At 36.2% G+C, this 104,788-nt stretch overlaps 6 protein-coding genes across 16 annotated transcripts in view; 4 read left to right on the plus strand and 2 right to left on the minus strand.

Annotated features, from left to right (window-relative positions):
- LOC125645956 (pyruvate dehydrogenase (acetyl-transferring) kinase isozyme 2, mitochondrial-like) overlaps nucleotides 1-16,303 on the plus strand; it is a 19,417-nt gene extending 3,114 nt beyond the window's left edge. For 2 of the 4 annotated variants that reach the window (XM_048871984.2, XM_048871983.2), the window contains exons 3-13: nucleotides 5,486-5,557; nucleotides 5,991-6,054; nucleotides 7,823-7,943; nucleotides 8,802-8,885; nucleotides 9,992-10,069; nucleotides 10,181-10,248; nucleotides 10,556-10,654; nucleotides 10,955-11,062; nucleotides 11,989-12,045; nucleotides 13,907-14,020; nucleotides 14,249-16,303. In XM_048871984.2, the coding sequence (XP_048727941.1) occupies nucleotides 5,486-5,557; nucleotides 5,991-6,054; nucleotides 7,823-7,943; nucleotides 8,802-8,885; nucleotides 9,992-10,069; nucleotides 10,181-10,248; nucleotides 10,556-10,654; nucleotides 10,955-11,062; nucleotides 11,989-12,045; nucleotides 13,907-14,020; nucleotides 14,249-14,443 (1,060 nt within the window). In that variant the 3' untranslated portion in view covers nucleotides 14,444-16,303. The remainder of the gene's footprint in view (nucleotides 1-5,485; nucleotides 5,558-5,990; nucleotides 6,055-7,822; nucleotides 7,944-8,801; nucleotides 8,886-9,991; nucleotides 10,070-10,180; nucleotides 10,249-10,555; nucleotides 10,655-10,954; nucleotides 11,063-11,988; nucleotides 12,046-13,906; nucleotides 14,021-14,248) is intronic. The other 2 variants (XM_048871986.2, XM_048871985.2) reach the window with 1 other exon arrangement.
- A 19,598-nt stretch (nucleotides 16,304-35,901) lies between these two features.
- Nucleotides 35,902-53,532, plus strand: LOC125646463 (toll-like receptor 4). Of its 4 annotated transcripts, none has more exons than XM_048872781.2 (4): nucleotides 35,933-36,033; nucleotides 49,960-50,221; nucleotides 52,485-52,705; nucleotides 52,947-53,532. In XM_048872781.2, the coding sequence occupies exons 2-4, from the start codon at nucleotides 49,969-49,971 to the stop codon at nucleotides 53,250-53,252; spliced, it is 780 nt and encodes a 259-aa protein (XP_048728738.1). In that variant the 5' UTR covers nucleotides 35,933-36,033; nucleotides 49,960-49,968; the 3' UTR covers nucleotides 53,253-53,532. The 4 variants fall into 4 exon arrangements, with proteins under 4 accessions (XP_055998685.1, XP_048728738.1, XP_048728737.1 ...); XM_048872780.2 differs by lacking the exon at nucleotides 35,933-36,033 and adding an exon at nucleotides 46,713-47,405; XM_056142711.1 differs by lacking the exon at nucleotides 35,933-36,033 and having other exon boundaries at nucleotides 48,615-50,221.
- On the plus strand, nucleotides 43,321-46,562 carry LOC125646460 (toll-like receptor 4). Its single transcript, XM_048872778.2, has 2 exons — nucleotides 43,321-43,437; nucleotides 43,852-46,562. Exon 2 carries the CDS (start codon nucleotides 43,914-43,916, stop codon nucleotides 46,494-46,496), a length of 2,583 nt encoding a protein of 860 aa, XP_048728735.2. The 5' UTR covers nucleotides 43,321-43,437; nucleotides 43,852-43,913; the 3' UTR covers nucleotides 46,497-46,562.
- Nucleotides 53,533-62,106: 8,574 nt separating the features above from the next.
- LOC125648130 (fatty acid-binding protein Fh15-like) lies at nucleotides 62,107-64,546 on the minus strand. The gene is made up of 4 exons (XM_048875057.2): nucleotides 64,258-64,546; nucleotides 63,011-63,189; nucleotides 62,674-62,793; nucleotides 62,107-62,431 (listed from the first exon to the last, which is right to left on the minus strand). Exons 1-4 carry the CDS (start codon nucleotides 64,328-64,330, stop codon nucleotides 62,372-62,374), a joined length of 432 nt encoding a protein of 143 aa, XP_048731014.2. The 5' UTR covers nucleotides 64,331-64,546; the 3' UTR covers nucleotides 62,107-62,371.
- Nucleotides 64,547-73,291: 8,745 nt separating this feature from the next.
- On the plus strand, nucleotides 73,292-83,437 carry LOC125647983 (carbohydrate sulfotransferase 1-like). 5 transcript variants are annotated; one of them, XM_056142712.1, is made up of 4 exons: nucleotides 73,292-73,532; nucleotides 73,856-73,946; nucleotides 80,385-80,580; nucleotides 82,617-83,437. In XM_056142712.1, the coding sequence occupies exons 1-4, from the start codon at nucleotides 73,527-73,529 to the stop codon at nucleotides 83,353-83,355; spliced, it is 1,032 nt and encodes a 343-aa protein (XP_055998687.1). In that variant the 5' UTR covers nucleotides 73,292-73,526; the 3' UTR covers nucleotides 83,356-83,437. The 5 variants fall into 5 exon arrangements, with proteins under 5 accessions (XP_055998687.1, XP_048730821.1, XP_048730822.1 ...); XM_048874864.2 differs by having other exon boundaries at nucleotides 73,297-73,532; nucleotides 82,581-83,437; XM_048874865.2 differs by lacking the exons at nucleotides 73,292-73,532; nucleotides 73,856-73,946 and adding an exon at nucleotides 74,257-74,462.
- Nucleotides 83,438-84,377: 940 nt separating this feature from the next.
- LOC125683735 (UBX domain-containing protein 4-like) lies at nucleotides 84,378-102,981 on the minus strand. Its single transcript, XM_048925177.2, has 12 exons — nucleotides 102,805-102,981; nucleotides 102,259-102,364; nucleotides 99,313-99,341; nucleotides 97,580-97,698; nucleotides 96,478-96,629; nucleotides 93,666-93,720; nucleotides 93,310-93,479; nucleotides 91,695-91,817; nucleotides 91,238-91,340; nucleotides 86,800-86,922; nucleotides 86,274-86,470; nucleotides 84,378-84,892 (listed from the first exon to the last, which is right to left on the minus strand). The coding sequence occupies exons 1-12, from the start codon at nucleotides 102,884-102,886 to the stop codon at nucleotides 84,775-84,777; spliced, it is 1,377 nt and encodes a 458-aa protein (XP_048781134.2). The 5' UTR covers nucleotides 102,887-102,981; the 3' UTR covers nucleotides 84,378-84,774.
- Nucleotides 102,982-104,788: the final 1,807 nt, after the last annotated feature.

A 104,788-nucleotide genomic window follows, 5' to 3' on the forward strand; every position in this document is an offset into this window, starting at 1 on the left:
TTAATATTCGCTCCACTTTTCATACTGTATACGGCTTCTTTTTTTTTCTTTTTTTTTTGTAGTTAACAAATTTATTGAGATCTATGTCACAAATAAGTGTACAAACGCATACACATACATATACATACATTAAAGCAAGAGAGAGATAGGCAAGGAGGAGTGGGAAGAGAGAAAGACAGAGAGGGGTGGTGAAAAAGAAAGTAATATGGTATCATTTGATACAAGTATGGTAAATCATTCATAACTAGGTTGTGTTGATATAAAAAAGCAAGATCAAAATATAAAGTAAAATATAGATAATGATAAGTATATTTGCCAATCAGAGTCTGTCCAAGAGAAAAAACCATGTATTCCACTGATATATAAATTCATGATATTTACAATGTTGAGTTGCAGTATACTTAATTGTAGTTATATGTGTTTTAAGATCAATCAGCAGTTCCTGGGTTGATAGGTTTTGTTGCTGACATTTTTTCCTGTATATATATGATTTGATAATTAACAGAATAATGCTGATTTCTTTAGAACAAGTGATTCCAAAAATAAAAGTTTTTTTATCTAATGTAATACAGCTTTTTTGTTTATACCCTGTAAATGAATATTTATTATGCTGATGAGCCGTAAGGCTTAAAGCCAATAAACAATACAATACACATCCAGGGGTTTGGTACTCTCATTCCGTAATAACACCCTTCGAAAGATATGGAATAATTTTATTTTATGGACATACAGTGTACCTCATGCCAATGTGAGTAAGGATTGCTCTTGGCAATCAATGATGGCAATCAAATATTGAGATTTAACAAGAATTACTACCTTATTCAGACAGTTTCCCCTCACAAAAATTCCCAAAATGGTGGGAAAATTTCCCCAAAAAGATTGAATGATGAAAGCTTTATTTCAACTTTATGAAAATGGTATCTTGATGAGGAAAGTATTTGACAGTAAAAGGATGTTTTGTCATTCAATCAAGTATTTTAAAACTTTGAAACAGTTTCAATGTCAACTTTATTATGTGCATGTCATGTTGTATTACAATCTCAAAACAGTTTGTGTAAAGGTTGCAAAACATAGCTATATTTACAAAAATCAATAGTTATATGTAATGGTTATGTGATTTTTCAAACATGGAAGAATTCAACATTGAAAAAATCACAATATCCAAAAATGTCGACGATTTTCCCCAAATCAATAGGGCACAAGGTAGCTTTTAAAATTGGTGTGAAAAACATTGTGTCATTTGTGCATATAGATGATATAACACATATACGTGTATACAATATTGAATGCATTAATTACATTCCTTCATGAGTTTGATATATAAAAACTTGTTCAAAAACTTGTGTATTCTGTCATTAACATTAACATGGGAACCACAATGTCATTTATAGACCCATTACATTGAAGAATGCAGACAGTTATTTCATTGCTTATAGTTAGTAACAATTTATTGATAGACAAGCATGGGGAGTTCTAGGCAATGCTATTTGAAAAAGTCACATGACATTCATTTGTAAATATTAAGTTTATTTTTGACAGACAGTTGTGCTAATTATAGGCAAATACCAATGTTATGCAGACAAATTGAATTTCTCTACACACTGTTGCATATTATAAACATGTTACATACTTATTTAGGCTTGTTTCCCCTCCTGGGGTGTAGGCCATCAAAGCTTCCCTTTCAATGTCCCCAGTCCTGTGCAATCTTCTCCAACTCTCTCCAGGTGTGCCCCTTCAGGTTGATGTCAGCCTCCAGTTCCCTCTTGGGTCTTCCTCTTTCCCCTGGGGATTGCAAGTCATGGCCTGGTGGTTGATGTTGGGTGCAATGTTTGACTTTGAATTACCAGTTCGTTGGCCAGAGATCAATAAATAATCAAAAGGATTGATGAATTTAAAATATTAAAGCCTCTCAGTTCTGGTAAAAACAAAATGTGAAAACAAGACCTTCACCCATAATAGACGAGGTTAAGAAATTCAAAATTTACGATGAATCGACAGTTTCACTAGAAAATTGTCTGATGAACAAGTTAGGAGGCCTATCTTGTACTGATGAACGAGTTAGGAGGCCTATCTTGTACTGATGAACGAGTTAGGAGGCCTATCTTGTACTGATGAACGAGTTTGGAGGCTTATCTTGTACCTGCTGTTGTTTTGGATGAAGAGTCATAGAAAATTTAGAAAAAGCTGCAATACACCAGTTTGGAGATACGAACTCTTCTGTATAGGAGGTGCATTTAGTGGAACTTTGAATGCCTAAGTGGGACAGAGTGGATATACAGCCAACGAGGAAGACAATGAAATGTATTAAAAGCGGCTTCTCTTTAAATATGTAAATGTGGGAAATACTATCGAAAGAAATGTTTTACCGAAGTGGAAACATAAAAACAATTGTCATATTTGCAAGAAATATCTTGGATATGGTACCTATGACCAGCGAAATAACGTGATAGGATAAGAATTCTATGTATTTAATTACTTCCTAAATACTTATCACTTACTTAGTTTGTGTATCAGTCGAATTTGGGTTATTAAACAGCGTATGAGAAGCTTACTGAGTACATTCACTTACGTACGCTGTGATGAATATCTGTCCCACTCCCACATGTAAACAAATTCTTTCGCGCCTTACTATGTACGAGAGTTCTAAAAGAGTATTAAAGTAGCTGCTAACATTCCTTCAAAAACAGTGTCACTTCACTTGATCAAGCGAACTAAAGTTTCATATGACGATTATCATATTACTCATTAATTGACTGTTCAGATTCACTGATTGGCCGTATTATTTCAATAAAAGTGACCACATTATGTCATTGGTCACTGGGAACAACAGTAAAACCCGAGTTACATTGAAATCTATGAGAAGTCTCACCGATACGTTTTGCATGTTCAATCAAGCAAAGTGACTCACTTTTATTGGAACAATAGTATTTCAAGTATAAGGCCAAAAAATATATATATATGTTGGTTTCCACTTTCACCTTAAAAATTTTAAGGGTCGGTAGGTAGGTAGTGTTTTTTGTTTTGTTTTGATTTTATAGGTTGAATTATTTTTTAATGATTTAGTATACTACTATGCATAAAATATAGCGATTTTCTATTAAGCAAATACAACTTAGAATCAAAACATTTCTTCCACTGTACAGTAAACAAACCTGTTTCTGTGTTTTGGAATCTGTCTAGTATTAGTGCATAATAAATAACTTACTAAGTCAATAAATATATTCTCTTGTTGTAGTGATGACATTCACAAAATCTGTGGGAATGGAAAAAATGTGTTAGGGTCGGCAGAAATTTTTAGGATCAGTCGGGAAAGTGGAAACCAACATATTTTTTTTTTTGGCCTAAGCGGAATATTCAATAGTCACTGAATTACATGTATCAACACTTTGCGCCAAGTTACATCCCTTGGAGGGGCCAGCCATAGGTCAGTCGGTGGAAAATCGAGTAAGTTTTTCCTTCTTTACCGTACCAAATATAAGAGATTACAACTGTGAATTATAGCTATTTAGTAAGTCTCGTACTATAGTCCATATGTTGTCCCACCCTGGGGTATTATTGTAGTTGCATGACTGCAATTGATGGAAAAATAGGAAATGTTAAAGCTACAGATCAGAAAATTACAAAGGCCATTTTGCATAAGGAAATACGATGGCGGACAAGGAACATAACTAGCGCGAAGTGTTGATACTTGTACTCTATATAACACAGGCTTTTTGACTAACCACGTGTGATGCTGTTTACTATAAAATACTGCAGTAACTTGTCAAACACCCATTGAATGATGTTGGGTTCTCCGATATGTAAAGTGGTTTTTGGAATGATAGTATATCTGGAAGGTCACAGGTGTTGTTGAATGTGTGTATTTTTAGCAGGAGGGATATTGAAATGTTTACTGATCTGTGTAGTGTTCAAAAAGTAGGTCGCCATGAAATTCCCACCACAAGGAAACTGTACAGTACTGATTGATGTACCATTGTCACTCTCCATTAAAATCATGAGTCCAGTACATCGAATTTCAATTTTTACCCTCTTCTTTTCCACAAATATTAATTATCCTATAGTGCAAATAATTCATACTTTTCCTCAAAAGCTAAATCACTCATCTAATTTTCTTTAGATTAATTAATTTTCATTTTAAAAATTTGCAAACTTTGAGATTCTTTAATTTAGATGTGAAAGTCTCCATTTTAGATGGAAATAAATTTGCCAATTTGCTGTTACCCAAACATTTTTCATACATTTCTTGGTAGCTCATGTGATGGTAGTACGGAGGTAATAATAAACAATGACAGTGTTTATTAGGTCTGACAACTCCCAGAATAGTGACTTTGTTATTTATGTATAGACTAGTGCATGGATTAATGACTGGAGAAAACAATGACCTATGTTTAAGTGAAATGGCTCCAAGGAAAACAATGTATACCACAGTTCTTGTTTGAGAAATTGTACACCAGAGGTTGATAGCTTGAGGGTGTGTGTGTTTACAGGGGTTGAAAGTGTATATACCAGAGATGGATGCAGAGAGGTTTACCGGGGTTGAAATTATATAGCAGAGGGGGATCTAGGGGGAGGGGGGTTACAGTGGTTGAAATTGTATACCTGAGGTGGATCTCAAGCAGTATTGTAGACAGGCCTGGATTTCTCGAAAAAATCCCAGACTTAGGTTTAAGGTTTTCTTTTAATTTGAAAAAATGAGAAAAATCTTAATGAAGTCCAAGTCTCAACTTAATTAAAGTTTCTTTCAAGAAATCCAGGCCAGATCTAGAGGGGAATCCAGAGGGGTCTTCAACATTATGTGGCATATTTTTAACAATCGTTTGATCGATTATACCAGGATTAGGGTTGGGGGAGGGATTTTCTTGATCTGCCCGTGTACTAGTATGTGTGTTAGTATTAAGTAATAGCATTTGTGTGTGTCTGAATTATACACTTAAATGTAATTTGCTCTTGTGTACTGATAATTATAGTATTGTCTGAAGTTCAGCAAGGAACATGCCATATTTAACATGTCCAAAGTCTATTTCAGCATGTCATTTGAGAACACTTTGTTATAAGATGGTCTACATGTGGGGGTCATTTGTATGCTCATAAGTAGGACACATCACACATAGTTAGATGTGGACACAGTATGTGTTATAACAATATTGATGTGTCTAATCCGAGATTCCTCTGATTCTAATACCCTCACATGTCTCAATATGAAAGCGGGGTTAGGAGTCGGAGGAATCTCGAATTATGATGTGTCTAAAGACAAAGAGTATAAACACAAGTACACTTAATGATTGAATTGTTATTGCCTGGCAGTGTGTGCCATTGTGGCCTGGGTAAGAGACTATGTGGGTTGTGGGGGGGGGGGGGGGGTGATGAATTTTTCTGACAACGTTGGAAGTACTTTGCAGCCCCTTCAAATGCTCATTTATATTGATGTAATTTGAAGAGTATGTTTCTGAAACTAAATGATGATTTGAGTGACTATTTATTTCAGGTATGACTTGAGTTTTAAGGATGTGCAGTCCTTTACAAGCAGAGACCCTGATGATGGAAAAGTCCTGGAGGAGTAAGTCAGATAGTACCATAGAGAAGATTGATTTTTGTGTTATGGGGATATGTGTTGTATAAATCAGTAAAATATAATACAGCATAGGATTTTGATGAAACAATGTTATAAAATGTAAATACTTATTTTTAATGTTGTTGTCATCAACATTACTTTATGATATAATGTGTAAATTAATGCATGCTTTGAAAAAAAAAAATGGGATTAATATTATTTTCAAAGTACAAAACTGATGAAAGACTGCTAAAATTGTATATGTTTTGGAATTTTTCTTTTCATTGAAAAGACTAGAACTGTTTACACTTTAGGTTTGAAGATTCTATTTTTATGAAAACAGTGGGAAACAAGAGATGAAAACAACTCAAAAAAATTTTTTTAAATCATGAAACCAGGGATAATAAGGTTGAGTAAGACTGGTTTTGAATTTTTGCAGGTTTTCAGCAGCCATTCAGAATATACTCAGTCGACACTCGTATGTTGTAGAAACAATGGCACAGGTTAGTCAGATATCAAACTAGGTTATACACCTCCGAGGGTTGAAGGTGAGGTGATAGGCCCCCTATATCAACAGTCTATCTGTTTGGTTTTTACTCTAGTGTTTTGTTTGATATTATGACAATTAAACCACATTTAAATTTTAATACCATGAAAAGTCATTTCCATAATAGCTATCACAGCATTTTTACATGAATAATTTTTACTTGGAAATTTTAAACACAATCCATTTCTTTGCATTTTTTAAAATTAAAATTCACAAACACATTTCATTGAATTATTAATTAATTTGTAAACAAAAACAATCAAGAAATTCACAAAGCAGAGCACACTGTAAAAGGAAGGAGATGCCTCTATATCAATGCCCAAGTTCCAACATTTACACATACCATAGGTGCTTAACTGTCAGCTCCGAAAACAAACATTAAAACTGGATTATGTCCTATATCTTGTTATTATAAGGCTCTGCCCCAAAGATGTGAGAGCCTTATGCTAATCATTGTGCCTGTCTGTCTGTCTGTCCATGTAACATGTGTCCAGTGTCTTTCATCTAATATATTTCATATTCAGTATGACAGTGACCCTATTGTTTTAGTTTTCTAATATTTTTTGGTTTGAAAAGAGTGGTGGGTGTTAATGGTAACTTTTGTTTATTCCTCTCTTCATCATTCCACTCACTGGTCAAATCTGGTCAAGCTGTTATTTAATTGTGCTTCGTCTTGCTAACTTCATGTAAAGGTGTTCAGGTACAGTGTCATGACGTTGACCCAAGGTCGTATCAAACTTTGAGGTCATTATGACAAATGAACTATAAGGGAATGACTTCTTACTTCACTTGAATTATGTTCTCACCAAAATAACTGAGTTATAGGCAGAGAGAGAGAGAGAGGGGGGGGGGGGGGGCAAAATAAATTTTCAGAATTTGTGTCTAATCCCATTGTATACCATTGATACAATAAAACATATTCAGAGTAACCGAGTCATATCAAAAGCCATGCTGATTATTAATGTTTGTTTTTGAATTTTTTTGTAATCCTGTCATTTTATTATTGATCAGTGAGTTAGTGTCATTTATTGCATGATGCCCTCTAGTCATAGAGAGCTTGTGAATGATTCACTTATCAAGAATTCAAAAGTTCAGACTTAGATTCTTTTCCGTTACGTATTACAAGCACTTTTTAAATACAGTGAGACTGCTTGACAACAAAAATACCTTGCTATCTTACCAATCGATAGCTTGTGTCGGGTTTTGATTTAATCAGTGTATTTTATATCCCTGTTCTTAAGTAAGCTGTATGCTGATTATTCTCTGACTGATATTCCAGCTGTCGCACATATTTCTCAAAATGTATACAAGACAGATTCTTCCTATTTGGTACTATGATTTATTCATTCAGTCTCTACTATCAATATGCAATATATTGTTGGATTCACCCCCTAGTGTCAAACACAAACCTCTGCTGAGATAAAGTTACAAATTATAAGGCCTAACCTGGGCGTGTTTGTGTGTGTAGGGGGGGGGGGTGTAATCGTATATGTGTAGTAGATCCCAGTGTTTTTAATGCTGTGTGTATCGCTATAGACTAGATGCAGACTAGTAAGTAACCTGTAAGTGGTTTTTGGTTTTATAAGGCCTAACATGGGCATGTTTGTGTGTGTGGGGGGGGGGGGGGTGTACTCATATATCTTTAGTAGATCCCGGTGTTTTTAATGCTCTGTGTATTGCTATAGACTAGATGCAGTAAGTAACCTGTGGTTTTCGGTTTTCAGGGTGTTATAGAAATGGAGAACACGTATGGAATAAATGATAAACTTAACGAAAGGATCCAGTATTTCCTCGACAGATTCTACATGAACCGTATCAGTATACGCATGCTTCTGACGCAGCACGGTAGGTTTGTTATGTTTATGTACATATCAAATGGTAGTAGATAAAGTTTTGACCTACGCTACAACTTATGAGAAAGCACAAGGAATGGTGATGAACGTCAAATCTTGTGATTGATTGATTACGTCCCGTTAAGAATTTTTCACTCATATTGAGATATCACCAGCTGTAGGTGAAGTACCACAAATTTAGACCTAAGCTTAGCGCTCAGGGCCGGAGCAGTGAGGGTTAATTATCATGCCAATGCCTGCTGCGACACGGGACCTCCGTTTTTAAGGTCATATCCCAAAGACCTGTGATTCTCACATCTAAATGCTGAGCGTTTTGCGAAAGAGCAGTCACTACCTATTTCAACGTCTTAGGTTTGACGTGGCCATGGCACAAGCAGGTCTCGAACTGACGACTGTCTGCTTACGAATCGAACATTCTATCACTGAGCTACTGCAAGCTCTACCTCTGAGCTACTGCGACCGGTCTCACAAAGATTGTAATCTGGTTCTTGACTTTACACATATAATTTTACTTCAGGATTCACAAACTTTAATCTGGCCCACAATTTTACATATACATGTAGTTTTACTTCATGGTTCACATATGATATGAACATTCTAGTAACAATTCCTTTTGGTTTATACTGAAGTGAACCGATATCCACCTTCCTCAACCCCATCCCTTGGGGGGGGGGGGACCCAGACACAGTATCCACAACTCTTAGAATTTGCTTTGATCATGCTGTTTCACAGACTCTTCCATGTAAATCTCTATTTGTTGTACAGGTACATGTATCAGTATGTTAGGACTGATGTTAATAGTTAACTTATAGTCAACATGCCTTTGAACTGCATCTTTAAAATCTTTCAGCTGCACTGTTTGGAAACATGGCAAACCATCCCCGTCGTATCGGACACATCGACCCCAACTGTGATGTCATAGAGTGTGTAACAAGTAAGTAATGTACTTAAGGTAGGTCCTTAGTCCTGGATTTTTGGGGTTTAGGTAGCATTTTTTTGTTTGGAATCAATAAATTAACATTCAGAGTAATGAAAAAAGACAAAACAGTTAAGGGTTTCCATATTAATTTTCATTACATACACCACTAAAGTCATATACCCCGATGTAGATTTTTATGAAATTCATTGGAAACAGTTATTTGTTGTTATTTTAATATAAAAACAACAAAATGTTTTTTGAATTGCATTTATTTATCGGGAAACATGTCAATAACTAAAACACATGTCATTTTCAATATGTTCATCAAGTTTTAGAATAATATGTGGAAAATTATTGAATTAGCGTTATTCCCCAAAATGTTAAAAACAAACAAATGTGGACGCATTTTCCTTATAGCATGGTTTACATATAATTTTTTCTGTATATATTAGTAGAGTTACATCTGTTATAGTTATTCATGGGAAAAAATCCATACCTTTCCTTAATAATTTCAAATCTATAGCTTCCAGATTATGTATACCCCCATCAAAAACTGAAGTCTGGCACCATACAGCTGAGCTATTTAAATCACTCGGGATTAAAATTGTATGTAATTTCATGAAAAGACACAGATAATGATTCCTTATCACCTTGGTAAACTGTTTGTCAAAAATAAAGGAAATCTATCGCATCATGGACTTGATAAATAATTGAATGAAAACAGAGTTATTGTCCTTGGATTCAATATTTTGAAACATATCATTGACTATTCAAATATAACTAAGAAGTTTGAAATATTTTATGGCTAACAAGATTTTTTACAATAACTATTGAAAAAGATTCCAACAAAATTTATGTTCCTATCATTAAATTATTGACTTTGCAAAATCCTATGACGTCACACGAGTGTGGAACTACGTTAATATGAATCTAAATGACACTCGCTCCAGTGTTGGCTAACCATTAGCAGAGATGGCTCAACATCATCAACCAAATGTTTAGCTACTCGAGTGACACCGATTGATGAAGGTTTTGAGGGCAGTCCATGTGATATATGCATGAGTGTGTCCAGTTTATTTATGGCATTCAAACTTCTGACTGATGATCTGATTTCTTTGTAGATGCTTTCAAGGCAGCCAGACAAATATGTGAACATTACCATATGCAAGCTCCCGACTTAGAAATCATCACAGCTGACGGTGAGCCATTATTCAATTTTTAAAAAAAGTTTCCAATTAGAGGTGCATATATAATTATTGGATAGATTAGCTGGAGTCATTTGTGTGAGATTTTGTGTTGTGATATTTCAGGTTCACATATCATTAACTTTGTGTATGTGCCGGGACATATAGAGCACGTTTTATTTGAAATCTTTAAAGTAAGTATACCCCCAAACATGTCATAGATAACCAGAACATTGGAACATTTTCCTGGAATTGGATTAACGTTGATAATTTTGAATTGGATTAACGTTGATAATTTTGTATTGGATTAACATACTTTCAAATTGGATTAACATACTTTCGAATTGGATTAACATTGATATTTTCAAATTGGATTAACATGCATTTGTATTTTTGAATTGTATTAATGTTGATACTTTCAAATTGGATTAACAAACTTTCGAATTGGATTAACATTGATACTTACGAATTGGATTAATGTTGATACTTTTTATTTTTTAGAATGCAATGAGAGCTGTGGTAGAGTACCATACAGAGAAAATCGATTTGCCAAAATTACAAATAATCGTCTCGAAAGGAAAATCAGACTTAACTATCAAGGTAAGACACCAGAAGTAGCAACTGGCAAGATTGTTCTCAGACAAAAATAAAGTAAGGAGTTTTTTTTAATGTGAGATATGGAGAATATTTTGAAAGCTGTTTTTCTGTAATATGAAAGATACAAGGAACGAGGAAGAGACAAAATGGAAAAAAAAACCCATGAATTTCAATTCGGAATACTTTTGTAAATAATAGAATGAGGAAATAAATTGCTTGCTAAAAGCTGTACTGTGTATTGTACATAATTGACCTGCAGTGTTGATTTTAGATATAAATCAGATTTTTTATATCAATCCTTAGTTGTCAGATCAAGGAGGCGGAGTGCCGTACCAAGACAAAGAGAAATTGTTCCAGTACATGTATTCAACAGCTGATCGTCCCCAGTACACTGGCCAGGAGTCACCCCTAGTAAGTTTATTCTGCTCCACCCACACCTTACCCCCTCTACTACAGAGACCAAGAGCCTCCTAAGTTAGTAAATTATAACAGTTTATGAGCAGGTATTGATCATATCACATAAGGTCATTTTGTAAAGGTCAGCGTCACTCAACATATACTTTAAATATGAAAAAGAAACCTTCACATCAACAATATTTCAACATTTATTGATGATTGTGTGAGTCATTCGTCATATGAAGTAGTTCATGGTTAGATGCATTTCGGGGAGCATCCATCAGTTTTACTGATATTCTTGTATTAAAAAGGCCAAGTTTCTTCACTTGCAAGTTTTCCTAGTACAGTTAACAAATGCTAAAAAGTCCAATAGAATGCAGTGAATGGAAAGATTATCCCCACCATTAAGTTCACAACATATAAATATTTGACTCCAACCCCCACTCCACTCACTGTTGTTTTTCATTGTAAAGATGCAAGGTACACAATTTTAACTGTAGATGGCTTATTTCTTTACACTGACACTGTAGACCTTCACAAAAGGGATAGGAGAGAATTGTATTCTATAGCTTCATAGATTCATAGATTCTTTTCTTGAAACCACACAAGGATTTTAGGAAATTACTGAAACATTTCCTTTAACACCATAAAAATACTAGATTAATTCATGAAAATTTACTAGTTTTTCTACTTTGAACCATTTACATTGATAAGTCATCTGAGGGTGGAGGTACCTAATAACTATATGTTATCATTTATCTAATGCACATATCAAAATTCATCACCTGCACAATATCGGTGTAAGTGTTACTCACCGCATCAAAGCTTCAGTTAAGACAATTTCCTGGCCATTTTCTGCTTTGTTAAATTCACTACAGTTCAGTGTTTGATTTTGCCTTTAGTTTTTGCTAGCCCTGACAAGAGTTTTTATGTCATTATAGGCCATGTATGTGGATATAGATCGGTTTGCTCATAATAATGGACCAACTGGCTTAATGGTAAACATAGCTATACAATGTGCAGGAACAAACTCCTCTTCTGCTGATCACTGTTGTGTGACCATTTGTTTTGCTTTGTTACTACTTGTAGTACTGTATTAGAATTCACTAGTGTACACTAAAGCATGAATCCTAGATGTAATATCCATAAAACCAGACACTTCACCTCTGATATACAGGTGGCTCTCAATCACTCATAACTTCAGTTCCTGTTTTCTTCATTGCTAATATGCAGATTGCATTTGATTAGGTCTTGCACTGTAAATGTAAACAAAGATGGTATCGTAGCCAGTTTTGGTGATTTAAATTATTCAGTCATGTAATAAACAAAACCTTCCGTCTAATCACTTTCAAGTAAGTCTTGCTTTCTAGCTGTAAATATAGATGGTCCACCAGGTTTGGTATATGTACATGCAGTGATATTTGAATCATCAAACATTTGTCATGCACATGTACCATCATCATATAAAGAAATAAAACAAAAGTAGTGCTCTGAATATTGTTTATAACAGAAAAAAACTGTTTGAGCATGGCAAGGTTACCAAGGATACTGCCCTTATAGATTTAGGATTTCTAATGGCTTGCCGTGTGAAATGTTTACATCTGTAGTGACCTCCAGGGATCACTAATTCCTGAATTTCTAGTATGACTCTTTTGGGATTAGTAATAAGAAATCAAAAGTTACTCTTGAGTCCTGATATTACTTCTTTGGCAGGTTTAGTTAGTACATCTGCCATACTATCAGTTTCCAAAGTTTTGAGAAGCACCTTTATATATGCACAGATAGATTTTGTTTTGCTAGAAATAGATGTCTGAATTTATTGTTTAATCATGAAAATGATGTAAATGCAACTATTTCAAATCCAGTTTAATTTTATACATTACACAGTCCAGAATTGTTCAGATCTGTAGAGCTTTTTCTCCTGCGATCACCTTCCTTATTGCTAACCCAAAGCTCCCCCAGTATAGCCTAGCTTGTATCAATGTATGTGCTTCTGTTTTTTCAAATTTTGTGACATCAGAGACACGTCTGAGGCAATGCTTCTAATGTAAAATAAGTAAATTTCATTTAGGTCAAATCAAGTGTTTTTAGATCCAAGGTCACTAGAGTACATATGGTAAGAAATACTTTCCAAATGAGTTCTCAAATATCATTTGAGTTTTAGCATTTAAACTTCACATACAGAGTCTCCGAGTGTCTACCATATAAGGATATGATAGAATGTTTATAAGATTAAAAGTCAAGGTCACTGGGTCACTTGTCGCAAGAACTACTTACCAAATGGTATCTCAAATAGTGTTTGAACAATAATAACGAAACTTGGCAGTTTTCCTCGTTCTAAGAAGCACAAATCAAATAGATATAAGTTGGGGACACAAATTATCTTAATTTTCATGCAACAAAAACATACCAAACAAATGGTGAAATTTTATATTTGATTTTATAATCTTTTCAAAGTGTGATTTTGTGCAGTGAAGTTTCTTTGAAATTTTGGCACTATTGCTTAGCATATTACATCTCAGCATTTTCTCTCTATTCTTGCTGTAAAAATTATTCAGTGTATTAAATTTAGAATATCTTAATATCAATGGTTGAGAGCCGTGTGAGGAGCTGTCATCAGTTTATGTCCTGTCTTGACATGTCTGGCAGTCTCTGCATCTGTATAGAATTCCAGTTCAGTGTTTTTCTGGAGTTGTATGCAGTTTTAAAATGTCTAACATAATGTTTTGCTAATATTCCTTTAAACAAAACAGCACTGTTCATGATTTTGTGAAAAATGTCTGTCATTTCAGGGTTTATCTTTTAATTTTGTAAATAAAATGTTCAAACCACACTCATCATTTCATCCTCGCGTTGTAGGCTGGGTATGGTTATGGACTCCCTTTGTCACGTCTCTATGCCAGGTATTTCCAGGGAGATCTTGTCGTGAACTCGATGGAGGGATACGGAACGGATGTCTATCTCTACCTCAAGGTGAGGAATTATATAATGAAAGATCCTACAGCTGATATTTGGTAATTAAAATTGAAGACAATTATTTTAGTTTCAAAAGTGCAATTTTTGTAGAATTGAAAGATAAGCGGATGAAAAGAATTAAAAAGCTATGAAAAATCTGCCTCACAACACTCACTTTCAGTCATCATTTGTGTTGTGTGTACAAAACTGTTGACGCTTATTCAAACACAATCTATATGATTCCAGGTGAATTCATCGGAGGCCAGTGAGTGTCTACCTATTTACAACACAACTACCTCCAGAATGTATGAAGCTGAGAAGGTTGTATCTGATTGGTCCAGCAACACGAACTGGAGCCAATCAATGAGAACATACAGCACACTTATAAGAAAACCACCCTCTATATCAGAGGACAGAACAGTGACTGTTAAGAACTCTTGAAGATTTTTGCCCCATACTAGCATTAATGTAGGGTTGTTCCACAATGTCTTAGCAGGTCTGTTTGTATGTAGTACGTGTTTAATTATGAGATACCATATTCATTTTTTGTTATTAAGAAGTGAAGGGTATTTAGATATTTTGTTCAGTCATGAGCTCTTAAAATGAATTGATGCTAGTTGAAAGTATCTCCTCTGGCTTTTTTTGACTATCTGGGTTCCCCAGTTTGTAATTTAATGGCATGATTATTATGGCTCATCTTAGTCAGAGCATATTTGTCAAATTTCCCATATTCACATAGAGTGGAAATCTTCAAAAGTAAATGTTGCTTCGTGATTGTATAATATGATGATGATGCATTTTTAGTTGGTTAGTCCCAACCTTGACATTAGTCACACAAGTACATGTCTATGTGTATATAATTAGAACTCCAGTTCTAGAATATTTTTGGTGCTGATATACTTTCATGTCATGTTTTTATGTACTTTATGTCTTATAAATGTAATACATACAGGTGCATCTATTCATATGTGTAACAGTAACCAAGGAAGTTTTCAGGTGACGTAGCATTACGTGTACCCCAGACCCTGGAGGGAGTGTGATTCAGTTTTACACATCCCCTGGTCCCTGAAGGGAGTGTAAGTGTGCAACCAGTGCACTAGAATTGATCCCTTCGTTATGAATACATCAGGTATATATATAAATACATCAAGGAGATGCCCCATTTTGGGGACCATTGTTGATATTAGTCTTTTGTCTTTGTGGGTGTGAATCAAGTCTTAGACATATATGATAAATAGTGATAGCACCCCCTGTAGACTGGTTCTCTGATGACATGATAATTAGTGATAGCAACCCTGTAGATTGGTTCCCTGATGACATGTCCTTCCAGTTCCCATAATGGTGGGTTATTTTTGTGAAACACTGAGAATTTCAGACAGTGCAATGCTATCCATATACACATGATCTCATCTGATGTTCTCAATGTATGAATTTAGTCAAAATGATTTTGTTCAATCCATATTTGAATCATGATTTTTATGCAGATGAATGTAAGTTAAAGAAAATCTGCCTATCCTATGTATATTGTTTTGTTTATAATACAAAGGGAGACAAATAATACATGCTTATTTTGATAACAGTGTCTACCATAATTATAAAATGTTTGTTTTACAAACAGTTCAAGATTTCAAAATATGGCTAACTCATGATATTTATTGAGAATTTACAAACATTTTCTCATATTCTTAGTAAGTGGGTGGCAATTTTAGAATTATAGGGCAAGAAAGAAATTCATATATGAAACAGAAAGTGGTCATTTTTCAGACACAAGATTTTCAAAACTCTTTGAATTCTTATGAGAATAAATTGGATGTGGCAGCGTTTTAAACATGATTTCCGAATCATGTTTTACAAATAGAGCTCTAATATATTGTGTATATACACATATAGAAGTTTCATGTGATTTTCAAAAAGTGCCATTTCCCTTTAAACTGAATACCAGGAAATAGATGATAGAGATGTGAATCATTGACCTGTTAATTAACTTTTTATACAAGAATTCTATTTCTGACAAAGGTTGGTTCAGCTGTAACACATTGACATGAAACTTTCATAGTATTAAGTAGAAACCCTAATGGTTTCCTCATTGTCACGTTTAAGGTTCTAACTTGTATTCTGACAAGAGTTTTTATATACATTAGATTTCAATTCTTGCCTCATGAGTTGTCATTGATATATTAAAGGTTTTGTCACTACATGAATTTTTCATCTATTGTTTTTGCTTACTTTTAATGTTGTTTTTACTGTGTTGATTCCTTTGAATTTCAAGCACAGAAAAAAATAAATAGTATATTGAATGCATGTTGAGTATCTTGTTCTTTAACAGTATTCATTGCTTGATATTATGATGTACTGTAGACATTTAACAATTTAGATGGGTTTTTTTTATGTCTATGATGGAGGATACTTCTGCTATTGATATACATCACCTACTGCTAGCGTATCCTTCAGTTGTACAATATGGAATGAGGAAAGTGCTATATCAGATCTGTACTCTATTTACAAGTTTTCCACTAAATCTTGTACACACTAAATACCAGAACTTTCAGTTCTAAAATGCAGTTACTTCCTATATATGGTTTACAACTTATCTTTGCCAATAATGTCAGATAGCCATTGATTGGGCACTGTTTAATTAGACATCTCTTGTACAATAACATAGTCAGATGGCCATTGAGTGGGCACTGTTTAATTGGACATCTCTTGTACAATAACATAGTCAGATGGCCATTGAGTGGGCACTGTTTATTTAGACATCTCTGTACAACAGACATTTGTCAGGTGGAATTTTCCTCTAGACATCACCAGAAAATGGTAGAAATGTCACTGGACAGATGGTTTTATTGTACAGAGAATGGTAGATCTATCTGTGGACAGGTGGTTTTATTGTACAGGGAATGGTTGGTCTATCTGTAGACAGGTGATTTTATTGTACAGAGAATGGTATGTCTATCTGTAGACAGGTGGTTTTATTGTACAGAGAATGTTAGGTCTATCTGTAGACAGGTGGTTTTATTGTACAGAGAATCGTATGTCTATCTGTGGACAGATGGTTTTATTGTACAGATAATGGTAAGTTTATCTGTAGACAAATGGTTTTATTGTACAGAGAATGGTAAGTCTATCTATAGACATGGTTTTATTGTACAGATAATGGTAAGTTTATCTGTAGACTGGTGGTTTTATTGTACATAGAATGGTATGTCTATCTGTAGACAAATGGTTTTATTGTACAGAGAATGGTAAGTCTATCAATGACAGGTGGTTTTATTGTACAGAAAATGTTAGGTCTATCTGTAGACAGGTGGTTTTATTGTACAGAGAATCGTATGTCTATCTGTAGACAGATGGTTTTATTGTACAGATAATGGTAAGTTTATCTGTAGACAAATGGTTTTATTGTACAAAGAATGGTAAGTCTATCTGTAGACAAATGGTTTTATTGCACAGATAATGGTAAGTTTATCTGTAGACAGGTGGTTTTATTGTATAGAGAATGGTATGTATATCTGTAGACAAATGGTTTTATTGTACAGAGAATGGGATGTCTATCTGTAGACAAATGGTTTTATCGTACAGATAATGATAAGTTTAACTGTAGACAAATGGTTTTATTGTACAGATAATGGTAGGTCTATCAGTACACAGGTGGTTTTATTGTACAGAGAATGGTAAGTTTATCTGTAGACAGGTGGTTTTATTGTACAGATAATGGTAAGTTTATCTGTAGACAGGTGGTTTTTATTGTACAGAGAATGGTATGTCTATCTGTAGACAAATGGTTTTATTGTACAGAGAATGGTATGTCTATCTGTAGACAAATGGTTTTATTGTACAGATAATGGTAAGTTTAACTGTAGACAAATGGTTTTATTGTACAGATAATGGTAGGTCTATCAGTACACAGGTGGTTTTATTGTACAGAGAATGGTAAGTCTATCTGTAGACAGGTGGTTTTATTGTACATAGAATGGTAAGTCTCTGTAGACAGGTGGTTTTATTGTACAGAGAATGGTAAGTCTATCTGTAGAAAGGTGGTTTTATTGTACAGAGAATGGTATGTCTATCTGTAGACAGGTGGTTTTATTGTACAGAAAATCGTATGTCTATCTGTAGACAGATGGTTTTATTGTACAGATAATGGTAAGTTTATATGTAGACAAATGGTTTTATTGTACAGATAATGGTAAGTTTATCTGTAGACAGGTGGTTTTATTGTACAGAGAATGGTAAGTCTATCTGTAGACAAATGGTTTTATTGTACAGATAATGGTAAGTTTATCTGTAGACAGGTGGTTTTATTGTACATAGAATGGTATGTCTATCTGTAGACAAATGGTTTTATTGTACATATAATGGTAAGTTTAACTGTAGACAAATGGTTTTATTGTACAGATAATGGTAGGTCTATCAGTACACAGGTGGTTTTATTGTACAGAGAATCGTAAGTCTATCTGTGGACAGGTGGTTTTATTGTACAGAGAATGGTAAGTCTATCTGTAGACAGGTTGTTTTATTGTACAGAGAATGGTAAGTCTATCTGTAGACAGGTTGTTTTATTGTACAGAGAATGGTTTGTCTATCTGTAGACAGGTTGCTTTATTGTACAGAGAATGTTAAGTCTATCTGTATACAGGCGAATTTAATTTTGTACAGATTTTTTTTTAGGAAACTGTAGTTGTATCGCTAGACAGATAGTTTGGTTTCGCTGTATTTTCCAAAGAATGATAGAACTGACAATAGGCAGGTTATCATACATAAAGTACATACACTCCTGAAGAATGGGAAAACTGTCACTAGACAAACGGTGTTATTGTTTAAACATCCCAAGAGAATGGCCGAAGTGTCACTAGATAAGTGGTTTTTATTGTCTAGACATCCCCAGAGAATAATAGAACTGTCACTAGACAAGTGGTTTTATTGTCTAAACATCCCCAGACAATGATTGAACTGGTTGTATGATCTAGACATCCCCAGAAAATAGCAGAACTGTCATTAGACATCCCAAGATGATACTACAAGATTTACATACAAATATACATGTATAGGGAAAATATCTTGTAATCTTCATTTCAAGAGCAACAGGCATGCAGATTCAAGTTTGTTCAAATTGTGGCCCCCTGAGGTAAGGTGGGACCACAATGAGGGATCAAAGTATTATATAGGAATATATAGAGAACATTTTAAAATTCTTCATGTCATCAACAGAAGTACCGTGATTATATACCGGTAGTCATTTTGATATGCAAGACTACAAGATACTAGTCTTGTGTGTCTGCCCGAAACTTCAATCGTGCTAAGAACGTTTAAATGGTGAGTGATAGGGCTCTGTAAAGTCGAAATTTCATAATTTGCACATACATGTGAAAGGTGAAGATAACAAACAGTGATCAACCTCATAAATCCCATAAGCAATACAAAATAAATAGTTGGGCAAACACGGGCCCCTGGACACACCAGAGGTGGGATCAGGTGCCTAGGAGTAAGCATCCCTTGTCGACCGGTCACACCCGCCGTGAGCCCTATATCTTGATCAGGTAAACAGAGTTATCCGTAGTCAAAATCTGTGTGCCAAGAACGGCCTAACAATCGGCATGAAACACGTCAGACAGCATTTGACCTAATGATAGGTTGTATTGACGAACTAGATAGTTATAACGACCATAGAATTTGCGAAATGCTGACTTCAATCGAGACTGTTGAAACCCCTGTACCATCAACTTGTTTGTCAGTAACTTACCTCGATATAAAAACTTACTATACGCAGAACAAGCTCTTGTGTATCGAATCAGTTGAAATATATAAATACCATATATGCAGGTGATAATGGAATATTGCTACATAAATATGGGAAGTTGACGATGGAGAAACTGAAATCCTCCCGTTTGTCATAAAGTTGAGTTGTTAGTTTGCCATTAATATCTACTTTCAATAGAATATTTAAGTATGAAGCAGAAGTGGACGACTATATGGTGTCTTTTATATCGAGCTCGCAGGGATATATTGAATCCACAAGCAAGAGATTTTTTCTTCTCACGTAGAAGTTTTTGAATAAATTCTGCTTCATATGAATATATAAACAGGTCAGCTAACAAAGGAGCACAATTTGTGCCCATGGGAATTCCAACAGATGTTGGAAGACCTGATCGCCAAAGACCACGAAGATATTGTCAATGAGGAGCTCTAGCATATTTTTTGTTTTAACTTCAGAATACTTGTGCGTGGAATCAGAGTGGTGTTTAATAAAGTAATTTTTTGGATGACCGATCACTGGATATGAATATTTCCGTTTTCCATTTTTGTTGAAGAAGGAACTGTCTATAATGTCAAAAAGTCTAGTCTTTAATTTATCGTGAGGAATGGTCGTGTAAAGTATCGAAAAGTCATAGGTTTTGATGTTCTTGATCTGAGAAAAGTTTTGCGATTTCAAGTTTACTAAAAGTTCTTAAGAATTTTTTAGAATCCACATTTGATTCACTCCACTTCTGGCATATGTAGTCACACAGTAAGTTTAAAGTTTCTCATTCACAGCATTCAATATTTTCGTGAGGAGCAAAGATAGGGGCTTGGTAGAGCAGTTTTTTGATCTAGCGATGTATCTTTGTGAGGTTTTTTTATGTAGTTTAGGAATCCAGTATAGGTACGGTAACTCATTCATTCGACCCACCGACTGGGATATCAAATGTGCCTAAAACTGAAGCATGGTTTTGAATGATTTCATCTTTTGAAAGGGCAGTTGAAGTATAAGTACGATTGTGGAGTTAATGCTAAGTTCGTTTAAAATACAGTTGCAATAATGAGCCTTACAAACTGTGCTGTCGCGATAAGCGAATCGAATTGGTACGACTTGCTATTTTTTGTTACCTTTATGTTACGTCATGATGCAGACGCATCGACAGTCTCCGTCTGATTTTATATCTGAATCTCAGGAAATTACTGTTCTTTTATCACATATATTGGCACGGAATAAATCTGGACCTTGTTTTTGGTTAACTTTCTGTCAGTTTATTACACGCCCAGGGTGTACAATAATACGTGACAAAACAGTAAAAGAACTTTCCTTACACTAGATCAGCATGGAGCAGGAAACCAGGGAAGGAGTTCCTTGCGAAAAGACCCTCACAGATAAAGGTCGAGAATTTTTCGAGGAAAACAGAATGAAAAGAATTATAAAATCAACCGTTTATGGGAGGACATTGACCATATCCTACACCACACATTTTGGGACAAATTACAAAACATAACAATTATCGAAACCAAGGAACAAGAACTTTCGGACAAGTTTAGGGTGTATTCAAAATTAGTGTCAGACTGCGAGGGGTTCATTGTTAGAAACAATGATGAAATTGCAATGAAGGAATACGAAGTATTTGTTGAAACAAACAAGCAGAGAAACATGGCTGTTGACAAAACCTTTGAGATAATTCACGACATTAAACAAGAAGTTCAGGAAAGAGGCAGTAGATCTTCAGGACGATCATCCGCGAAGTCTAATCGTTCAAACACCAGCTCAGCACTTGCTACTAAAGTAGAGGCAGCTCGAGTTAAGAAAGAGATATTATGAAACAGAAGATCAAGTTAGAAGAAGAAAAAGCTTTGATGAGGATTGAGACAGCCATGAGGAAGACTGAGATAGATTCAAATCTTAACCGTCTCAAATATGAAAGAGAATTGACCACAGCAGAAACTGAAGTCAAGGCAATGGAGATGGCTAGAGATGAACCGGAGCAGGGAGGTCTCTTGGGTGGATTACTGGAAGAACAGGAGAGCCCTGCAGGTCGAACCGAACAGTATATAAAGAGCCATGGTAACTTAAATGAACATGCTGATTTAAACCCAGCTGCAAGACCATTTCATCCACACTCTGTACAAGATCGCAATTGGTCGCCAGAGTTGTTCCGACCAATACCACGATCGAGGATCGACAACATCTGGAAGAAGTACGGGAGCCACCATTTGTCGTGAACACATATCCTTCTCAAAATCATATGTCATCGGAATTCACCAGATTTCTGTTGAAGAAAGACTTACTCTTTGCACGATTATGTGTTTTTTCAGAGGAGCCAGAGTCGTACCTCTCATGGAAGGGAACCTTTAGACGTGTAATGGATGAACTAAGCGTAGATGCTCCTGAGGAAATAGAACTCTTGATAAAGTGGCTGGGACCAGTGTCCTCTTCCCATACTCAAAATCTCCAGTGTGAACAAACCACCGTTAGGACTCAAAAAGCTGTGGGAGAGACTGGATGATTGCTATGGGTGCCCTGAAATTGTGGAGGAGGCTATAAAACGGAAATTGGAACATTTCCTTAAACTGCCTAACAGCAAGAAACTCTACGACCTATCTGACATCTTAGCAGAGATACAGAGCATCAAGGACAATCACCGGTACCATAATCTTTTGGCATTCTCCCCATCATAAGGAAACTACCTTATGCCTTGCAAGAAAAATTGACGTCAAGAGCTGTCCGCTACAAAAGAGAAAACAGAGTAACATTTCCACCCTTCGACGAAATGAATCGTATAAAGAACGATCATAGCTTCATCTACGATGTGAACAATAACGTAGATAAACCAAGTTCAACAAACCCAAGTACTCACAACAGACTTAAAGTGAACGTTAGAAAGACTGAAGCTACGAAGGGCAACACTGACAGTATGTTTAAGTGCATTCTACATACTAAATCCAAGTACACTTTGAACGAATGAAAAGCATTTAGGGCCAAGTCTATTGAAGAGAGACGGCAACTCCTGAAGGAGAATGGCATATGTTTTCGATGCTGCAGATCCAAGGAGCACTTCAAACGAGACTGTAAGGTAATTATAAAGTGCACAGAGTGTGGTAGCGACACACACCCCTCAGCATTGCACATCAAACCTCAGCTAACGAGAACTCACAAAGTGACTGAAGTTCACGGCGGGGAGCACAAAGCAGAAGTTGACTCAAAATGCACCAAAATTTGTAGAAATGCTCGATTCACTAGCAAATCATGTTCAAAGACAATTTTAGTGAAAGTTTTCCATGAAGGCTTCCCAAAACAATTCAGTAAAACTGTATGCCATAATAGACGATCAGAGTAATCGTTCCCTAGTAAAGTCAAAACTACTCAATGATGTACAAGTCAAGAGTGAATACATAGACCACGCATTGACGTCATGTGTAGGTTCGATCCCTACCAAAGGAAGAAGTGCTACTGGTCTCATAATACAGTCCTTAGATGGCAACACTCAACTTAAATTGCCCACTGTCATAGAGTACAACCACATTCCACACAATTGTTCGGAGATCCCAACTCCATGTTTTGCCAGATCCTAACCCCATCAGAGGGACATCGCTGGATCAATTCCCGATTTGGACGATCATAGCGACACACTGCTTGTAATAGGTAGAGACTTATTAGAGGCACACCATGTCTTAGATCAACGCCTTGGTCCTAAGACCACACCGTATGCTCAAAGACTTCACCTTGGTTGGGTGATTGTTGGAGAAGCCTGCCATAACCAGACCCACATACCTGAGATTGTGAGTGTGAATAAAATTAACATCCTTGGAAGTTGTCGTCCATCCTTATTTATACCGTGCAACAGTGCTTTCAATGTCAAGGAGATTATCGAAGTGACTGCGACGAGAGCTGAAAGGCCCCTCTTCCCTTCAAACAAACCTACCATTGGTCAACCAACCACTATCCAGAATCCTATTGATCCATGTATATTCACTAGATCTGCTCACGATGAGAAGATAGGATTTTCTGAAGAAGACAGAAATTTCATCGCTCTAATGGATAAAGATTTCAAAAGGGACTGCAATGGGAGCTGGAAAGCCCCTCCTCCCTTCAAGAAACACAGACAAAAATTGCCAAATAACAGGCCACGGGCTTTAAACGAGCTAACATGTTTGCAACCAGTCTCCGCAAGAATGACACAAAGAGACAACACTTCATATCATTCATGGAGAAAATCTTCAGCAGAGGACACGCCGGCCCAGCGCGACCTCTAAAAGAGAACCAAGAGTGCTGGTACCTTCCACTCTTTGGGGTCTACCACCCCAGGAAACCATACCAAATTAAAAGGGTGTTCGACTCCTCGGCTACCTACGAGGGAACATCCTTGAACAAAGTTTTACTTCAAGGACCTGATCTGACGAACAGTCTCCTAGGTGTACTTCTACGCTTCCCTAAAGAAATGATAGCGGTAGTGGCAGACATACAGCACATGTTCCACTGTTTTAAAGTCGTAGAAGAACACAGGAACTATTTGAGATTTCTTTGGCAAAGATACAATGATGTGAACAACGAACTGATGGAATAATGTATGTTTGTGCATGTATTTGTGCATGTATTTGGCATCCCCGGCAGTCGCAACATACGGTCTTTGTAAAATTGTCGACATATCCGAGAACACACATGGAATAGAAGTCGCACAGTTTATCCGTAGAAACTTCTATGTAGACGATGGACTAACATCATGTCCCACAGCCGAAGAAGCCATAAGTTTATTGCAGAAAACTCAAGATGCATTGAAACGAAATGGCAATCTAAGATTACACAAGTTCACTTCGAACGCAGTTGTGTTAAGTAGGGCCATAAAAATATGTCAGGAAAAAAGCATTAATAAACAGATCAATTTGTGACAAATTCTGTAAACACAACCCTTTTATACAAAAACAATATGTATATATCATTAAGTGCATATTGACCTCTGATACATTTTTCACCAGACCGACAGTCTCTACATCAACTCTGTATCACGTGATCAAATATCAAGATAAAAACGTATCGTGTATGTATAAATCGTTAAATTGGCACGATATCCAGATATCAATGCAAGTTGAAGTTAATATAACTTCAAAGCATATTGATTTCTTAATTTGAAAAGTGCTGAGAGCAAGTTTATTGTGACTTGTAACATGTCTAATTTTTGCATTGAATATGCAAGATGCGGCGAGTTTTGCACATACGAAGTTGAATCTAGCCTGGAAAACATTCCTTTGGCACTAAAGTTCACTTGTCACATAAATCAAACATCTTTCACTTAAAAACCTCGGGGTGTCGTGCCAATGATGAAATTTTTATGTACGGGAACCCTGTTTATGCAAATGAGTCCATTGTGAAAGTAACTATACGTGTAGATTAGGGGCGATATCAAGATCACAATATAATATGGATATTACTTTAGAATGTATGCTATATAAAGAAGAAATTGAAACTTTTTCAATATCAAAGAGAATTAATATAACCCATTTGACAGAAACTTTTACGCGATTGCAGTTTACCGTTTGACAGCGGTGGTAAATAACGAAACAATATTTTGACATTTCCAACCACAAAAGGACTGTAGTTATGTACGTCATGACCTTCGTCATGACGTATTTTTCATTGTGACGTCGTGCAATGTGCCAGTGCGGTAAAGTATATTTATGTACAGCACTGGTAGTAAAAAATTTATGGGGAAAGCCTTAACTCAACCGCGAACAGCCCCATTGTAATGAAAACCCTTGATCCTGACGACGTGGCTGATGGAGCATGATCCAGCAATGCAACGAAGTCTTGGCATCAACTGGAATTTCACCAGTGACAGTTTCATATTCAGTGTCTCAACAGAGGACAAATTAAACCATTGACAAGAAGAGGCGTTTTGTCGACAGTTAACAGTTTATATGACCCTCTTGGCTTTCTTGCACCAGTGATCATCGTAGGAAGACTTATTATGAGACAGGTCTCGGAAACATCTGATTGGGATGAACTACTGACCGAACCGGTCAAGTGTCAATGGGTCACGTGGAAATCATCATTACAAGCCTTGGAGAGAAGCCATGTGCCACGTGCAATCACACCAAATTTGAGCAAATCCACAAAAAAAAGAACTCTTAACATTTTCTGATGCCTCGTGAAAAAGCAATAGCGGCGATATCCTATCTCAGGACAACATATGAGGGTGATCTCAACAAGTCAGATTCATATTGGGAAAAACAAAGGTTGCAACCTCATCAGGACACACAATTCCAAGGCTTGAATTATGCGCAGCAGTTCTAGCCATAGAAGTTGCTCAAACAGTTCAAGATCACACTGATATTGAATTTCAGGATGTGAAATATTATTCTCACAGTCGTGTTGTCCTAGGTTATATTCACAACGACACTAGACGTTTTCATGTGTATGTTTCTAACAGAGTGGAGAAGATCAGAAACCTCAGTCTACCTGAACAATGGTTGTATGTTCCAACAAATATGAATCATGCAGATGAAGGATGCAGAGGAATACTGACAAAGAACCTGCAAAGGAGTGTATGGTTAAACGGACCCTCTGATTTCTTGAACAAGACTCCTGAGTGAGATGTTCGAACTCATTGAACCGCGAGAGGACAAAGAAATTCGTGACACCTGTCTGAAGAAGCAGTGCACACCTACACTGGGTACCCACAGGTTTGAGAGATTCCAAGAATGGAACCACCTCACTGAAGCTATTGCTCATTTGAAACGCTTTCTTGAGCACAGAAAAGAGAATAAAACCAAGATCATACCAAAGTCCATAGATTCATATATGGCAGCTGAAAGAGTTATCATCAAAGTCGTACAACAAGAAATATATGCTGAGGAAACAGACTGCTTACGTTCTTCACGAAGCTTACCACGAAACAGTCCTATACTTTCTTTGGATCCTTTCCTAGACGACGAAGGTATCCTCCGTGTAGGTGGACGGCTGAAAAATGCTCGAGTGGACACCGTATGCACACAACCTATATTGATACCTGGGAAACATCATATCGCTAAGCTTCTGATCATCAAGTGTCATCAGTCAGTTCGTCTCCATGGTCATTACTTTACGGAAGGCAAAGTGAGATCTAGTGAATATTGAATACTGTAAGTAGTTTTAATTTCGCGGTGCTAAAAGTTCGCGGTTTTTCATATTGGTCTAACTGCGGTGGTTTTATTTTCGCGGAATTCAAAACGTATTGTGTCACACTTGCAAAATGATTGCGGTTGTTTAAATTTCGCGGGAAAATCCCCGACCGCAAACATAGCGAAATTAAAACCACCGCAATCATTTCCTCATTTACAGTAACTGGATGAAAGCGCCTTATCGATATTAAACAACTGTGTAGTTTGCAGAAGATTGTGTAGACAATGCGAGACCCAAAACATGTCTGACCTACAAGAAGAACGCCTGATTCCAGGGCAGCCTCCCTTTATTTCAGTAGGGGTAGACGTTTTTGGACCATGGAACGTCATAAGTCGTAGAACCAGAGAATCCTCGGCAAGCAGCAAACGATGGACAGTTCTGTTTATCTGTCTCGTCACTCGCGCAGTGCACATGGAGGTCCTTGAAGAGATGTCCTCATCATCATTTATAAATGCTCTGAGACGGTTCACATCAATCCGTGGTAAAGTGAAGACATTTTGGTCGGATAGAGGTACAAACTTCGTTGGTGCTGTTGACCCTCTACACATAGATGCAATCTGGGTCAAAGATTTTCCATTGAAACAATTCCTTCACAACGAAGGAACCATTTGGAAATTCAATCCTCCCCATGCATCACACATGGGTGGTGTATGGGAGAGACTTATAAGGATAACGAGACGAATTCTTGATAGCATGTTACTAGATCACCGACGGGTTGGACTTACACATGAAGTGCTGGTTACTCTTTTAGTAGAGTCTAGTGCAATTATCAACTCACGACCATTAACGGGTATCTCTTCCGACCCAAACATTCTACTGACTCTGAAGATGGATGCACTAAACGAAAGGATTTGTGAAACTGATTCTAAGGATTTGATGCGTGTTCAGTGGAAAAGAGTACAACACCTTGAAAAGGTATTCTGGGACAAGTGGAAGAAGGAATATTTACACACTCTACAGACTCGAAAGAAATGGCATCAGACCCAAAGAAATGTTCGTGTTGGTGATGTGATACTGATGAGAGAAAAAGACATGTATCGAAATGAATGGCCCTTAGGCATCGTCACCAAGGCGTTTCCTGGACAAGATGACATAGTGCGTAAAGTGGAGGTCAAGGTCAAACGGAATGACAAGATCACTTCATACACCAGGCCAGTGAACGATATTGTTATCCTCTTGGAACAGTGATCAATCTAATTAAAATTAGATTTTTTGATCCGCTCATCTACTATCGCTACACAAGGATCTAACAACTCCCCATTAGAGGTCATCTCAGATTGAACTTTGTTGAGAAAATAACAGCCAATCAAATTCTAATCTCTTGACCAATCAGAATATCGCATCTAAAGGTCAGTCGGAAAAGAGGAAACAAACATATTTATACCTGAGAGCCTAAACTTTGTGTCGGGTATTACGAAACAGTTCAACAACTTCAATTATTATAATAGTTTCACAAAGATTCACAAACCTGCGGTGATCTTAAAACTCTTTTCTTTCTAGTTGATCACAGGAGTCGACAATTTTATGAACTCGGAGTTTTGGCTTTGAACTTGCGCCTAGTTTCCCTGAAAACGGATATGATGCTATCGATTTCTTTCTTATATTTAATGATTTTCTCGACTTTCGTGAAACACATTACACAAACTCCCTCCGAGTGTGGCGGCAACTCGATTATCTTCTGTATGGTATCCTTTTTCTCATCGGTCAGCCTAAGTTTCAGCTTCGAAAGCTTCTTCCATGTCGCAGTACCGTTTCGATCAACTTCTTTTATTAGAAATAAAAACCCACACAGACAACAAATATTACTAAACTATATATCCTGTGTTGTGTGGACGGTGAGGCTGGTATGGCCGCAGCCATTTTACTTGTTTATATATACGTTCGGAAGTCGTCGTTCCGAGAATATTCAATCGCACCGAAGATTCTCAAGCCGATCGCTGATTGGTCAATGCAAAAGTTCAATCTGAGATGACCTCTAATGGGGAGTTGTTAGATCCTTGTGTAGCGATAGTAGATGAGCGGATCAAAGGATCTAATTTTAATTAGATTGGAACAGTGATGCACTTTCAGAAATAGGTTCTTTGAATCTTGAAAATGCTTTCAGGCAGTGTTAGAACATATGTTTGACATATTTAGTTGTAATAGACACAGACATGTACATTAATAATTTCTTACTGTTTATAGTTGAAGTTTAGATATTGTGATATCTAAAGATATCAGACGGGGAGTGTGCTGGCGCGATAAACGAATCGAATTGGTACAACTTGCTATTTTTGTTACCTTTATGTTACGTCATGATGCAGACACGTTGACAGTCTCTGTCTGATTTTTTATCTGAATCTCAGGAAATTACAGTTCTTTTACCACATATATTGGCACGGAATAAATCTCGACCTTGTTTTGGTTTACTTTCTGTCAGTTTATTACACGCCCAGGATGTATAATAATACGTGACAGAACACAAACAAAGACAATGTTGTTACTAGCTTTGTCAGCTGGAACCAAAAATATTCTTCATGTAACTTATCTAATTGTTTTATCACTTCTGGTTTACTAAACACAGAAAGGTAGATGGTAAGTACCTTTGTTTTAATCTGTCTAATGCGGGATTTTAATATTCCTCTTATACTTTTAATCCATTCTGACAATGTATCACGTTCTTTTTCATATTTAGCACATTGTCTGGCATAATCTTCGACAGAATTCACAAAAGAGATGAAGTTCTGTCGTCAATTGAAAGACCGAGGTTCTCTGTATTTAGGACCTTTTAGAATAAGTGATTTGAGGTCCTCATTTTCAACTATATCGACATCACCAGTAATGACATGTCCAGCTGGACTATAATTGAAAGAAGATGAAGAACATGTAGGTGGATTAAGGATAAGATGGTCTATATCTAGGCACTGCAAAGTTTGTTTACAATTAAAAAGTTTGGATGCAATAATAGAAGTATACTTGTAGGAAATACTGGGTGTAGACTTGAAATAAGTTGGAATACACGACTGAATTTTTTTATGACGAAGAATGATGCTTATGTTAACGGCATCTATTCCTTTGTTTGTAAATTTGAGCTTAAGGAACTGGCTGCATGATTTGGAAGGAATATCATCCACGACCCGTGGTGGTTTAAAGAGCCATTGTCATGTATATTTCCTATGGTAAGACTTTACACTTTCGTACATGATCTTTGACCTTGTGGTCTTGACGGAGTTTGACCTAAATTTCAAAACTTTAACATTACTTATATAGTGAGTGATAGGAGATTCATATTTCATGCATTCCTTATGACAAACCCATTTTTTCGGTACCAAAGTTTTTAACCTCTTGACCTTGGGGTTTGACCTACTTTAAAGAAAACCTAACCTATTCAATATCTCCTGAACTATTTAAGGTAGAACTTTCATATTTAATATGTAGATTTCTTATGGCAAGACATTTCATTCCATTCCTTAATCTTGACTTTCTAGAGAACAGCATGGTCATGTTGGTGAAATTGGCGGAGAGGCATTCCCATGTTATGTGATTTCATGTTTCGTTATGACCCTTTGGGGCTAGGTGGGGGTCACAATATGGGGTCAAAATTTTCCTGGGAATAAAGATTGAAAAGCAAACCTTTTCAAAATCATAACAGCTGAACAACAACGGGGCGAAGGTGACACAGGTGAGCTATATGGTCCATGGGCCTCTTGTTACTGTAAGTATACAAATGGAGTGTATTATTTTGTTTCGTGGATTTATCAGAATAAAGAGAGTACTAACATTTTCGGTGAATGCAAACTTTTGGTCTGTTACATTAGGGTAAGTGATTATTTGCATTTAATGCGTTTTCTTGGCCAGCATGACATGTACATTACTTAGGTCTGTATTTTGCACGTTTGAATGTAATATGCTCTTTGCCTACCATTCTATCAGTAGATAAACATTTTGGCAAATGATTTGACATGATTGAAATACTTAGATGCACATGTAATTATGCAAGAAAAGTTTTTTTTGATTGCATTATCGTCTGAATTATCAAACATTTGAATGGTTTACTTATGTACAATATGTGTATTGTAATTTGAGCAATGTCTGATGTTTTAAAGCGTGTTTTAGCTCACCTGAGCTGAAAGCGCAAGTGTGCTTTTCTGATCACCCGTATTCCGGCGTCCGTCTGTAAACTTTTAACATTTTTGACTTCTTCTCAAAAACCACTGGGACAATTGCAACCAAAGTTGGCACAAAGCATCCTAAGGTAAAGGGAATTCTAAATTGTTAAAATAAAGGGCCAGGCCACCTTCCAAGGGGAGATAATCAAGAAAAGGTAAAAATAGAGTAGGGTCATTAAAAAGATCTTCTCAAAAGCTTCCGGATATAGTGCAGATTCTAAATTGTTAAAATCCTGGCCCCCAGGGGTCGGATGGGGCCACAATAGGGGATCAAAGTTTTACATACAAATATATAGGAAAAATCTTTAAAAATCTTCTTCTCAAGAACCACTGAGCCAGAAAAGCTGAGATTTATATGACAGCTTTCTGATATAATGTAGATTCAAGTTTGTTCAAATCATGGCCCCCGGGGGTAGGATGGGACCACAAGGGGGATCAAAGTTTTACATACAAATATATAGGGAAAATCTTTAAAAATCTTCTTCTCAAGAACCACTGAGCCAGAAAAGCTGAGATTTATATGACAGCTTTCTGATATAATGTAGATTCAAGTTTGTTCAAATCATGGCCCCTGGGGATAGGATGGGACTACAATAGGAAATCAAAGTTTTACATGTACATACAAATATATAGGGAAAATCTTTAAAACTCTTCTTCTCAAGAACCACTGAGCCAGAAAAGCTGATATTTACATGAAAGCTTTCTGACATAGTGCAGATTCAAGTTTGTTCAAATCATGGCCCCTGGGGATAGGATGGGGCTACAATAGGGAATCAAAGTTTTACATACAAATATATAGGGAAAATCTTTAAAAATCTTCTTCTCAAGAACCACTGAGCCAGAAAAGCTGATATTTACATGAAAGCTTTCTGACATAGTGCAGATTCAAGTTTGTTCAAATCATGGCCCCTGGGGATAGGATGGGGCCACAATAGGGGATCAAAGTTTTACATACAAATATATAGGAAAAATCTTTAAAAATCTTCTTCTCAAGAACCACTGAGCCAAAGAAGTTTCCATTTACATGAAAGCTTTCTGACATAGTGCAGATTCAAGTTTGTTCAAATCATGGCCCCTGGGGATAGGATGGGGCCACAAGGAGGGATCAAAGTTTTACATACAAATACGTAGGAAAAATCTTTTAAAATCTTCTTCTCAAGAACCATTGGGCCAAAGAAGATCCCATTTACATGAAAGCTTTCTGACATAGTGTAGATTCAAGTTTGCAAAAACCATGGCCTCCAGGGATAGGTTGGGATCATAATAGGGACTACGGTTTTACATGCAAATATATATGGAAAGTCTTCTGATATGGACCAAGGTGACTCAGGTGAGCGATGTGGCCCATGGGCTTCTTGTCATTTGTTTCTCATACATTATAGATGTGCACCTGTCGAGTCCAGCTAGAACATCACTTAGGTGTATCAATCACAAACAGGCTATCCGAAAGAAATATGGCGGATAAAATGAGAAATGCTAGCATATCAGCTTTAAAGTTTATAATGTCCAAGATGTCGGAAATATAATTTTGCGTTAGCATGAAGTCTTCCTTGCTTGATAAAAAGTCCATGTCATGTTTACAAATGGCCCACGTTTGTCTTGGAGAACTCACGCTAGCACATCATTCTGTAGGATTCAGGTAACTTGTACTAATAGGGTGGGACACGAAAAAAAGTCACGTGATCACTGACCAAATTCGATTTTTCCATGGTGTGTTTTTAGTTCCCTACCGATGAATCTGAAGGGGACTCTGGGTTTCGTCCTCGTCGGTCCGTCACTCTGTTTCACTTGGTTTCCGCCACTTTGATTTAAGAAACTGAACTCACTATTGTATGTTTACAGATCAAGTTTAAGTTTCTTAATTTGAATGGTTTTTTACGAGATATACGGGACTTTGTGCTGAATATAGTTTCCCGTACTTTTTCACTATGCTTTTAATTAGGATGTTGACATTTGGTATGTGGTTTACTGCGGACTGGTACACGTATGTTTACATTTCGTCACAGTTGAATGATTTTACGAGATATGGAATGTGCCGAATATACATCCACCACATTTTTCAAACATGCTTTGTTTAAGGAAGCTGAAATTTTATTTGTAGTTTACTGCTGTATGTTTATAAGATCAAGGTAGTGTTTCGTCACAGTGAGTGATTTTTACAAGGGTTATGGGACTTTGTATCGAATATAGTTTTTAAAGACTTTTTTTCATTTATGTCTTAACTTAGGAGTCTGAAATTTGATATGTGGTTAACTAATGAGTAGATACGGAACATATTTCACTTTTGTTAAGGTTGTCCTATTTTAACAGAAATTGTAAGACCTAGTTTCATGGTTGAAGAACTTCTGAAGTCAATTTTTTTCCGGACTGTTTTTCACTATTATTTGATTTAGGAAGGTTCGTATGTCATTTACTAGTACATGTATATATGGTTACAGATCAAGTTTAGGTTTCGGCACAATATTGATTTGTATTGATTTTCACGAGATGCTTGAGAAGTTGCACGGAATGAAATTTTCCGGACTTTTCTCTGCAGTGCCTTTGGTTAGGAATCGGAATTCTTTAAAAGTAGTTATTGAATGAGTAGATACACATACTTTACTTTCAATTTCGTTACAGTTGAACAATTATTAAACACGTTTGTAAAGCACAGTCTCATGGTTGACCGAATTAATTACTACAGTGTTGTATTCTGTCTAGTTCTCTGTATTTTTTGTTGCGTGAAATTTATATAATTTAAGGTATGCCAATTTGTAATTGAGTCGGTCTGATTTGCCACATCTATTTACAAGAGATCGAAATTATAATTAATATTTCCTGGTATTAAAAAAATAACATCTGTCCACTCCTCCAAATATAAATGCTCTGCATGTAATAACGTCCCTCAGATATATAGGGGGCTCCGGTAGGGGACAGGTAGTGCTGGTCTCAGAATTTTTTGAGTCAGAATGAATGGACACTATTTTAGAATTATGATACCCCCCCCCCAGTTTAAATTTAGAAATAAAAAAAATCCAAAGTGCATTTCCACAAGCCGTGGCTGTGGTTGGCTTGCCTATATACATGTCAGCGTACAGTCTATTTCAAGCAACAAGTCAGAACACAGTAAATTATTGTATTGTTTTGTATTTACAACCAGTCTAATGAACAGTCAATCCGCTAACTTTTTTGTAGCTATCTGAAATCGGATCATCTGATCCATTGACGTAAATCGATACGATCTAAGTGAGCGGATCAAAGGATATAAATTTGATTAGAGTGTATTCATAAATACCTAGTGAATTAATTGCAACTCACGTATCTGTAACGGATGAAGTAGCATTAATTCTAATGATTTTGGCTTTAGTGTGAGAGGAATGAAAATCACGTGATTAGCCTGAATAATCAGGAATTGTACATTAGACTCAGTCTTTGGTTTCATTGTCATTCCACTGAACTCGGGGAACCTTCTCATATACATGATAGTGGTCAGCAAACAAACACGTTAACAGCTCAATCTCTCACCAGAGGGCGCGCTACCCAAGCTTCACTTTCTGAATTGTCGTAAAACTGAGACCTTCAGCTTCATTTTCATAGAAGAAATATACAATGAAAAGTTAAAGTAAGATTGAAAGTGATCTTGTTTTTGGGGGGTTTCTAGTCCTAGGGTAAGAATAAATGTTCCATGTCTCACAGTCTTGTACGGGGTTAATACAGGTGCTGCATATCTCACATCTCACGGTTTTGTCTCGGGTTTATGGCCCCTTTAGTCATTGTGAACGTTCCATATCTCACATCTCACGGTTTTGTCTCGGGTTTATGGCCCCTTTAGTCATTGTGAACGTTCCATATCTCACATCTCACGATTTTGTCTCGGGTTTTTGGCCCCTTTAGTCATTGTGAACGTTCCATATCTCACATCTCACGGTTTTGTCTCGGGTTTTTGGCCCCTTTAGTCATTGTGAACGTTCCATGTCTCACATCTCACGGTTTTGTCTCGGGTTTATGGCCCCTTTAGTCATTGTGAACGTTCCATATCTCACATCTCACGGTTTTGTCTCGGGTTTTTGGCCCCTTTAGTCATTGTGAACGTTCCATATCTCACATCTCACGGTTTTGTCTCGGGTTTTTGGCCCCTTTAGTCATTGTGAACGTTCCATGTCTCACATCTCACGGTTTTGTCTCGGGTTTATGGCCCCTTTAGTCATTGTGAACGTTCCATATCTCACATCTCACGGTTTTGTCTCGGGTTTTTGGCCCCTTTAGTCATTGTGAACGTTCCATATCTCACATCTCACGGTTTTGTCTCGGGTTTATGGCCCTGTAGTCATTGTGAATGTTCCATATTTCACATTCTCACGGTTTTGTCTGGGGATTTTGGACTCCAGAGTCAATACAAATCTTCCATGTCTCACATTTTTGTCTCGGGGAGGGGGGGGGGGGGTTCCTGAATCAATACAAATCTCCCATACCTCACGGTTTTGTTTCGGGTTTTTGGCCCCGTTGAACAGAATAATGTTGGAGTTTTTTTCTTGGAAATTTCAATAAACTTGCATTTGCATTAAGAAATTAATGCAAAATTTTGAACGACTGATTCCACTGTCGGATTAGGCGCTATTTCATTTGGCTCGCAGTGTGAACTTTTACAATTCTTATAACCTGCAAAGCCTGTAATGTTGTAATACAGTCAGGTTTTAGTTATAATAATAATTTTTATTCAATATCAAAAAGTCTACATGAACAGGAAGTTATAATGATTTCTCACTTACCTTTAGAAATATTTCTGAATAGCAAGGATCAAAATTGGCATTTTTTCAGAACATGGAAAATGAATACAATTATATTAATTGAAACATTATTTTAAAAAATTTCATCCGCGGTCTACCAGTTTTATTTCCGCGCCACACACTGCCTAAGTCTTTTCCCCTTCCGACAACATCAGTCATAGTCAGCTGAGAATTGTATTTTCTTTGGAATTGTTCATCTTGACCTGCGACTTGAAAGAGGTATGCTTAGTTTTGAATACTTTATATTTGAAATACTAGAAGATTCTTCTTGAAAAAAATCCATTTTTGACAAATACATGCTTCCATGTTGAACGGTGAAGAAACATTATCAATGATAAACGTCTAAATATTAGTTTGTATTTACAGTTCCAGTGGTTTTGCCTTTGATTTCTCTACCAATTGTAATAATAGCCCTTTCCTCATGAATGTGTTGCTGTTGTCGATAACGCGCGTATTAATACAGATACATATAATGTAGTATGTCAATTTTAACGACTGGGATTTCCGACAGACATGAAAGGAGAATGTAAATATAAGAAATAAATTTCAATTTTGAAAATATATGAGGGTATGAACAGCAACGCATGAAGCGCTTCAAGAAATATGCCGGCCTGAAGCCACAGTTCATGTCTTCATGTATTTTCAAAATTGAATTTTTTTCTTAACTGTTTTCTAGAAAAGTTCTCCATATGACTTTGCAATACGCAATTTTCGAGTTGGCCAATAGTTCTTTTCCTTTGTGGAACTCTTACGCACAGTGAGACACAAAACATACTATCGTCCACACGCGATGGGTACAAATACTTATCGCTGCCTTCGTATATTGCCTAAAGGCTAGTTATCAGACACCATGCAACCACCCTAACTGCAGGGACACACAATATTAGTAAGTTTATTAGTATTTAATGGTACAATAGCTCAAACAAAAACCGATAATCACCATTTTTCTTTGATTAAAATATCACTCTTGCAGAAGAGGAAATAAAAAATAATAAATAATTTCATATTTAATTTAATGGCCTAATTCAATCAAATGTCATTCTCGATATGGTCAGTTTAATATATACGACCGGCTGATTACTTTTATCCGTATTTACATTGCTAGTCTATACTATATGTATACATCTTGTACCCACCCAAGCGTTCAACAAAACACTTAACGTACCTCCTTCACAGAAGAGCTGATATCTCGGAAGTTGCGTATTGTCCTAAATACTAGACCATATATTCCATTCCTCTTAAAATTTTCAAGCACATTTACTATCATTTCTGACAGGTATCTTTCAAGATGGCTTTTGCAATTGCCTTCTTGTATGTGGTGTGGCTATCAGTTTTGAACAGCTCTGCGTCGAAAGAATGTTCGTCAGCAAGGTGTAAATGCATTGATCTTGGCGATGGAACATGGGCTGCAAACTGCACCAGACGAAACATAAAACAAATACCTTTATTTGCCAAAAATATCTCAAAGATAAACCTCAGCCATAACTTAATCAGTGGGATTGGTACGGATACTGAGTGGCCACAGATGCTTAAGGAACTGTACATGAGGGAAAATCAAATCAAATCAATCGCCAGTAGCGCTTTCCGGGCACTCGTTCACCTCGAGGTTTTGAATTTGGCCGGAAATAAATTGTGGTACATATATTCACCGGAGTTGTCCTATCTTCAAAGTTTGACAAACTTAAGGATCTTGGACCTCTCAAACAATGTGGACTATAGGCGTGATACATCGTATCCCGTGCACGGATTTCGATTCTTGAGAAAATTGGAATCATTAAAGATTGACGGTCTTCGGCGCGGAAATTTTAAAGACGGAGACTGGAACTTGACTACTTTGACAAATCTCACCGTTTCCGGTATTACAGGAAAATGTTACTTCGAGAAACTTCAAGGAGGATTCTTCGGGGGATTACCGTCCCTAATACTGCTAGAAATAACGGGGTGTCCGATAAAGACGATACACAAAGATGTCTTCAGTCCCCTGCATTCTTTACACACCCTGGATTTATCACACAACCAACTTCTGACGTTTGCTGTGCTAACGAACCTGTCCTTCGATCTGCAATTTACAAATATCCGGGTCCTGAAGGTTAAGAAACTGTACTGTAGACATGGTCTTGGAACATATTTATCTAACAATCAAGTAGTTCACTTTAAAAACACATCCATCACAGACCTAGACTTATCAGGCAATCATATTGAAATGATGCATCCGGAAGTCCCAAAATATTTCCCACCTAACATGACTCGCTTAAATATCGCAGAAAATCGTTTCACGTGGGGAATGTACATGCTCGCATATCAATTTCTTACCAAACTTAAGGTTATAGACATCAGCAAACAATTTTCTAATCACTTTCAGAATATTCCGTCGTTTTATTGTCAAAATTCAATAGACTGTGCTAGTACCGACTCCGAGATGCATGCGCCTTTGAATACGCTTGATTGGAATGCAAGTACTATGGTTAAATCAACTTCTCCACAATCAGATTTGGACTTGTCGAAAAAACAAGTGACTTTTTATGTGCCAAAAAGTCTTGAAAAATTATTTTTTCATGACAGTAACTTTGCATTTACCATACCGGAGGTCCACCTCGGTAATAACTTTTGCAGACAGTATCATGTACAAAACAATTTCTTTAGTACTTTAAATGGACCCATGTATGGCATGGGTTACACGGAGTACGTAGACATTTCGGGAAATCTCGTACACTACATTTCTCCCCAGTTCTTCAACTCGTTTCCGAATATGACGTATTTGAACTTATCAAATAATATATTGGGAAATATTTTGAATGACACAGTTAAAGAAGATCACTTTAAAGCACTTCAGAAGCTAAAAGAAATTAAGCTTTCTAACAACACAATTTCTTCAATACCTCCAAAACTCTTATCGGGTGCTGTATCTTTAGAGACTCTAGACTTAAGCAATAACCTAATAACGAATTTTACTTGTACATTAAGCGAGAACACTCCTTTAAAGCACCTCGATTTATCGGCGAATCGCCTGAATGTAATTTCTAGTCAAACAATACATCGTTTGGAAAGTTTTCATGAACGTAAAAACCTGACTATTAATCCCTCAGGAAATTTCTTTGATTGCACATGTGAAACAATTTTCTTTTTGCAATGGGTACGAGATTCAAAAATTCATTTTCTGGAGAAAAACAAGTATACATGCAGAAATTCCCATTTAAGAAGACGAACGTTTAGCGAACTGAATGATATTATACGAGAACTCGAGCAAAATTGTACCTCAAATCTTCCCAGAACAATCGGTATAACGGTTTCTGTTATGGTTGTATTAACAATTGGAATTATGGGTACTTTATATAAGTTCCGTTGGACCATTCGATATTTCTTCTATCGCACAAAATTGGAAATTCAAGAAATCGTCAAACCGTCGACACGAAAAATGAACCGAGAATACAGATATTCAGCCTTCGTTTTGTACTCTGAGAACGATTCGATTTTCGTTGAAAACGATTTGGTACATCAGCTGGAATTACAGGAAGGACTGCAGCTTTGTTTGTCGAATCGAGACTTTTCCCCAGGTTTAAGAAAGTTCGCTAACGTCACCCATGCCATCCACAACAGTAGAAAAATTATCTGTGTAGTCACCACCGACTTTCTTGATGACCGATGGTGTATACATCAATTGCAAATGGCGCTGGAGGATAAAGTTCATCGGGAAGACGAGGAGGACTGCATTATCTGCATCCTCTTCAGAGACCCTTCACTGGGAGATCTGGGCGGAAGTCAACAATCCCTGCTGATAATGCCCCTCATTCAAAACAGGTCGCATGCGCTCTATTCACAGAACCCGGAAGGGCATGCACCGTTTTGGAGGAGGCTCATCGCCGCTCTACGAGAGTAACAAGAAGTGTTTTCGTTTGAATGTATTTTATTGTAGGACAATTAGAAAGGCATTGGATTCAAGTTCTTAAACACTTAGACCACCCTTCCCAACATATATGGAATGACAAATACATTTATCAAAATAAGAATGGTGTGACCGGTCGACAGGGGATGCTTACTCCTCCTAGACACCTGCTCCCACCTGTGATATGTCCATTTGTCTCTGTTTGTCCTACTTTAAATTTTGTATTCTTTGTAGAAGTTACGAGATTTATTACTGTTCGTTATCTTCACCTTTTTATGGTACTTGGACACGATTTTGGTACAGAAATCGTTTTTGATATCTAATTAATATAGTATTTGATTCGTGTAAAACAAAGCAACATACCTGAATTTCAAAAACTGACGCAAACATGTATTTGAGATATCTAAACTTTTCATTTTCAAAGCAAGGCACGAGCTCTGTTTATGTGACTCGGCTATCAGTTGACGGCTTCGGTGAAAGAAAACTTTTACAACGAATAAATTCTTCTTTTTTCCCCTCTTATTTGTGCTTGCTCTCAAAATTGATTTATCACTAACGTTTGCCGAAATATTGAGTGTTTTTTACATACTGTTTAGAAATCTTGGCGTTCTTCCCTCTGCATGTGATTTTCTAGCTATGACATTTGCTTTTAGTAAGATGTTTGCTGTTGTTTTATGGATTGTAGTAAGAATTTTGGACCAAAGTCACAATTCTTGTAGATCCTGAATAAACTGCTTTCTTTATAGTTTTGAAAAACTAGAAGTTGTCTTGTAAAGAATTGTCATCTGTAAATAATCTATAAAGACATTACATTTAATCTATGTATATGAAGAATATCAATGGTCCTGGATATAATACAGACACTTGCGGGACACCAGCAAAATCATAAAGTTTAAGACTGAAAGAGCGTCGCTCTAGGATAACATTTGTATTATGTTGTGTAGATAATGTTTTAATCAACTATGTAGACTGTAGCCGATTCCACATGTTTATATATTTAATTAGCTTTTCTTAGTCAGAATCTTAATTTATATCCATAAATGCACCATGTAAATTGAGACTGGTTTTGAAAATATAAGTATATGTACCTTTATGATTTCATCTTCTATTATTTCCAAACCAAATCACAGTTAATTCGAAATAGGATTTTAAAAATAGTGTTTGTGTTTTCTATGACTGTTCTAATGCATTTATCGTTTGATGGTCAGAAAGAATTTCATCGATAAGGAGCGAACAAGAAACAATTATGAAATATTCTAGAATAACAACATTTAGATTATCTGCTATGTGTAGTGGATTGAAATGTTCTAAATATGGACGTGTTAAATTGTTTGTCACGATTTTTTTTTTTTTATTTATTTACTTTCCCACTGGTTCCTTACCCATAGAAAAATACACAATGTTTCACCAAACAAATTTTCAAATGTATTGCCATGCTCATAGAACACTTTAATTGAAACAGGACGTACTTTGAAAATCATTACTTCCTGATTACGAATTCGAAACTGGGTGGAACCGCTGTGATCTAACACGTACGTGATATATGCCGTATATGTAACAATGATAAAAGTTCCAGACTGACGCCCTTCTCCAATACGAAGACCGCACTATTGTGAATATCTATGTCCGGGTTGGAAATGTTTTCTCTTCTCACCGTTGCGACTCGAAATTCAATCAATAATATGCATTTTAAAAAAAACCCATTCATTTCTTCTACAAATACTGCGAATAAAAAGAGGAAAATACACATTTGATCTTCACATTAAATACGACTTAATTAAACCAATATCACTGGGGTTTTTCTAAAATAAACAACCATACGCATATAAGTACTACAAGTAATTCAATTTCATTTAGAGTCAGCGAAAGTTGGTACCCTATTTGCTTTTAAAAAAGGGGGGGGGGGTGAAATCCACAAAATGAAAAAAAAAATTAATATTTTGTTTTAAATGTTCAACCCAAGGGACATGCTTGTAATCTCCGTAACTCTCTGTAGCTCCGTAACTCTCTGTAGCTCTCTGTAGCTCCGTAACTCTCTGTAGCTCTGTAACTCTCTGTAGCTCCGTAACTCTCTGTAGCTCCGTAACCCTCTGTAGCTCCGTAACCCTCTGTAGCTCCGTAACCCTCTGTAGCTCCGTAACCCTCTGTAGCTCCGTAACTCTCTGTAGCTCCGTAACTCTCTGTAGCTCCGTAACCCTCTGTAGCTCCGTAACTCTCTGTAGCTCCGTAACTCTCTGCAGCTCCGTAACCCTCTGTAGCTCCGTAACTCTCTGTAGCTCCGTAACTCTCTGTAGCTCCGTAACCCTCTGTAGCTCCGTAACTCTCTGTAGCTCCGTAACTCTCTGTAGCTCCGTAACCCTCTGTAGCTCCGTAACTCTCTGTAGCTCTCTGTAGCTCCGTAACTCTCTGTAGCTCCGTAACCCTCTGTAGCTCCGTAACTCTCTGTAGCTCCGTAACCCTCTGTAGCTCCGTAACCCTCTGTAGCTCCGTAACCCTCTGTAGCTCCGTAACTCTCTGCAGCTCCGTAACTCTCTATTTCCTATTTTTGATTGGGAAATTCATAGGGTAATTATTTGTTCTAATGAAATGAAATTTCAAAATCGATTTTCCCCCCTGTTCTGTCACTTTATTTATATATTCTTATATACCTAGCTACACATAATAATTGCATTGTTGTCTAATAATCTTGTTGCATTTCATAACAGTGCATGTGATTAAAAGTAGATCATAGATTAAATAGTTTTATCAGATAACAATCCATGATAATAGTAATAATAATAATGATATCACAGCATGATATCTCTGTAACAATGAAAATGTTCCAGAAATATAGCATTTACTTTCGTTGTTATTGATTGATTGATTGACTGTTGTTTCTTCACTCATATGACGTCTCATTCGTTTTGAGCTAGCTTGCACATTATACACATTATATACATTATCTTCCGTTTACAAATACTACCAATCATACTAAAACAATATGTATAGATAATTCAATGATATTGTCACTGTATGTCACGTTAAATGAAGAGGTAATAATGATTAAAATATCAAAGGATTAAAAGCTTATATTTTGGTCCCCTGTTGCATCAATATTTGATATTCACAATGCGACCGGCACCTCTCTCAGAGCGATTGTAATGTTTACATCTGCGACAAAATGGAATTCAATATAACTAGGCACCTGGTTATTCAGGTGGGAGAATTGAAAACCTCACGAATGACACGGTTCATTTGTTACAAACAAAAGTTCAGAGGTTACTGACAGTTTATGTGTTTGCCATATTTCAAAAAGTTGATATTATAAATGATGCCTCAATAACACAGTCTTTCGAGGGTAATGTAGATTTTCAAAGGTTTAAACAAAAGTGGTATTGACTTTGTCTCGGGCAACACGTGTTTTTTTTATTGGAAATTCGAAATAAAATGTTGCCTACGGCTTCAGGCAACATTTTGGTCCCAAGGTCCAACAAGACGCATGATGCCCGAGGTCTTTGACAATAAATGACATCGGACTCAACCTGTGTAAGGAATCACTTGAAAAGTAACAATATCACTTTTGTCCCACTAGGATAACTGAAAACATTATATGGCATCTTCCTGTTTGGCTTTTATCAAAAGGTAGTTACAAGCACGTAATGCGGAAGAAATTGCACTCGATCATGTGATTTTTCAAGTTTAGTTAAAGTTGAGTTGTGATCGTTTGCGACCATTTCCAGAAGTGTTAATTTTTCTCCCAGGTAAGCAGACTCACCTTATCTTGGTTTATGATGCGTATTTAATTATTGTTATAATGATATTGCCGATTTTGTTTTTATAAATACACGTATACACTGTCATATGAGATATTCTCTGTAATACTTCCGTATCGATAGGACTCATTGACACTTACATGTAGCAATAATTTAAAGCAAACAACTCATCTCCATTGATGAATAATTATTGCAAATAAAAAGTAGATTCCACTCTGTTGCCCGATTTTCTGGTTCCTTGAGACATACCATAATTTAACAAAGGTTGGTCACAGTGAAGTAAATACTATACATCAATATCTCTCCTTCATTTTATGGCAAGGCAGGTGTAACGCATTCATTTATATCACAGAGTTAATATGCAAAAAAAAAATGGTGTAAATGTTGTTTTCTATTTTACAGACTTGTGCGTACATAGAGGATGAATTAAGCGCGCACCCAGACCAAATCCCCGGTCCTATAAGATGGCGTACCTGCGAAATTTTGTAATTTTGCTATTCTTTGTTGGATCTGTGTCTTCCGATCCCTGCTTCTATGAACTAAACTGCACTTGTAGCAACTCAAAGTACGATATACTCGTCCATGCAAACTGTTCGGGTTTACATTTAAACAATTCTCCTTCCTGGTTTCCAGACAATGTGACCAGCATTGATTTATCAAGAAACCAATTACAAACGATTAATATAACCCCAAATTATCCTAGAACTTTAAAACACCTTAATTTATCTTACAATGACATTAATTACCTTTCAAATAAGTCCTTCGACTGGATTCCGTATCTGGAGACCTTAGATTTGTCCTACAATAATTTGAATTTAGGGAAGGAGAGCCTACCAGACGGAGTGTTTCAATATCTGGGGAATCTAAAGTCGTTAAATCTCTCCCACAACAACTTTTCGCACGCAAATCAGTACAATGCAGAAATATTTCAAAATATTCCACTCCTTGAAACGTTAGAAATTGATGGATTGACAGAGGGGAACTTCAAGTTTACGCTGAAGAGAAAAAGATTCGCTTTCACCAAATCCTCGGATGACTTTAATTGTTCTCCAGATCTCAAATCACTATGTTTAAAATTTATGAATGTCTTAGTAGTCTCAGGAAGAAGAAACCCTAGTAAATGTTTGATTGAGGTCTTGACGGCAGACTTCTTCGCCAGCCTCCCTACGCTAAAAAAGTTAGACCTATCTGGTTGTTCAATCAAGTCCATCGAGGAAGGATCTTTTCCCCCAAGCCTTACATATTTGGATTTATCCTACAACGAAAAACTTTCTTTCCATTTGCTTCCAAATATTTCTGCAAATTTGATTAACTTAACGACTTTGATATTGGACAAAATTCACTGCACGTTTGGAATGGGGACCTATATCACAGCAGACATGGTCAAAAATTTTGCGAATACTTCAATCAAAAATCTTTCCCTTAGTATGAATAGATTGGAGTCTGTGGAACCTAATGTTCTTACTAATACTAGTATCGTACGAAAGCTGGAGTATTTAAATCTCTCATATAATAAATTAACATTCGGGTGGTACCTTCTTAATTTAGGGCAGATGAAAAAAATGAAGAAAATAGATTTGAGTGGACAACATACAACTTTCTTTACCGGATCTGGGACAGATTTTAAAGAGTGTGAAAATCATCGCATATGCTCTTATTCCTCACCAGATTTGGGGTACTCAACGCCACATCGGTGGAATTTAACAATTTACATGCCTCCAGAATTAGAGACGGTTATTTTCAATCATGCGTCCCTTCATTCAGCGATAGAAAAAGTAGTGATAAGCTCAAATAACAGTGTGAAAAACATTGACCTCGGCTCGAATTACATTGAGAACCTGACGGGACCAGTCCACGGATTAGATAAGGTTGAGGTGGTGGATTTTTCTCATAATTTCATATCAGTACTTTCACCATATTTCTTTCCAAGCTTTCCCAAGATGACAAAACTTAATCTTGGACAAAACTTGCTTGGAAACTGTTTAAACAATGATAACTCGACTTATTTTCGAAATTTAACGAACCTGAAAGATTTGGATCTTTCAAAGAATGTTATAAGGTCGATTTCTCCCGAGAATTTTGATGGACTTGATGCTTTGGAAGTGTTGAATCTTAGCTATAATTTATTAAGTGACTTTTATCTCAACGAAGGCCAAGTTAGCTCCTTGAAGTTGGTAGATCTGTCCTTTAATGCTTTGTCCTCCATTTCCGACACCACCACAAAGGCGCTGGAATCAATTCAACGAAATCATCAGCTGAAGATCAATCTGACAGGAAATGATCTTCGGTGTACATGCGATGCTCTAGATCTTCTCAAGTGGATGGTTAAGTCGGAAATCACTTTTGTGGATAAACATTTATACAGTTGTAGGACTAAGAACATGACCCAGGAGAGCATGACGGATCTGGACTTAATCGTCAAAACTCTCGTGAAAAAATGTGATGATTACGAAGAAATTATCGGTATCATTTCTGCACTCTACGTCGTGTTTTTGACACTTATCGTGGGTGGAATTCTTTATCGTTACCGTTGGAAACTGCGATACATTTATTACATGTCAAAATGGAATACTGCCACGTCACGTGACACATACAGTAAAATGTATCAGTACGATGCCTTTGTTTCTTACGCTGACGAAGAAAAGGATTTCGTAATGCAGGAAATGACGTCAGAACTGGAAAGGGCATCACAGCTTGTGTTATGTCTTCATGAGAGAGACTTCACACCAGGGAAATCAATTGGTGAAAATATAACCAGATCAATTTGTAGCAGTAAACGCGTCTTATGTATAGTGTCAGAAAGTTTCCTGCGATCTCATTGGTGCATGTATGAACTAGAAATGGCGCTAACAGACAACAGATATTCACGCGATAAACCGTCTGTATTCCTCATTATGTATAGAGGCTTGCCAACAGAGAACTCCAAAATCAGCTTGTCCATTCGCCTCATGTCTTTGGTGAAAATGAATGCTTATATTGAATATCCGAAGGACGACAGAGACAAAGTTGAATTCTGGAACTCTCTCAGAGTGATCTTACAGGAATGATAAGACATGACAGTGATTCTGTGTGTATATTGGTCTGTGTTTTTAACAATACAGTATTGATATTAATGGTATTTATTGTCAAGTTTATATAAGAGATAACTCATATAATGAATACTATTAACTTAGGATATTAGGAATACCGATTTTTTTTTACCCTTTGATAAGGTGAACGGTGTAACCCGTAGTCAGAATCAGTGTGCCAAGAACGGCGCTAACAATTGGTATGAAACATGAATGGAGATATTCTGACGTACAATGGGTAGATTTCTTCTTTAGACGTCTATACGAGTATTTGATCGAAACGTTTTCTTGATGTTCATTGGAATATCAGGCATTTGAGCTGGTACTCGAAAAGGAAGGGTCATTACTACCACCACCACCCCAATCAAATACACAGAGTCTGGAGAGAGTATGATTCAAACGATCCACTCACTGTATCAGCTACTCCTTTTTGCAGCACAGTTATAATCCCTTTCCCTATTTTGTAATAAAACATATTTTCGATAAGTTTACTATTTTTAGCCATGAAAATGCTCTCATAATTATTTTTTTAATGAAAGTACACGATTGAAGAAACCTATTTAATGACAAAAGATCTGTTAATGTTATTTTTTCCTCTCTTAACACATTTCTAAGGGAACAGTTTTAGTGTCAGGTTGTAAATTTAATATAGCTATTTAGTTAACTTTGATCTGCTTTCAGTCTTGGTCATCGAATATCGCAGATCGATCTCAGGATATTGTGGTTCTTTGCAATTTCGGGATAAACGTCGGAGAAATTTGTCGATAGTTAGAGAGTTAATGATTTTACATAGCTTATTTGTAAGTGTTGGGACATAAATTCTAATTATTTGGAAGTTATCTTGACTATCAAATCGAAGCAGCAAAGTTGCAGAAAGCATCGAAACAGGTAAGGAAATGTCCTACAGTTATTCTTTTAGTATTTGTGACATTTTCAAAATTTGTTTTTCAGAAATTCCTATTCGTTAAAATTAATTTACGAACATTTCAAAACAGGTTTGACTTTAAATAAATTTTGATATGAAGATATTCCTTGAGTCCTCTTTCACAAAACATATATGATTGAAATGGGATGACTACGATCAAAATTCCAAAACGCTGTTTTTCGCTCACATCAGTTGAAAGCTCAAGTGAGTTTCTTTTGTCCGGCATTAGTTTGTTCGTTCGTAAACTTTTTAAAAAACATTTTCGACCTCTCCACAACCACAGGGCTAATTTCAGCCAAACTAGCCACAAGCATGCTTGGGTAAAGAGAATTCAAGTTGCTCAAAAGAAGTGGCACGCCCTTTTTGAAGTGGAGATAATCAAGAATTAGTCAAAAGTCTCCTACTCAAGAACCCCTGGGCCAATTTCAATCAAACTTGGCACAAATCATCCTTGGGTAAAGGGGGTGCAAGTTTGTTCAAATGAAGGGTCATACTATTTACAAAGGGAGGATAATAAAGAAAAGACAAAAATAGGAGGATGGAGTCAGTTAAAAATCCTAAGAACCACTGGGCCAGAAAAGTTTAAAGGTTCAAGGTTATTCAAATCATGACCCTCCGGGGGTAGAGTGAGGCTACAATAGGGGATCAAATTTTTCCATGATGATATATAGGATAAGTCTTTAAATTTAAAATCTCAAGAACAACTGGATCATGATTAATCATATCAATATGCAAGCATTTCCAGGTAGTGCAGATTCAAATTTGTTCAAATCAGATTCAAGTTTGTTCAAATTGCGGTCCCTGGGGTAGGGTGAGACTACAACAGGGAATCAAAGTTTTACATAGGAATATATAGGGAGTCTTTAAAAATCTTAGAGCAGGGCCATGAATACCCATAGTATTATGCAATTATCCCCGGGCAGTGCAGTTTGTTGAAGTTGTGGTTCCGGGGAGTAGAATGGGACTACAACAAGGGATTAAAGTTTTAATAGGGAGTATACATGTATAGGGACAAATCTTTCAAAAAAAAAAAACTTCTCGTGAACAACAGGGTCATGATTGATAATATAAATATGCAAACATTTCCAGGTAGTGCAAATTCAAATTCGTTCAAATTATGGTCTCCGGGGGTGGGGGGGGGGGGGGGGAGATGCCACTTAAGGGGTCAAAGTTTTACATGGGAATATATAGGAAAACTCTTGTTCTCATCAAAAGAACCATGAATACTCGTACTAATATGCAAGCATTCCCAGGTACATGTTAAGCAGATTGAAGTTTGTCCAAGCCACGACCATCGGGGGTAGGATGGAGCTATAATAGGGGATGAAAGTTTTATATGGGAATACTTAGGGAAATATCTTTGAAAATCTTCTTCTCAAGAACAGCAGGGCCATGATTTAGTCGTATTTGAAATATGCAGGGATCTTCCGGTAGTGTAAATTCAAGTTTGTACAATTCAATGGCCCCAGAGGTAGGGTGGAGCGATAATAGGAGATCCAAGTTGGATATACATGTATACAGGGAGTTAATGAAAACAAATTCTTTTCAAGACTAGCAGGACCACATTAAATCATATCAAAATTCAAGTGTTCACAAGCCTGAGGATTCAAGTTTTTATTATGCCCCCGGACTAAAGACTAGGGGGTGTTGTCTTTGTCCTGTCTGTCTTACACTTGAACCTAATGTTCGCAACTTCTGAATGGTGAGTAAGATAGCTGTCATATTTCATAAGTGTATTCCTTGTCACAAGACCTTTTGAATTTTGATTGATTAACTTAAGCAATACCCTGAACTGTTTAAGATAGGGACTTCTAGATGTTGTAAACAGATTCTTTATGGAAAAAACTTGCATATCCTACCATGATTTTTTTTTACCTTGTGACCTTGTATCCTGGTTATGTCGTGGAATTATGGGGCTAGGATGGAACTACAATATGGGGTCATTTTTTTTAATGGGAATAGATTACAAAAACCTTTTTAAAAATCACATTAGCCTAGGTTCACGTGAGCGATGTTGCCCATGGGCCTTTTGTTTCATAATTCATTGCAATGAAGATTTCAGACTGAATGAAGAAAGTGAATACATTTCATTTCTTTAAAAGCAAAACTTTATATTTAAGACAATCGTGTAGGTGACCCCTCAAACTGATTTTCTTAATTACATATTCATAGATCTGTCCAGCTATCTGAAAAGTAAACTTCTCTGCTCTCAAAAGTCCTATTAAATAAATTCTTTACAAGTAATGGGAAGTAATAATAAAAAAAAAAATTGCATTAAATGATGCCGTCCATCTTCTGTAATGGGACAATTTGGTTTTTATCATTAAGAGTCAATCAAGGAAAGCGATTTTCATCAGCACGTAACCAAGATTTACGAGTTTTGCGTAGAAATGGTCTTTATGATTTCTATCAGTAGTAGATCTAGAAAAACATTAGTGATTTACAATTTTATTAAATATCTTGACCGACATGTTTATCAAGATTCTCTCATCACACTCCATCTTTTTATAATCCAAGGCTTCAACGATGAGGAAGGAGTTCCGCATACTTCTATTAGGACTTGTCTTTGTTTCCTTCTCAGACGCTAAAAGAAGTGGACAAAAATCGCGATTGAAAAATCAAGCCACATGTCACTTGGAGGTTACATGTGATGGGGGCATGTCTCTACCTCTCCGACTTCCGTTGAGAGGCCCTCGAGGTCCCCCTGGTGCCCCAGGAGCCAAAGGGGACAGGGGAGAGAAGGGAGAGAGGGGTTCACCAGGGGTACCAGACAAGTCAGGTGGGTATGTACGGCATTTGTCAGAAGCTTTAGAAACGTGGGAATTTCATAGTTTAGACTGCGTAAATTATGTGCGAGATGAAGTGAGTTACATATTTCTATAAGTGAAAATACTAGTAAGTAATTATATCGTGTGGTTGTCTGCTCTTAGACATATATCTTAATGTATGATAAGTCTGATTTACCAATTGTGAATTTTTCACAGCTATGCGAAAGAAAGTAAAAAACAAATACTTGGTTGAAGTATATTCAATATGTTCTAACCACCAGATTAACAAAGGCTAAGGACAGAGTAGATGCGAACAGTATTTACAGAATTAGATTTCTTAAAGAATTTAACCTATTATTGATGCTTTTAATTCTTATTTCTAAAATTGAAAAGTAGAAATAATACTGAACCATGTTTTCAAAATTTACTATAATTGTTTGGGTTTTTTTCTTCTTCTGCCAACTTTAGGGGTGGGGGTGGGGAGGGGGGCGTTTTAACGTTGTAGGCGTGAAAAGTAAGAATTTACTTAGCTCGGCCCAATATCATCTGTAAAGATGTTTACCGATTCTGCAAAATTTCACATGAATGATGCCACATTGTGCAATATGAAGTACTTATAGAATAGCATATAGAATGATAAACTACCATTGAATTTTTTTTAAGGAAAACACGATGCTTTAGTTATACATGTACCTGAGAAAGTACATATTCAGTAAGCCGAGGTGAATACTGTATTGATTGATTGAATATTGTTTAACGTCCCTCTCCAGAATATTTCACTCATATGGAGACGTCACCATTGCAGGTGAAGGGTTGCAAAATTTAGGCCTATGCTCGGTGCTTATGGCCATTGAGCAGGGGGGGGGGGGTCGTTATCGTGCCACACCTACTGTGACACGGGACCTCGGTTTTTGCGGTCTCATCCGAAGGACCGCTCCATTTAGTCGCCTCTTACGACAAGCAAGGGATACTGAGGACCTATTCTAACCCGGATCCCCTCGGCTGGTGAATACTGTACTATTCAGGCAGGTCATATTGACCAAGGAAATGTCAAAAGTATTTCATTTTATAAATTCAGTAATTTGAAACGTTGAAATCGGCTTCTTGAACTTACAAAGCGCTACTTGGTCGGCCATATCTGATTAGTGCCGGAGTGCAAGACCAAGGCGAAAGAAATTAGAGGCGAGAGTTCTCATTGGACTACCAAAAAATATAAGGAATCGAATTAAATGGGATTTCCCCATTTATCTTGATCTGATGTTGGAAAACTCAAACGTATAGGTACATGTAGTTAAATATAACGTTCTATTACTCGGATCTTAGTCATCGTTTTATTACTCGGATCTTAGTCATTATAACGTTCTATTACTTGGATCTTAGTCATTATAACGTTCCATTACTAGGATCTTAGTCATTATAACGTTCCATTACTAGGATCTTAGTCATTATAACGTTCTATTACTAGGATCTTAGTCATTATAACGTTCCATTACTCGGGTCTTAGTCATTATAATGTTCTATTACTCGGGTCTTAGTCATTATAACGTTCTATTACTCGGATCTTAGTCATTATAACGTTTTATTACTAGGATCTTAGTCATTATAACGTTCCATTACTAGGATCTTAGTCATTATATCGTTCTATTACTAGGATCTTAGTCATTATAACGTTCCATTACTCGGATCTTAGTCATTATAATGTTCTATTACTCGGGTCTTAGTCATTATAACGTTCTATTACTCGGATCTTAGTCATTATAACGTTTTATTACTAGGATCTTAGTCATTATAACGTTCCATTACTAGGATCTTAGTCATTATATCGTTCTATTACTAGGATCTTAGTCATTATAACGTTCTATTACTCGGATCTTAGTCAATCAGAAAGTTCGGAATTATCAATCACATGATAAAAGTCTTGACATTTTCTCAGTCAGTACGATCCTTTAGGTACCCTAGAAGTACAATATCCACCTCGCCCTCCAGGGTCGGTGAATTCTGTACTAACTCCTTAAAGCGTGGTATTGACCTAAAAAAAATATCAATACATATTACAAAGTAATACTATATATACTGTGTCTACTGAATGATAAAATGATTCGGAATACATACGTCTGTCTCGCTCCTTTCTCTGTCTAGTCACCTTATTCTTTGTCTCGTTATCTTTCTCTGTTTCATCGCCTTACTCTGTATCGTTACTATATGTATATAACGGTACTGCATTAGCTGTGGGTGATATTTACTTCTGAAAAATGAATGTGTTCCCTTTTACAGGTAATGTCATGTCAGGAATGAAAAATCGAGGGGCGAGAATAGCCTTTTTTGCTGGTCTCGACAATAATATAAATGGACTACAGAGCGACGAAGATGCCAGGTTTGGAAATGTCGTTACAAACATTGGTAACTGCTATAACCCCATCACTGGTCGATTTAGGGCACCTGTTGACGGGGTGTACCAGTTTAATATAGCAGTGGCAGCACAGGGAAGGCATAAGGTATAGCGTGCATCTACACACGTCCAACACGTATAAATCAATAATCAGTTAGTTGAAATTCATTTTGTTGTGTTCAAAATGTTGTTAATTTTGAACACTGAAGCTGATATTTACATGTACCAAATTCGGTCACTGTATAAAATTCATTTCACTCTTCAGTATTTAATGTTTTGTAAGTAATATTTCAATATTTTAAAGACATCATCTATTCAATGTATGTTTCAAAACGTTAAACTTATAGGCTGCGGTGGATCTCTTGACGTCACTTCCGGAGTTACCAAAGCAGAATACGACAGTGACACTTCCGGAGTCAGTACAGACACCACAGAGGATCAGCGGAAATTGGATAGAACCTCCCAAGGAACAGATGATAATCAGAGTTTGGGCAGAGAGCTTACCACTATGGTCAACAGCAACCAACACCGCTATCCTGAGTCTGCGCCAAGGGCAACAAGTTTGGCTGCGCATACTCAAAAGAGCATCTTATCTCCATGGTTATATGTATTCTTCTTTCTCGGGAGCAATATTATTTCCAGATGACATGTGAATACAAATAACATCATTCTTAACATCAACACCATTAACTTATATGGAGTTACGTGGATTGCGTGATTTTAGATTCCGTTAAAACTCTCAGAAGACTAGTGTTAACTGTATGCGAGTTCTGAACAAGACCAATAAAACTTTTTTCGATCGGAATCAGGATTGAGTGAGGCGTTAATATGAATACAAATTACTCATGTTTTCATATTCATGTGAAATACAAATTACGTACCGGTAAAAAGACAAGATAGCTAGATTTTTTCCTAGAAATAAAAGTCGACCTTGTACCATTACTTGTCTTTATTTCGGTTTATCACAAGTTAATTTTGTTTCATATACTCTAAAATCGTAGGCCTTCTGAACTATTTCCAAAGAAACACATATGAATTGTAACATGACATCTCTTACTTACATGTAACAAGATTCGCTGGGAAGTGTGGCCCTACTTACCTAATTCCCTTGGTTCAAAAGATATAGCAAAGGTTAAAGTTTCTGGATACCAGTAGTAGGTCAAAGTTTATAGTCACTTGGTCAAACGTCTTGGTAATAAAAGAAAGCCTGAATCCAGTTGCACAAAGGTTTGTTAACTTTAACTAACATTTAATTTCCCATTAACTCTTACATTTACATGTACGTTAACTAGACGTTAACTGTCAGTTAAGGAGGTATGCTACACCAGAAAATTTTGATATGGATGAAAAGTGGAGGATATATACAACAATATTTTGAAATTGAAAACTTTCAAATTTACGTTATTTAGTCAAAAAATGCAATTTTAGTAGAAAGAAAGGTGAAGATAACGAACAGTGATCAATGAAAGGTGAAGATAACGAACAGTGGTCAATCTCATAGCTCTTATAAGAAATGCAAAATAGATAGTTGGGCAAACACGAACCCCTGGACACACCAGGTGTGGGATCAGGTGCCTAGGAGGAGTAAGCATCCCCTGTCGACCGGTCAGATCCGCCGTGAGCCCTATATCCTGATCAGATAAACGGAGTTCACCGTAGTCAAAATCAGTGTGCCAAGAACGGCCTAACAATCGGTATGAAACACGTCAGAAAGCATTTGACCCAATGATAGGTTGTATTGGCAAACTAGATCGTTATAACGACCATAGAATTTGCGAAATACTGACTTCAATCGAGACTGTTGAAATCTCTGTGGCATTAACTTGTTTATCAGTAGCTTGCCTCGATTTAAAAACTGACCATGCACAGAACAAGCTATTGCGTATCGAATCAGTTGAGAGATATAAACACCATATGCAGGTGATAATGGAATATTGCTACAGAAATATGGTAAGTTGACGATGGAGAAGCTGAAATCATTCCGTTTGTCAAACAGTTGAGTTGTCAGTTTGCCATTAATGTCTACTTTCAATAAAATATCTAAGTATGAACAGAAGTGGACGACTCTGTGGTGTCTTTTATTTCGAGCTCACAGGGATATATCGAATCGACACATGGATGAAAGTTATCATTAATAATAGACAAAATGTCGTCGATATATCTAAATGTCGAATTGAAGGCCACAGCAAGAGATTTTTTCTTCTCACGTAGAAGTTTTTGAATAAATTCTGCTTCATATGAATATAGAAACAGGTCAGCTAACAAAGGAGCACAATTCATGCCCATGGGAATTCCAACAGACTGTTGCAAGACCTGATCACCAAAGACCACGAAGATATTGTCAATGAGGAACTCTAACATATTTTTATTTCAACTTCAGAGTACTTGTGCGTGGAATCAGAGTGGTGTTTAACCAAGTAATTTTTTAGATGACTGATCACTAGATATGGATATTTCCGTTTTCCATTTTTGTTGAAGAAGCAAGTGTCTATGATGTCAAAAAGTCAAATCTTTAATTTATCGTGAGGAATGGTCGTGTAAAGTGTCGAAAAGTCATAGGTGTTGATGTTATTGATTTATGAAAAGTCTTGCGATTTCAAGTTTACTAAATGTTCTTTAGAATTTTTTAGAATCCACATTTAATTAACACCACTTCTGGCATATGTAGTAGCACAGTATGTTTGAAGTTTCTCCTTCATATTGTTAATATTTTCGTGAGGAGCAACGATAGGGGCTTGGTAGAGCACTTTCTGGATCCAGCAATGTATCTTTGTTTGTAAGTGTTTTTATGTATTTATGTAGAAAGCAATCTGACAAAAAATTTAAAACCCCTGCTGGACTCGAACCTGCGATCTACAGTTCAGCAGTCGACATGCTAACTTACTGAGCTACTCATCTAGGCGATGTTTATTGAAATGAATAAACAAATATTGCTGATATCTATATTTTCACCCATGTTTTAGCCATTGTGACGATGTAGAGTACGTCCTTAAACTTAACTCATCTTCGTGCAACTGGTTCCAGGACATGAAACCAGCTTTTATATGAAATATCAGTCTACCTTCTTGGTTAATAGGTTATAGCCAAGTATAATATTTTGAAAAGTAGGTCAAAGTCCAAGGTCAAGGTATTAGGTTACAATGAAAGGCCTGGCCCTCCTCAAACAGTTTCCTTAAAGTGTGACGTCATCACTGACACCGAGGGCGACTTCGGTTAGCACCCGAGTTACATGTAGCAAGGTAAATTCTTGCTACTATGTATATAAATATGTGACAGACTCGTGTTTTATATATTATGCACATATACAAAGCAATGCATATTACGTGTGCATCTATTAAACAATTGATTTTGTGTATATATATATATATTTATTTGCATTACATTTCTACAGATGAATTCTAGATTTATTCAACCAACCTGTAGTTTAGTGTATTGATTTTTAAATGGTCATTTGCTAGAAAGGTCCAGAGTTAGCCTCAGGGCTCTAATTATATTCTGGGCATGGCCATTTTGTATCGTTTAATTCCATTGGTGTTTTAGTTTGTGTTATGCCTTTTGGTTGGTTCTTGTGTTTCCCACCAAACGTTCTTTGAGTTCTTGTGTGTTTTGGTTCATACCTTATCTAGCTTCTGAAAGTGTTGGACAGATTTTGAGTTTTGGAGACTAGTTTTTGAGTATATCTTATTCAGACCTTAAGACGGTGACAGTGATTTCCATTTGCATGGTAAGTAATTTTTTGACACTAATGTTGAATATATTATCTAAATTATCATTAAATGGTAAACCTGTCATTATGCACTTAATTCCTTAAATCACTTTTCCTGGAGTAAATGATTAGTGAGAGTGAGATTTTGAATATAAAGTTGTGTGTAAATAGTTAATTCATGATGTCTCACTGTTTCATCTTTTAAAGTAAACTTTTTGTTTTATACCTAGTAGATATCTACAAAGTAGTTACTTATTGATTTGTAGAGATCGGCCTGTCAGTGTGTATAATGTGAGTTTCATGACTCATTCCCATTGAGTGGTATGCATGTTGTGATTTTATATATTGCATTAATCGATTATGTTCATATTCTTACAATGATAATTATTGTAAATATTTTATGATGAATATATATTGATTAAAGAAGTGGGAGATTTAAATTTGTATATTTCATGTAATTGAATTATCTCCCTTTGATGACAATATCCATATTCATATTACACGCCAAACATTTTTAAATATTTGTTATTTGTTACAGGGTTTTATTATTCTCTATCTTATTGATCCATAATAAAGCGACCGTCTTGTTGAAACGAACCTGAACAGCGTTGTTGTGATTGTCAAGTCATCACAAGTCTGTTACAAATGCAACCAATCACATCCATCGTTTGAAAACTGGCACATACGCAGTATCATTACAAGACCGACATATTGCTACCACATTGATCCTCGTAAAAGGCAGGGTTAGATGAGTAGAGTTCAAATGCCACAATACGTCAGAAACTATCCGTTCGATTGCAACTCGGGTAACCCAAGTTCGCACTTAGGTACGAAGCGAGGTCGCCCCTTGGTGATGACAATGATACATGTATTTACATTCACTGTGTGTAGTCAACTGATTTTCTTCTTAAATCCATTCCTTTTCAATTGCAACTATGAAGACACGGTTTGTTTCAATCTCGGTTTTCAGTGCCCTCTGTGTGTGTGTGTGAATACTCACATTCCATGAACTCAGCATTGTTGAAATTGTTGGAAACTACATTGTTGGGGTTTTTTTTGGTTGTTTTATGGGGTTGTTGTTGTTGTTGTTTTGTTTTTGTTTTTCAATTTTTCTTTTGAATTTAGAATAACATATAACGCTTACCTATATGATACGAGTAAATCAAATGGTAAATTCTACCCTGTATTCTGATATATTCGCACATAATCAATCTACATTACTACCAAAGTTCATCCCGAAATTCCATATACTTCCCAAGATATGCAGTAAGGAATTCAGAAATATGCCTTTGTGGAATTTTAGCTGGGTACTGGCTCAGTATAATTAAACAGAATATGCAGCATTAGATATCATATCATTTTTATTCAGGTGACTTATTGCAATTGCTTGTCGTCCGTCGTCGTCCGTCGTCGCAGGGCGGGGCCAAACTTCGTATATATCTAGTGTTTATGTGTAAAATACTTAAATAACATTTTCCTTAGTGCTGTTGATACTAAATTGAAACTAAATAAATATTTAGAAAGAGTAGGTATGTAGTCCTTTACCAAAACTTGTAAATTTGAAGATCCCAGAGATAGGGATTTTGGTTTCAGGGTGAGGCCAAAATGGTATCTACCAATATTGTAAATTGAGGATCCCCAGGGTAGAGGTTCTGACTTCAGGGTGGGGTATAACTTGGTATATATAGTGCATATGTACAAAACATATACATGTAAATGATGTCTGCTCTAGCGCTATTGATACTAAATTGAAACTGAATGGATATTTAGAAGGAGTAGTTATTCGTTTACCAAAATTGTAAATTTCATGATCCTAGGGGGTAGGAGGTTTGGTTTCAGGGTGGTGCCAAAATTATTATAGTGATTTGAAGGACTTCTTTAAGTTTGCTGATACCTACCGTATAAAATCTAAAAGCATATTTAGGAATAGCAGAAAAGGATGTGCCAAAAAAAATGGAGAATTTCGCAACCCCAGGGTTTTGACTCTAGGATAGGTCCAAATTAGTGATATCGTTTAATGGTAATACATATATTATATTATGTATAGCCTTCCATCAGTGTATGCACTTTTGAGGGCATTGAAGTTTTAAGAGCACATCTTGTTTTATACTGTTGCTGAATATTAGGACTTAGCTTAGATTTTCAGAACAGGATTTTTTTTTTCAAGATTTCATTGCCCTTGGGACTAGTGGTACTTTAAACTAGTACTCAGGTGACCGATAAGGCCTGTGGGCCTCTTGTTAACTTGAATTTCTTACCCAAATTCTTAAACTGAAGTCTGTAATAGCTCCAAGTGAATGACAGTTGTAAAACCGTCTGCACTTCCACTTTCACTTATCGCAGCCATTTTGAGGGATGTCACGAACTACCCAAAATACCTTCATTATTATAAATCGTCAAACACCTGTGTCAATGTGGTTTGGATAAAAATAGATATATTATGAACTGTACATGTATATCTTTATAAATATTTCTTATTAGTATAATGTATGTGTTATAATGAATCCCCATCGATCAAAATAAAGGTAGCAAACATCGCAGAAAAAAACTGCATAACCGGCTACACATTTCTGCTACCATTCATGCGACCCTCATATCCCGTTTAACAAACCAAAGAAAACATTTTATTATTCAAATGAACACTTAGACAAACGGCATGAAAAGTAGTTCTTTGTTGACATTGCATGAAAGTTATGCAATCTTGTTCTGAAACCAATCGAGACTGGAGGAGATAGCTTAGATACAACCAAAACTGTGTACATTGCTTCATAAGTCTGGGGTACTCTTAATCACGATTATGTAAGGGTTAATGTACTCGTATCGCTCCGTTCCTTAAAAGTAATGGACCGAGGCCCCGAAGGGGCCTCGGTCCATTGCTTTTAAGGAATGGAGTGATACGAGTACATTGACCCACTTAAAATCCACCTTTTAAAAACTAAACTTTGTGCATTTTAATCATGTCTTACGTTTTTCATTCTTTTGTTGCATGCATTTATATCTACTTGTATAAAGGTTGACAAATATAATAAAGGCTGAAAAATAATGGCGTGTTCGAACAAAAGAATGACGTAATAGGTGGATTTTAATCAGAATTAACGATGACATAATACCGTCTGACTGAACCGTGTTAGAGAGATGGTGTCTGCCAAATGGATATTTTTCACAGATATCTATATAAAATTCTCTAATTTGAAAACGAACATAAGAATATATGTGTCATACCCATAAAGTGATTTCCCTGAGCATGGGACGAAATCAAAGGCTTCCATCAATAGAATTGCAAACGCAATAGTTTTTTTTTTTCAGGAAGGCAAAATTATATGATCATTGAAATTACAGGTGATTTTATTTTAAATCAATCTTTAAATTGGCAGCTACTTGTACTATGATCTAACAAAATATATTAACTCTTATTAATTCGAAATTCATTTTAAATAATCAAGCATTTTAAATTAAACCTTGAAAGTTCAAAATATTAACCGTCTATTTATTTCAAAGGAAATCCTCAGCTATTATTTACAATATCTTCAATATTAAACTTCTAAAACAGATCTATACTTTAAGGAGAGGAGGTGTTTGATTTTTTTCCCCTTCAATTCTAAAACTTGCTAAAGCACTGAATGGTAAGTATGGTGCGCTGTACTAGTAAACAAAATATAATTAAACACGGAGGAACGGAAGCATGGCGCGCTGTAACAGTGTATAAATATTGCATGTAGTTGAGGGTAACTCTGACATTTTTCACCCCGATAAAACCATTGTGTTAAAATTTTCAATTTTACCCTCAACTACATACAATATTTGTTTTATTATACTGAATGTTAAATAAACAGCGTCTGATGACTTTTGATCACTTTTGAAAACGACGTCGTCTAACAATCTACGGCGAATAATACGCGCATAAATTTGACGCTGTGATAATGTTTATAATATCACCCGTTGTCATGTAATGTTACCCGTTGCTATATACTATCACCCTGGAGCACGTGCTTTCTATTCGCAGAGGGAAATATTATGGATTTTTTAACTGTTTCTTTTTGGCCAATCAGACTCGAGTATTTTACATGAAAATATAATAACAAGAAAATAAATCACATTGCGTAATGAATATTTCGATCCGATCTTGCTCTGTAACTCCAGACGTCGGAGTGAAACAGCTGGAAGAGGAAATCCATGGGTAACCGGGCTTGAGACTACACCATATTCCCCCGCACTATCGACCAATATTTGCTAAACAATCGCTGTTTCATAAATACACAATTATAAATAGAATGTGTTTGTACTAAATGAATAACTGCGTATTTTCTTACATATGCCGACAATGTTGACTTTCAATTAACAAATAGAAACATCATCAAAAGTTGCATGTTTAACATACACAACATTAGGACCTGTATAATCTGCATGTACATGTATATGGTAATCATCAGAATAACATAAGGATACTCGAAAGCTTGTTGTGCATAAGGTGGCGTGAGGGGGTCAATGGTTGGATACAAACCGTAGATAAGCTACATGTCGGAGCGGGCACTCAACATACATGTACCTGTACCCTCCCACTACAACTGCCATTCACAGGTATACACCGGTTTGGAGATATGTCCGAGTTATTTCCCTTTAGAGAACTCTCGTACATAGTAAGGCGCGAAACTATTTGTTTACATGCGGGAGTGGGACAAATAAAAATGAAATATTCATCACTGCATAAGTGAATGCACTAGGTAAGTTTCTCATACGCAGTTTCATCACCAGAGTTTGACTGATACACAAACTAAGTGATAAGTATTCAGGGAGTAATCAAATACATGAAATTCTTATATATCATGTTATTTCGTTCCATGATATTACTTATCATTTTTGGTGTGGAGCATCTCTAAGATACATGTAAGAGGAATATAAATTGTGAGATTTATTACCGTACCACTCCCAGGGCATCATGGACGGAACCAGATGTGCTTTAAAAGGCCACAATTCCAAAAATCTTCTTCTCAGTCTACTCCCACACATGTGGGAGAAAAACTAAATGCATGGTTATCATATAAATGAAGTTCTCCACCTTAAATTGTGAAATCCATGGTTCCTGGGTCAGTTAGTCAGGCCAGGCCCTTAAGGCGACATAATGAAAATATATTAAATACTTATTTTTTCTTCTCTACTTTCATTGTTAGATAAACTAAATGCATGGTTCTAATGTCCGTGATGTCCTCTTCTTAAATTGGGAAATTCAAGTCCCATGAGTCAAGGGTTTATGTTTTCCGGGCGGGGTGGGGAGTGTTTAGGGTGGGGAATGTCATCATGATTTATAGACTTCGAAATTCCATTTTCCCTTCTTCTGTAATTGAATAAGAATTGTATGTATGTTTTTTAAGATCATAAACATGTGCACAAAAGACTTCATATTGAGGCTTAAATGCAAATATGAGACTCCCTGTATGGGCTATGATACTCAGGTGACCGTTTAGACCCACGGGCCTCTTGTTTCTCAGTGCGTGTGTTTGGCCCTCGATGTAGAAATATACAACCAAACGGAATATTTTTCAATAGGACATATTTTATAATAGCATAAGGGGGAATAATAAATATCTTTGTAAAATAAAAATATCTAAATCCAGTGCCTGTGTACACAAGTAGCGATAAAATTTAAATCCCTGTACTGAATTTTTACCCTGAATGAAAACTGTTAAATGAATTTAAAGGAATTTTGAATACATGGGGCATTAACCTAGACGTCTGCTTCATTAGAAGGCTTAAAATATTAAGGTAACATTTTCAAAATTGAACCACAAAGAAAACAAGAGTACTTCATGTTTTGTACAGTTTATTTCACCAATATACAGTCATTAGGAAGTTGATGAAATTGTCGATGAAAGCATAATTTGATAATGTAGAAACATATAGGGAAGTGTGATAATAGTTTTCTTATTCAGCTAAACATCTTTTGGTCTCGCTAAATGTTAATCAATTACACTATGATTAGTTGTACAGACTATAGGTCTAGCAGTAATTAATGAAATTAACATTCAGTGATTGTCTATATAGGGACAGGATCTAAAGCTGACGACATGACTACTTCTTGCGGTACATTTTGCTTGTCATCGTAGCCTTGGAGGTAACGGCTTCAACCGTCTGAAAAGAGACGGAAATGATACAGAAAAAACATGGCGGCGGTAGCTTTTTATCATTTGAGTACTCAATAAAGTCCTAAAATTAATCTCGGGCTAGTATCAAGTCTGCACGAGTAGCATTATTGCATTGATAAGGACTTTTTTAAAAAAAATCAGAAAACGGAAACATACGCAGATTGTAATGGGTTTAATTTACCGCTTAGTATACAAAGCTTCTTCAGAATTCTGGTACCCAAAACTTACCACATCCATAACATCTCCGCTGATTTTTCTGGTGATTACGAATTCTCGGTTTTTGCCATCTTCAAAATTTGTTTTCTCTTTTTCGTTTATTTCGCAGTCGCTAACCACCGTGAATACTGTCTAGGGAAAATGAATTTCATAAAATGTACATGTATTGTGAATCATTTGATACGTATTGATTTATGAATACAACAAACGCATTCTCTCAATCTTATAATCAATAACCCCTTCTGTTTATTGATTTAAAATGTTCTTCCAAACAATCAAATATTGAATTTTTAATCAATTCTTAATTAACGTACAACATATGGTTACGAAAATGATCGATCAAAACTACCTTCACATCGGAACCATCCGGGCCTTTTCCATCGAACTCTTCCCCAGCCGTAATATTATACGTCATGGGTTTGTCAGGGTAGAGTGAGGAGACATACGATAGAGAAATCTTATTGCCGTCCACAGCAAATGTCACAGTGGATGTCGCATTCTTGTATTTCTCCGTAAATTCACCTAAACCTAGAGCAAAATAAATCTGAATGTCTGACTTTACACTTTACAGCGTGATTCGGGATTCACGTCACTAGAACAAATAGAGAAAGGGTCGGAACACAACGCCTATCACGTTATTGTTGACAAACTAAACGCGTAACGTACCTGTCCCTGTAACGTACCTGTCCCTGTAACGTACCTGTACCTGTAACGTACCTGTACCTGTAACGTACCTGTACGTTTCACGTTCGTTTATCTTGCGTGATCATTCGTGTAACAAAATCGTTTTTCATCATGCAAGATAGGTTGGGATAAAACAAATTGACTTTATTATTCAATTATTTGAGAATTCTAAAATAGAATTATTACTATGATATTTCATAGTTTACATGACCTTTTCGTAACTGTGAAAGTGCAAATTGTACAAAATTTTGTAAGTAATCATATTTTATGATGACTAAGAATCAAATAGTCGCATTGTGGTGTGATGTTATGTAGGTTTTGATCGTATGCAAAAACCAAGTCCTTGAATATGTAGGATAACCCACGTACTCATAGTCAATCGAAATTGTCTGCAATAATATCATTACGCAGCTACATGATAAAAGCATAAACAATCATGATAGCATTAACAACCTCTCAATGCATTTATCACAATTTCTTATTAAACATTCCACTTAATGATACTTAAAACCTACTTCCGCTTCCTTCGATTCTCGATTTGTGTTTGACATGAAGTCTTTTTATGTATGTTTGATCAGCAAACACAAACGTTCGTGACCGTTCATGTGCCGAAAGGATCGACCGCGCCTCATGGTATCGTGGGGATCATTCTTTCATCGACCATCGTCAACAATAACGTTACAAGCGTTATATAGCTCCGGTATACATGTACATCATACAGAATTTCTTTTTTCCTACAGAAATGTTTCGGGTGGTTTTAGAATTAGTATATAATTCAAAGCAAAAATTGTAGTTATTTTCGTTTAAACTTTGGCGAATTCATGTTAGATTCTATCTTTTTGAAATGTACATGTAAATATACCTCACTTTGTGATATTTTGAAATATAATTTTTTTGCAAAGCAACACTGACCTATAGCTTCCATAAAGGGTCCAAAGGTCTCGTCCTGTCCCTTATCTTCCCATGTTCCGTTAAACTGAGACATTCTGTAGAAATATGGGGACTCGTGCTGCACTGACAGGCAACGTACGATACTACTAAATGAACTGACTGACTAAGCGGATATTTAAAGGCCGACCTGTGTTTGCTTTTTCCACCGCTAGCTTTGTAAAGTGCGAATGATTAGAAAAATTTCGAAACAGATATATTCGCCAGACGTCCCATTTACGTGAGACTTGTCATATTCGCCGGATTCTCAACGTGGGGTATTAAAACTCTAAACTAAGGATGAATGGTTTAGCTTAGCATTGTCTTTAAATTTATAGCAACTTCTGTTATTTGCTATATCTCTTGGTGTGCGCCAAAATGTAACTTGAAAAAAAACCTTGAAAATACTCAAGTGTGAACACTCAAAACTGTTTGTGAGTAGATCAGCAATGCTAATTCAAAAAAGAATTAACGCAAGATTAATTAGATGCAATATTTATTTAGTATATAGTACAAGATTTTTTGTGAAAAGATTACTATACATTGTATACAAGACGCACTAGCATATATGAAGTCAAAATGATTTTCGAGTTTCAGATTTTATACTCGTGGTTTTAACGAATGCCTTTGAACATAGATTATTTTTTATTTAAACCGATGGTTAAAATCAATCGCGAGACGTGCCATATTAATCACAATTCAAAGTCTAACCTCCATTTTATCTATCTGATATTATGCAAACTGTCTGAAAGTCCAGAACATATACGGCCAGAGTTTAGTATTTTTTCTTTAATTTATATACACTACATCAAATCCCTGCATTTCGTTGTGTCGTTTTGAACAGCTAAAAAAATCTTTTATTGTATTTCAATATCCATATACATGTCATATACACTGTACCAAGTTCTGACAACATCCCTATCAAATCGCCCTATCAAGTAATGATGACGTAGATGCAAGGTGAAGATAACGAACAGTGATCAATCTCATAACTCCTACAAACATTACAAAATAGATAGTTAGGCAAACACGGACCCCTGGACACACCAGAGGTGTAATAGAAGAAGATAGTGCATATCTACAGATAACAATCCCTTGTCGTATTCCCTAGATCAACTTTTAGAAAAGACTAGTATCTCCTCTACTTTCGAAGTAAGAGATGTTTTAATGATAAAACATATTTCTAGAGACTAGTCGATTCGACGTTAGATTCAATTTTTTGCACCTTTAATCACTAGTGCTAATCATGCGTAAAAGAGTTAACCAAGGAACACATAAACGCAATGGACAATTTTACCCACTCTAAACTAACCAATTGATGGACAATTTTACCCACTCTAAACTAACCAATTGATGGACAATTTTACCCACTCTAAACTAACCAATTTATGGACAATTTTACCCACTCTAAACTAACCAATTCCTTAATTTTCAAATTAGTACATCGATTTCAAGCATCGTTTTTTGAATCCTTGATTGTATATGTAAAGTGACAAGTTACTGCATGGATTTTGTTAATTTTATCATTTTAAAATAATTTTTAAAGTGACGACGATACTGATTGGATGGAAAATTCGTTTGATTTCTTAGTAAAAAATTATTTGGTCCGGAGTTCACAGACCTACACTAAGCACACGGTACTACTTTTCTCTGGAATGCGTCTTCCCCGTTCTAATTTTAGCACTATTTATAGATCGGAAATTTCCACACAAGCATTGTAAATTGCTACCAAAAATAAACACAACCAAAGATATGAATAAAACACAAATTGATTTAAAGAAACATCACACATAAGCCTAATGATAACGTGGCAGAATAGTCAACTTGATGACGTAGGACACTGACTGGTAGAAGTAGACGGATTACGCAAGTTCCTGGTATGTATCGTCTGCTTTACGGGTTCGATAACATGACGGAGCAAGCGGCGTGTTCTGATCTGGGAGATATTAAAGGAATTGAACTGCGTTATATGGGATGAATATTGAGCTTTTTACTTGATATTGAAATGGAGCCGAGTCGCATTCCCCCGTTCCTACGACACAACCAGTGTTCAACGTCTCCTCAAACACAATGCAGCATAAATCCAGTCACCACTTGTTCTCTTCCTTTATATCTAATTAAGCTTTTAACCACTGTACCTTTTATTTGGCATATAATCCATTAATTCTGCACAGTAACTGTACCTGACCTGAACGCACAACCAATTCCATTGTTACGTATACATGTGTATGTATTCGGAAAACTTTTTCATCAATTTTTCGTTTGATATATGATTTTTCATCAATGCACTACGCACATTAATGAAGTTTCCCGTCCAATTTTTTGTTTGATACATGATTTAAAAAAGGAATTATAAGTTTCATTTCTTAAATCAAAAAGCATAGATGTGCGTGCGTGCTTGTGTGTGTGATCCTTGCATATAAAAAAAAAACCACGTGGATGTGTAGCTTCAATCCTTTACTTATCCTAATGCTGATGAATGACTTCACTATATACATGTAAACAACACTGTAACATCATCAATTACTATTGTAAACTATAAAGATTCTGGAGTATGACTTTATACGTAAATAGCTAAGTCACTGTCCGGGTAGGAGTGTCGGATTTGGCGCGAATCATGCTTATATATAACACCAAAGCCAGTGAAACAACTCACACACAAAACTTAACCAATCACACCACTGGAAATTCTCACAACCAATCGCACCACTAGAATCTCTCACAACCAATCACACCACTAGAATCTCTCACAACCAATCACACCACTAGAAACTGTCGCAACCTATAGCACCACTGGAAACTCTCAATACAATACCACCACTAGAAAATCTCACAACCAATCGCACCCCTAAAATCTCTCACAACCAATCGCACCCCTAGAATCTCTCACAACCAATCACACCACTAGAAACTGTCGCAACCTATAGCACCACTGGAAACTCTCAATACAATACTACCACTAGAAAATCTCACAACCAATCGCACCCCTAAAATCTCTCACAACCAATCGCACCCCTAGAATCTCTCTCAACCAATCACACCACTAGAAACTGTCCCAACCAATTGCACCAATAGAATATCCCATAATTCATTGCATCACTAGAAACTCTCACAACCAATCACACCACTAGAATTTCTCATAACTAATCGCACTACTAGAAATTATCCCAACCAATGACACCACTAGAAATTTTCACAAACAATAGCGCCACTTGAAACTTTTATAACCAATCGCACCACTACAAACTCTCACAACAAATCGCACAACTAGAAATTCTCAATACAATCGCACCACTAGAAACTCTCACAACCAATCGAACAACTAGAAACTGTCCCAACCAATCACATCACTAGAAACTGTCGCAACCCATCCCACCACTAGAAACTCTCACAACCAATCACACCATTAAAAACTCCCAACCCATCACACCACTAGAAAATCTCACAACCAATCGCATCACTAGAAACTCTCACAACCAATCACACCACTAGAAACTCTCACAACCAATTGCACCACTAGAAACCGTCAATACAATCGCATCTCTAGATACTCTCAATACAATCACATCACTAGAAACTCTCACAACCAATCACACCATTAGAAACTGTCCCAACCCATTGCACCACTAGAAACTCTCACAACCAATTGCACCACTAGAAACTCTCACAACCAATTGCACCACTAGAAACTCTCACAACCAATTGCACCACTAGAAGCCCTCAATACAATCACATCACTAGAAACTCTCACAACCAATCACACCACTAGAAACCCTCACAACCAATTGCACCACTAGAAACCCTCAATACAATCGCATCACTAGATACTCTCAATACAATCACATCACTAGAAACTCTCACAACCAATCACACCATTAGAAACTGTCCCAACCCATCGCACCACTAGAAACTCTCACAACCAATCGCATCACTTGAAACTCTCTCAACCAATCACACCACTAGAAACTGTCCCAACCAATTGCACCAATAGAATATCCCACAATTCATCGCACCACTAGAAACTCTCACAACCAATCACACCACTAGAATTTCTCATAACTAATCGCACTACTAGAAATTATCCCAACCAATGACACCACTAGAAATTTTCACAAACAATATCGCCACTCGAAACTTTTACAACCAATCGCACCACTAGAATCTCTCACAACTATTCGCACCACTAGAATCTCAAACAACCAATCGCACTAATAGAAATTATCATACCCAATCGCACCAATAGAAACTCTCACATCCAATCGCACCACTAGAATCTGTCACAACCAATCGCACTACTAGAAACTCTCACAACCACTCGCACCACTAGAAATTATCACAACCAATCGCACGACTAGAATCTCTTACAAACAATCGCACTACTAGAAATTATCATACCCAATCGCACCAATAGAAACCTCACACCCAATCATTCCACTAGCAATTCTCACAACCAATCGCACCACTAAAATCTCTCACAACCAATCGTACCAATAGAAGTTCCCACAATTAATCACACCACTAGAATCTCTCATAACTAATCGCACTACTAGAAACTCTCACAATCAATCACACCACTAGAAACTCGCACAACCAATCACACCAGTAGAAACTCTCACAACCAATCGCATCACTAGAAACTCTCACAACCAATCACACCACTAGAAACTCTCACAACCATTCACATCACTAGAAACCCTCACAACCAATCACACCACTAGAAACTGTCCCAACCAATCGCACTACCAGAAACTCTCACAACCATTCGCACCACTAGAAATTATCACAACCAATCGCACGACTAGAAATTATCACAACCAATCGCACGACTAGAATCTCTCACAAACAATCGCACTACTAGAAATTATCATGCCCAATCGCACCAGTAGAAACTTCACACTCAATCATGCCACTAGAAATTCTCACACCCATTCGCACCACTAAAATCTCCCACAACCAATCGCATCAATAGAATTTCCCACAATTAATCACACCACTAGAAACTCTCACAATCAATAGCATCACTAGAAATTCTCACAACCAATCGCACCACTAGAAATTCTCACACCCACTCCACTCTACGCCAATCAGCGTTCATCCCGATGAATATGAATTAGATGATAATGAGTGAGGCGTAGCTTCATAAAAATCACTATAAGCACGTGCTTACAAATTTTATTTTTTGTTGTTGCTTTTTTTAAATACAAAGTCATTTTTTCATGACATAGAAAATGAATCAGAGTCTGGTGTAGCTGAAGGTTTGTTGGATGACTTTAAAGGGCTGTGTACAGAGTAACAGTCTGTGGAAGGGATGAACATTGTTGAACTTGACATTTTGGCAGAAAAACTAGGTAAAGCGTCTGTTTACATCGAATTGAAATTTTGTTTATAGGATTTGCAAGAAATAAGTGTAACTGAAATGCACTTGTATGTATGTTATCAAATATTCAATAATGAATTTAAATTATGATTTTCTGTGGCATTGGAGAGAGTATACATTGTGAATAATATACTAGTTGCTTCAACCCTTCCCATCTTATCACATTCTCTTAAAGATTCTACCATAAAGAAAAGGGAAAGGGAAACATGAGCTGCACTTGGAGCAGTGGCTACTGAACCATACAGCAACTGAAACATACAGCAGTAATAGAGTCTGCAGCTGAAAGCAGTGGCTACTGAAACATACAGCAGTGATAGAGTCTGCAGCTGAAAGCAGTGGCTACTGAAACATACACCAGTGATAGAGTCTGCAGCTGAAAGCAGTGGCTACTGAAACATACAGCAGTGATAGAGTCTGCAGCTAAAAAAAAAAGCAGGTAAATGTATGTCAATACATTTACAACCATTTCATACAATTCAGAGAAAATGATTAACATGAAAATACCACTGACCAAAGAGAAATATAAATTGTTGCCAAAATCATCAGTCATTTCATAAGTAATACATTTTGCAAGTATAGATGTTTTCCTGCGTGAAATCTTACTTTGCATGTACATTGAAAATTGAATGTTATTTCTATTTTGATTTTCCCTTCCTTTTTAAGATAACAAATCAAAGTACACATGTAAGTATCTTTATCCTATTAATAACTTTAAAATGCTGTAATTAGATGTATGACAGTGATACCATTAATTAAAGTGTGTAAGTTGATTAAATCTCATTATCGGTGTGCATTGCTCTATGTGTAGTGTATATTTGTGTGTTTTGCTGTATATAGTATTTTGTGTCTGTGAGAATCGCTGTGTATAGTGTTTGTGTGTTTTAACACTCATCCATTTTAATTGAATATGTGGTCTTTGTTTTAGTTTGAAATTCACAGCTGTTGACAACATTATGCTCCTTAAAAGGGAGGGCAACCCAAAAACAAATTGCATGATAAATGATAGGATTAATCATATGATAAACATTTGTCATATTATTCTCTTGATATACGGCCTAGATAAGCTTCGGTACAAATTTGAAAACGTTAAAAATTGAAACTCCCGCCATCTATAGAGGCTGCCATGATGTGGAACTCTTTTGTATTCAAGACCACAAAAATCAATAACTTTGACGTCACACCGTCTGTTCCGGTTTTGATGAGATTCTAAGATGTGCATGTGATATAGTAGATTTTACGAATAAATAGGTTGATGCCTTCCTGTCGAGCTGTTAATTGCACTAATGCGAATAGGAGATGTGCATTTTTTCTCTCGAAATTCCTGATCCAACCAAGTCATCCGAAAGGGAAAGACTGTGTAAACTGTGGATCCATCATTTGCGTGATGACAAGTTGAGGTTCAGGAAATTTGTATGAAAAAACGTGTACCGTCTGCCTGGTCTGCGACTCGAATGACGTCTTCTTTTCTCAATTCCCTCATGCGAAAGGGGCTCTGCAAATCTATACAGCTCTAAACTTGACTGTTCATTATTTGTCTTATTTACAGTGCTGCTGATGAAATAAACCGGAACCGACGGTATGACGTCATAAATTAAATTTCAATGACCGCTCTCTTAGCGGCGGGTAATTTAAAACATATGATAGATTAATATTGATTTAATCGTTAAGCAAGGATTTTTGCTGTTAAAGATTGTCATTTACGATATCAGTAAGTACATGTAATACTTTATTCATGAAAGCAACAAGGTGGTTAGGGTTGCCTTTCCCTTTAACAGCACAAACATTGCATTTCATTTTATTTTACCCGGATAAAACCATTGCACTAATTATTTGGAGGAGAAATTGACTCAGTACTTGCAATTAGTTGCCGCAACTTGTAGTGCATCGTCGCAAGCCATATGGAACGCCAAATTAACATAAACTCAAATACATGTAATTGAAGATATCTTCAATTCATTTGATGCGCGCAACAATTTAATTAAAGATAACTTCAAATAATTAATGATATCTTCAATTCTGAATTATTGCGTACATTAATTGACTTGATGATAGCATTAATTCTTCAGTTGAATTGATGCGCGCATGAATTTATTATATCAACAATTGAATTGATGCGCGCTACAATTCAATTGAAGAGAGCAATAATTGATATAATGCGCGCATTAAATCAATTGATGAAAGCAATAATTGTATTGATGCGCGCATTAATTCATTTGATGAGAGCAATATTTCTTTTAGAGAGAGCAACTATATAATTAAAGATAGCTTCAATTCAACATATCCACAGGTAAATTTATGATATCTTTAATTGAATTGTTGCTCTCTTTAAAAGAATTGATGCGCGCATTAATTCAATTGATAAGAGCAATAATTGAATTGAAGCTCGCATTTATGCATTTGATGAGAGCAGTAAATGATATCTTCAAATAATTGATGATATCTTCAATTATTTGAGTTTAAGTTAATTTGGCGCTCCATAAAGCCACGGCTGAAATGTACGCTCCTCTCCCTTTTCAAAAGGAGAGGAGCGTACATTTCAGCCGTGGCTTGCGACGATGCTTGTAGTGTTATGACAATGAATATATAGATGAATTTCGTGATATGAAAACCATTTTCTTGTTTTAGATAGAAAATTTGAGGCTATGTTGAGCTTATGCATGATCATAATTATTTTCATTACTTTAAAATCATGAAAAACAATAATAAATGTAAACATGATATGTATAGATTGCATATGGTATTTTTAGGATCCCCTCTTGTGCATGTCTTTCATCTTGGCGCTTAGCAAAGTGCAAGAAAGGGTGAATGAATGATATCACATAAACTTCGAGGAAATGATTAATATTATAATTATTGACTGTTTTTGGACAACAATGTTTGACGCCACAACGCCTTACAGTGGATCTGTTGTCTGAAGTTGGCGACGTGTCTGACATTTTCTTTAAATAATTTTTTCATCTCCTCGATATGAAGAGTTCTTGTATGATTAAATTTTATGTTATCTTAATATTACCAAGTTTTGTTTATCGGACAGGGTAGCGAAGGTAGTTCACCAAACTAGTGATGGATGGGTTCAGCGTTCAATCCCCTACTTTTCCAAAGATTTTTTTTCTTTCTTTGCTACAGTAATGTTCATTTTTACAACTTAATACCGTAATGAAAAAGACCTGACTGTACTTTTTACTTGCAAACAACCAGGGACTATCAAAATATGCTAAATGGTACATAATGAAATTTTCCCAAATATGTTTTGTAAATACGAGATAGAATGCAAGTGAATTGTACATGAAATGTCACGGAAAATATACCATTGAGAAACGTTGCGCAAAAAGAAAATAACTCAGGGAAACAGGTTTTATTGATTGTGTCCCCTTTTCCGTTTATTGCCAAACCTTATCCTGTACTTATCTCTTTTTTACATCACCACTGCCTGAGAGGACTTAAATTTATTAACGCAGATTATAGATTGGACATCTTGATTTTCTGTATATAGTTAGACAGATGATAAATGTCTCTGACGGAGTGTTGGGTTTAATACCTGCTTAACGTAACAGTCTACACGCTGAATGCCTATCATGAACATGGGATCATGCGTTGCAAAGGTTAGATTTGCGTGCAGTTCCTACCATATTTTGTTTCTCTCACACCTGAGATAAGTTTTTGTGCTGATAACGGAATGTGAAAAATCCTTTGAATATATATCTTTGTCTTTATAAAACCAACATTTCCCTACCTTTAAAATTGAACAAACAACGCTCGGAAAAGGTGGCTTATAAATCGGATTAAGATGCTAGAAGGCCAGTCATTGTAGCATGCTGTCTCTCCACTATTGACCAGAGCTTGTATATTGTATATCTATACGGTAAAAATATGCATCATGATGGTAAGTCTTTTTTCATTGAAGCCAAAAGAAAAAAAATATTTTAAAAGTTTCCTAATTACATTGGTAGACGTAACAATTTTCAGGGTAGATAACTTGATTTTGTAAGGGGTACCACAATAGCACGATCTGTAATATCATTTTTAAAGTACATGTAGTATTGTGGTGACGCCCCATGTTAATCTTTAAAAACTGAATGGTTCAGACTCTTCTTTTTACTGAGAGACAAACCTACCTGCTTTAATGCCATTATTGGATTGTATGAAAATAATACTACACATTTTTCATAAATAAAATCCATAAAATTGAAGTGTTTAAAATTTCAGAGATTGGGTAGACAGCTACTTGCCTGGCTCTGTGCAGTGGTGATTGTCACCCTCATTGTCCTGGACATTCTACTACAGAAATCCTGTCCTCGTGAGTGTGCATTTATCACTTGGTTTTGTCAGATCTAGCTCTAGGTTAGCCCTTTCATCTGCGTCTGTCAGCGTTTTTGTACAGTATACGTAATAAGGACGATGGGGAAAAGAGGTTTTTAATTTTACTATATTTAATTCAAAACTAACGACCGATACTTGCAGTAAAATAGATAAGAAGCAAAATCTATTACTTGTACGTTGTGAATTGTGAAAGTTTTATTCTGCATTGAAACTAAGAAATATAACTGTTGAGACTATAGCGTCATTTCACAGGTGCAGTGTGCATGATTACAAGATAAACGAAATCTACACAGCCGTCGTGTATGTAACCGATAGTCACAATGATATTCCCTTATTACTAAATCTATACTATTCTCTTTAGAGAAGTCGAGAGGCATAGCCTTCATGAAGGCTATGCCTCTCGACTTCTCTAAAGAGAATAAATCTATACCTTTACAAATTATTGTGAAAATTCCCACTTCTTGTGATACTTATGTGAGCTTTATCGGATCACGTGAGTTAACATATTTATACATGTAACTTTTCAAAATTTCTTTTTGTGGAGCCATCTGTATATTCCTCTGATTAAATTGTGATTCAGTTATATCAGTTTATGATTTAGTTATATTAATTATGATTTAGTAATGTTAATTATGATTTAGTTATATTAATTATGATTTAGTCATGTTAATTATGATTTAGGAATATTAATAGTGATTTTGTTATATCAATTATGATTTAGTTATGTTAACTGTGATTTAGATTTATTAATGCTAATTGTGATTTTATGATAATGAGTACGATTTAAATATGAACTTTGATTTGATTCTGACTGTCCTATAGTGATATCAATTTTGATTAAGCAAAAATGATTGTGATTTAGCAATAATAATTATGATTAAGAAATATCAACCGTGGTTTGATCGTGATTTAAGAAATATCAACCGTGGTTTGATCGTGATTTAAGCGATAAAACTTGTCATTTAGTAATATCAATTGTGATGTAATAATACACTAATTATGGTTCATTAATAAAGTTTTGAAATTAGAGGAAAATTTATCTCATGCACGCTGTTTATCGTGTACTTACTGTTTCCGTTGTATCCTCAATGAGCTCAAACATGCAAAACTGTCATACGTAAACATTGATCTCGGTGAAATTCGGCTAGGCTGAAAATTTGGACTGACGCCTTGACCGAATCTCAGAGCAATACTTCATAATTCATGTCTTGAAATTTACTTTCAACTTCGGTCGGTTCTAACAATTTTAAAATGTGCACTTAGGTGACACTGCTGTTCGTTTCAAATAAGTTAGTTGACGAGTAAATCAACTCTGTATCACTAATATTGGACTGAGTTTTACGAAGAGGCTTACTTATACAATCGACGACTGACTTATACAATTTAAAGGGACTGGTTCACGTTTTTTGAAAGAAATGTTTATCATTTTTGATGTTAAAAATTAAAAATATAACTCATTTATTGTTGACAACCAAAATTTGGACCGTCTGAATGTAAGGATAAGAGCAGTATCTTAGCTTTGATTCTGTGTTGTTAACAAAGACTCGAGTCTTTTTATGTAAACAAACAAACCAGTGAAACATTAATTTTTGTAATTTAAACCATCTTCATTTTGTACAATCACAAATTTTAACTTTTAAATGATACGTTTTACTTAAAGTATACTTGAAATGTGATATATCTAATAAACTTGGATCAATATCCCTTTATTTTGAAAACTTCGTAAACAATAACACACCTCAATCTTTGTTTTCAAAACAAATAATAAACTCTCTATAATGAGCTTCTGTCTTGATGAATAACCTTAATTTTTTTGTGAAACCTTCTAAACATATTAGACTATAGATTTTGATCATTTAAAGTGAAAAACAAAATTTGAGGGGAAATCGTGAATCAGTCCCTTTAAAGGGGCTAACTCTAAATATGAAAAATTTGGGAGTGGTATTTGCAAAATTCAAAACTTTTACGGCATTCAGTTGTTGTATATTATTTAACGTCTCACTCGAGAATTTCTCCCTCGTATGGAGACATCACCATTGCCGGTGAAGGGCTGCAGAAGTTAGGCCTATGCTCGGCGCTTATGGCCTTTTTGCAGAGAGGGATCTTTATCATGCCACACCTGTTGTATCATCACATTCCAAACGGGGAGAGGGTATCGGTCCCTATGAACTTTAACAAAAATCTTCACTACCGAAAAACTATATATATTTTTTTATATGAAAAGATCATTCGCAGAAAAGAAATGTGGGGACGGGGAACACAGACAATAAAACCATACCCCCCCCCCCCCCCCTCATCCTCTGTACGTTCGGAAATAGCATATACCTGTCATTGTCAATTGCTTATGTTTAAAATCAAAACTAATTAAAAACACGATTACTTTTCATTGTGTTGCATGTTGTGGACCGCAAACCATTTTACATTCATGCTTAACACAATGGCAACCTTTATCTAACATTTGTTCTAATCACTAAGCACGTCTACATCAGTAAACAATTCTCAAAGCAACGTTAACTAATGAAATCCTTTGTAACAAATCAAAATAAACAATCCCTGGGACACAATACAAATAAAAAATTATACAATACAAATGGAAAATATAGAATACAAATGAAAAATTATACAATACAAATGAAAATTTATGTAATACAAATGAAAAATATAGAATGCAAAATTATACAATCCAAATGGAAAATATAGAATACAAATGGAAAATTATACAATACAAATGAAAAACATCAAATATTGCAACGTTTGACATGCCATAGTATGTATCTAATGTAATCTTTCTGTTGAAATCTGGGTTTTTGATTTTTCACGTGCAATTCAATATTTCAAAGATAGATATCAAAGTCCAAGCAAGTGTGGTAAACGGTATAAATTCAATTTCATTAAAACAATCCATGCCTACTAATAATTTACAATTAGGGCTTTTCTCTTTGAGTTTTCCCTACATGTGATGAATAGAAAGACAAAATCAATCGTGAGTATCTGATAAAGAATAGAATAGAATATGATTTATTTCCAAATTAGGGCCCTCTCGGGCATACAGCATACATGATTGTTAACATTTCAATGTGCAATGACGATAAAAAGAAAAACAAAACAAAACAAGAGTAGAATATGCACTATTAGTATGAGCAATGTTCATACATGAGACATTTGAACATGATAATACTTGTTTGCATTATATGTATATGTAAGTACCACCGTGTATCCTAATGTAAAACAGTCAGAAATACACATAGGAATATATATATATATATATATATATATATATATATATAGATGTCTATATATATACATGTACATAACAACTCTACATGTAATAATAGTAAAGGTAGTAAAGTACATATGATTAACTCCACTGTAATGCAAAAGATACCACGGGACGGTGCATTGGTACTAGATCAACATGTATATATAACGAGATTACGTGAGCACGAACTGGTTCACGTGATCATCCTCGAACAGATGTTAAAGAAAACAACAAAAAATATTTGAATAACGGAGACTTCATAGTTTTTGACGCCTATAACAAAATAATTATTATAGATAGACACGTACCCGGTAAGCTTATGTATCACATAGCAGGGCCGTAAATTACATGGAGGCGGAGGAGGCAGCTGCCTCCTCCAACTTTTGAGCCAAAAAAATTAAAATTTAAAGTTCATTAGAATTTATGTTGTTTCCAATAACCAAGAACATGATACCTCCCTTAAAAAGCATTCCAAATCTTTCTTTTAGAATGAGTTAGTCAAGTAACATCTTAGAAGGCCCTAGAATCAAGGATTTTGCACGAAACGTGTTCAGTGTGCACAAAATGTGCTCAGCGTCTGGGGGCCTGGGCGGCCCCCAGACCCCCGCCTAATTTCCCGCCTCCTCCAAATTGAAGGTTAATTTACGGCCCTGCATAGAATACGTATTAATCGGTCTACTCTTGTTTCACACTGCCTATATCCACAGGCACCTGAAGTATGGATATTACTACCCCCCCCCTTTTTTCATAATTTTTTTTTTTGGTGGCAATAATTTCTCTGAAATGTATGAATTCCCAGTCTATCTCATCCCTCTTTCGATTCATGTAATCGTTTCACGCTTTTTGTAAGCTTTAAAGATTGGCCTTCTACCGGTATAATAAAATACACAAGGTAAGAAACAAAAATTTGTAAACAAACAGGGGGTCCCCGTTTCCGGGCACATTTTCCAAGTAATTACAGCGTCACCTAAGGAATTTTGACGAGCGGCAGGTCGGGGAGATGTCATACTACAAGTCTCTTCAACTCAAAACCCATCTCATCTCTTTTATTTGACACAATCTTGCGTGCATTGATCGGACAGGGCTTCATCTCTTCCACTGGTAGCCAAAAAGGAGGTCACAGAGTACGAATTTATAACGTGTCGTGTGATTGGTCCGCGAATAATCCCGAGACCCTTCGGATGATCCCGAGACATATAGAATATCACACTCTAATGTTGATCTCGGACCTGGGATTGGCCCCGAGAGTTGATCTCGGCCCGAGCCCGTAGGGCGAGGGCTGAGATCACTCGAGGGGCAATCCCAGGTCCGAGATCAACATTAGAGTGTGATATTGTTTATATCATATACCTAAAACACAACAAGTTGATAAACTTTTTTTTTTAAGTTGGGTGGGGGTGGGGGGGGGGGGGGGTCATTGACCCAAACATAAATACATGGTATACTGTACAACGAAATTTGACTATTTCATTCCTTCAGAGAGTTTACTTTAATGGTTACGTTTCCAGTACTATTGACATTGTGAAACATGCTAAAGTCTGGGTTTTGTAGCTTTATTCCATTGCTGATTTTTATTTATTTTTTCGGATTTACCAAACTCGCCCGTTTTCAATATTTCATATAATTTGTAAGAGTTGTAGAACTTTGTTTACGAGGCGTCATCGTATGAACGGGAATGTTTACAGATCTGATGCTGCTATTTCTTTGCTTAAGAAATGTTACCTTATACTGAAGTAAGTTTTTTTTACCGTTTCCCATCTGTTTAGCATCTATAAGTCGTTGAAATACGTCGGAAGATAATGGTTCTACTTTTCTCGTTTTATTGCCAAGTCCTCGGGATTTTAGATTTCAGAAATCGTTTTAAAACAGTTTTCTACATCAAAATTGCTGTAAATTAACATTTTATCTCCATTAGGACCGGGGATTTCTGAAAATGCTTCAGTATCACCCTCCATAATCCTCCTACTGTTTTCTGTCACCTAGAACGTTGATTGTTTTGAAATGAAGTTAAACGTGTTATTGTTCTAAATAAACAATTGTTACTTGGGTTACCCCCCTTTGCTTAGATACTCGCTACAATTTAGCGCTGTTTTCAAAAACGTTTTTATTTAATTTTTCTGCTTAAATTAAATTTTGTCGTGGAAGAAAGTATTATATATGAAAAAATTGTGTCTAACATCATTTTTTCATGTAGTTATGTTAGATTTCAAAAGATTAAAGAAGAAATAGCCATTTGAAATTTGAGGGCGAGACAGCCCCTTGACAACGGGCCGAGACAGAGATATCTCGGCCCTTAGGGCGAGACAGCCCTACTTACTTGCAGCTGTCTCACCCTAGCCAAGATAGGTGTATCAGGGCTGATACACTACTAGGTATATGATATTAAGCAATGTCTTTGCGAACCAATCACACGGCGCGTACAACAAATTCGTACTCTGTGACCTCCTTTTTGGCTGCTAGTGGAAGAGATGAAGCCCTGTCCGATCAATGCACGCAAGATTGTGTCAAATAAAAGAGATGAGATGGGTTTTAAGTTGAAGAGACTTGTAGTATGACATCTCCCCGACCTGCCGCTCGTCAAAATTCCTTAGGTAACGCTGTAATTACTTGGAAAATGTGCCCGGAAACGGGGACCCCCTGTTTGTTTACAAATTTTTGTTTCTTTACCTTGTGTATTTTATTATACCGGTAGAAGGTCAATCTTTAAAGCTTACAAAAAGCGTGAAACGATTACATGAATCGAAAGAGGGATGAGATAGACTGGGAATTCATACATTTCAGAGAAATTATTGCCACCAAAAAAAAATTATGAAAAAGGGGGGGGGGGTGGTAGTAATATCCATACTTCAGGTGCCTGTGCCTATATCGAGGTAGAGCGTGCTCCTGTGGTTTTTCGTTCTCATCCTTCTTGACCAACACATTCGTGATCAGCATTTCGAGAACGAGGGTTCCATGTACGTGCTTAATGCATATACATGTATGTCATGTAGGCCTATACCTTCACGAACGAAATGTGATGCGAAACAAATATTGTGTCGCACTAAAGATTGTTAATCTAAGAATTTAAAGTAGTATTTAAGCACAATATGTGTAAAAAAGAGCCTAAATTGTAATTTTGCTTTTTATTTACATGTTTTCTTTCTGTGTGTTGGACAGAACTCCCTACTTCTGTCCGTGATCCAGTGACGTCACGTGTACTAGTTCTGACCTATCTCCGAAGTGGCTCGACCTTGACCGGGGATATTCTACAACAATCGCCTAAATCCTTTTACCTGTACGAACCCCTCAAGAAGGATAAATCCCAGATCTTCTTCAACGATTATGCTTGCTTAACATCCACTAAGAACTGTTCGTATGTATTATACCTCTATCTCTCTGAAATTACATCAGCTAGATACTAATTAACGAGACTTGCTAGAAGCAAACTTTTTTTTTTCAAAAATGGTGGAAATGAAAACTAGAACAGCTTGACGTCAATGCTGTTATGACATTCGATATCCCCCCTATATAAATCTATGTAAATTTTCCTCATTGTTTTAGTCTTCATTGAGAAATCGATCATGGGAATAAATTACATTCCATACATTAATTGTATTCATATAGTACATAAACACATAGAATTTAGTTTTCATTTCCACCATTTTTGGAGAGAAAAAACCCATATCATATATATATTACAAATGTGGATTCTAAAAAATTCTAATCAACTTAAAGTAAAACTTTTATCAAATCAATAACATCAAAACCTATGACTTTTCAACATTTTACACGACCATTCCTCACGATGAATTAAAGACTAGACTTTTTTACTTCATAGACAGTTGCTTCTTCAACAAGAATGGAAAACAGAAATATTCATATCTAGTTATCAGTCATCTAAAAAATTACTTTGTTAAACACCACTCTGATTCCACGCACAAGTATACTCTGGTTGAAATAAAAAATATGCTAGAGTTGGAGTTCCTCATTGACAATATCTTCGTGGTCTTTGGTGATCAGGTCTTCCAACAGTCTGTTGGAATTCCCATGGACACGAATTGTGCTCCTTTGTTAGCTGACCTCTTTCTATATTCATATGAAGCAGAATTTATTCAAAAACTTCTACGTGAGAAGAAAAAATCTCTTGCTGTGGCCTTCAATTCGACGTTTAGATATATCGACGACATTTGGTCTATTATTAATGATAACTTTCATTCATATGTCGATTCGATATATCCCTGTGAGCTCGAAATAAAAGACATCACATAGTCGTCCATTTTTGCTTCATGTTTAGATATTTATTGAAAGTAGACATTAATGGCAACTGACAACTCAACTGTATGACAAATGGGATGATTTCAGCTTCCCCGTCGTCAACTTCCCATATTTATGTAGCAATATTTCATTATCACCTGCATATCTCAACTGATTCAATACGCAAGAGCTTGTTCTGCGTATGGTCAGTTTTTAAATCGAGGCAAGCTACTGACGAACAAGTTGATGGTACAGGGGTTTCAACAGTCTCGACTGAAGTCAGCATTTCGCAAATTCTATGGTCGTTATAACGATCTAGTTTGCCAATACAACCCATCATTGGGTCAAATGCTGTCTGACGTGTTTCATGCCGATTGTTAGGCCGTTCTTGGCACACTGATTTTGACTACGGATAACTCCGTTTACCTGATCAGGATATAGGGCTCACGGAGGGTGTGACCGGTCGACAGGGGATGCTTACTCCTCCTAGGCACCTGATCCCACCTCTGGTGTGTCAAGGGGTCCTTGTTTGCCCAACTATCTACTTTGTATTGCATATAGGAGTTATGAGATTGATCACTGTTCGTTATCTTCACCTTTCATGGTTCCCGTGGGGATTCGGGTTAGAATAGGTCCATAGTACCCTTGCTTGTCGTAAGAGGCGACTAAATGGGGCGTTCCTTCGGATGAGATCGCAAATAACTGAGGTGTGGCACGATAAAGATCCCTCCCAACTCAAAGGCCGTAAGCACCGAGCATAGGCCTAAATTTTGCAGTCCTTCATCGGCAGAGGTGACGTCTCCATATGAGTGAAAAATTCTCGAGCGGAACGTTAAACAATATTCAATCAATATATAATCAATATGTAATCAATATGTGGTAATATCAGAATACGATGTGGTACTATCATCTATTTCAACTTTGTAGGAAATTTACAATTCCCTATTTTCCAGGATTTTCATATTTGGGCATATTACAACCGATTTAAGCACACACACACACACACACACACACACACACATTCGGTCCACTTCAATTAAATGTCGTCATTACGTAGAGTTAAAAATTACGATGACAAAAAATGAATTCTGTATGATTAAATTTCTTTATCAATTTCAGACAATATAATACTAGTAAAATTTTAGAGATTTTTAGCGATCTCTTCAACTGTCATCTCAAGGGACACGAACAGCGAGTGTTAGGAAAGAGCACGGGAAAGCAAAGCTTGGCTGTAACTCGAGCAATACCTGACTGTAAGGCCAGCCGGAGTTACGACATCTGCATCAAGAAAATACAGAAAATATGCCACGAGTCCAATTCAATCATCCTGAAAACAATACGAGTATCTATGGATCTTGTTCGTAGTCTTCTGATCAAATTCAAGGATATCCATATCGTCCATCTGCTGAGAGACCCCCGAGGAATCATGTCCTCCCGAAGACGTGGTGGATTTTTACGGAAAACCGACATCGGAGTGAGCGCTAAGTGGCTGTGTGAAGTGTTTCGGAGTAACATTTATCATTCCAAAGCTCTACAGAGTCAGTTTCCGAACCGCATCACCACGGTGCTATATGAAGATATAGCGGAGAATCCATTCACTGTATCAAATGAATTGTATAGAAATTTGAATTTAGAGTACAGTGAAACTTTTGACGAATGGCTTTTTAATCACACTTCTGCTGGAAACACCAGTTACTCCTATTACGGAACAGTCCGATCAAACTCTAAAGAAACCTCCCAATCGTGGAGGACGAAACTGAAATTTCACGATGTTAAAGTGATTGAAAATGTGTGTAAAGATGTGATAGAACGACTCGGTTTCAGGAATGTTGTTGACGAGAATGATCTTAGAAATATTGATAATAGCTTAAGAATTCGTAGTTTTAACTTATAGGAAGTAAATACAAATGTATGAAGTTGCTAGATATACCATATTCCATCTCCAGAGAAAATCTAATAAACACCAAGTCATGATACCAGTATCTAATCATTTCCAATCATTTATGCATAGTGTCATTTTGTATATAGCAGTGTCGTCTCCTCCAGCCAATATCTACTGTGGAGTTCGGATCGAAAACCAACATGAATAGTTGGAGATAAGATTGATGAAATCACATGTCAAAAACAAGAGGCTCACAGGCCTTATCGGTCACCTGAGTATTAATTAAAAGTATCACTAGTCCACAGGCCTTATCGGTCACCTGAGTATTAGTTAAAAGTATCACTAGCCCCAAGGGCTATGAAATTACAATAATTGTTGCTGTTCTGCATATATATCTAAGCTGAATTCTAATAATCAGCAGGGGTATAAAACAAGATGTGTTCATAGAATACAAATGCCCCAGAAATAAAGACTTTACTTAATATATTAATATTTTGGACCCGTCCTAGAGTTAGAACTCTGGGGTTGTAACATTCACAATTTTGGTACATCCATTTCTACTTTTCCTAAATATACATTTAGTTTTTATACTGTATGAACTTAAAGAAGTCTTTCAGATGACAAAGAAAATAATCCCCATGAGAATTTTGGACCCACACGGTAACGAAACACCCTACGGTCCACTGGATTATGATATTTATAGTTTGTTCCTTCTAAATATCTATTTAGTTTCAATTTAGTATATCAACAGATTTACAGATGTTTTTGTCTTCCACGACAATGCGGAAGGGCACACACATAGAAATACGTCCGTCCATTTGTCCCACTTGACTTTGTGGACGTTACTCCAAAACCGCTCAACGGATTTTGTTCAAATTTTGTAGGACTGTTAGTCACCATATGTAGTTGATCATATTGCGCTGCTATTTTGATTCGACAAATTTTACAGGAGTTATGGGACTTTGTTGAATTTGTACATGCTACAATATTATAGGCTTTCAGCATACATGTACCAAAAATGACAAAAACCAAAATCAAGTTTAACAAATTTATTGAAACGATAAAGGAAAAAAATATAAAAACAACACCTTCTGTCTCCTCCTGGTACACTAAAATAACTTAAATTAGAAACACATATCTTGTGATGGAAACCCCTATAAGGATATAACCCTTGACGTCAGAGATTTTGTAGTAAAGCTGCTCTAGCAGTTTAACAGATGCTTAATCAGTATGTTCATTTTAGTTTTTATTTATGCAACACACAGTCTGTGCTAGACATGACTTTCAATACTTAAGACTGTTCATGCATATCCATCTTAATATCACTTCTATTGAAAGAAAAAAAATCTAAGATTTGGTCCAAGCATATTTTCTAAAAACCGAATTCCCATTGGTTCATTCTGCATTCACATGGCTTTCTCCGAATGGTTCTTACATTTGTTGAGTAGAGTTACCATTCCATGTTGCATTTTCATCATCATCATCTTTCATGTCTGTCAACCGGCGAACATTTCCCTCAGTGCGATTCAGAGGTTTCCTCTGGTAGGCTCTAAAACACAACAACATTATATATCAACACAACCAGCACAACAAGAATATCATATACCACTACACAATCTGTGATGAGGCTCTACAGCACAACAGGAATATCATATATCACTACACAATCAGTGATGAGGCTCTACAGCACAACAAGAATATCATATATCATTACACAATCAGTGATGAGGCTCTACAGCACAAGAACATCATATATCACTACACAATCAGTGATGAGGCTCTACAGTACAACAAGAACATCATATATCACTACACAATCAGTGATGAGGCTCTACAGTACAACAGGAATATCATATATCACTACACAATCAGTGATGAGGCTCTACAGCACAAGAATATCATACATCACTACACAATCAGTGATGAGGCTCTACAGCACAACAAGAATATCATATATCACTACACAATCAGTGATGAGGCTCTACAGCACAACAAGAATATCATATATCACTACACAATCAGTGATGAGGCTCTATAGCACAACAAGAATATCATATATCACTACACAATCAGTGATGAGGCTCTACAGCACAAGAACATCATATATCACTACACAATCAGTGATGAGGCTCTACAGCACAAGAACATCATATATCACTACACAATCAGTGATGAGGCTCTACAGCACAACAAGAATATCATATATCACTACACAATCAGTGATGAGGCTCTACAGCACAACAAGAATATCATATATCACTACACAATCAGTGATGAGGCTCTACAGCACAAGAATATCATATACCACTACACAATCAGGGAAGAACTTTTATGATTGAGGACTTGTGTTGTTAAGGACCATTTTAGTTTACCTTTACGTTGAGCATCATAATAACTGATTTGTGAGGTTGGGCATCATAATAACTGATTTGTGTGGTTGAGATCTTGCACTATTCTGATTTGTACTTGCATTCTGATTTGTACTTACGTTTGTGGCCTGCACTAGTCTGATTTGTACTTACTTTTGAGGCCTGCACTAGTCTGATTTGTACTTACGTTTGAGGCCTGCACTAGTCTGATTTGTACTTACGTTTGAGGCCTGCACTAGTCTGATTTGTACTTACGTTTGAGGCCTGCACTAGTCTGATTTGTACTTACGTTTGAGGCCTGCACTAGTCTGATTTGTACTTACGTTTGAGGCCTGCACTAGTCTGATTTGTACTTACGTTTGTGGCCTGCACTAGTCTGATTTGTACTTACGTTTGTGGCCTGCACTAGTCTGATTTGTACTTACATTTGAGGCCTGCACTAGTCTGATTTGTACTTACATTTGAGGCCTGCACTAGTCTGATTTGTACTTACGTTTGAGGCCTGCACTAGTCTGATTTGTACTTACATTTGAGGCCTGCACTAGTCTGATTTGTACTTACGTTTGTGGCCTGCCACTTCTCTGAGGAAGCGGCTGAGATTCCTCAGTGTCTGGTGGAGAAGCCTCAGAGTTTGGTTGTGAAGCTCCACCAAACAAGAAAACGCGGATCATGTTCCACAGAAATAGAAGTGGAGCCAATATCAGGGCCAGAATTCCGCCCCCTCCATTGCCTGGTTTGGATAGGCTGGTAGACTTTCTCTATAAAAGCAGTTCTTTTAAATAAATTAATGTACCCTACCAACAAAAATAAAATGTTTATCATAAACATTAACTAGAAAAGAAATTCACATCCAGATGTCAAGGTGTCCTTGAATATTAACCCATGACCTTGAATTGATAGAGCCTTCTTCCTATAATTTGACAGCATAAATAGGTCAAATACAATCACCTCTGATTTTGTTAGAGGAATGTAAACAATGAGGTCAGTTCTAGGTGTATATTCTAGGTTTGGCTATTGGTATGCTTAATTACTCAGCAGTACAGCTATTTTAAAACACAAAGAAGGGTGAATATGCTTAAGTACTTACAGGCACGGCTATCAACACCGAGGAGGGTGCCAGGTTTAGAGACAACAGGGTCTGTGACATATCATCTAATGTAAAAATCCTCTTGGGGTAAACTGTGGAAAGGGTCACATCGCCACCAACATGCTGTAACATAGACATCAGAAAATAATGTATGATGTCAACATTAAACTGGAATTTATTAATGGAACAGTTGAAAAAAGAACCAGAGCCACGAATAGCCAAAAATGGCCCTTAATCAGAACATGATATTATTCTCAGGGACAAAAACCAAGAATATCCATTTTTTTAAATATGTTATCCTTTTTTGAATATCTTTTCATTTTTTTTTAGTTATTGACCTTCAAAGTACCCATTGTTTTGGCCAGATTGTTATTGACGTCGCAATTTTGCAACGTAACATCACAATTTTACAACGTTTCATGTACTTTTACGTGAAAGTTCTCTAGGTATAAAAGTGAAACAAAAACACTGTTCAGTGCAATTTAATTATGATATTGTAAATATTTAAATCTGTCTATGTTAATTCTATATTAATACACACACCTATATTGTATAATCGTACATTTCTTTCTCCTCTCTCTGTTTATCTCCTTCCCTCTCTTTATATTTTTTAAAATTTTTATACACATGTATCAATAAACAAGCACTAATCTCACAAGTATCAATAAACTGATCTCACAAGTATCAATAAACTGATCTCACATGTATCAATAAACTGATCTCACATGTATCAATAAACAAGCACTAATCTCACATGTATCAATAAACTGATCTCACAAGTATCAATAAACTGATCTCACAAGTATCAATACACTGATCTCACATGTATCAATAAACAAGCACTAATCTCACATGTATCAATAAACTGATCTCACAAGTATCAATAAACTGATCTCACAAGTATCAATACACTGATCTCACATGTATCAATAAACTGATCTCACAAGTATCAATACACTGATCTCACAAGTATCAATAAACTGATCTCACATGTATCAATACACTGATCTCACAAGTATCAATACACTGATCTCACATGTATCAATAAACTGATCTCACATGTATCAATGAACTGATCTCACATGTATCAATGAACTGATCTCACATGTATCAATACACTGATCTCACATGCATCAATGAACTGATCTCACAAGTATCAATAAACTGATCTCACATGTATCAATGAACTGATCTCACATGTATCAATGAACTGATCTCACATGTATCAATACACTGATCTCACATGCATCAATGAACTGATCTCACATGTATCAATACACTGATCTCACATGTATCAATACACTGATCTCACATGTAACAATAAACTGATCTCACATGTATCAATAAACAAGCACTAATCTCACAAGTATCAATACACTGATCTCACATGCATCAATAAACTGATCTCACATGTATCAATGAACTGATCTCACATGTATCAATACACTGATCTCACATGTATCAATACACTGATCTCACATGTATCAATACACTGATCTCACATGCATCAATAAACTGATCTCACATGTATCAATACACTGATCTCACATGTAACAATAAACTGATCTCACATGTATCAATAAACAAGCACTAATCTCACAAGTATCAATACACTGATCTCACATGCATCAATAAACTGATCTCACATGTATCAATGAACTGATCTCACATGTATCAATACACTGATCTCACATGTATCAATAAACTGATCTCACATGTATCAATACACTGATCTCACATGTATCAATAAACAAGCACTAATCTCACATGCATCAATAAACTGATCTCACATGTATCAATAAACTGATCTCACATGTATCAATGAACTGATCTCACATGTATCAATAAACAAGCACTAATCTCATATGCATCAATAAACTGATCTCACATGTATCAATACACTGATCTCACATGTATCAATAAACTGATCTCACATGTATCAATACACTGATCTCACATGTATCATTAAACTGATCTCACATGTATCAATAAACAAGCACTGATCTCACAAGTATCAATAAACAAGCACTAATCTCAAATGTATCAATAAACTGATCTCACATGTAACAATAAACTGATCTCACATGTATCAATAAACTGATCTCACATGTATCAATAAACTGATCTCACATGTATCAATAAACTGATCTCAAATGTATCAATAAATGAGCAAAATAACAAAATTGTAAATGCTAAGTTAAAGATAAATGAATGATAAATGAACACAAAATAAACAAGAGGCCCATGGGCCACATCGCTCACCTGAGTCACCTTGGCCCATATCTGAAGACTTTCCATATATATTTGCATGTAAAACCTTGGTCCTTATTATGGCCCAAACTACCCTTTGCAAACTTGAATCTACACTATGTCAGAAAGTTTTCATGTAAATGTCAACTTCTTTGGCCCAATGGTTCTTTTAAAGCTTTTTTCTATATTTGTATGTAAAACTTTGACCCCCCCCCCCTCCCCATTTGTGGCCCCATCCTAACCCCCGGGGACCATGATTTGAACAAACTTGAATCTGCACTATGTCAGAAAGTTTTCTTGTAAATATCAGCTTTTCTGACTCAGTGGTTATTGAGAAAAAGATTTTAACTATATATTTGTATGTAAAACTTTGATCCCCCTTGTGGCCCCATCCTACTCCTGGAGCCCATGATTCGAACAAACTTGAATCTGCACTATGTCAGAAAGTTTTCATGTAAAAATCAGCTTTTCTGGCTTAGTGGTTCTTGAGAAGAAGATTTTTCCTATATATTTGTATTTAAAACTTTGATCCCCTATTGTGGCCCCATCCAACCCCCGGAGCCCATGATTTGAACAAACTTGAATCTGCATTATGTCAGGAAGCTTTCATGTAAATCTCAGCTTTTCTGGCTTAGTGGTTCTTGAGAAGAAGATTTTTAAAGTTTTTCCCTATATATTTGTGTGTAAAACTTTGATCCCCCCTTGGGGCCCCATCTTATCCCCGGGGGCCATGATTTGAACAAACTTGAATCTGCACTATGTCAGAAAGTTTTCATGTAAAAATCAGCTTTTCTGGCTTAGTGGTTCTTGAGAAGAAGATTTTTAAAGATTTTTCCTATATATTTGTATGTAAAACTTTGATCCCCTATTGTGGCCCCATCCAACCCCAGGGGCCCATGATTTGAACACACTTGAATCTGCATTATGTCAGGAAGCTTTCATGTAAATCTCAGCTTTTCTGGCTTAGTGGTTCTTGAGAAGAAGATTTTTAAAGTTTTTCCCTATATATTTGTGTGTAAAACTTTGATCCCCCCTTGGGGCCCCATCTTATCCCCGGGGGCCATGATTTGAACAAACTTGAATCTGCACTATGTCAGGAAGTTTTCATGTAAAAATCAGCTTTTCTGACTCAGTGGTTCTTGAGAAGAAGATTTTTAAAGATTTTTTCTATATATTTGTATGTAAAACTTTGATCCCCTATTGTGGCCCCATCCAACCTCCGGGGCCCATGATTTGAACAAACTTGAATCTGCATTATGTCAGGAAGCTTTCATGTAAATCTCAGCTTTTCTGGCTTAGTGGTTCTTGAGAAGAAGATTTTTAAAGTTTTTCCCTATATATTTGTGTGTAAAACTTTGATCCCCTCCTTGGGGCCCCATCTTATCCCCGGGGGCCATGATTTGAACAAACTTGAATCTGCACTATGTCAGAAAGTTTTCATGTAAAAATCAGCTTTTCTGGCTTAGTGGTTCTTGAGAAGAAGATTTTTAAAGATTTTTCCTATATATTTGTATGTAAAACTTTGATCCCCTATTGTGGCCCCATCCAACCCCAGGGGCCCATGATTTGAACACACTTGAATCTGCATTATGTCAGGAAGCTTTCATGTAAATCTCAGCTTTTCTGGTTTAGTGGTTCTTGAGAAGAAGATTTTTAAAGTTTTTCCCTATATATTTGTATGTAAAACTTTGATCCCCCCTTGTGGCCCCATCCTACCACCGGGGGCCATGATTTGAACAAACTTGAATCTGAAATATGTCAGAAAGCTTTCAGGTAAATTTCAGCTCTTCTGGCCCAGTGGTTCTTGAGAAGAAGATTTTTAAATGACCCCACCCTATTTTTGCATTTTTGTGATTATCTCCCCTTTGAAAGGGACATGGCCCTTCATTTGAACAAACTTGAAAGCCCTTCACCCAAGGATGCTTTTGGCCAAGTTAGGTTGAAATTGGCCCAGTGGTTCTGGGGAAGAAGTCGAAAATGTGAAAAGTTTACAGACAGACGGACAGACAGACGGACGCCGGACAAAATGTGATCAGAATAGCTCACTTGAACCTTCGGATCAGGTGAGCTAAAAAGGAAAGGGGTTATATTTCAGGGACTTACTTTTTGGGTAAACTTACTACGGACACAAACTTACTACGGACACAAACTTACTACGGACACAAACTTACTACGGACACAACCTTACTTTTGTAACAAAGGAATGAACAACTTGCAGGGCGTTGGACGAAGGAAAAGAATCTGATACTGAGGTTCCGTCAGGCAAGCGCACCTGGATCCTGGCGGTCTCCCTGAAAAATTATTAAATACACATATCAACAGAATTACATGGCTTTTGTTTGTCTATAAGAAATAAATCAGTGTGGTATTGGTACAATCATGTACAATACAAGTAGTGTAACCATTCTTCAGCTTCAATATTCGTTCAGTAAGATATTCTTCCTTTCACACAACCATCCTATAACTGATTCACAAATGGTTACAATATAACTGATTCACTAATGGTTACAATATAACTGATTCACTAATGGTTACAATATAACTGATTCACTATTAATGGTTACAATATAACTGATTCACTAATGGTTACAATATAACTGATTCACTATTAATGATTACAATATAACTGATTCAGTAATAGTTACAATTTCTTGGCTTCCTCCTCCTCGGAGAGTTTTTGCCGGACTGATGACTGGGCCTGTTTCTTTTCCTCCTGGGCTTGCTGTAGTTCCTCTTTCTCCTTCCTGAAGCGAGCTGCCCGCTCTTCCCTGTAGACAGAATAAGATATTTCATCAGTATTTAGTCCTTCCCTTCCCCTCTCTTACAGACAGGACAAGAAATTCTCTCCCCCTCCCCTCTCTTACAGACAGGACAAGAAATTCTCTCCCCTTCCCCCTCTCTTGGAGACAAATAACACCTCTCCTCTCTCACAGACAAGACAAGAAATCCCCCCCCCCTCTCTCTCACGGACAAGACAAGAAACCCCCCCCCCCCAACCCCCCCAACGCTCTTATAGACAGCTTATTCGCAGCTTAGAGCATTAATTCACGAACTTTGAAAAATTCTAGAATATCAAAATCCTCATTTGAACTTAAAATGCAAAAATAAACAAATTAGAAAGAACGAGCATACCCAAAAATTGTTTACACTTTTGTGGTAAGCTAAAAAACCAAAGACTCTCCCTTAGGAAGCTAAATCAAATTAGAATTTTAAGAATATCAAATACAGGTGAACTTCGATTTCTCGAACTTGTTAGGACTGAAGAAAAACTTCAAGATATCCGAGGGTTCAAGAAATTGAAGTTGATGAATCTGACACCAATACTGTGTAATGTTTTATGTTGTTCTATTTGACAGGTAAACAAACACACCTTAAGCGGTATAAGTTTTAGTTTGAAGTTGTGGATTAATTTTTTAAAACGTTTGCATTTGCATGTATTTTGTATATTTATTACTTTATTTGATGCTGCAACACTTACATTTTACGAATTTCAGTCAAATTTCTTAACAATAAATCACCGTTATCACGTTCAGTTCAGTATTTCTGATACCCGGATTTGTGTTACGCTTTGTAAATGATAAACTGATCACTGTAATAATGATGAAGACGGAAAATATCGTTCTACAGTAACTTATTGAAATTGTTATTGATAATAAACGTAAACAAAAGCACTACAGTTACAATGAATGATGAATAAATCTACTGATCAAAGCAAGTACATGTAAAATTTCAAAGCTCAGTCATTTGTACTGAAAACTCTGCTCCAAATCGTACTCATACTAAAAAGTGAAAGTTATAAAACTTTTATAAAATCATCCTCACACTCAAATGGAGTACATCCTCAAGATTTTTCGAGTATGTTTCGAAGCTTGCTCAGAATTGTACTAAAAAACAAACATGAGTTTGAGTACGGTAAAAGTTTTATAACCTCCAGGCAAAGGTCATCATGAATAAACATTGGTTTCAAGTAAGTGTTGTACCTATCCCTGGCGATCTGCTCCTTAATTTTGTCTGACATACCTGTCCCTGGCGATCTGCTCCTTGATTTTGTCTGACATACCTGTCCCTGGCGATCTGCTCCATGATTTTGTCTGACATACCTATCCCTGATGATCTGCTCCATGATTTTGTCTGACATACCTATCCCTGATGATCTGCTCCATGATTTTGTCTGACATACCTATCCCTGACGATCTGCTCCATGATTTTGTCTGACATACCTGTCCCTGATGATCTGCTCCATGATTTTGTCTGACATACCTGTCCCTGGCAATCTGCTCCTTGATTTTGTCTCTCTGACGTTTCTCCTCCGCTTTCTCTTTCCTCATCTGCTCTACAGACTCCTTCATCTCTCTCTCCTTCTGATACTCCTTCAGTGTCTGCATGTCTTTTCCAAGTTTCCTTCTGTCCTTCTCTTCCTGTTTTTCTTTCTTTTACAAATTAACCCATTTATATTTTAACAAATTCACACAGACTGACAGAAAAGTGGGTTTTTTCTCTCTAAATCACCCAGTTTTACAAATAAAAGCACACATGCACAGAGTATATACATGGTATATAATACACATCTATTCTTGTCTGCATAAAACATGTTCATGTCTAGCACACATAGTTACCTCATTGTCAGTTTTCTCTCGGTTGATTTTTCTCTCTTCCATCTTCCCTTTTGCTCTGAAACACATTTTTGAAAGGTATAAGTATCCTCAGCGTTTCTTTCGTCTGACGTGTATATTTCCAATATAATTGGGTGCAATGACTTGATACAAGAAGTTACAGTGTTCTGCGGGTACACTTGGAAACTAGGGATGTCAACCAATATTCAAATATTTTTTGATACAATCTACCCTCAACTATTTTTTTTTTTTATTTGAATAGTCTGTAAAAAAAAATTGTCTGCATGTTTCCTTGTATCAAAACTACACAACAGTGCAGCAGTGGATAGAGCAGTCTTCACGAAAAACTTTGTAAAGCACAGGCCCTTCGGGCCTCCCAGTATAATAATTGTGCAAGCCCGAACAATATTTTGCAGGCCCAAAATGTTTATTTTCTAATTTGACCTCTTGTTATTTGCTGATTCTACTCTATAGACACATGCACAGTTCTTCTACTGTAGGAAAATACAGGTCAAGATGATCATAGTTAAAGAACAACTGACATTAAAAGGATTATATTATTTTTCAACATATTAATCCAGTATATGCGAAAGTTTTTGGACCACACAGGACATTCGGCCCAGTGTAATCAATGAACACACCGGGCCGAACCAAATTTTGTCAGACCGAAAAACCTAATGTAAAAAAGTGAAACACGTGAAAATGCAAAACCAAGGGAATCTTATTTATTATACTAGTAATACTATACCAGGAATCCTTCCCGTATAATACTTTAGAAAGTCCATGCGGTTTTAATCAATTCATTTACGTATTTGGATGTGTGCTATTTTTTTTACTTATAACAAACTCCGCATCAAGATAGTAAAGCTCAAAACCGGACATTGAGACATAGGACATTCCGGTCCGGTGTAAAAAATGATGCATCGGACCTAAGGCACTGCACATCGGTCAGGTCCGACGGTCCGATGTCTTTCGCATAGACTGATTAATTTCGCAGATACATCAGCAGCTCATGTTCAACTCTGTTTTGTATACACCACGTACAAAACATTTTGTTTTCTCCAGAATCACTTAAATGTTAGCCAAGGCCTACCCTCGCAGTGTTCGAAATTGGTTTAAAACTTGGTATAGACCACAGGTCTATGCCAAAAATAAGATGACTTAGACCTCATCGAATTGGCATAGACCACAACATTGAAAAAATAGTAACACAAATTTAAAACATTTTCATTTACTTCTAATATACTTAGAAAGTGTATTTTCTTTCCATTTCTGTAATATCATCCTTTCCTCATAATGTTTATCAGACATCGACTGACCATGCAAGGCCCTCTTGGATAACTTTATTGCTTTAAATCTAGAAAATTGGCATAGACAATTTGGTCTATCTCAATTACAGTTGGCATAGACCAGTGCCATTTAACATATACTCGGTCTATGGTTAATTTCGAACACTGCCCTCGGTCCAATGGGGCATGAATTTTCGTTTTTTCTCCTCGTACGACAGTTTTTTTGGGTTTTTTTTATCGGATGGTTGTGATTGTGAAATACGCTTGGGTGGTTTTGAATTTCCCGGATGAGCCCCCTCCCTATACTTCAGAAAAGGCAGCATGGTTGATAATTTTTCTATGCGAAATTTGACTACTAAGTCATGACATTTAGTCTGAGTCAATCTCACGCTTTATTTGTAATATATACAGAACATATAAGAAAACATTTACAGGGCCACCGGACTCCAGGATTTAATATTTTAAGAAGCCCGATCCCGATTTTACTGGCCTCGGGCATCGGGCCACTGGTTAATGTTGAAGACTGATAGAGTAATTTAGAAAGAAAAAAAAACCTCTGTATGAACTGTATCAAAGACAGTTACATTTAACATTTATGTTCTTTCTACATGTGTATGTGTTCCAATGCCATAATTATGCATTTGATTTGAAATAAACTGAGTGTCATGCATGTTGTCTTAATTAATTGTCATAATGGATGTTAACACCAGGGTCTACCTAACAGGACTTCTACAGTTAACTGAGCACTAATCCGTGGGAATTTACACGTAGGTGATCCTGCTCAAGGTATTTATCATGTTTATCCAATACTACACCTTTACATGACAAATTTATTTAATTTCAAAAACATTTATAACGTTAAATTTAGATTCAATATCCCGTGGGGATCCGGGTTAAAATAGACCTCAGTATCCCTTGCTTGTTGTGAGATGAGACTAAATGGGGCGGTCCTTCGGATGAGACCGCAAACACCGAGTCCCCATGTCACAGCAGGTGTGGCACGATAAAGATCACTCCCTGCTCAAAGGCCATAAAGGTCGAGCATATTATGCCAAAATTATGTAGCCTTTCATCAGCAAAATATGAGTGAAAGATTCTCTAATACTACGACCAACCAACATCAATATGCCTTGAAGTAGCTTATGTTACGCGTATCTGATTGTTGGTAAAGGCACGAAAATACATGTATGTGAGTACGCTATACTGAACAATGTGTGTATAAAAATTGTACAAAGGAACATCACCTTCACTGTGGTTAAAAAAGTTTGAATAATCAAATATTGTTCGACTAAAGCTATCAAATAATCCACTAAGAAATTTTTTTCATTTTGACATCCATATCGGAAACCTTATCCATAAATGGTTTTGCTGATGTCCGATTGCTATCTAATCGTCTATTCATTATAGAGTACATGTGTACCCATTTCCACATCCTTCACCCAATCTAACTTTTTTAAAACACTGATTTATTGTTATTTTATCAAAATAAGTCTTAGATTTCCTCCATTTGCTCTCAGTATGCTTACTTTTGTACTCTTTCCTCTAGGGGAGGTTTTTCCTCCTGGGCTGGCTGTGTGTATGTGCTTGGTTCTGCTGTGTGCTGTTGTGAGGATGTGTTTGGCTGTATCACTGCTGTTGGGGAATTTTGCTGGGAAGCAGTTAACTGGTCATTGTGTAGCTAAAATACAAATGGTTATCATGTAACAAACATACAATCAGTCATCATGTAACAAACATACAATCAGTCATCATGTAACAGACACACAATCAGTCATCATGTAACAGACATACAATCAGTCATCATGTAACAAACATACAATCAGTCATCATGTAACAGACATACAATCAGTCATCATGTAACAGACATACAATCAGTCATCATGTAACAGACATACAATCAGTCATCATGTAACAGACATACAATCAGTCATCATGTAACAGACATACAATCAGTCATCATGTAACAGACATACAATCAGTCATCATGTAACAGACACACAATCAGTCATCATGTAACAAACATACAATCAGTCATCATGTAACAGACACACAATCAGTCATCATGTAACAAACACACAATCAGTCATCATGTAACAAACACACAATCAGTCATCATGTAACAGACATACAATCGGTCATCATGTAACAGACATACAATCAGTCATCATGTAACAGACATACAATCGGTCATCATGTAACAGACATACAATCAGTCATCATGTAACAAACATACAATCGGTCATCATGTAGCTGAAATACAATTGGTCATCATATAATTGAAATACAATTGAATCTTGTGCAGCTTTATAAATTTGGTATCTAAAATACAATTGGTCACCACATAGCTAAATATAATTGGACAATATGTGCTTTAAATATAACTGGTCTTAGTGTAGCTAAAAGACAAATGGTCATCATGTAGTTAAAATACAAAAATGGACCTGGAGTTAAAAATACAGTTGGTCATAATATATAGCTAAAAATACAACATGCATCTCTACACTAGACGACTCAGACCCACTCTCACATCTCCACTGGTTTTCTGTGGTTTCACTGATTTGGAACATTATTCAGTTGATAAGATAATTAATAATTTCATCATTATGTGCTGTTTACAATCTGAAATACCTTGAGCACATTCTGTAAGACTTGAAGAAAGTCGGATTTCCCTTTGTGTCCAGCAGTAACTTCAATAGGTGCTCCATTTACACCAATAAAATACGTGGAAGGCACAACCACAACAGGGTCTTAATGCAGTCAAGTTTTTCAATCTCAGATCGGATATGTGTAAAAATGAGACAGTGTGGGTTATTTTGAAGTTTAATTTCCAAAGGAAGTCCAGACTGAGAAAGTTACCAAAAACTTACCAGACATTTTTGTAATTCTGTTGAAAGTTTTCACATATCTATCTAAGAAAATGTTGAAATATTTTACCTGTCCAAATGTTGAAATATTTTACTTGACCGAATCTAATTTTACCTGTTTGTCTGGTGACTTTATCTGCAGGTCCTTCCCTTTAGATGGCATACAATATTTTAGCACTTGTGTTTATTACTATAAAACACTTTCTGCAGCTTTTAGTAGCCAGTATACAAGTGTTCAGTAGTCAGTGTATAGGTGTTTAGTAGTCAGTGTACAGGTGTTTAGTAATCAGTGTACAGGTGTTCAGAAGTTAGTATACAGGTGTTCAGTAGACAGTGTACAGGTGTTCAGTAGCCAGTGTACAGGTGTTCAGTAGTCTGTGTACAGGTGTTCAGTAGCCAGTGTACAGGTGTTCAGTAGTCAGTGTACAGTAGTCTGTATACAGGTGTTTAGTTGTCTGACTCTGTGTACAGGTGTTCAGTAGTCAGTGTACAGGTGTTCAGTAAATAGTGTACAGGTGTTCAGTTGTCAGTGTAAAAGTGTTCAGTTGTCTGTGTACAGGTGTTCAGTAGTCAGTGTACAGGTGTTCAGTAGTCTGTGTACAGGTGTTCAGTAGTCTGTGTACAGGTGTTCAGTAGTCTGTGTACAGGTGTTCAGTAGACAGTGTACAGGTGTTCAGTAGTCTGTGTACAGGTGTTCAGTAGACAGTGTACAGGTGTTTAGTAGTTAGTGTACAGGTCTTCAGTAGACAGCATACAGTAAATAGTGTACAGGTGTTCAGTAGACAGTGTACAGGTGTTCAGTAAATAGTGTACAGGTGTTCAGTAGACAGTGTACAGGTGTTCAGTAGTCAGTGTACAGATGTTCAGTTGTCTGTGTACAGGTGTTCAGTTGTCTGTGTACAGGTGTTCAGTAGACAGTGTACAGGTGTTCAGTAGACAGTGTACAGGTGTTCAGTAGACAGTGTACAGGTGTTCAGTAGTCAGTGTACAGATGTTCAGTTGTCTGTGTACATGTGTTCAGTAGACAGTGTACAGTAGACAATGTACAGGTGTTCAGTAGTCTGTGTACAGGTGTTCAGTAAATAGTGTACAGGTGTTCAGTAGTTAGTGTACAGGTGTTTAGTAGTTAGTATACAGGTGTTCAGTAGTCAGTATACAAGTGTTCAGTAGACAGTGTACAGGTGTTCAGTAAATAATGTACAATAGACAATGTACAGGTGCTCAGTAGTCTGTGTACAGGTGTTCAGTAGACAGTGTACAGGTTTTCAGTAGTCAGTGTACAGGTGTGTTCAGTAGATAGTGTACAGGTGTTCAGTAGTCAGGTGTTCAGGGAGTATACAGGTGTTCAGTATACAATGTGAAGGTGTTCAGAAGTCAGTATACAGGTGTTCAGCAGACAGTGTATGAATGTCCACTAGGACCATTACATCTTGTTCCCTATTGAACATGTTATATATGAACATACTGATATCGAACTTTCCACAACAAAAAGGATACAGATCTGTGAGAAATGACCACAGGCATCACTAAAACATGAAAGAAAGAAAAATGTTAACCTCTATATAATTACCTTACATCTTCATCTCACTTCCCATACTTTTCAAAAGGTAACATGATAAATGATTATTTGTTTTTTTACGTCTCGTCAAGAATATTTCACTTATGCTGAGATGTAAAGGTAACAAGATGATTGATTATTTGTTTCTTTACGTCTCGTCAACAATCTTTCACTCATATTGAGATGTAAAGGTAACAAGATGATTGATTATAGGTTTTTTACGTCTCATCAAGAATTTTTCACTCATATTGTGATGTAAAGGTAACAAAATAATTGATTGATTATAGGTTTTTTACGTCTCATCAAGAATCTTTCCCTCATATTGAGATGTAAAGTAACAAGTGGCCTACAATGCTCATCTCACTCATACAGTGATAAGACTAACATGATTTGTAAAACTTGAATCTCTAATACATAAGGATTTTTGAATAGTGTTAAATTATACCCTTGCTGTACTTATAAGGAAAAGTTTTAATACGCAAGTTCCGAGTTACACAAAAATTATTTCCCTTTGTCGAACTCTTTCGCATTTTATGACGTATGGTCGGTACACAATGTATACATTATATCGTAGACTGGCATTGTACATAACAATTACGTACAATTAATGTAATAAAAGCGTAACTTTTGTTTATATCAATCACTGGTATGTATATTCTGGCCATATCAAGCATAATCTGTTTGAATAAGACCATCAGATTGTCTATTAAATCATTATTCGTTTCTCTTCTACATGAGTGACGCTTTTATCAAAGAAAGATGGCAATTAACAGTATTTGTTTGAGCCATTTTGTTATCCAATACTCATAAACTCACTAAAGTTGCCTTTCCCCTGAGATAGGATGGTCTCAGAAACTCTGGATATCATCTTTTAAGAAATAATAAAACGTTAGTAATTAGCAAATGTACCCACTGTCATCATATTTTACGTCATAATTTACGGAAGAGTTTGACAAAGGGAAATAACTCTTGGAGAACTCGGAACTTCCGTATAGAATGATTTACTTATACATAATGTAAATTCCAATGCAAAACTTAATTTAATTACAATCACTCGAGTGTGAATTTATGACGTTCAGCAGTATGGACAACCAGACCTCTTGGACTTGATTTTAAATCTACAATACCAACCACTGCCAACTTTATTTAAATCTTGTTTGCTAGCATCCAGAATCTATGTACTAACAGTGAACTGTGAAACAGAAATGTTATACTGACCTACTAGAGAGACATATTGGTTGTTTAATCTTACTAATGCATCATATGTGTAATAAAAAGAGTAAAATAATGCATTTCTCCTCTACAGACTCTCACAATCATGAATCATGGCTCGTGTCTTTCTCAGCAGTAAAATCTTAGATGATTAAGAAACCTTCATTTGAAAAAAAAAATTAATTCCTTTACCTAAATAACGGGAGTCTGAATTCATATTAATTAAATGGAAATAAAAGTCCGGAAAAAAATTATCCGTCTTCTATATATATATAAAAAAGATGAATAATTTTTTTAAGGATTTTTATTTCAATCTAATTTTGATAAAACTTCAGACTCCTGTGTTTAAAGACATTTCTGTTAAGATAAGATTGGTTGTAATTGGTCAAGTAGAATTGGAAATGACCGAAGCCAAGTGCAAGTTTTCATGATTGACTGAATAACTGATATTCTAACTTTTGCATTCTATGCAAGTCTTATACAGCAAATTTCTAACCCAAAAGCAGGGTTTGACACTAAGGCACGTCCGACCGACCGAGACTACTAAATGATAGGTCCGATCGGGTAAAATGTTTATTTACTAGTCCGACTGGTCGTGTTAAAAATATAAACAAATTTAAGAAACTTTACTTTAAATCATAAGATATTTTATTCATAAAAAAAATAACTGTAAAGAGTTTGCGAGCAATTTTGAACCGCATGATGACATAATCTCTATCTTTAGTTCTAATAAGTCGCGGTCGTAAGTGATGTTCTACGACATCTACACATTGTTAATGTGTTTAATGTTATGTTTTGGTTAAATAGAATTATTGAATTCATTTTCATTAAAAAAAAACACCAAAACGGTTCATTTGAATTGAATATAAGAAAGTGTTTATTAAACATATGTGCGGGAATGTCTATATAATCAAACATGAAATCTCGTCCTCAATGAAAGCAAAAGATGTCTCAAGAAAGACAAAAAAGGAAAACGTTGGGTAGAAACAAAGCAGGGCTTATGAAATAGAAATTTAAAAAAAAATATTGAGGTCAATTTATTCTAAATGGATTAAAGAATTTCTGTGCCAGTAAAAATTTAAAGAAACTGAAAAAAGGGTTGAAAGTAAAAGCATCAAATTGAATGACGAGATTAAAGATTTTTTTGAGACAATTAAATGCATTTTAGTTCAAACTTAACGTTTTTCATATAAATTAAGTACATGTATTTAGATATGGAGAATCTTATAAGATTTTTTTCTGGAACGTTGGTCAGGGCTAGTGGATGTAAGGTCAGGTCTAGCAAAAATCATTTTAAGTAGCCTGATTGGTCTAGTGCCCAAAAAAGTTAATGTCAAACCCTGCAAAAATCAAAAATATGAAAAGCTTATAACACATAACAAAAACATTTTGATCAGAAAACTTACTAGGTCATTTCAGCTGAAAAAAAAACATAACTGGATAAAAAATTTAATCTCTCACTTCATTTCCATCATTTGAATGAATGCTGTGTTCAAATAATAGAACAAAGTGAGAGATTTGATTTTTAATCAGACTATGTCCTTCCTCCACTCAGATGACCATCCAAATAATGAATCAAAGATATTGGCATATCATTTTAATCAGATAATTAAGTTTACATGATTTCAAACCTGCACATCTTTACCCGTTAGTTTTCATAGCTACATCTTTACCTGTTAGCTGCTATTTTAATAGCTACACATCCATTGCTATTGCAAGTTGACACTACATCTGTTTCATTCCACACTTTATCCATCTCTGTAGACATGTCATTCTGTCCTACAATCAGAGTCAAAACACCGTCTGTATTAACAATGGTAGAACTCTGACAAAGCGTCACATACACGTACTGTAATATAGGACCAGTGTCTATATCGTTAAATACTGTTTAATAGTTAAAATGGTAGATCTCCTACGGACCCGGTTTTATTGTGATACCATTTTTTACAACGCCATTCCGATTATTCTATGCACCCGTGGCGAGCGGATCGGAGGCAAGGCAGTTTGATTATTCTAACCGTGTCGTCACCGATTTTTGCTATTGAGACCACAGCCTATATTGTTATATCAATTCATATCAAAGTTACGTTTTATAGGAAGTATTGTTTTTATATATATAAAATGTCTCACGCAAGTTTAAGTGAGCAAGCAGAATTTTGTCGATTAACAAAAATAGATTTGGGGATTTTTTTTTTTTCAGAATCCAATGGTAAACTTACCATAGATGTAAACAATAAACACAACTTTCTGTCGTTTTGATCTCTGTATGGCATCAGGAATACTTCCGCTAAACCAGTTCATCTTCTAGAATCGATGTTTTCAGTGTGACAAATGCAAAATGAAATGATAACGAAAATGAAACCGGAAGTACATTCATCATTTTAGGAATATTAAGTCGTACAAATGATTTTCGGTTCAACTCAACAGACAATGAAATCTCTCAAAAGTACGAGTTTTCTAAGGCACTCCGTTTTTACATTTATTCCTCTGTAAAGATGTCTCATAAATTTTATAAGATACCTTATAAAAGTTAGAAGATATTTTCTAAAGTTTATGAGATATTCTTTATAAAATATATCTCATAAAACATGCAAGTTATCTTATATATGTTTTATAAGATATCTCATAAACTTAAAAGATATCATATACTGTATACAGTGAATTATTCGCCCCGTTTTATTTTTGCCTCTAATTTCATCCTAGCTCATTGCCAGAGGGCATGGGCGAACCTAGCTGTTTTCTCTCAATTTATATCTCTCTTTTAACACAACTATGTCTGAGCGACTTGCATTTACACAAGGCGAAACTGTCCACAAGTGTAGAGATGCAAAAATAAGGAGCAAAATTAATCCTAAACACAGTATATTTTATAAGATATCTCATAAATTATTTTTTATAAGATATCTCATCAACTTATAAAGATATCTCTAACTGTTTTAAAGAGATCATCAAATCATTTTATGCACATATAATATAACTGAATCATTGATGTGTGCATCAAATCAATTAATGTTCTTATCAACTGCATGGGTGTACGGGTAGCGCTCTCACTTCTCACCGCTGCGACCCGAGTTCGATCCAGGTGTGATCGGCAGTGGTTGTATGTGAGAGGGTATGGCGGTCGCCCGCTCGGACACGTGGGTTTCCTCCCACATAAATGACCCCCTAGCGCAAACATCTGTGCATCAAAGGACCCCATTGGAAATAAGCTTTCGAGCTTTCATGGGTTATCCTTGGTATCTATGTATGTATATACCGAATAAACACAATACTGCATTAATGTGCCATGCATCAAATCAATTATTGCTCTCATCATTCAAATTAATGTATGTATCAAATCAATTATATGCTCTCATCAATCAAATTGATGCACGCATTCATTCAATTATTGTGCACCATAATTGACGCATCAATTCAACTAATAATTAAAGATATCTTATACAATTATTGGTTCATAAGATATATGAGCCCAGGTTAAAGTTTTTAAAAAGTAGGTCAAAGTCCAAGGTCACAAGTCTTGGTACCACAACAAAGGTCTCTTCATGAAGCAACTATATGTGAAATATCAAAACCCATCCTCCTTGGTTCAAATGAAAAAGCCTGGGTTAAAATGTGATGTCGACGCCGTGGTTACGACAGTAGCTCTCTGGACAGTTGTCCTGGCGAGCTAAAAATTCAATTGACAGCAAAAAGAATCTTGATCATCCAACATACTGACAACATAACTGACATTTTGATAATGTTGTTGGTTGAAACTCAATAGTAACAAGATGAAAGCATCACAAAAAGCCCCCACTTTTTGGCATTATTTGTTCAGTTCAAGGTCCATATAACTCAAAAAAGTTCAAGAAAGCCCTAACTAAAACTTGATCTGTAACCCATTGGTATAAGTTCATATGTCAGTTTTCAAATCAATAGCTGCAGGGATAGCCCAAAGTCAGGATTAAACATATCAATCCATGAAATTTGCTAAGTTCAAGGTTCAGAACTCTTTTAAAAATAGGTCAAGAAAGCCCAAACTACAAATTAATCATAAACCCATTGAAATGAGTTCATGAATAAATTTCTAATTGCATGGCTGCATGAAAAACCTAAACAAGTAAAACAAACTGTCAATGTATGGACATGAGCAGGCACAGGCTCGATCATCATTATATAGAAGCCAGGCCCTAATAAAAAAAACATTGAGTTATCATAATTATG

The sequence above is a fragment of the Ostrea edulis genome, chromosome 6 (genome assembly GCF_947568905.1).
Source record: "Ostrea edulis chromosome 6, xbOstEdul1.1, whole genome shotgun sequence".
Classification (NCBI taxonomy): domain Eukaryota; kingdom Metazoa; phylum Mollusca; class Bivalvia; order Ostreida; family Ostreidae; genus Ostrea; species Ostrea edulis.

Coding starts and splice junctions, on each gene's coding strand:
- LOC125646463 (XM_056142710.1), top strand. CDS start 37,103: ATGGCTTTTGCAATTGCCTTCTTGTATGTGGTGTGGCTATCAGTTTTG.
- LOC125646460 (XM_048872778.2), top strand. CDS start 43,914: ATGGCGTACCTGCGAAATTTTGTAATTTTGCTATTCTTTGTTGGATCT.
- LOC125648130 (XM_048875057.2), bottom strand. CDS start 64,330: ATGTCTCAGTTTAACGGAACATGGGAAGATAAGGGACAGGACGAGACC. Junction 62,794..63,010: donor CGGATGGTTCCGATGTGAAG/GTAGTTTTGATC, acceptor CATTTTCCCTAG/ACAGTATTCACGGTGGTTAG. Junction 62,432..62,673: donor GCGGAGATGTTATGGATGTG/GTAAGTTTTGGG, acceptor GTCTCTTTTCAG/ACGGTTGAAGCCGTTACCTC.
- LOC125647983 (XM_048874863.2), top strand. CDS start 74,354: ATGAAGGCTATGCCTCTCGACTTCTCTAAAGAGAATAAATCTATACCT. Junction 74,463..80,384: donor TGTGAGCTTTATCGGATCAC/GTGAGTTAACAT, acceptor TGTGTTGGACAG/AACTCCCTACTTCTGTCCGT. Junction 80,581..82,580: donor ACATCCACTAAGAACTGTTC/GTATGTATTATA, acceptor TATCAATTTCAG/ACAATATAATACTAGTAAAA.
- LOC125683735 (XM_048925177.2), bottom strand. CDS start 102,886: ATGAACTGGTTTAGCGGAAGTATTCCTGATGCCATACAGAGATCAAAA. Junction 86,923..91,237: donor TTCATTCCTTTGTTACAAAA/GTAAGGTTGTGT, acceptor TCTATGTTACAG/CATGTTGGTGGCGATGTGAC. Junction 84,893..86,273: donor AGAAGTGGCAGGCCACAAAC/GTAAGTACAAAT, acceptor GTTGTGTTTTAG/AGCCTACCAGAGGAAACCTC.